The following is a 144,179-nucleotide window of genomic DNA, read 5'->3' on the forward strand; positions in this document are numbered from 1 at the left end:
CTTCTTTTCAAATCCCTCCTTAGCTTCGCCCCTCCCTATCTCTGTAATCTCCTCCAGACCTACAATCCTCTGTGGTCTCTGCACTCTTCCAATTCTGGCCTCTTGCGCATCTCCGATTTTCATCGCTCCACCATTGGTGGCCGTGCCTTCAGCTGCCTAGGCCCTAAACTTTGAAATTCCCTCCCTAAACCTCTCCGCCTTTCTACCTCTTCTTCTCCCTTAAGACACTCCTTAAAACCTACCTCTTTGACCAAGCTTTTGGTCATTTATCCTATCATCTCCTTATGTGGCTGTGTAAAATTTTGGTTGATAACACTCCAGTGAAGTGCCTTGGGATGTTTCACTACCTTAAAGGTGCTGTATAAATGCAAGTTTTTGTTGTATATATTAGATACAGAATATTGGCTATGACCTGATCATGAATGTGCTCCATCTTCTGAATATGGGATGACTTTCTCATCAGAGGGTTAACAGTTGTGATCTCACTAGTGCAGGATTACTCATCTGCAATAGATTACTGGGATGTTTATCCAATGTATCTATATCACAACAGTAACAGATAGCAAAAAATCATTATGACTAGTGTTTTAGATGGCAGCAGCAAAGAGCTCGAGCAGTAATAATACAGTCTTCTATTTATAATATTACATATACAGACATTTGTGGGTATTTTCTCTTACCTTTATGGTTGTGATAGAGTACCTCGACAAAACATTTTAAACCTGTGCTTAGCAAACTGCATGTTGGGAGCCAGTCTAATTTTGGATCAGTGCATTAAAATACCTCAATAGTTGATGATAAATATAATTTGTAGAAATTGAGATTTGTGTGCAGTTGAGGTATTTTGGTTTAATCCACCTGTATGTTTCTCAGGTAATCTATGAGCAATGCAGAATCATTTAAACTGAAATGGGTTTTATTTAACTTGATCTAACAAAGAAAACATATTGGGCTGGATTTTGCTACGGGGGCGGGTTGGAGGTGGGAAACCCACATTCGGGCTTGTTGTCCCACCTCCATGGAGATGTGGCCAACCCATTGGATTTTCCTCTGATTGACCTTGTTGAGCCCGCCCTGTGGGCTCAGCAGGCCAATTAAGGGCCACCCGGCAACAGGTGACGTCAGAGATTGACATTTCATCTGTCAAAAGCTTTTGGCAGATGAAATATCAGTGTTTAACAGCTGTTTGAAGCTGTCAAGCACTGAAAAACTGCTAATTCAGCCTCAGTCCTTTCTCAGCATAACTTTAAAATCATTTTGCTGCAGAAACCAAGATGCTGGGTTTTTTTTAAAAATCGGAGCTTCTGTGGTTCTTGCAGCCGACTCCCGACACCGGAATGCAGGACTCCTGTAAAGGTAAGTAAAAGTAAGTTAAACTTATTTAAACACTTTAAACACTTGCAAAACACTTACCTTTGCACTCCTGCACCCCTCACTCACCTGAACACTGGGCATCTCGACCCCTCCAAGACCTCAGACCCACGTCCCGCCTCGAAAACTTTTCATGGTTTGGAGCTGTCGGGAAGCCCACAAACCAGCAATAAAAATCGCGAATAGGCAAAAAACTACCTGTTAACTACCTGTTAACAGGCAGTTTAATTGCCTTTAATCCCTTCCCGCCTCTGGGAGTCGGGTTCCAGCGCTTGTCGGCAACCCGACTCCTATGAAATTGACATGGAGGCGGGTTGGAGGCGGGATGGGGTCAGGACCCCCGGATCTCCGATTTTTATCGCCCGCACGCCTCCAACCCGACTCCAGGGGCTTAGGAAAATCCAGCCCATTATGTATAAATTGTACTACAGAACATCGAATTAAATATTAGGCTATTCTATCTAAAGCTACAATGAATAATGTCACCTTCAGCACTGAACTAGACTCGTTGCTAAAAATGCTTTTATTGCCTAATCTACTGCTACCATTACTACTGTACTACTATTACTAAAACTACTACTACTACAAAATCACCATTCAAGTGCTCCCAGAGTAGGAGGAGCAAAGTGTGGTGGAAGGCTCCAAGGAATGGTGGTGGAGTTTTATCTTTATCGCACATCATTCAACCCTTTCTGAAGGCAGGCCTATGCAGATGTGGAGCATCTTGGGCTGTGGCTCCAGGGAGCTGCTTTCTGTTCCTCAGTTGCCACCTCCACTTGCTTCTCCTCACTCTTGAAGGAGATTTCTTTCTCCTCACACTCACTGTCTCAATACCGCAAGGTGCTTGAATCCTATAAACATTTGTAACAAGATGACTGAACACGAGGCTCTTCTGACAACTGGGAACCAGGATGATAAAAGGATCTCAGACACATCTTAACTCTCATTATTGGTGAAAAGTTCTGTGCATATTAAAAGAAGTTAGGGAAAAGGCACTATTACATATATATAAAACAACTCATCAGAGGACTGGCAGACAGCTAATGTTATTCCTATATTTAAAAAGGGAGATAAAACAAGTCCAGGGATCTATAGACCAGTTAGCATAATGTCAGTGGTAGGAAAGATAATAGAATCTTAACTCAAAGACGTAATAGAAAAACATCTAGAAACCAAAAATATAATAGAGTAGTCAGCATAGATTTCAAAATGGAGGGTCATGCTTAGATAGCAAGCTGGCTGCAAAACAGAAAACAGAGATTAGAAGTTAAGGGTAGCTATTCAGACTGGCAAAAGGTGGGAAATGGTGTTCCACAGGGATCAGTATTGAGAGTCTGGGACCACTGTTGTTCACAATTTACATTAATGATTTGGACTTGAGAATCGGAAGTACAATTTATAAATTTGCGGATGACACCAAGGGGGAGAAATTTGTTGGGCTGCGCCACCAGTTAGCGCCTAAAGAGGGCACTCAGTGGCTTTAGTGCCACTGGCCACGCCTCCCGCGATATTTAGCTGGGGTGCTAATGGCAGCGTTAGCCTGTTGCACTGCGCCGCCACGATGACGTCATCGGTGTGCGCAGCGCCCCGCTACCGCCCCAATTGCGATATTTGGCAGCGACCGCCTCTGTAGCGCCGCTCGCTAATCGCGCCCGGTTCACGGGGCCTACCTGTGGCGGCAGTGCCGCAAATTAAGGTGGAGGTGCGGAGCGGCCGTTTTTTTCGGCGGCCGCCTGCCAGCACCTCCGTCCCCGGTCTCCTGTTCTCCCCCCGCGGCATTGCCGGCTGTTTTCCGAGAGCCCGGCACTTCTCCTCGGTGCCGGGCTCTTTTGCCGGCACTCGTGATCGCTCATCGCGCTGGTGCAGGCCCCTCCCCCTTAAGAATGGGAGGAAGGCCTGCAGTACCGCAGCGCGCCGTGCTGCAGTGTGTGGCGCTGCGGCACGTTGCGCTGTGATATTCAGTTTCAGCGCCCTAAGAAGGGCGCGGAGCACCTCGAGCCTCGCCCCGTGTCCCTCTTGGGGCGCTCAAGCTGAATTTCCGGCGATCACTGCTGCTCCGATCGCAGCGCAAAATCTGGTGCCCAGGCGAGCTTGGCGCCCTGTTTGCGGCTCCACCCAATTTCTCCCCCCAAATTCGGGGGGTGTAGTTAATACAAATGAACAATGTGCCAAAACACTTTAATAATCTTGCAGAATGGGCATTTAATTGACAAATGAATTTCAATATAAATAAATCTACGGTATTGCATTTTGGTAGGAAGAATAAGGAGGCCACATACCATTTGGAAAATAGGAGTCTAAATGGGATGGAAGAGCAAAGCGATCTAGGGGTACAAATACACAAATCACTAAAAGTAGCACTGCAGATTAGTAAGGCCATAAGAAGCAAACCAGCACTGGGATTCATATATAGAGGGATAGAATTAAAAAGCAGGGAAGTCATGTTAAACTTGTATAGAACCTTAGTTAGACCACACTTCGAGCACAGTTCTAGTCTCCATATTATAAGAAGGATATAGAGGCATTGGAGAAGATACAAAAACGATTCACAAGAATGATACCAGACCTGAAAAGTTATAACTCACAGGAAAATCTGAACAGGCTGGGACTCTTTTCTCTCAAAAAGAGAAGACTGAGGGTTGACCTGATGGAGGTCTTTAAGATTATGAAAGGTGTAGTGGCGCTTCTTAGTTTCCAAACAGGCAGGCCACTGAGCTGTGGGGCCTTTAACAACGAGTAGACGCGTGTCGAAATAAAACGTTCCCAAACGTAGCTTTGTCTTTTAAACTGTTTACTATAACACTTAACAAACAGAATTACAAAGCAAACACGTATAAACGAACACGGTCAAAAACTGTACTGCTCCAAACCTCACAGCTTCTGCCTCTTTCACCACGTGCAGTTTAAACTGTGAAAAGGCTGCACCCAATGTGTGGCTTAGGGACTGTTCCATTGTGGCAAGAATGAAGGGGGTGTCGGACTATACCACTGGAGCGAGAAAATAGGGGGTTTCTTAATACAATAAGTCGTTCAGGTAAATTAACTGTATTATGCCATTTAGCCACTATTTTAAAGTATTTTCTTAAGCCTTTATGGCTCTTACATTCCAGCCCCTAATTGACTAGGCACATGAAGCATATCAATTACTCAAACATTAAGAGTCATAAACTAATGAGTTCAACATATTTACAATACAAGTGTCCACTTTTTTCTTTCGTTCAGGAGCTTTTCACGCTGCTTCTTGTAGCAGGCAGAGCTTTGTGATCGGTCTTTCCAGGGTCGTGTAACCGTCTGCAAACAATGCATTCAGAGAGTATTTTTCTTATTACGGAATTAGCTCCTGGAATCCAGTATCTTTAGCACGTGATTCCTCCCACTGTGTCCAATACTCTGGTGTATATGCTGAAGAATGAGAGTAGCAACCCGGAGGTCCTTAGAAAGGATAGCAGGATGCTTGGCCTCCTCTGGCATAGCAGATTTGTTTAGTCTCCCTCCCACCCTCAGTACTCCATCTTGCAGTGTAGGGTCCAGCTTGTAGATATGACTACCTTTCTTGATTGGAGTATTTCGCTGTAGAGCTTCGATTTCTTCTGGGTATCTTTGTCTTTGACTGAAGCAAACTATCTCCTTCTCAGCCTTGGCCAAATCCTCCACGGTCAATGAATTCTTGCTCAATGTGGTCTTGTGCTGATGCATATACTGCTGTAGAAGCATTCTCTGCTTATCAGGGTTACTTTCAGACTGACTGATAGTGGCTCGGTACTCTTTTCTCTTACCGCTCAGGTGTAGCAGCAACTCTTTCAACCTTAGAAACCATGCAACTGCTTTCCTCAACTGGTGCCATCCTGAGAAATGGTTAACAAGCTTGTTCACTGTGTCAAAGTTCTCTTTCGTAGTTATGAAATTTACTGTGACTGATCTCTTGACTTCGACGTCGTCTTCAGTAATCTGACTTGGCATATCTGGTCTTTCTGGCCATGATCTCTCTGTTTCCAGCAGATAACTTGGGCCTTGTATCCAAGTTTCACTCCTCATGAAGTTTTCAGCCTTCAATCCCCGTGAGGCTTGATCTGCTGGGTTTAATGAGGTGTTTACATTCCTCCATTGAGATGGTTGTGTAGCTTCTCTAATGGATGAGATTCTGTTTGCTACGAAGGTCTTGAAGCGTATCTTCTCATTCTCTATATACTTCAGCACCGTCGTGCTATCCGTCCAGAAGACAGATTCTTCTAATGGGAGCTGTAACTCTTTACGCATCACCTGGTCAACTTTAACTGCAACAACCGCTGCCGTCAATTCCAGTCTCGGGATGGTGACCTGCTTCAGCGGAGCCACCCTGGATTTTCCCATGAGGAAGGCACAATGTTTCTGGCCCTGTTGATTTGTCAGCAAGAGGTAGGTAGCCGTGCCATAGCCGTCCTCACTGGCGTCCGAGAAATGATGTAGTTGAGCCGTCTTTGTAACTCCAAAACTCGCGGGCTTGATGCATCTACTGACGTTGAAGCTAGAAAGTTGTTGCAAATCTGTCAGCCATCTGTGCCATCTCTGAGCTTGACCTTCTGGGATATCTTCATCCCATCCTCTCTTGTCTCTACACAGCTCTCGTAGCATCAGCTTCACCGGCAGAATGAGTGGTGCCAGGAACCCGAGAGGGTCGTAGATGGAACTGACCACGGAGAGAATCCCTCGTCTTGTGGATGGTCTTTCGTTCACCATTATCCTGAAGTTGAACGTGTCTGACTCGATGCACCATTGTACACCAAGAGCTCTCTCGATAGGAAGGACATCGTGGCTCAGGTCCAGATCTTTGACTTCAGTGGCTCTTTCCTTTTCTGGGATAGAAGCTAGAACTGCTCTGCTGTTGCTTATCCACTTAGTCAGATGGAATCCTCCATTCGAACACAGAGTTCTAAGGTCTCTTGACAGTGCGATGGCATCGTCTTCTGTTGACACGGACTTCAGACAGTCATCGACATAAAAGTTTCTGAAGATTGTCTCCACAGCCTCGGATGGTGCTTTGCCCTTGCCATCTTCTGCAGTTTTTCTGAGAGCGTAGCTTGCACAGCTGGGAGATGATGTGGCTCCAAACAGGTGTACGGCCATTCTGCATTCCACCATCGCTTCACTAACGTCGCCATCTGGCCACCAAAGGAAACGCAAAAGATCAGCATCTTCGTCGGGGATTCTGACTTGGTAGAACATTGATTCTATGTCTGCCATCATGGCGACGAGCTCTTGTCTAAACCTAGTCAAGACGCCAATGAGGGTATTAGTAAGATCAGGACCTTGAAGCAGCTGGTCATTCAATGAAGTTCCTCTGAATGAGGCGGCGCAGTCAAACACTACACGGATCTTTTTCTTCTTTGGGTGATACACCCCGTGATGAGGAATGTACCAGACCCTTCCATCGTCTCTGTTCAGCTGTTCTTCGGGCACTTTTACAGCATAGCCTTTCGCTATGATGTTTCTCATGAAGTCTTTGTAGTCTTCGTGAAAGTCGGGGTTCTTGTTCAGCTTTCTCTTTAGACTGATGGCGCGTTGCTCTGCTATGCAGCGATTGTTCGGCATCTTCGCGGTCTGTCTTCTCAGTGGCAAACCAATGTGATAGTGGCCATCAATGAACTGTGTAGACCTTGTCATCAAACCCATGAACTGATGGTCTTCTTGTGACATCTCTGTCTTTTCCTCACAGCTGCGTTCTGAGAAGTCTGCGTTGAACTGCTGTATCAACAGCTCTTCAATGCTTGCGATAGAGATGCGATTAACTGTGACGTTTTGTCGTTCCTCCTTGTTCGACTTGTGGCCATCATCTCTCCTTACCGGTCCATTGATTACCCATCCAAGGGCTGTCCTGACGGCGTAGGGTCCGTCATCCTTGCTGTTTATCACCTGCCATGGCTCCATAGTTTTGTAGGCATTGGTTCCAATTAATAGGCCAATTTCTGCTTCAATGTATGGGAGACGCACCTTTTCTAGGTAGGGCCATCTATCCACATCCTTCTGCAGGGCTAGGTTCCCTATTCTAACAGGAATCTCCCTCTGTGTGAAAACATTAGGCAGGTCTATGAAGTCCTTCTCTTCAAGTCCACACACTTCTAGGTCTGACAGGATATAGCTTTGCATTGACTTCTCATGACCCATGGTGCGTAATAGGATTTCTGTTCTTCTGCCTCGAACGTTCAGCTGTCGCATGAGTGATTCTGTGCAGAACGTTGCTGAACTACCTGGATCCATGAAGGCGTAAGTCTCCACAACCTTCTCACTCCTCTTAGACTTGATCCTTACTGGTACGATGGCAAGAATACAGTCACTGTCACCGGCCCCAGTGAGTCCACAAGTCTCTGGTTCTAGCGACACCAGAGCACTTGAAACAACCTTCTCGTCGGTATTGTTTTCTTCACTCTTCTTAGAGACTTGTTCTTCTTTATGGATATGCAGCAGACTGGGATGTTTCCGAGTGCACTCTCTGCATGTTGTTCTTTGCTTACAGTTTCTACTCAGGTGCCCCTGAGAGAGACATCCAAAACATAGGCCGTTGTACTTCAGGAATTCGATTCTGTCCTTATGTGGCTGTGCTTTGATGTTGCTGCAGAAATCCAATGTATGATTCTTCTGGCAGAATAAGCATGGCTTCTGAAAGGCATTAGCAGGCGTCACTGTGCTGCTCTTTTTGGGAGATGAGTTCTGGGGCCTTTCTTCCTCGGCCTGAGTGACGATAGTTGCAAAGCTGCTTCCCCTGGAACCACCTTTCCTGAGAGTCTTTGATTCAGCAGGCTTGGCTTTCACTCTTCCATCGGTGGTCGGGCTGACATCCTGGATGTTTCCAAACAATGGGTCCCTAGCAATTTTAGCCTGTTTGTCTATGAAATTCACTAAGTCTGCAAACCTGGCTCTACTTTTCCGTCTCTCCATTATCTCAAAGGCTGTTCTTCTCCATTGTTCTCTCATCCTGTAGGGAAGCTTAGAGATGACGATTCTCATAGTCATAGGATTGTCCATCTCTTCCATGAATTCAACATCCTCCATGGTGTTGCGACATCCTATGAGGAAGAGAACATATGCGTTCAATGCCTCTCCGTCTTCCGATCTGATCTGTGGCCACTTGGTAGCCTTTTCGATATATGCAGTGGCTATCTTCAGCTCGTTACCATAGTGCTCCTGCAGCAACTTCCTGGCTTCTATGTATCCCCGGTCCGGTCTCATGTGTTCACAGCTTCTGACCAGGTCTTGTGGTTTACCACTGGTGTACTGTCCCAGGTAGTACAACTTATCACTGCTGCTCTCTGTCTTGGAGTCAATGGCTTGTTCAAAGGATCTGATGAAGGGCTTATACTTGAGTGGGTCGCCCTGGAGCACTGGTATGTCTCTTTGAGGGAGTCGAAACAGATTCTGTTGTTTTACAAGCATCTCTGTAATTTCGTTCTGACGTTGCATCACTCGGTATAGGCTTCTCCCTGTGTCTTCAGGCCTCTGGTGGTCATCAGCAGGGTCTAGTCTAGACCGTCTGACGTCTGGGGTAGCATCACGTGCTCCTGTTAGTGGAGAGGCCACTCTTCCACGCTGTAATGCCGGGGAATTGCTTTCGGGCTCTGTTGTAACTCTTGAAGGTGCCCTGGATCCAACTCTATGTGGCAACGTTGACTGGCAGTGGCTCCCGCCATCCTGTGAGCCTTCATAATCTTCGTACGCACTCAACCTGGCATCTGAGACCTCGATAGCTGTTTTCATCTCCAGCCGTTCTTTCTTTGCCTGCACCTGGGCCCGCTGGGCCTGCACTTGGGCCTGTTGGGCCTGCAGTTGAGCCTGCAGTTGGGCCTCTTGGACCTGCAGTTGGGCCTCTTCCCGTTCAAGAGCTTGCTTCTCATCTAAAGATGCTGCGCGCGCCATCAACGCCGCCCGTTCAGCCTCCGCTCTCATGCGTCGCGCCGAGCTTGTGGTAGAAGCGACTGACCTGCGTCCAGAAATAGAGCTACCTTCTTTTCGATTTTTGCTCGGTCTGGCGGAAGTCTCTGAAATGCTATCGTCTGGTCCGACTTCATCGTCAACCTTATCTTTCTCTGCTGTATCAGCATCTTGACGAATTTTTAACATCCACTGCTCCGTGGCCTTGCTATAGTCCTTAATGCTGGTTGATTTAAGATCAAACCAGTCGTGCTGATCAGTGTTTCCCTCTTCTTCAGACAGAAGTGCTAATACATCTTCATTGAGTATATTAAATTCTTCATGCAGCTTGGAGAAATCGTAGTACATCATGTCTTCAGCTTTCTTAATATTAGCATTATCTTCCATGAGACGATCAATTATCTTCATTTTTCCAGTTATCTGAACTAATTTAGCTTTCCTTGCACCTATGCTTCTATGTAACTTCGCTTCCCTTGCCTTTGGGGTGAGCTTTATTTCCCTCTTTTGGCCAGCAATCCTTCTGGCTGGGGGAAGCTCCTGGCTCCTTAAGGCCTCGGCCATTTTACCCGCAGCTCTTATTTAGCTTCTCAACAGAATGAACAAAGCAAGTAACAGTCACTGTACCTTCGCTTTCTTAAATTGTCGTCTGGCTCCGTGACCATTCATGTATACGTTCGCCGACGATTCCGTCCCTTCCTTCTTAGGGAGCTAGTTTTTGACTAATGTAGTGGCGCTTCTTAGTTTCCAAACAGGCAGGCCACTGAGCTGTGGGGCCTTTAACAACGAGTAGACGCGTGTCGAAATAAAACGTTCCCAAACGTAGCTTTGTCTTTTAAACTGTTTACTATAACACTTAACAAACAGAATTACAAAGCAAACACGTATAAACGAACACGGTCAAAAACTGTACTGGTCCAAACCTCACAGCTTCTGCCTCTTTCACCACGTGCAGTTTAAACTGTGAAAAGGCTGCACCCAATGTGTGGCTTAGGGACTGTTCCATTGTGGCAAGAATGAAGGGGGTGTCGGACTATACCACTGGAGCGAGAAAATAGGGGGTTTCTTAATACAATAAGTCGTTCAGGTAAATTAACTGTATTATGCCATTTAGCCACTATTTTAAAGTATTTTCTTAAGCCTTTATGGCTCTTACAAAAGGGTTTGATAGGATAGATGTAGAGAAGACGTTTCCACTTGTGGATGAGACCAGAACTAGGGACCACAAATGTAGGATAGTCACTAATAAATCCAATAGTGAATTCAGGAGAAACTTCTTTACCCAGAGGATTTGAGTACAGGAGTAAAGAAGTCTTACTCCAATTATATAGGGCCTTGGTGAGACCACACCTGGAGTACTGTGTACAATTTTGGTCTCCTTACCTAAGGAAGGATATACTTGCCATAGAGGGAGTACAACAAAGGTTCACGAGATTGGTTCCTGGGATGGCGGGACTGTCGTATGAGAAGAGATTGAGTAAACTAGGCCTGTATTCTCTTGAATTCAGAAGAATGAGAGGGGATCTCATTGAAACATACAAAATTATTACAGGGCTTGATAGGGTGGATGCTGGGAGAATGTTTCCCTTGGCTGGGGAGTCTAGAACCAGGGGCCACCACCTCAGGATAAAGGGTAGGCCATTCAGGACTGAGATGAGAAGAAACCTCTTCACACAGAGGGTGGTGAATCTTTGGAATTCTCTACCCCAGAGGGCTGTGGCGGCTCAGTCATTGGGTATATTCAAAACAGAAGTCGATAGATTTCTGATTAGTAAGGGCATCAAGGGATATGGCGATAGGGCCGGTGAATGGAGTTGAGGCAGAAGATCAGCCATGATCTCATTGAATGACGGAGCAGGCTTGAAGGGCCGAATGGCCTACTCCTGGTCCTATTTCTTCTGTTCTTATGTTCAAAGAGTGGTAAGAATGTGGAACTCACTATCACAAGGAGTAGTTGAGGCAAATAGCATAGATATATTTAACGAGAAGTTAGATAAGCACATGAGGGAGCGGGGAATAGAAGGATATGCAGATAGTGTTAGATGAAGAGGGGTGGGAAGAGACTCATGTGGGGCTTAATCGCCGGCATAGCCCAGTTGGGCCGAATGGCCTGCTTCTGTGCTGTAGACTCATTGTAACTTGATATAAGGGTTTAGATTGTTCAGGAAGAACAGTCGATGACAAAAACAACTTGCAGTTAAATTGCATTTTAATATAGAAAGAAGTTCCAACGCATTTCACAGAGGTTTAATCAGAAATAAATGGGTGGTAAACCAAAGAAGGAGATGTTAGATGGGGTGACCAAGAGTTTGATCAGAGATGGATTTTAAAGTGGTTCTTAAAAAGATTTTCTTTTCTCTCGTGCCATGTTTTCTTATGTTCCAGATTTAACAGTCGTAATTGTAAGTGCTGATCATTAGGGATGAGCTGAGTAGCTTTTAATCAGAGGTTTAGTTCGATTCAAATGAATTTACTTATGCTTATCCAAAAACCTATAGCTTCAGCACTGGAAGCAATGGACTAGAAACCAGCCCGAAGATACCATGGACATACTCCTTAAAATGTGATTTATGACTCAGTGACACTTTTTACTCCATTCTCCTTGGCTTCTGGCAGCTGAAGTAAATCTGATTCATTGTCAAATAAATACAATATATTTATACCCATCCAACAGTAACTTAGCACCAGAAGGTAAATTCCCCGGTCCCAGCAGTGGGCCATGCGCAAAGGGAGTGTCATTCGATTGGAGAATTTACCATCAAATCTTCACCCCTCACCATCATTCCAATACTATTTTTCTAATAAAACTTTTATTGAGAGAAAAAATAAGATCTGTGACTGTCGGAAATCTGAAATAAAAGTGGAAAGTGCTGAGGCAGACTGCAGCCCCACCAGCACTGAAAGATAAAAAGCAGGTTTATGTTGCGGGGCTTTTTTAAAAAGTGTACTGAGTTTTCCAGTTTCTAGAACAAACAAAATGTTTGACTAGCAGGATTGCAGATGCTTCATGGTGACATATTGCAAGCAGCTAATATTTACATAATAAACGACTATAGATGGGAATGTGTGGCGGTTAAGGGTACTTGGGCGGTACGTGAAGGGGTGAATATTAATACCCAATTACAGGCTAAGTATTGACACAATTTACTGCTTTTCTGTGCCTTGATTTACCAGCAGCTGTAAGTCAAATCATCCAATTGAATGTGAGCTGTCATCAAGCAAACTAATCAGTTTAACAACAGGAAATGAACCACTTAACCTTTGATAATGAATCAGATTTACTACTGCTGCCAGAAACCAAGGAGAATGGAGTACAAAGTGTCATTGAGGCATAAGTCACATTTTAAGGAGTATGTCCATGGTATCTTCCGGCTGGTTTCTAGTCCATTGCTTCTGGTACTGAGGACGTTGGTTTTCTCTGAATTAGCCCTGCGCAAGGTGGATTTATGACACCGAAACAGCTGCTCATGGACTTTGACAAAGGTCGTGACTGGGCGATTAAGTTTATGGCACAGGCCTTCCTTTCCATCAGGGAAAAGATCGTAGAGGGTATTGATGAAATTGATGAAAAGAAACACATTGTCGATGTGAGGTGGGTCAAGGGACTCAACCTGCCTGCAGCCAGGAACAATGGCAGACACTGTCAACCAGTAACACCTAACAGCATCAGAGGCATGTGTCAGTTTTTGCCACTAAAGTAACAGTAGGGTTAGTTGTATGGCTGATGTGGTTTGTGGTGCTGAAGTGGAACTGCTGATCAGGACCAGGAACTCGGGCAAGGTTCATTCTTGCCACATCTCGACTTATTTTGGTGCCACACATGATTTTCCATTTAACCGTGCCAAAATGCACTCACTTGTGGGAGCTTCATTTTAATATTATAATCACTGCAAGTGCAATTACCCCAATTTTCTTGTGGGGAAAGCTCTAAATCACCACCTAAAACAGGCGATCAGGCAGTGATGAAGAGGGGGAACCTGGAGGCCAATTGGGCTGGGAAATGTAATACTGACTCAATAATGCTATGCGTGGAAATGTAAAATAAAGGATTTCTATGGGGAATAGAATCATACAATAGTACAGCACAGAAGGAGGCCATTCGGCCCATCGAGTCTGCGCCGGCTCTTTCAAAGAGCAATCTAATTAGCCCCACCCCCCGGCACTTCCCCCATAACCCTGCAATTTTTTCTCCTTCAATTATTTATCCAATTCCCTTTTGAAGGCTACTATTGAATCTGTATCCACCTTCCTATAAGGCAGTGCATTCCAAATCCTAATCACTCGTTGCGTGAACATGTTTTTCCTCATGTCGCCTCTGGTTCACCTTAAATCTGTGCCCTCTCATTATGACCCTTCAGCCATTGTAAACAGTTTCTCTTTATTTACTCCATCTAAACCCTTGATGATTTTAAACACCACTATCAAATCTCCTCTGCTCTAAGGAGAACAACCCCAGCTTCTCCAGTCTATCTGCGTAACTGTAATCGCTCATCTTTGGAATGATTCTAGTAAATCTCTCTGTACCCTCCCCAAAGCCTTCATGTCCTTCCTAAAGTGTGGCGCCCAGAATTGGACACAATGGCTGGAATTTTAATCGGAAGCTGGGTTGGGAGCAGGGGGGCTCAGAAGCGGTTGGGTTTCCCGCAGGTGCTGCCGAATTTAACGGCAGGGCCTGATTTGCATTGGAAACCTCTGTTCCCCACTCACAGCCAGCCAGATGGAGAGGCTGACTGGCTGCGGGCGGGTAGGCCTGCAGCACTAGGCCGCAGAGAGTGGGGAGGGAGAGATCGAGTGGGGACCGGGCTCGAACATTGGGGGGTGAGGGATATAACATCGGGGTCCGGCATCAAAGAATCAGGGGGAGGGGGGGTGTGTGGGAGAGAATGGGGCGGCATCAAGGGATCGGTGGGGGGGTAAGCGAGAGTACCCGGCTGGCACCAAGGGATCGGGGTGGGAGGGAAAGAACATCGTGGGGCCTGCCGAATGATCGGGGTGGTGGGGTGGGGTGGGGGGTGCGATGCAGTGTGTACCATCTACAAGATGCACTGCAGCAACTCGCCAAGGCTTTTTCAGCAGCACCTCCCAAACTGGTGATCTCTAACACCTAGAAGGACAAGGGCAGCAGGCGCATGGGAACACCACCACCTCCAAGTTACACTCCAAGTTACACTCCATCCTGGCTTGGAAATATATCGCCGATCCTTCAAAGTCACTGGGTCAAAATCCTGGAACTCCCTCCCTAACAGCACTGCGGGAGTACCTTCACCACACGGACTGCAGCGGTTCAAGAAGGCGGCTCACCACCACCTTCTCAAAGGCAATTAGGGATGGGCAATAAATGCTGGCGTTGCCAACGATGCCCACATCCCATGAAAAAAAGGAAGGCCAGAAAGGCGATTGGAGGCCTGGGGAATGAATCGGAGGTTGGGGGTTAATCAGAGGCCTTGTGGGAGGTCTCCGATCGCAGGACATGGTTTAGGCAGGGACGCTGGATCCAGGAGGAAAGTATCTCCTGGATCCACCAGTCCTCGCCTTCCATTAGCTGTCAGCTTTCCTGAGGCCTGTGAAACCCGACCAGCCACAGTTAAGTTTAAAATGGTTGTTAAATCTGAGGCATGCTAGCCACATTATAATATTTAAATGGGCGACCCGCCTCCTGGGAGCGGGTTGGCTGCCCGCCCCCTGTCCCGCCTCTGTTAAAACCGGATGTGGGCGTGTTGGAGGTGGGTTCTGTTTGGGATTCAGTTTATTAACATTTTAACTTCCCACCCGACCCCAAACCACCTGTTTTTTAAGGTTAAAATTCCCCCAATACTCCAGCTGGGGCTGAACTAGTGTTTTATATAGGGTTAGCATAACTTCCTGGCTTTTGTACTCTCTGCCTCTATTTATAAAGCCATATGCTTTATTAACAGCTTTGTTAACCTGTCCTGTCACCTTCAAAGCTTTGTGCACAAACACCCCCAGGAGTCTCTGTTCTTGCACCCCCTTGTACCATTTAGCTTGTATTGTGGCTCCTCATGCTTCCTGCCAAAATGTATCACCTCACACTTTTCTGCATTGAATTTCATCTGCCATGTGTCCACCCATTCCTCCAGCCTGTCTATGTCCTCTTGAAGTCTATTAATATCTTCCTCAATGTTTACTTCCAAGTTTCGTGTCATCAGCAAATTTCAAAATTGCGTTCTGTACCTCCAAGTCCATGTCATTAATGTATATCAAAAACAGCAGTGGTCCTAGTACTGAACCTTGGAGAACGCCACTGTATACCTCCCTCCAGTCCGAAAAAACAGTTTTCTAACCCTTAGTCAATTTTGTATCCATGCTGCTATTGCTACTTTTATCCCATGGGCTTCAATTTTGCTAAGCCTATCCTGTGGTACTTATCAAATGCCTTTTGAAAGGATGGCAGGCTACCATGAAAAAAAGAATTTCTTGATTTTTTTTTACAGAATACATAATTGGGAGGTGGTGAGTACTTTGCACTCCATGATAATATTCTCCTTTAATTAAAAAAGCTTGAAAAGGACACTTTTTTTACATTTCCTTCCAAATTTCCTCCCCTTCTCTAACAAAGGCATTGACTCCTGCTGGCAAACGATTCTATAGGGGCTGGCTGCCATCCAGTACTTTGTGTAAGTTCCCATCTCTCCATGTTTCAGCCTGGACAGGGAGTAGCAACAGGCTATTTGACTGTGGAAGGAATCATAGCCGAGCCTGATTCGGTTCTCATCCACACACATTGTGGGGGTGGAATTTTAATCCACAGGAATGGGCGGGTTGGGAGCAGGTGGGGGGGGTTTAAAATAATTGATTTTTCGATCGTAACCCGGCTCCAACGTGCCCACTTCTGGGTTTACCAGAAGTGCTCGCCAGCGGGGGTGTCCAGAATAACAGTGGTGTGCTGCGTCCTGCACTACACTGCACAGCAGAGAGGATTTCAGGTGGAGGAGGATGAAAGGGTGCATCACTCATTTTTGGATGAGGAGAACATAGAGGAGGAGGAGGATGGGCACCCATTGCCAGACCAGCCACTTACATTGCTGCCCGTGATGCCAGGGATCAATGTTCCCTTTAAGCTGGGTGGCCGCGCAGCCGGCTTGCCGGCTTTTCAATGTAAAAACTGCGGTTACACGATATTTTGAATGTCCCGTGCAGCCTCTTAAAGGGGCCATGCAGGGCCAAAGAAATTACAGGGAACATTGCCGGTTATGCCCTAATATTGCAAAGATTTACCTAGTGTAAAACATAAGAAATGAAATCCTGCAGTCTGCTCCCACCACCAGGACCACCGTGCCCCCCGCCCCCTTGCACGAAGCAGTCCTTCAACCACGCATCCACCCATTGTACATCTGCCCAATGGGTTCAGTCATGTATTGATATTCATCATGAATCAAGTGAAAGGGTAAGTTGACACTCTGGGCACAATAATGGGCAAGACGTGGAAGTGGTACTAATCAATAAATTTTATGTGGCATTAAAAAAAAAGGAAACTTAACAACATAACCTTTTGTTAAACACCCATGTGCATTCCCTTGGGGAATTACAATTTCTTGAGTTTACGCTTCCTACCGCTTCTCCATTGTGCATCCAGTGTGGCTTCAGCAGAGGTAGAGTCAGGCTGCTCAGATCCCTGCCCTGACTGCTGAGATGCTTTTGGCTTGTGCCCTCTGGGTTTTGGAGCCCCTGAGGGCCCTGCCAAAGACTGCTCCACCTGCACCTGTGCAGGGCCAAACTCAGCCATCGGGAGACGAGGCAACATGTCAGGTATTGGCTGAGGGGGCGGCAACAGATGAGAAGTGGGAGCGTTTTGAGTGGAGTTCCCACTTCCATGTCCCCTTTTGCCATCAACCCTCTCCTGGGCCAGCGCCACATCACTCCTACCTCTCTGCGGGAGAGCAACTTGGTGGAGATCAGTGACATGTTGTAAGGCACAGATACAGTATCTGTTATCCTGTTTAAGGTGGCAAACATCTCCTGCACTGCCGTGGTCATAGCCTACATGGACTCATTTGAGAGCCTTGCCTGAAGTTCCATAGGGGCAGCCACTCGCTCCACAGCAGACATTCTCACAATTCCCTGCACCACTAGCGATCGAGTTGGACTCCTCCATCCTCTCCGCCACTGTGGAGAGTGTGCGTGGCACATCTGTCAGTACCTGGCTAAGTTGCTGATGCACATTTGGCATTCTCCTTCTCAACGATCGCCCCCACGATTCAGCAGCTGTGTCTCTCTGAGCAGTGCTTAGAGACGATTGCGGCCACTGACGCGGACTGTCCAGAGCTGTCCCTGCCACCAGTGTCTGCTTATTCGTGAGGTGTGAATCACAGGGAAAACCCAACTAACTGTCTAACTGGACCCACCGAAGTGCGAGTAGTTGTGCTGGTACATGGCTGTATGGTCTGTGATGGTGCACCTCAGGAGGAATGATCTCCTCTGAAGAATCATCCTCATAGATGTCCTGCAACACTTGCTGTAGGCTTGAAGGCCCTGGAAGACAAAAGAAAGGGATAGGATTTAGTCGTAGCAAAGTCACAATCTTGACAATCACCATACTCAGTCTCCTCATCGTTCAGTCTTTGATGAAATAAAGTCAGCATATGTGTGTCAGAGATATTTGTAATTCTGTCACCATCTGTCTGCGAGTTCCCTGTCTCTCCATCTCTGACTGAGAGGGATGCAGATGTGCCACTTATCTCCAGGGTGTCTTCCCCTGCATCTGTGAGCTGGACCATTCGTGGTGTCCACCTCCAGTCCGCTTCCTCTCCCTTGCATTTTGCGCTCTCTTCTCCTATAAGCGGTGAAAACAGACCTGTGAGTGAGTGAAGGTCAAGTATTCGCCCAATGGATGCAGTGCATTCGTTGAAGGTAACTATGAGACAAATACATCACATTAATACATAAGGATTGGCGTGAGAGGGGTGGATAGATGAATTGGAGGGTGATGAAGTGCCTAGAAACTGAAGGCTAGGTGCTGCTGAAAGTTGAGTGGCTGTGTGGAGTCATGTGATGGAGAATTCTTAGCAAGTCAGAGTGAAAGGGAGCATGGGCTTAAAGCACAGGATGTAGTTGCTTCAGCAAATGTACTCACTTTTCCTGACCTGGTTAGGTCATTAAATCACTTCCTACATTGCATCCAAGTCCTGGGCATAGCGCTCCTGCTGCTCACCTCCTCAGCCACCTCCAACCACACCTTTTTGATGAATACCGCAGGCTTCTTCCTCCCATTGCTGGGGTAAAATGTATGTCCCTCCAAGATTTGCCCGTGCAATTCCACCTCCCCCACTCGGCTGCCGCCTTCAGATTAATATCAGGGCCATACTTTCCAGCACTGAGCGTTGGACAATGACCAGGAGTGGGAACACTGGTTGAGCTTTGTTTTTTTGTTGCCTTCCTGTTCCAGGAACACTGATGTTTATCATAATGTCTGGACCTGGCTTAAGGCAGCTAGCTCAGCACACACCCTGGATGGAACCTGCGGCCTTCCTGTCTACGTGGCTCAGCTCTGCATTCGACAGTGCACTTAAGGGACGTGCTCAGTTAATTTCAAGATATTACAGTACAAATAGAAAACCTTTTACACATAACACATGGAAACATGAACAACTTTGAAGGGAGTTGGATCCATTTCTTGGAATTTTGTTGCACATCATTTTTGGCAGCAGAGACCAACACAGTTGATTGATCACCTCATAAAATCATCCCGCTCAGAAATAAAAAAGTAATTTCTGTCAACATGGCAGCTGATACAGTTTTAATTCTTCTGCAACAATATTGCCGTCCCAATCCCTCTTTTAGTTTTCTTCTTTAAAATAATGAAATATATTATGGTTAATAGTTTTGATGCAATTTAATACCACTCATCTTACTGCCTAATAGCAAGTCTGGTAGTATGTATTGATTCTCTTTTTAAATAGACTTTTATAATGGCATGGAGCTGGCCAGAAATACCGGGATCTAACGCAGAGAAGGGAATACAGATGTGATTGAGTCCACTCAGCACATAGTTTGCAGAAAGTAATCACCAAGTCATAGCTCTGATACTCAGAAGAAAATTATTTATCAAGGAACATTATTTTGTGTCAATAGATTCACCTGTTAACATGCACCCTTTATAAGAATGTAGAATTGCGGTTGGCACAGTAGCATAGCTTGTTGTAACAGAAGGATGTGGATTGACATCCTTTGATTCTGTTCACAGTGAATAATCAGGGGATGATTTTACAGCAGAGCTTTGTGGGATCAAGGCATCTGACTCGCCACCTGTTCAATTTTCAGTCATTTAGAATTAATGGACGTCACATCATGCTACCCGCCTTGACCGAATTCCCAATATTTGTGCCCGTTGCGCAGTGCTCTACACCAAGAGCACTAAACCTTAAACTGTGTCCCTTAATCCAAGCTGTGCCATCACAGAAAGCTAAAACTCTGCTCAGCACAGACAGTGCTTTGACCGGCAATTACGTTTAATTGGCCATTTTGCTCCCGGCACACACAGCAGCTTCATAATTTTACACTGTCCGTTGTCTGGAACCTTGGGTGCGTTTAACAAACAAATGCACAACCATGTGACTGAAACAAAAGGACGTACACGATTGCTACTCGCCTAGTATAAAAAGAACATGGTGGGCTTTATCTAGGTGTTAGTAAGCAATTTCAGAAAAAAATGGAGGAACAGTACAAGTAACAGAAACCAGCAAAGACCTGCAGGTCACAGTAGATAAGGTGAGGACAAGGAGAATTGTTAAGTGGTAATGGAGAGCCACTCCAATAATGATCACATGCTCAAGTAGATATGGGAGTCCATTGCCTTGGTCGTAAACAGCAGGTTATATACCTGCAGAAATGAAGGCCATCCAAAGGTGTCTGACTTGAAGAAAAGCAACTAAGTGAGAATGGCTTATGCAGTATGCCATATAGCTAGACAGCCACTGATGCCAGTCAAAGTACGTTACAGGTGTCAGATGAGTTTGCTTCAGTATTCTAGTATACTTAGCCCGAATTTTTTAAAATTCGTTTATATGATGTGGGCTTCGCTGGCAAGGCCAGCATTTAGTGCCCATCCCTAATTGCTCTTGAGAGGGTGGTGGTGAGCCGCCTTCTTGAACCGTTGTAGTCCCTGTGGTGAAAATACTCCCATAGTGCTGTTAGGTAGGGAGTTACAGGATTTTGACCCAGCGACAATGAAGGATCGGCGATATACTTCTACGCCAGGATAGTGTGTAACTTGGAGGTGGTGGTGTTCCCATGCGCCTGCTGCCCTTGTCATTCTAGGTGGAAGTGGTCGTGGGTTTGGGAGGTGCTGCCGAATAAGCCTTAGTGAGCTGCTGCAGTGCATCTTGTAGATGGTACACACTGCAGCCACGGTACGCCGTTGGTGGAGGGAGTGAATGTTTAAGGTGGTGGATGCGGTGCCAATCAAGCGGGCTGCATTTCCTGGATGGTGTTGAGTTTCTTGAGTTGTTGGAGCTGCACTCATCCAGGCAAGTGGAGAGTATTCCATCACACTTCTTAATTGTGCCTTGTAGATGGTGGAAAGGCTTTGGGGAGTCAGGAGGTGAGACACTTGCTGTAGAATACCTAGCCTCTGACCTGTTCTTGTTGCCACAGTATTTATGTGGCTGGTCCAGTTAAGTTTCTGGTCAATGGTGACCCCAAGAATGTTGATGGTGGGGAATTCAGCGATGGTAATGCCGTTGACTGTCAAGGGGCGGTGGTTAGACTCTCGCTTGTTGGAGATTGTCATTGCCTGACAAAAATGTTACCTGCCACTTATCAGCCCAAGCCTGAACATCGTCCAGGTCTTGTTGCATGCGGACATGTACTGCTTCATTATCTGAGGAGTTGTGAATGGCACTGAACACTGTGCAGTCATCAGCGAACATCCCCATTTCTGACCATATGTTGGCGGGAAGGTCACTCCTGCAGTGAAGTCCTGGGGCTGCGATGATTGACCTTCAACCACAACAACCATCTTCCTTTGTGTTAGGTATGACACCAGCCAGTGGAGAGTTTTCCCCCCAATTCCCATTGACTTCAGTTTTACTAAGGCTCCTTGATGCCACACTCGGTCAAATGCTGTCTTGATGTCAAGGGTAGACACTCTCACCTCACCTCTGGAATTCAGCTCCTGTTGTCCATGTTTGGACCAAGGCTGTAATGAGGGTGGGAGCCGAGTAGTCTTGGCGGAACCCAAACTGGTGAGCAGGTTCTGCTTGATAGCATTGTCGATGAAACCTTCCATCACTTTGCTGATGGGGCGGTAATTGGCTGGATTGGATTTGTCCTGCTTTTTGTAGACAGGACATACCTGGGCAGTTTTCCACATTGTCGGATAGATGCCTGTGTTGTAGCTGTACTGGAACAGCTTGGCTAGAGGCGCGGCTAGTTCTGGAGCACAAGTCTTCAGCACGATAATTGGGATGTTGTCAGGGCCCATAGCCTTTGCTGTATCCAGTGCGCTCAACCGTTTCTTGATGTCACGTGGAGTGAATCGAATTGGCTGAAGACTGGCTTCTGGGGACCTCAGGAGGAGGCTGATATGGATCATGCACTTGGCACTTCTGGCTGAAGTTGGTTGCAAACGCTTCAGCCTTGTCTTTTGCATTCCTGTGCTGGGCTCCACCATCTTTGAGGATGGGGATATTCATGGAGCCTCCTCCACCCGTTAGTTGTTTAATGGTCCACCACCATTCACGACTGGATGCGGCAGGACTGCAGAGCTTTGATCTGATATGTTGATTGCGGGATCGCTTAGCCCTGTCTATAGCAAGCTGCTTCCGCTTTTTAGCATGTATGTAGTCCTGTGTTGCAGCATCCCCAGGTTGGCACCTCATTTTTAGGTGTGCCTGGTGCTGCTCCTGGCATGCTCTTCTACACTCCTTATTGAACCAGGGTTGGTCCCCTGGCTTAATGGTAATGGTAAAGTGAGGGATATGCCAAGCCATAAGGTTACAGATTGTGGTGGAATACAATTCTGCTGCAGCTGCTGGCCCACAGCGCCTCATGGATGCCCAGTTTTGAGCTGTTAGATCCGTTCTGAATCTATCCCATTTAGCATGGCGGTAGTGCCACACAACACGATGGAGGGTGTTGTTAGATCCGTGTATCTTAATGTTGTGTCCTTCAATAATCAGACAACAGACTGCAGGAATGATTCAACAGGTGTTACTGAATGAGGGTTACTCTAGAACTAACTGTACAGATCACTACTCAGGGTTTATATACAGGTGTGGTCGCTGCCGGTACTACAGTATACAGGAGCTGTAAAAAGTAGTTCTCCCCTTAAAGGTACATACATTACAATTCCTCCCCTTTTAGATTAACAGTACCATAACACTCATTTAACAATTAAATATCAACTAATTACAATTAACACTTTTAACATGCAACATTAGCTGAAAATAGTTTATTTATAAATTCAGTCTTTGGGGAGGCTTCCTGATCCTTTCTGGATAGCGCCTTTCCCGAGTGTCTTGCTCTTGGTGCGGAGGCGATTCTGGCACCCTGTCGTCGGTTGGTTCATCAGCTTCCAATGCTACTGTTTCTGGGGTAGATGCGACCTGTACGTCGGGTTCATCACCAGGTACGTTTGGGCGAGGCATGGGGTTGACTTGTTCCTGTGACTCGAGGATCTGGTCAGCATGGCGTCTCATGATGCTCTCCCCAACGTCCACTGTGTACAATAGTGGGCCCTGCCGTGTGCATATCGTTCCTGGCTGCCATTTTTCTGTTCGGTAGTCGCGGGCCAAGACTGGTTGCCCTACATTGAAGGTCCTTGTTGGCTTCTCATGGATGTGCTGGAATTGCTTACTCTCAACATCTCTTCGTACGTTTGGTCTGAGCAAATCCAGGCGAGATCTTAACCTTCGGTTAAAGAACATCATGGCTGGGGCCTGGTTGGTGACTGCATGTGTCACATTCCGGTAGGCGAACAGGAAATTGTCCACCTTGTGCTGCAGCGGAATGTTGTCATTGTACATAGCCTTTATTGCCTTCTTAAAGGTTTGTACGAACCTCTCAGCCAATCCATTTGTGGCTGGATGATACGGGGCGGATGTGTAATGCCTTACCCCATTCTTTTTCATAAATCTTCGAAACGCTTCAGACACAAACTGTGGTCCGTTATCAGAGCAAATCTGCTCTGGCAAGCCGTTCCTGGCAAAAATGGTCCGTAGGACTGCAATAGTTTTCTCTGTGGTGGTGGAGGACATTTTGATCACCTCAGGCCATTTCGAGTGCGCATCCATGGCTATTAAAAACATTGAGTCCATGAATGGGCCAGCAAAATCAATATGCACCCATTGCCATGGAGATGAGGGCCACTCCCATGGGTGTAGAGGGGCATGTGGTGGTGCATTTTGGACCCTCTGGCATCCTGAGCAGCTCTTTGTCAGGTCCTCGATTTGCTGATCGATCCCCAGCCAACACATAAGCCCTAGCAAGGCTTTTCATTTTCACCCCTCCCAGATGACCTTCGTGAAGCTCATTGAGCACTCTCTCCCTTAACTTGGTTGGAATTACCACTCGGGATCCACACATCAAGGTCCCCTGGCATACTGACAGCTGTTCTCTTCTGGATGAGAATGCTGGCAACAGTGAGTCGCCATGTGCTGGCCATCCCTTCACCGTCAAATCATATACCCGAGACAGTGTCGGGTCATTTCGGGTCTCCTTCTCTATACCAGCGTTAGTTACTGGCAAGCATTCAATTATAGTCGAATGAAATATTTTGACAGGATCCACTGCTGGTGCTTCCTCCGCAGTAGGCAGTGGCAGGCGTGATAGCCCATCAGCGTTTCCATGCTGTTTCATGCCCTTATACTCGATTTCATATTGGTGCGCCCCTAGAAAAAGGGACCATCTTTGTAGCCGTTGCGCAGTCATCACCGGAACGCCCTTCTTTGGATTAAAGATGGAGACAAGTGGTTGGTGGTCAGTCAGCAAGGTGAACTTCTGCCCGTGCAAATAGTGATTGAACTTTTTCACTCCCCACACTAGGCTGAGGGCCTCCCTGTCAATCTTGGAGTAGTTACGCTCGGCTGAGGTTAGTGATCGTGACGCAAAGGCTATTGGCTTCTCTGAGCCATCCGAGAATTTGTGCGACAGCACCGCTCCAATGCCGTAGGGTGACGCATCACATGCCAACCGAATTGGTAATGCCGGGTTGTAATGGGCCAATACCTCTTTCGATGTGATTAGTGTTTTGCTCTTCTGGAAAGCTCGTCTACATTCGTCACTCCACTTCCATGGCACCCCAGTTTGCAGTAGGGTGTTCAGTAGGTGTAGTATTGTAGACAAATTTGGCAAGAACTTATGGTAGTAGTTTACCAGCCCGAGGAACGACCTCAGTTGTGACACATTTTCCGGTGCTGGAGCCTTGACTACTGCCTCAATCTTCTCTGGGGTCTTATGTAACCCCTCTTTATCGATAACGTGGCCACAATACGAGATCTGTTTTCTAAAAAACTCGCATTTGGGGCGGTTAGCTCGGAGCCCATATTCCTGCAATCTAGTGAGCACCTGCTCCAGGTTGGCAAGGTGATCACTGTCATTTTCGCCCGTGACCAGGATGTCGTCCAAATAACACTGGGTCCCTGGGATTCCTTGCAGGACTTGTTCCATTGCCCTCTGCCAAATAGTAGAGACCTTTATGGGTGTTGATTGTGAGGTATTTTTTTGATGCTTTTTCTACCTCCATTTGCAGATACGCCTGGGCCAGATCAATCTTAGTGAAGCGTTTCCCTCCAGATAGCGAGGCGAAAATTTCTTCAATCCGCGGAAGTGGAAATTGTACGGTGTGAAGGACCGGGTTCACTGTCACCTTAAAGTCCCCACAGATGCGAACCTTCCTCGGTTCCCCAGGCGTGCTGCTCAACGACTTTTTCATCACAGGGACGATGGGTGTAGCCCACTCGCTCCAGTCTACCTTGGACAGTACACCTGAATGTTCCAGACTCTCCAGCTCTGCTTCGACGGCTGGGCAGATCGCATAAGGTACCGGTCTGGCCTTAAAAATTTTGGGCTTGTGTTTTCTTCAATTTTAATCATCGCTGTCATGCCTTTTAGTGTTCCGAGTCCTTACTGGAACACTTCTTTCGCGTCAGTTAGGATCTTTGACAGTCGCCCAGGTGTGACGTCGTCATCCTTTTTGTCAGCCACAGTCAGTGCCTGTATGGAATGCCAGTCTAGCTGTATCTTCCGGATCCATTCACGTCCTAGTCGTGGTGATGTTAGGGCTGATCCTGTGTCCAATTCCATTTTCACTTGGATTCCTGCTATCTTGAGCGTGACCCAGATAGTTTGGTGATCCTCCATTTTGATCACATTATGTAGTTTCAGACAACCCAGCTCCTTGCTTCCGGAGTCTGTATCACTCTTCTGTTCGTCTGAACTACTCTCCGTCACCTTATGTACCTTCTTGTACTTCTCCTGTGGAGATTTCTTGCTGCTGGTTTTCTTTCCCGACCTGCAGACTCTTGCTATGTGTCCTACTTTTCCACACTGTCTGCACACTTTGTCCTTGAACCAGCAATCATTATGGTCATGTGTTGTTCTGCCGCAGCGATAGCACTTCACTGTTCCATATGACATTTCATTTGTGCCATATTCTTGCGGTCTCCGTTGTATCTCTGCAGTGCCCCGTGCTGCTGCTTCGTGTGATACTGCCATGCTGGAAGCCTTGTCCAGCGTAAGATCCTTTTCTGATAGAAGCCGTTTCTGGATTCCTTCACTTTGAAGCCCACACACAAACTTGTCCCTTAAAGTATCTGCTCGTCCCATTCCAAACTGGCAGTGTTTCGATAGCTTGCGCAGTTCCGTTAAATACTCAGCATCACTTTCATCTTAATGCTGGTTCCTTTTGTGAAACTTAAATCTTTCTGCTATCAGCAGTGGTGTGGGGTTTAAGTGGTCCTGTAGGATTGACACTATGTTTTCAAAATCCTTTTCTACTGGCTTCTCTGGGGTTACTAGGTTTCGTAGTAAGCCATACGTTTTTGCACCCATTGAATTCAACAATACCAGCGCTTTCTTGTCATCTGGCACTTCATTTGCCTTGCAGTATACTTCTATGCGTTCGACATATGTCGTCCAATCTTCGACTTCATTGTCGAACGCTGTGATACTGCCACTCTTCGGCATTTTTGGGTGTGGTTAGACTGGCTTAAAATGGCATCTCCCGCGCTTTCCTTTCTTCCCCGCTGCGGCTTAAAATGGCGTCTCCCGTGCTTTCCTTTCTTCCCCGCTGTGGCGTAAAATGGCATCTCCCACGCTGCTGCCAACGCCGCTCTCGGCGGTCCTCGTGGCAAATGGCGATGCCCTGTGGGTTTCATGCGCTGCTCCCGCACTGCTGCCAACGCCGCTCTCTGCGATTCTCGTGGCAATGGCAGCGCCTCGCGTTTTCCTGCGCGCCTCTCTCCCCCGTTGACGCTGCTCGGCCATTGAACACCGGCTACGCTCTGCTCTCTCTCGTCTCTCTCCCCAATTGACGCCGCTCGGTCCTGAACACTGGCTGTGCCCTGTTCGCTCTGCCCTCTCTCTCTCCCCCGTCGATGCTACTCGGCCTTTTTCTGTGCCGCTCGGTCGGGCTCTAGCCCGTCGCTGTCCGGGAAGGGTCTGCGCAGTACCTGTTGCCAGCCCATTTCGCTGGACCACCGTGACTGGAAAGCCAAGCCTGGCTCTCGACAGCCTCCCCTGCGATGCTCAAATCTCCGCTGGATGACTGGGCGGTTGCCCGTGGTCGACGCCTGTGCTTCTGGACTCGACCTTCTTCCACTGTTCTCCAGGAGCGAATTCCTGGGAGGTGATGCAGAGTTGCAGGTAGGTTCGAATCTACCTCGTCGCCAATGTTAGATCTGTGTATCTTAATGTTGTGTCCTTCAATAACCAGACAACAGACTGCAGGAACGATTCAACAGGTGTTTACTGAATGATGGTTACTCTAGAACGAACTGTACAGATCACTACTCAGGGTTTATATACAGGTGTGGTCACTGCCGGTACTACAGTATACAGGAGCTGTAAAAAGTAGTTCTCCCCTTAAAGGTACATACATTACAGGTGTCCTCAGTGTGAAGACGAGACTTTGTCTCCACAATGACTGTGCGGTGGTCACGGCTACCAATATTGTCATGGACAGATGCATTTGCGACTGGTAGATTGATGAGGATGTGGTCAAGTAGGCTTTTCCCTCGTTCTCCACCACCTGTCACAGACCCAGACTAGCAGCTACATCCTTCAGGACTCCGGCAGCTCATGCAATAGTGGTGCTACCTAGCCACTTCTTGGTGATGGACATTGATGTCCCCCAGCCAGAGTACATTCTGTGCCCTTGCTACTCTCAGTGCTTCTTCCAAGTGGTGTTAATCAGCAGGAGGTTTCCTTGCCCATGGTTGACCTGAAGCCATGAGACTTCAGGAGTCACTGTTGAGGACTCCCAGGGCCACTCCTTTCTGACTGTATAGCACTGTGCCAGCACCCCTGGTGGGACAGGACATACTCCTAGGGATGGTGTTGGAGGAGTTTGGGACATTGGCTGAAAGGTATGATTCTGGGAGTATGACTATGTCTGGCTGTTGCTTGTCTAGTCTGTGGGACAGCTCTCCCAATTTTGGCACAAGTCCCCCAATGTTGGTGAGAAGGACTTTGCATGGTTGACTGCGTCATTGTCATGTCTGTAGCTGGTGCTGAGGTCAATACCAGGTGGTCCGTTCGGTTTTATTCTTATCATCGTGTTTCATAGCAGTTTGTTATGGCCAGATTTTCAGTGTGCCATGAGGCGGGCTTTCAGGCGTGCAAGGGGCAAAAATCCTGAATTCGGGGGTCCCGACGCCATCCCGCCCAAAACCCGCCTCCATGTAAGTTTCAAGGGAGGTGGGTACCCGCCCCGCACTGGGACCCACCTGTTATGTTCATTAATAACTAGACATTCTTATTATGAACACAGCTAGCTTTTGCTAGACCTTTTATTGAGCACATTTGGACTAGGTACTGTATCTGTGGAGACGTCCATCTTGACTGCACCCTTGTGAGTAGCCTAGTGCCTCATGGGTAATGTAGTCTTAATATCATACAGCTGGGTAGTGTAGTCTTATACATACAGCTATATACAGCTCTACGGCTCCACCTAGTGTCCACTATGGAATGACATGTTATTGATCATTACATCCCCCTTTCTTTGAGGTTTAACAAAATCAATATCAATCAACTTTCAAGAAAACAATAAAGATATCAGTAACACTTTTGTTATTGCTCTATAAACATAAACATTTTCAAAGCAGTCAACACATTCTCAAAGCTTTACATTGTACTCAAAGATTAAGTCTGTCAGGCTCTTTTACTTCACGTGTGGATCTTCTCAACATGGGTAAGTCTGATGTGTCTTCATGAGATTGTCCTGGCGGTGAATGACAAGATGCAGTTGCGGCATTGTCATCAATCTGCTCTTGTATAGATCGAGGTCTCCTTGCGATCTTTGCTTGGAGAGGGTTTCAGTGTTTCCTTCACTCTTCATACCATAACTCTCAATGTAGTCAATGCATTCTCGAAAAACTGCTGGCAGCTGGATCCCATCATACAGCATAGTCCTCTCAGCAGCCTCGGCTAATGGAACACCTGAGGTTGGCCTGAGGGAAGAAGGAGTATCCACCAGAACTGCTTCCTGCTCTGGTGCAGGCTTCTTCTTTTTCTTTTTCTCTTTCCACTGCTTAACAACATCTGCTGCAGTTATATCTTTGGACTTTTTCTCCTTGTGTTTTTCCTCTTTGTGTTTTTCTTCCTTTGGCTTCTCTTTGACCTTAAAGTCTTTTCCTTTCTTCTTGGAGAAACTAGGCTTTTTGAAGACATGGATACCCTTTGGCCTTTTCATCCTTGATGGGCTCTCTGCTTCATCACCTGAGTCATCTGGTCCACTTATGGCACAGTTTATACGGTAGACTCTCTTGACCAGTTCTATGTCTTCACAAGCTTTGTCACCTAGTATCGAATCAAGTCTTTCAGCCACAACAGAAAACATGAGATGATGCACTTTGTCTTTGACTGTCACTTTAAGTCTGCATACACCTAAGCTATCTATTTTCTGTCCATTATAGTCCTTCAGTAGTACTGACTTTTTCTGTATTTTGGGCTTTTCTTTCATATTGTTAATATCACTCATAATGATTAAGTTTGCTTTTGCCCCAGTGTTCAGTTTCAATGTAACTAATGCTCCATTTACCTGCAGTGGGATCATCCATTTGTCCTCTTTTACTGCATTAACTTTATGTTCAGCATTGTCTATTTCTGAGGGCTGCACATTTTCTGTATCTTTTTTGATATCATCACATGACACCATTCCTACAAAAAATGTCTCACTTAAATCAGTGTCCTCAATCACATTAACTCGTTGCCCTTTCGTCGTTTTAATTTTGAAAAGCATTGTTTGGCAAAGTGATTCTTTCCATTACACTTTGTGCACATTTTTCCAAATGCTGGGCATTGTCTTAACTGGTGTTTGTAACCACAGCGTTTACAATTAAAAATGTCATCCTCTGATTGCTTTTCATTTCTGTTCTGCCCACGTTTCTTCCCCTTGTAGGACACAGCACCGACAGCAGCATCATTATTGATTTCACTGAAAGTCTTCGCGTGCTTTCGAGCTAGCTCGCTGGCTTAGCATATTTTCACCACATTTTCCAAATTTAGTTTGGTTTCTCTCAACAGACGTTCCCTGAATTTTTAATCATGAATACCAAACACAATCTGGTCACGAATCATGGATGCTTTGAGCTCAGAGAAATTACATGTCTGTGCTTTCAGTTTCAGAGCAGTTATAAAGCTATCAAAAGCCTCATTTTGTTGCTGTGTCCGAGAACGGAAGATGTATCTTTCATAGGTCTCATTCTTTTTGGGAGAGCAATGTGCATCAAATTTTTTTAGCACATCTTCTAATTTTTCTCTGTTCTCCACTGGATTAAATACAAATGTATTAAATACCTCTATCGCCTGTGGGCCTGCAACCGTAAGCAGCAACGCTATCTTCCTTGCGTCTGGCTTCGTACTGAATCCGATGGCTGCAATGTAGAGTTCGAATTGTTGTTTAAAAATCCGCCAATTGTAGTTGACATTTCCCTCGTGATTCAAACGCTCTGGTGGCTTCAAATTCTCCATGTCGCTTTTCACAATTTTCAGCAGATCTTCACCACCCTGGTACCATGTTATGTTCATTAATAACTAGACATTCTTATTATGAACACAGCTAGCTTTTGCTAGACCTTTTATTGAGCACATGTGGACTAGGTACTGTATCTGTGGAGGCTTCCATCTTGACTGCTGCCTTGTGGGTAGCCTAGTGCCTCATGGGTAATGTAGTCTTAATATCATACAGCTGGGTAGTGTAGTCTTGTACATACAGCTATATATAGTTCTACGGCTCCACCTAGTGTCCACTATAGAATGACATGTTATTGATCGTTACACCGCCGACCCGAGACGGGAAGGGATTAGTGCCAATTAACTGTCTGTTAACAGGTAGTTAACAGGCAGTTTTTAGCCTAATCCGAATTTTGAGGGGTGTCATGTGGGATTCCCGACGGCTCCAAACCACACCAGGTTAGAGCAGGCAGGCCGTCGGGTTGAAGGACTTGGAGGGGTCGCAATGTCGGTGTTCAGGTGAGTGATGGGTGCGTGAGTGCAAAGGTAAGTGTGTTTGGTGTGTATAAAGTTGTGGTGTATGTGCCTTTAAGAGCCCGTGTACTGTAATGCCGGTAGTGGCCACACGGGCTATATAAGCCTGTATAGTGTCTTGTATCTTTTAGTTCACCTCCAGACTTTGTTCAGTAAACACCTGTTAAACCAACTCCTGCATTCCGTGTCTCCATTAACACACAGATACAACAGTGGCGACAAATTGGAAATGGACTTACCTGCAATTCGGCAGCACCTCAAGGAGATCGATTCCTCAGACGAAGGTCGAAGAAAAAAAGAAAAAACTGTGGTTTCACCAGCTAGCCGGCTGGTGGCAGGTACTGTAATAATCCTTCCTGGGCAGCGGGCTGGGGCTCGATCGGCTGGCTCTGCAGTGGGGCCGAGCAGCGAAGGCGGAGGCAAACAGAGATGGAGGGTGGAGCACTCGGGAGACGGCCAGCGCTGCAAAGCAGGTCGGCGCTCGGACCAAGCAGAGGGAGGGAAAAGTCCCAGAGAGTCCGGCGGGAACGAGTCTCCAACTATTAAAAATATCTGTATAAATAAAAACCGCAGAGAACAGCGTTGTCAGCAGCGGCAGCGGCGGGAAAGCATGGGAGGCGCCATTTTTTCTCGGCAGGGAAGAAAGGAAAGCGCGGGAAGCGCCATTTTTTTTTAGGATGCCTAAGACTGGCAATATTACTGCTTTCGATAGTGATGTAGAGGATTGGACCACATATGTGGAAAGAGTGGAGGTATATTGCACAGCGAATGAAATAGAGGATGATAAAAAGGCATCGGTACTTCTAAATCTAATGGGCGCAAGGACATACGGGCTGTTACGAAACTTAATCACTCCAGCCAAACCGATGGAGAAGAATTTTAAAGAGATTGTTGATACCCTACAGGAGCACTTAAACCCAACACCGCTGCTGATAGCGGAATGATTCAAATTCTTCAGGAGGAATCAGCACAAGAATGAAAGTAACGCTGATTACCTCACCGAATTAAGAAAGCTGTCAAAGCACTGCCAATTCGGGGCAGCACTGGCAGATTCTCTTCGAGACAAATTCGTCTGCGGTCTCCTAAGTGAAGGAACACAGAAAAGGTTACGTTCTGAGAAAGATTTAACACTGGACAAGGCTTTCAGTGTGGCTGTATCATACGAAGCAGCAGCAAGAGGAGCTGCAGAGATACAGCAAAAGCCACAGGACTTCGGCACCCATGGAATGACACAGGGTTTTGAGAGATGTTATCGCTGCGGCAGACCCACCCATGACCAGAGGGACTGCTGGTTCAAGGACAAAGCATGCAGGCAATGCGGAAAGATGGGACACATTGCACATGTATGCCGAACTGGAAACAAAAAATCCACTGACAGAAAAAAAATCAATAAGGAAAAGTACAGAAAGGTACAAATGATGACGGACAGGAGCTCCGAAGACCAGAAGAGCGATAGCGACTCCTGAAACAAGAGACTAAGCTCTCTCAAATTACATAATGTAATTGCCAAAGAAGATTACCAGACCATTTGGGTTACCCTCACGATAGCGGGGTCCCCAGTTAAAATGGAGCTAGATACAGGATCAGCTCTGACCGTCATAAGTCGACGGGATTACGAGCGGCTATTTCCGCATATACCTTTGAAAGACACATCCATTATCTTGAAAACATATACGGGGCAGAAAGTATACCCCAGAGGGAAAATAAGGGTGCCTGTTGTATACAACGGCAAGGAAATACAGAAGTTGTATTTATACGTTCTGCAAGATGGTGGTCCACCGCTGTTGGGACGTGAAAGGATCAGGAAGATACGTTTAGACTGGCACTCCAGTCAGGCACTGACGGTGACCAGTAAGAAAAAAAATGATGATGACGTCATACCTGAACGATTAAAAAACATCTTGGCCAACGCCAAAGAAGTGTTTCAACAGGAACTAGGAACCTTGAAAGGCGTCACCGCCTCAATAAAAGTGGAAGATGCGGCAATTCCCAAGTTTTTTAAGGCAAGGCCGGTGCCATACGCAATTCGTCCAGCAGTCGAGGCAGAGCTGGAGAATTTGGAAAAGGCAGGCGTGTTATCCAAGATAGATTGGAGCAAGTGGGCAACACCCATCGTCCCGGTCATGAAGAAAATGTTGAATAATGATAAAGCTGAAGAACAGAGTAAAATTCACATCTGTGGGGACTTCAAGGTGACTGTAAACCCGGTCCTTCACACGGTACAGTATCCTCTTCCGAGGATAGAAGATATTTTCGCCTCACTATCTGGAGGGAAATGTTTCACCAAAATTGACTTGGCACAGGCATATCTACAGATGGAGGTTGAGGAGGCCTCTAAAAAGTATCTCACGATAAACACACACAAAGGCCTGTACCAGTACAATCAACTGGTTTTCGGAGTAGCATCAGCTCCAGCTATCTGGCAGAGAGCTATGGAGCAAGTCCTGCAAGGGATTCCGGGGACTCAATGCTACCTAGACGACATCCTTGTAACAGGAGAAAACGACAACGAGCACCTTGCCAATTTGGAGCAGGTGCTCACTAGGCTGAGAGAACGGGGCCTACGAGCAAATCGCCCCAAGTGCAAATTTTTCCAGAAACAAATATCATATTGTGGCCACATAATTAACGAAGAAGGGTTGCATAAGTCACCTGAAAACATTGAAGCGGTCATAAAAGCCCCAGCACCTGAAAATGTCTCACAGGTCGTTCCTGGGATTGATAAATTACTATCATAAATTTTTACCGAGCTTGTCAACTGTTCTGCACCCTCTTAACGAACTGCTACAAACGGGAGTAAATTGGAAATGGAGCGAAGACTGTAAACGTGCCTTCCATAAATGCAAAGGCTTGATCACGTCCAAGGAAGTTTTGGCTCATTACAACCCATCACTGCCAATCAGACTGGCGTGCGATGCATCCCCTTACGGCGTAGGAGCGGCATTATCGCATAGATTCCCTGATGGCTCGGAGCGGCCGATAGTTTTTGCGTCATGCTCATTGAACTCAGCTGAGCGTAACTATGCCCAGATCGACAGGGAAGCACTCAGCCTGGTATGGGGAGTGAAGAAATTCAACCATTACCTACACGGACAAAAATTTACCTTGTTGACTGACCACCAACCCCTCGTCTCCATATTCAACCCTAAAAAGGGCGTTCCCATTATGACAGCGCAAAGGCTACAGAGGTGGTCCCTTTTCCTAGGGGCACACCAATATGACATAGAATAAAAAGGATCAAAACAGCATGGAAATGCTGACGGTTTATCGCGTCTACCGTTGCCAACGGTAGAAGAGGCACCTACAGTGGACCCAGTGGAGATGTTCCACTCAACCATAGTGGAATGTCTACCAGTAACAAATTCTACCATTGAAAAGGAAACGAGAAATGACCCGACTCTCTCACGAGTCTACGATTTAACGGTGAAGGGATGGCCAGCACATGGCGAACCACTGTTGCCAGCATTTTCGCAAAGAAGAGAACAGCTGTCAGTGTGCCGAGGAACCTTGATGTGTGGATCCAGAGTGGTGATTCCACCCAAACTCCAGGATAAAGTGCTAAAGGAGCTTCACGAGGGGCATCTGGGTGGAGTGAAAATGAAGAACCTAGCCAGAGCGTTTGTGTGGTGGCCAGGTGTCGATGGAAACATCGAAGAAATGACCAAGGGCTGTCTAGGATGCCAGAAGGTCCAAAACACCCCACCACAAGCCCCTCTACATCCATGGGAGTGGCCCTCATCTCCATGGCAAAGGGTACACATCGACTTTGCTGGTCCATTTATGGACTCAATGTTCTTAATCGCGGTTGATGCACACTCCAAGTGGCCGGAGGTAATAAAGATGTCCTCCACCACCACGGAAAAAACCATAACAGTATTAATGACCATATTTGCCAGGAATGGGCTGCCTGAACATATCTGTTCTGATAATGGACCACAATTTGTGTCTGAAGATTTCAGGAAGTTCTTAAAAAACAATGGGGTTAAGCACTACACGTCCGTCCCATACCATCCCACCACCAATGGATTGGCTGAAAGGTTTGTCCAGACCTTCAAGAAGGCCATAAAGGCCATGGGTAATGAAGACATAAATCTACAGCATAAGGTAGATAACTTTTTGTTTGCATACAGGAATGCAACACATGTGGTTACAAACCAAACTCCCGCCATGATGTTTTTCAATAGAAGACTAAGATGCCGGCTGGATTTGATCAAGCCAAACATCAGAAGGGACGTAGAGAACCGGCAATTTCAAGGCATGAATGAAAGGCCAACTAGAACCTTCCAGATAGGTCAACAAGTTTTGGCCCGGGACTACCGTACCGAGAAATGGCAGCCTGGAACTATTTGCACACGACTAGGACCACTGATGTATACCGTGGACATTGGAGAAAGCATAATAAGGCGCCATGCTGACCAGATCATAGAGTCATCCGAAAAGGGACAACCTACACCACAACTCTATACGCCTAATGATGAAGCAGAGATACCCATAGTATCTACCTCCGATCCGGTGATACTGGAACCAGATGAACCCGACACTGGCATTCAAGCCGAATCGACCTTGCCAAAAGAACCTACTACACCACCGAAAACTACTACATCACCGAGGCGTTATCCGGACCGAGTCAGGAAGCCTCCAGAGAGACTGACTTATAATTGATTAACTGCAGCAAATGTGTAGATTATTGTTCTTGTAAACATGTTAATTAATGATTACTTAAAATGTTATGTACTGGTTGTCTAAAAGGGGAGGAATTGTGGTGTATGTGCCTTTAAGAGCCCCTGTGTACTGTAATGCCGGTAGTGGCCACACGGGCTATATAAGCCTGTATAGTGTCTTGTATCTTTTAGTTCACCTCCAGACTTTGTTCAGTAAACACCTGTTAAACCAACTCCTGCATTCCGTGTCTCCATTAACACACGGATACAACAAAAGTGTGTAAAGAAGTTTTACTTACCTGTACTTACCTTAACAGCCTTTCTTCCTCTAGGCGTCAGGAGTCCATCACTCAGCCGGCACTGAAAGCAGAATGGCTGCGATCTGTCAAAAGTGACAGCCTTCAGCTTTCAGTGCCGGTGAGAGTTATAACTGAGTCTGCGTAGAAGGACTCAGGTTAGAAGTCAGACTGTCAGTGTTTGACAGCTTCAAACAGCTGTGAAACACTGATATTTCATCTGTCAACACCTCTTGACAGATAAAATTTCAGTCTGTGACATCACCTGTTGCCGAGTGGTCCTTAATTGGCCTGTTGAGCCCGCTGGGCGGGCTCAACAAGGTCAATCAAGGGAAAATTGCATGGATTGGCCAGACGTCGAAGGAGGTGGGACTAAAACCCGAAAGTTGTAGTCCCGCCTCCTTCATGAAAATCCAGCCCTTAGAGTCAACCACATTGCTGTGGGTCTGGAGTCACATATAGGCCAGACCAGGTAAGGACAGCAGATTTCTTTCCCTAAAGAACATTAGTAAACCAGATGGGTTTTTACAATAATCTGATAGTTTCATGGTTATCATTACTGATGCTGGCTTTTATTTAATTAACTGAATTTAAATTCCCCAGCTGCCATGGTGGGATTTGAACTCACGTTTCTGGATCATCAGTTCAGACTTTCTGGATTATTAGCCCAGTGACATTACCATTACGCTAGCATTCCTGCCAATTTTACTGAATTGATCCAGTAACCTGCTAGAATTGCAACACATAAAGAAGTAATGAAGATGATTTAGAAACAGTACAGCAAGTCAAAAAGAATCGCCCAGGAAACTGCAGCTGAAATAAAAAATTAAGATGAACTATAATTGGGCCAGAAATTCCAGGCCAGAAGCGTGAGTGCGCTCGGTGTACTCACGCTTCTGGCCGTTGGAAATGCCGGCGTTCAGCAGGAACAGCGCATGCGGGGAACGCCGGCATTTCCAGACCTCGAGCGCGTGCGACTGCACAGGCAGCGCTTGCGCAGTGAACTTCGTGGATTTCGTTCATGAAATCCGTGAGGGTAAGTCCTCAGAACTTACACTGAAAAAAAGCAAGTGTAAAGTGGTTCATTGGCTGCGGAGGAAGATATATTTTATCGTGGAGCTTTTGAAATGCAATATTTTTGTTTGGGAAAGGGAGGGAAGTTATTTTAAGAAATTTTAAGTAAGTTTTAAAGTTAAATTTTTTTTTTAAAGGGTTTTCAGAACGGTAGGTAGAAGGAGCAATTGTGGCTGTGTGAATGGAATGTGAGAATGAGTTATGTATGTATGTCCACATATATTCCTTTACGTATATGTATGTATGTTTTATATTCCTTTACTATGAATGTATGTTTTTAATTATGATTTTCCAATAAGTTACTTTCTCTGAAAGTCATAATTAAATAATACATTCATACACATAAGTAAAGGAATATATACATTACACGCAAAGGAATATATACAGACATACATACTTTCAGAAGCTCCACGATAAGAAATATCTTCCTCCGCAGCCTCTGTAGCAACTGTACCCATGCTTTTTTCATGTGTAAGTTGTAATGACTGGACCTCACTGAAAGCATTAATGAAAGCGGCGAATTATACTGCGCACGCGCTGCATGTGCAGTCGCACGCGTTCTGCCCCTGAACCCCTTCGTTCAGAGGACAGGAAATGCCGGTTTTCCCCACATGCACTGTGCATGCTGAAAACCGGCATTTCATCCGGCCAGATGCGTAAGTACCCCGACCGTACTAGCGCATTTGGAAGGGAATTATTGGGCCAACATTTTACATGTCAATAAAATAAAAAATTTAACACTTGCACGACTTGCCCCCTCGCATCTGCGACTGAGGGTCCAAGGAGGTGCATTGCGCAAGAGGTCATCATCGGACGTATCCTCACACCGTTCCCTTTGGGGAACTGTATGAAGTGGTGGAAGGATTTATGGCCGTGATTAACGCTCATTCCGTGACCGTAACCATCTTTGAACCAGCCATTAGGGTGGTTAGTCCTATGGCGGGAGGGTTTTACGGGCTCCCACAACCCATCTGAGGGGGGGGGGGGGGCCACCAACACCCACGGACGCAAGTATCCCGCTGGATGTCCACCCAGAATTTAAAGTTGGAGCTCCGACTCCACTTGCCGGGACTGTCTGGAGTGGGGTTCAAAACCCTACTCCTTCTGGCCCAGCGGAGGGGATGCTTACTGCTACGCAAAAGGCCCACTCCGCACAAAAGGTGACACCCATACGTTTCCTGCGCCTTTTCCCTCCCCGTGACTGGAGCCCTATGCTGCCATTTCACGTTGCTAATCGGATTGGGCGTTTGTCATAGCGGTAGGATCCCCGCCGCTGGGCCAGATCTGGGTAGGGTTTCGAACCCCGCTCCAGACAGTCCCGGCAAGTGGAGTCGGAGCTCCGGCTCTAAATTCTGGGTTGACATCCAGTGGGATATTTGCGTCCGTGGGTGTGGGTGGCCCCCCCTCCTTGTATAGCTTGTGGGAGCCCGTAAAACCCTCCCGCCATAGGACTAACCGCCCTAATGGCTGGTTCAAAGATGGTTACGGTCACGGAATGAGCGTTAATCACGACCATAAATCCTTCCACCACTTCATACAGTTCCCCAAAGGGAACAGTGTGAAGACACGTATGACGACGACATTGCTAAATAAATAAATGGAATTAAAAAAATTCTTTTAGGGCTTTTAAAAGTCTTTAAATTGCTTTAATTCTCTTTAAAACTACTTCAGATTACTCAAAATAATGTAAACATTTTAAAAATTTTATAAAAGTTACCAAAATCTTGAAAAAACTTCCAAAAACCTATTTAAACTGCTGCTTTGCATGTAAAAAAGCAAAGCAGCTTGACAGAAACATTGGGGGCGTGTCCAGTGAAACTGAGACCTCAAGGGGCGTGTCTCACTTACACTGCACGCTCCTGGGTCCGCGCTGGCTGCACTCCTGGGCGGCGTGACGTCATACGCTGCCCGGGATTCTTGTTTCAGTTTCTGGAAGTGCAGGCGTCCCTGGAGCTGATTGGCAGGAGCGCGGGGTAAGTGCAAATACGGGGCTTGCACGCGCTGCAAGCCCCGTTCTGGAATTTCTGGCCCAATAATTCACACTTACATTTGACAATTGCAACCATCAACTTGGCTCAATTGGTAGAAGTGTTGCCCCTTTCAAACATTATTTGAGTTGTGCATGGAGACATAAACTGTGCTGTTTTATCCCTAAAATGTACAGTACAAAATGTGTACTCAATTAATATTTTCCTTTTCCTTGTGGAAAAAAGTTAGCCAACAAAAAGCACCAAGTTTAGACAGGCCTGAGTATCACCAGATGCAACCACTCAACATCTTCTAAGAGGCAATAAAGAAGTAATTGGATGGAAGTCAGTGCATGATATGGCTGATATGCAAGTTGAAGAAGAGAAACACGCACCTGGTTTGTACTATTCAAATCACAAACCTTCTCTGTGCTCCAGGGTTTTTTTTGTTAATCTTGTGAAGCTCAGGTTAAACCAGCTACTGAGTGAAGTAATAAGACACAAGGGGCGGAGGCGGGGTGGGGGGGGGGCATTTTAACATGGATGAGCAGGTGGGAGTGGATGCAGGTGGGGGGGTTAAATGGGCAAAAATTCCAAACGTGTCGGGAAGTCGGCTCCAACCCGCCGACTTCTGGGTTTTAATGAGGTGGGACAAGGGGCGGGCATCCAACCCACTCCCAGGAAGCGGGTTGGCATTTTAGTTATGTTAATGAGGCTGGAAGCCTCGGCTTTAACTTGCTCGGAGGGTTTTACTGCCGGCCAGGTTTCCCGGACCTTGGGAGACATGGCAGCTGCAGCGAGGCGAGAACAGACTCGGGGAGCACTCCTTGTAGGCCGGGAGAAGTACAAGCTCCCCAACCATCAGAACCAGCCCCCCACCCACACAAACCAACCCCTCCCACCCCTGGATTGGACCCTCCCTGGGGTTGGGGCTCGGACCCTACACCTTGGGTTCGGACCCCCCTCACCAGGGTTGGGATTGGACCCCCCTTGTGATTGGTCAGGCATCGGACCCCCTTTGTGATCGGATCCCCCCAGGGGATGCTCCTCTGGACATCCTCCACCGGGACCTCCAGTGTTACGTCCGAGAAACTGTGTGCCCCCTCTCACAGTCCCTGAGCCATCCCAAAACCTGCTGCTGTGTGTCATGCAGCGCACTCCACACTTTCAGTGGAAGTGGGTGTGTGGAACCCACATATAATGCTCCACGAAAATTGTGTCTAAGCAGCGTTTGAGTGCTAAACCTGCAGGTGTCTGTTTTAGGACCTCCAGGCAAGTTCAAATAATGGTAATCAAAAATTAGGACCAAAATTGTGTGCTTAAACAAGACTTTCAAACAGGCGTGCCTTATTAGCACAGCACCCTTTTAGCGCCTGTTTTCAGCCTTTCATCAAAATAACCCCCACAAGTTTGTTTGGACTGTACTGCACCTGGAGTTTGATCTGTGGAGGTTCCCCCACGCACGTCTATGCTCTTCTTCCTCGTAGACAGTTTTTTCGTCTCCGCCGTCGGTTAGCAACTTAGGTGGGCCCAAGGATCTCCTTATATCCACTTTGTCACTGCTTGTTTTCTCACCCTTGTTTTCAAATCCCTCCAAGGCCTCGCCCTTCTCTATCTCTGTAACCTCCTCCAGCCCTACAACCCTCCGAGATCTCTGCGCTCCTCCAACTTTTGCGCATCCCTGAATTTAATCGCTCCTCAATTAGTGGACGTGCCTTAAACTGCCTAGGCTCCAAGCTCTGGAATGCCCCCCCTAAACCTCTCTACTTCTCTCTCCTCCTTTAAGACACTCTGTAAAACCTACCTCTTTGACCAAGCTTTTGGTGATCTGTCCTAATGTCTCCTTATGTGGCTCAGTGTTAAATTTTGTTTGATAATGCTCCCGTGAAGTGCCTTAGGATGTTTTACTATGTGCTATATAAATGCAAGTTGGTTTTTTTTTTGTCTACCATATCAAACCCTTTCATTATCTTAAAAACCTCTATCAAGTCACCTCTTTTTTAGAGAAAAGAGCCCCAGCTTGTTCAGTCTTTCCTGATAGTTAGAACCTCTCAACTCTGGTATCATCCGATTAAATCTTCTCCAGTGCCTCTATATACTTTATATAATATGGAGACCAGAACTGTGCACATAGTTGAGTACAACATAGTCAAATATCCTGTGATGCACCAGTACATTGTTGTTCAACATTTCCCTTCTGTCATTTTATTCGATCAATCTCTACATAAATGTGCTTCGGCAGACGTAAGCAATGAATGCCGTGCATCTTGAAATGTAACAGGTGTTGTCTGGACAACCACCACATGGCAGAGTTGGCACATGTACTTACCCTGTGCCTTTTTCTTCTTATAGATACGTTAGAGCTAGAGAACCAGTAAGTCAGAAATAAACCTCAAAACAGCAATTGTGACAAATTTTCCAAATATGCATTGTTAGCAGCTGAGGATTCTTTTAAAATGGCCCTCTCTTTGTGATCACCATTTGAAGCAGGCATCAGCCCAGAGACAGACAGCCTGGAGGGTTTTGCAGATGTAGAGGAGTAATCATAGCCTGAGCCACTTCACACAAGTGTGGAAGAGGCGAAAGAAGGCCTGGCTTCTCCTCGGCAGACACGCATCTTCACCATGAACCCTGTTAAGTCACTTCATAATTCAAATCTCACAGGGCCGAATATAAAATGGAAGTTAATTTACCTACCTCATTGCAGAGCACAATGCCAATACAGTTGGTACACGGCTAGGTAATGTCATCCAGCAAGGGCTCTCCGCGGCAGAGACTTCAGCCATGTAGGAGGGGAGTACACATGCAGCATCTCTTACAAGTGTTCCCACTGATGATATTAAGACATTGAAGTCCACAGTCCGAGACACCATAAAGGCCAGTTTTGACACATTTACTAACACAGTAGTGATGGTCATTGCAGCACTGCAGTGGTTTCTTCTCACAGAGATCTGTACCTCATGGAGGGATCTGGCCTCATTCAGGGAATCTGGGGAGGAGCAAGGAATACATAGCTCTCACGTTGCTTGGCGCTGGACAAGTGACATGAGGAGCCCCTGTAAGCAAGCAAGGTCTCCGTAGCTAAGGTAGGATGGGCTATTCCTGGCATACAGGTGTGGCTCATAGATGAGATGTGGTGCATGATCATGGAAATCCTTAGGAGTGCAAGGGAAAAAATTAAAATATAATGATTCTAACTATTAAAGCTACACAAATGTAAAGAATACAACAACACTGATAGTTTAGTCCAATGCAAAACACATACTTACATTTACAGTCAAAAAAAGGATGCAATCATGATCCCATTGGATATCATGGGCCGTATTTACCGATCGGAGGCTTCCTGCGTGCGGAGGCCTCCGATCTGGAAAAAATCCACGGACTTACCTGAGGGCTCCCGAGGTGTGCATAGTTCCGTTCCTGGGCCTCTCCAACTCGAAATTGGCAGGGCCATGTATCCCAGAGGCGCATGCGGTTTGCAAGCGTCCCTGGGATCACGTGGGCCATGGGGAGCCAATAGGAGAAGGGAATCTCCCTTAATACACTTGACAGATAGACCTGTCAAATATATGAATGGAGATCACCCCAAAAACACTGTAAAACATTAAATAAATATTTTTTTTAAATCACATTTTTAAAATGAGTTGAAATTATAATAATTAAATATTTTAAACAAAAATTTTATTTTTTGAAAAAAATAATTAAAGTTTTTCATGGGATTAAAAATAAACTTACCTTTTTTGAAGTATTTTTAAATGATAAATGAGTGAAAAATTTTTTTTTTTTACTTTTTTCAAATCTTATGCTGGTAAAAGCAGGCCTTACACCAGCTTTTACCAGGCGTAAGATTTCTAAGGGTTTTCTACCGGCGGAGGTTCTCCAGAAAGCGGAACTCTCCCCCCACAGAGGCCCTTCTGCAGGGCAGGCGTCCAATCTGTCAAGAGCGTTCTTGACAGATCGGAAATGCCGGTTTTCAGCGCATGCGCTTGGCATGCCTGAAACCGGCATTTCCGATGTCCCTATGGGTAGGATCGGAGTATATGGCCCAATATTCATCCAGCGGTTGGACCGGACTGAAAAACGTATGAGCAATGAAGATATGGGTGTAGAACTGTTGATCGAGCAAAGTACACGTGCAAACATTTAACGAGCTTATATAATGGGATGAATTTCCGCTCCGTTTTTCCAAGGTTTCTGTGGCTCTTCCGCTGAAGTTACAGCAGACGAGCAGGAAAACCCACCGCGGGAATTCATCCCTCCCCCTTGTGTCTGTGTGCACTATATTTACACAGACATTAGCCTTTTAAAAACCATGAGTTAATGCGTGTGCAATGCTAGCACATAACAACAACAACAACAACTTGTATTTATATAGTGCCTTTAACGTAGTAAAATGTCCCATGGCGCTGCACAGGAGTATTTTAGGACAACAAATTTGACACCGAGGCACATAGGATAAATTAGGGCAGGTGACCAAAAGCTTGGTGAAAGAGGTAGGTTTTGAGGAGCATCTTAAAGGAGGAAAGAGAGGTAGTGAGGCAAAGAGGTGTAGGGCGTGATTTCCAGAGCTTAGGGCCTAGGCAACAGAAGGCACGGACACCAAAGGTTGAGCGATTATAATCAGGGATGCTCAAGAGGGCAGAATTAGAGGAGCTCAGATATCTTGGGGTTGGGAGGGGAGGGGTCAGTTAAAGGAAATTACAGAGATAGGAAGGGGTGAGGCCATGGAGGGATTTGAAAACAAGGATGAGAATTTTGAAATCGAGGTGCTGCTTAACCGGGAGCCAATGTAGGTCAGCGAGCACAGGGGAGATGGGTGAACGGGACTTGGTGTGAGTTAGGAGAGGTAAGTGTGACTTTATGTGATAGTGTAAAATGGTCGATATTGAGTCAGCCACCTGTTACACACCTCTCCTAATTTTCATTTCCATTGAAGTCAAACTGGGAGAGATGTATAACGGGCGGCTGAATCGATACCCGTTTTACACTGTCGCACAAAGTCAAAATTACCCACAATCCCAATAAATGCATTGAGCATTTGTACATGAGCCTTGTACATTGTAAGTCTCAGCCGCCATCTCAAACCCTGTTCGTTGCTGTGGCTTGACGCAGAAGTAAATACAACTTTGAAACGTCAGTGCGCAAATGATAAAGAAATCAGAGTAAGATTGAATCAGACTTGCCACAGAGTAAGTTGATGCAGCATAAAGTGACTTTGTGACCTCACAGGAGATACGCCATCACTTCAAAACAGTGAAATAATCATTGTTTCTGTAGTTATTGTCAAGCTGTGACTGTAGATGCTGTTGTAATTGGCTATTTTAGGTCGCCTGTCCATTAGTAGCAAACTGGTTGCTAAGGGAACATTTGCTATTTAGCACTCCATTTTCTACATTGCATGCAGATGAAGAGAAAACAGCTGCTGGTGCTTAAATATTCAGTGCATTTTAGTATGTCCATATAAGGAATGTAAATAGTTTTGGAAAAAAAATATTATGATAAATATTATCGTATCGGCTAAACGAAGCGGATGCGGTATAAAAGGCACATGATACCAGCCAGCTCCTCTTTGTTTTTTTAATTGCTTTCCTTTCAAAAAACACTCAACAAACTAAACTTCAGAGCTGAATTGTTTTTACGCGGCTTTCGGCGAACAAAAGCATTTTCCTGTTCTCCGGTTTTGACGTGTGCCAGGAAAGATTCATAAACAACGGCGCTCCTGTTAACTGTGGTGCGCTCAGTACGTTCGCCCACCTGCTGCCTTTGTAAGAGGAAAAATAGGATTCCTAAGTGAAGGCAGTGCTGGCAAATGGATAAAGAAGGTCAGGAGAGGATTTTGCCTCCAGTTGCTTGCGTTTCATAAACATTAGGGGCTAGGCTCCCCTTATCGACTATCAATGAGAGAGAAATAGAAAGTAGGCTGAAGATTCTTTTTTAAAAACTTGCTACCAGGAAGCGTCTGATCATTTCTGTTTCGTTTGATCGTTAAAATTAAATCCAATGAAGTTTTATTCATTGGAGTGCAAATTACTGTAAAATATGGGCACTGCAGCTTTAATTAGATTAATAGCCCATTGGTTCTGAGACAAATTGAGCACTTTAGACAGATGGCTTTTTAATCAAGGTGAGCAGAAGGACAGCTTTCACTGTATAGAGAAGTGTAAAAATTGTGTATTAACAGCAGGATGTTCAGGAAAACTAGTACTTGCTCTGAGGGAGGTCAGCCTTTTTCACTTACACAGTGCTAAAATGAGAGGACATAATAAATTATGACACCGAGACTGGCATTTTGAGTCAGTAATATTTAATTAATATTTCTGTTGTAAATGAACACATTAGGGACGTTAGACATTTCCAACAACTCCGTCTTTCCTTTGCTGAAGGAGAAACAGGCGTCGATTCCTGTGTGGTTGAGATCAGCTACACTCTAGCTCCCTCTGCCTTATGGAAGAAAAACAATTGCTCGCTTGATGTGTGATACTGCATAATGTCCCATGAAATTCAAAGATTTCATTTTCTCAATAGCAACTTGCATGTTATGATGCACCACTTCACTTGGTATAATGTATTATTCCAACTTGAAGGTGGCTCGGAAGGAACCTCCCTGCTGCTTCGAATTCCATTGTGTGCTGCAACATTCAGGAGCTGTTGCAGAGGCAGTTTTATTCGTCTCAGTTCCAAGCTGATTGAAAGAGTGAATAGTTATTTTGTAGAACCGCTCATTTTCTTTCCTGCAATGCTTTAGAGTGTATATACATATATATACTATCATAAAAAAAGAACTCTCTTCAAATTCTTCCCCTCAGAAAGACAGGGTCCTGTGGCAGATTAGGCTTCGGGTAGCCGTCACAAATTATACTTAAGCATGAAAAGGATACTTCAAGATAAATACTAGTCACCTATGTTGTAAGTGAAGACTATCAACTGGAATAGAATTCAAAGATTTCTGAGTGCTTCTCTTACAGTTGCATCGCTTTTGTTTTTGTAAATATCTATCAGGTGTGACACTATGCTAAACCATCATTTTTTTTTGTTCCTAACAAGCATTTACCTTCAAATTGTGATGCATAATTTTTCACAATCCAGTGGATTATTGTTCTTTATTTTCACATCGTTGCTGCATTTAAAAGGATAATAGGACATGTTGCAGTAGTCTTGTGTTCAGGCACTTGAAGCAAACCTTGGTGGAAAGACGAGGAACCATGGCAACGGTATCCACACAAGTATGTTTCTGGGAGCTGCTGGATTGCAACAGATGTGTATTAATTGAGCACGCATATGACAGTGAAAAATCCAGAAAAGACTCGTTCTTGAAGAAGACGATATTGCAAGACAGTTGGCTGAAGGATCAGGAGAATTGATGAGCAGAGTGCTGTTAAGTGTCACGAATCTAGACAAACGTCAACATCAAAATGAAAAGTCACATGCTATAACAGCAGCGGATAGTCCTCTTTTAAATGTGGCCCTCCAGAGCTTAGTAATCGTTTATTATCACATTAGAAAATAGTTTTTTCAACATTGCACATTGTTAAATGGATTCCTGTCCCATGCAATGAAGCAAAGAACCTAAAAAATTTGACATATTACAAGGATTCCATTTAAACAAAACTAACTCCTGGAGCATTTTTCAATTGGTGCTTTTTACTGATTCAAAAAATTAAAATGTCTTCCTTTGCATTTCCTAGTATGAATTTAACTTAGTGCTAAATGCTAGCAACTCTTCCAGTGGGCTAAGGAAGATGGTTGTGGTGATTGAAGATCAATCATCACAGCCCCAGGACATCGCTGCAGGAGTTCCTCAGGGCAGTGTTCTAGGCCCAACCATCTTCAGCTGCTTCATCAATGACCTTCCCTCCAACATAAGGTCAGAAATGGGGATGTTCGCTGATGACTGCACGGTGTTCAGCACCATTCACAACTCCTCAGATAATGAAGCAGTCCATGCCTGCATGCGACAAGACCTGGACGACATTCAAGCTTGGGCTGATAAGTGGCAGATAACATTCACGCCACAGAAGTGCCAGGCAATGACTATCTCCAACAAGCGAGAGTCTAACCACCTCCCCTTGACATTCAACGGCATTACCATCGCCGAATCCCCCACTATCAACATCCTGGGGGTCACCATTGACCAGAAGCTTAACTGGACCAGCCACATAAATACTGTGGCTACAAGAGCAGGTCAAAGGCTAGGTATTCTTCAGCGAGTGTCTCACCTTCTGACTCCCCAAAGCCTTTCCACCATCTAAAAGGCACAAGTCAGGAGTGTAATGGAATACTCTCCACTTGCCTGGATGAGTGCAGCTCCAACAATACTGAAGAAGCTCGACACCATCCAGGACAAAGCTGCCCACTTGATTGGCACCCCATCCACCACCTTAAACATTCACTCCCTCCACCACTGGTGTACCGTGGCTGCAGTGTGTACCATCTTCAAGATGCACTGCAGCAACTCACCAAGACTTCTTCGGCAGCACCTCCAAAACCCACAACCTCTTCCACCTAGAAGGACAAGGGCAGCAGGCTCATGGGAACACCACCGCCTCCAAGTACCCCTCTAAGTCACACACCATCCTGACTTAGAATTATATCGCTGATCCTTCATCGTCGCTGGGTCAAAATCCTGGAACTCCCTCCCTAACTGCATTGTGGGAGTACCTTCACCACACGGACTGCAGCAGTTCAAGAAGGTGGCTTACCAGCACCTTCTCGAGAGCAATTAGGGATGGGCAATAAATGCTGGCCTTGCCAGCGATGCCCAGATCCAATGAACAATTTAAAAAAAAATCACAAGCAGTAATTTCTAGTTTCAACGTAAGACTTATGAGAAAAACAAACACTTGAACCTTAATGTAGCACCTTATCACAGGGGTCATTTTCAACCCCGTCACCTAGGTGATAACTTGGCAGTGTGGATCAACAGGTGGTAAATCAGGCATGTTCTACAACGGGCGGGCGATCCGCTCCACCAGGTTACTGCCTGAAAAGCAAAGTTAAAAAAGACCCCATCTACCTCAAATTGGCTGTTGCATTTCCCTAGATCACAATAAAGACTACACTTCCACAGTATTTCATTCGCAGTGAAGCACTTTGAAATGTCCTGAGGTCATGAAAGGTGATATATGAATGCAAGTGCTTTCTTTTGACTCTCCTGAGCTTTCTCAGATGCCTTTAGCTAGGTATCAGTTTGATTTTACCCTTTTCAACACTAATATCTGGATAACCTTGCTATAGTACAGTGACCAGTATTGTAAACCACACTCCAGGCCTGGTCATACCAGTCTCTTATACTGACTCATTATCATGTGGGATTCGTGCTGTATCCCTCTGACTATACATCCCAAGGTCTTGTTAACTTTCCTACTGCTGCCACGCACTGCCCTGTTTGCTTTAATGAGCTCTCCGCTAATACCCTCAGCTCCTTTGTGTCCTTGTGATGCGTCCTGTAGCGTAGATCTATTCAGTTTAGCACCAATGCAGAGAGACAGGGCCACAGTTGAACCTCTCAAGCAGAGGATGACACTTCTGGCAATGCAGCACTCTCTCAGTTATACACTGGAGTGTCAGATTAAATTATGTGCTCAAGTGTGCAATGGGGCTTGAAACCACTATGTTCTGACTCAGAGGCTGCCAACAGAGTCAATCTCATATTGGATTGTTCAAAAAAATATTGTTTGGTAAATGCTCAGTGTAATATATAATTTGCTTCAAAAGATGTAACTTGCACCTAATATTGTCATGAAGTGATGCCCAGGATTATTCCAAATTTTCCCCCTCACTGGTGATGAAGATAATGGGCTAGAAATCCGATCACGCCTGGAATCAGGTGTACCGGGGTCGGGGAGCGCACTGCACATGCCTGTTACTATTGACTCAGGCAGCACGCAAGATTCGTGCTGCCTGATCGTTTTAATCACCCAGGCATGCAGCCAGCTCTACCCATGCTACCCATTGGCTGCACACCTGTAGGGGCACCGGATAGCGGGCATCTATGATGCCACTTAAAGGTAGCCAGCACCTCTTAAAGGGGAGGTGCACTGTGGCTGCAGACACCAGGGGAACATTTTTGGAAGCAGAGGTAACACTGAAACAAGCGCTGAGGGAACGCCAAGGTTCTCAGATGCTGTCTTAAAGGCCCTGGTGCAAGCTGTGGACAGAAGGAGGGACATCCACTTTCCCCCAGGAGGCATAAAGCCCTCCAGGCCTCAGCTATGCCGGCAATGAGAAGCCATCTCAGATTATGTGAATGCCTGAGCCTTGCACACAGGATATAACTGAAATTCCAGAAGAAGTTCAATGACCTCACTAGAGCTGATAGGGCGAGAATACTGCTCTCTTACTCTCTGCTCACAACTCCACCACATACAGGTTCACTAATCACAAGACTCACAAGTCTCCAAACACCTCACAAGAATTACATAGAATGTACAGCACAGAAACAGGCCATTCGGCCCAATTGGCCCATGCTAGTGTTTTTGCTCCATATGAGCCTCCCCCAACCCGCTTCATTTAAAGCTATCCGTATAACCTTCTATTCCTTTCTCCCTCTCACTAACACATTTCCTTCTTTCTTGCAGGAGAAGGTCGCACACAATTTCAAGACTGCAGGCTGGCACCGGAGGAGGAAGAGCCCGCCTACGCATCCTTTCGCCCCTCAAAGAAAGCATGCTTGTTAACACGGGCTGGGGCAGAATCAAAGCTATGGTGACTGGCGGCACTGGAGGAGACATTGCACAGGGTTTCTTCATATCTAATCCTCTTAGTCCCTTCTGAAGTCTCCCTCAGCCCACACACTCTGCATGAGAAGCTGCAGATGCTTTCCCCACTTACTCTCTTCCTGCTCTTCCTTCACACCACAAGCTAACCCTTGTCCTTCTCTTTCATTTCCGATGCTGAATATGTCGAGGCTCCTGTGCCAGTGTGGAAAGAGGAGGGCAGCCTTCAGGAAAAGGCACCGTCACTTGGTCTGATCCTTGCAATCACCAGCTCAGATACTGGCACCACGTGTACTTTAGAGGCAAGGTTAAAGGAGCAATTAGGGATGGGCAATAAATGCTGGCCTTGCCAGTGACGCTCACTTCCCGTGAATGAATAAAAAAAAAGTGACTACATGTGGTGACTCACAAGTGTGCACGAACTAGGGCACAGGAATAGGATGTCACAGGTACCAGCTTGCCAGAGGGCAAGGTCACATACTAGTTCTGCTGTAGAGGACACAGATGCTGACTTCCATGGGTTAGACTATCAAAGAAGCATATACCAGAAAATGTTAGGTGCACTGGGCAGCCTGCCAGAGAGCTTGCACACACTGTTGTGAAGCGTGGAGGAGTCCAGCTCCAACTTGTTTCAAGGCAAACCATTGCACCTTGATATGCTTAATTCCCTCAGTGTGCTATTTTTACCACATTGCCAAATGTGTTTGCATTAAGTTCCAGTCTGCGCTATTTTAATGTTAACACACTGGCCTAGAAATTTGGTAGTGTCCATTTTGGGGAGCCTTACCCACAGTGTGCTGACAACCTATGCTCAAATGGGGAGGTCCAGGGAGCCTGGGATTATGGGCCTCGGACCTCATTATCATGTAGAGGGTGCAGCGGCAGGAGCCCGCACAGGTTTGTGCGCTAATTTTCAGGTAAGTGATCGGGTAAGATCGTAAGGGTCTGGAGGAGGTAAGACTGGGCCTCGGAGTCCGATTGGAGGTTTATCGGGGGTCAGGAAGAAGATCGCGGGGGCCAGGAGGAGGAACGGCTGGGCATTGGAGTGCTGTCGGGGAAAAAGATTGTGAGGGTCTGGAGTATTGTTGGGGGTTTGGGCGTGCTGTCGGGGTGGTGCTCTAGGAGTTCGGGGCCGGGGCTGGGAGGAAATCAATGGGGGCCTGGAGGTCGGAGCCGGGAGTGAGGTCAGAGATCTCAGGACCGGGAGCGGCGGTGATTATTTTAATTCCGTGTTGTTTTGCGTTGGTCTTCTCGGCTGCCACAGACGCAAACCAAAGTTGCAAGAGGACGCAGAAGCAGGCGTTAGCCCCCTTATTTGCATATGTTAATAGTCTAACGCCTACTTCAGATGTGGGTAAAGGATGCCTCTTGTTTGGCCAGAATTGTGCACGGGCGGCTCGGATGCCATTTTGGACACAAACCGGACTCGTGCTGAAAAACCGGGTGCTACGGAGCAGAATTTCCAGCCCACTTACTTTTAAACGAGTTCACAACTGGGCTAAAATAACACAGGCAGGAATTTACTGCAGGTGGTTTAATTGTGCACTAAAAGTGAGGCACAAAAGGGATTTAAACCCTTCAGTGTAATGGATTTGTTTTTGCTGAAACAGATAAGCTGATCCAGCGTTGTGTGTGTTCTGGAGACACTGTACTTAAACAGCATGACATCCATGTTATCTTGTAACTTGCCTTTCAGTCCCATGGCACCTTGCATACGATTAGTTACACTGCAGCAATCTGAACTGTGTGCCACATCTATTGTGCTGCGGGTACAGTTATTAGCTATATATAGAAAAGTATTACTCAGTTCATGATAACAAATAATTTTCTTCATTATTCATATAATACTATAGAATGCTTTCACTCCAGGGAGTGCTTATTACTTAAAAGGTAATACTGAAACAGCGAACATAAGTTCATGACTTTTGCTGGCACATCCGCTTTATGATGGGACGACTGACAGAATCAGATATAAGGACCACACACATATAAAATAAGAGAAACTCCAAAAGGAAAAATAAAGAGTGCTGAAGTGCTACATCCACTGATGGATGCCAAGCCCACAATTAGGGCTTGATTTTTCCAACCTTGGTGAGTCCGGGGTGGGCGACGTCGGTGACGTGTGGGGACCTCGCATCTGTCTCAATCCCGAGATCCAATCCAACAAGATATTCCATTGATTGGGCTTGTTAAGCCCGCCCTGCGAGGTTCCTGGCCAATTAATAGGAAGTGGGTCTGATGATGTAATTTAATGATGCGTCATCAGCCGGTTTCCTTAAAAGGACCATGTACAAATTGATTTTGGCACTTCTGCTGTCAGTGTTCTACAGCATTGAGGTGCTGCAAACACTGACAAGCACTGCACAGAGATGCATGGCTGCACCCAGGCTCTCCCATTACACCCTCCATATGCTTATAGAGGGAGTCACAGCACACAGGGAGGTTCTCGTCCCTTCCAATGGGCAGAAGATACCACCCCAGGAGACCAACGCAGCCTGGTTGCACATTGCACAGAAGGACACAAGCAGGGATGTCATCAGGAGGACCAGGCTGCAGTGGTGCAAACCTTTCAATGATCTCAGTAGATCACAATACGTTACTGCCATACCACATTCAACCTCACCCTGCTGTGCCACTCATCACATCCCCATCACTCTGCCTTCCCTACCCTACTCCTGCACAGTGCGGCATCGGCAGCGGGTGGAGGCGGAGCTGAGCGGCAGAGCGACTACAAGAGGCTCCAGAGGCCCAGGTAGGCCCCAGTGCGGCATCGGCAGCGGGTGGAGGCGGAGCTGAGCGGCAGAGCGACTACAAGAGGCTCCAGAGGCCCAGGTAGGCCCCAGTGCGGCATCGGCAGCGGGTGGAGGCGGAGCTGAGCGGCAGAGCGACTACAAGAGGCTCCAGAGGCCCAGGTAGGCCCCAGTGCGGCATCGGCAGCGGGTGGAGGCGGAGCTGAGCGGCAGAGCGACTACAAGAGGCTCCAGAGGCCCAGGTAGGCCCCAGTGCGGCATCGGCAGCGGGTGGAGGCGGAGCTGAGCGGCAGAGCGACTACAAGAGGCTCCAGAGGCCCAGGTAGGCCCCAGTGCGGCATCGGCAGCGGGTGGAGGCGGAGCTGAGCGGCAGAGCGACTACAAGAGGCTCCAGAGGCCCAGGTAGGCCCCAGTGCGGCATCGGCAGCGGGTGGAGGCGGAGCTGAGCGGCAGAGCGACTACAAGAGGCTCCAGAGGCCCAGGTAGGCCCCAGTGCGGCATCGGCAGCGGGTGGAGGCGGAGCTGAGCGGCAGAGCGACTACAAGAGGCTCCAGAGGCCCAGGTAGGCCCCAGTGCGGCATCGGCAGCGGGTGGAGGCGGAGCTGAGCGGCAGAGCGACTACAAGAGGCTCCAGAGGCCCAGGTAGGCCCCAGTGCGGCATCGGCAGCGGGTGGAGGCGGAGCTGAGCGGCAGAGCGACTACAAGAGGCTCCAGAGGCCCAGGTAGGCCCCAGTGCGGCATCGGCAGCGGGTGGAGGCGGAGCTGAGCGGCAGAGCGACTACAAGAGGCTCCAGAGGCCCAGGTAGGCCCCAGTGCGGCATCGGCAGCGGGTGGAGGCGGAGCTGAGCGGCAGAGCGACTACAAGAGGCTCCAGAGGCCCAGGTAGGCCCCAGTGCGGCATCGGCAGCGGGTGGAGGCGGAGCTGAGCGGCAGAGCGACTACAAGAGGCTCCAGAGGCCCAGGTAGGCCCCAGTGCGGCATCGGCAGCGGGTGGAGGCGGAGCTGAGCGGCAGAGCGACTACAAGAGGCTCCAGAGGCCCAGGTAGGCCTCACCAATCTCCAATCTCAGGGAAGGAGAGAGTTAAAAAGCCATTTAAAAAAACAGCTGAGGCGGAAGTCCAGCTCGTGAGCTTTTTTTCAGAAGCGGACCTGGTGGGAAGCACCCAGGTGAAAGGTATTTAAGGAGGGTGGTGGCTTAAACCTGAGTTCCTACAGAGTAGGAAACCCCACCCACCCTCCTCCTCTAACCTAGTAGTCTTTTAGCAGCTGTCTAAAAACAGAGGTCACAAATTTTTTGGTCTCAGTTTCTTTTCAGCAGGGCAGGAACCGGGAGGAGCGGGAAGTCGGCGTAGGACCAAGGGGACACAAGACCGGGAAGTCAGCGAAAGACCAGGGAGGTAAGACTAACTGGTAAGTACTTTCCTCAAACCTTCCTAGAAAGTAAAACCAAAACTAGTGGGATTTGGTTAGTTTAAAAAGGAATAAGAGGAGTACAGTATACATTGGTCTAAGTAAGCTTCGGGAAAACAAAAGTCGATAAATAAACTAAAACTAGAAAATTAAAAAGTAATATAAGGGTTAAGTCATGGCAGTAGAGCTCGGACCTGTGTCATGCTCCTCCTGTAACATGTGGGAAATCAGGGACGCTTCCTGTGTCCCTGACGACTATGTGTGCGGGAAGTGTGTCCAGCTGCAGCTCATGTGGGACCGCATGACGGCCCTTGAGCTGCAGATGGACTCACTTTGGAGCATCCACGATTCTGAGAGGGGTGTGGATAGCACATTTAGTGAGTTGGTCACACCGCAGGTTAAGGCCAGCGTAGACAGTACATGGGTGACCAAAAGGCAGAGCAAGGGCAGGAAGGTAGTGCAGAAATCCCCTGGGGTTGTCTCCCTTAGCAACAGGTTCACCGTCTTAGGTACTGTTGTCGGGGGGGGTGACGCATCGGGGGAAGGCACCAGCAGCCAGGCTCATGGCACCATGACTGGCTCTGTTGCAAAGAAGGGAGGGAAAAAGAGTGGCAGGGCTATAGTAATAGGGGATTCGATTGTAAGGGGAATAGATAGGGGTTTCTGTGGTCGCGACCGAGACTCCAGGATGGTATGTTGCCTCCCTGGTGCAAGGGTCAAGGATGTCTCGGCGCGGGTGCAGAACATTCTGGAGGGGGAGGGGGAACAGCCAGTTGTCGTGATACATGTTGGTACCAACGACGTAGCTAAAAAAAGGGAAGAGGTCCTACAAGTAGAATTTAGGGAGTTAGGAGCCAAGCTAAAAAGTAGGACCTCGAAGGTAGTAATCTCTGGATTACTACCAGTGCCACGTGCTAGTAAGAGTACAGAGAACAGGATAGTTAGGCTAAATACGTGGCTTGAGCAGTGGTGTAAGAGGGAGGGTTTTAAATTTTTGAGGCATTGGAACCAGTTTTGTGGTAGGTGTGACCTATACAAAAGGGACGGTCTACACCTGTGCAGAGATGGAACTGATGTTCTCGGGGTAATTTTTGATAAAGCAGTTCGGGAGCATTTAAACTAGTATGGCAGGGGGCTAGAAACCTATGTAGTGAAATAGAAGAAAGTGAAAGGCAGACAGAAATAAATGGTAAAAGGGTGAGGAACAAAAAACAAAGGGCCAAACTAATTCATAAAAAATGTGAGCATAAAAAAAGCCTGAGGGTTTTATACCTTAATGCGAGAAGCATCAGGAACAAGGTAGATGAATTAGCTGTGGAAATAGAGGTTAATAATTATGATCTAATTGGGATTACGGAAACATGGTTGCAGGGTGAGCAGGGCTGGGAGCTTAACATACAGGGGTATTCAGTATTTAGGAAGGATCGACAAAAAAGAAAGGGAGGAGGGGTAGCATTGCTAGTAAAAGAGGGGATAAATGCAATTGAAAGGAAGGATATTAACTCAGTTAATACAGAATCTATATGGGTGGAGCTAAGAAATAGCGAGGGGCGAAAAACATTAATAGGAGTGGTATATAGGCCTCCAAATAGTAAAATAGAGGTTAGGGAGGGCATCACGAGGGAAATTAGAGAAGCGTGCAATAAGAGCACAGCTGTCATCATAGGTGACTTTAACTTACATATAGATTGGACTAGCCTAATCAGTAAAAATAATGAGGAGGAGGAATTCCTTGAGTGTTTAAGGGATGGTTATCTGGATCAATATGTCGAGGAACCAACTCGGGAACAGGCTATATTGGACTGGGTACTGTGCAATGAGAAGGGACTAATCAGTAATCTTGTTGTACGGGGACCCTTGGGTCAGAGCGATCATAACATGATCGATTTCTCACTCGAAATGGAGAGCGAAGAAATTGACTCAGAGACTAAGGTCCTGAATTTAAACAAGGGGAATTATGATGCCATGAGACGGGAACTGAGTAGGTCTGATTGGACAACGTTCCTGAGAGGACTGGAGGTAGATAAACAATGGCAAACATTTAAAGATAGAATGACAAAATTGCAAAAATTGTTTATACCAATCTGGCATAAAAGGAAATCTAAAAAGGTGACTCAACCGTGGATAACAGGGGAAATTAGAGACAGCATAAAATCCAAAGATAGGGCGTATAAAATAGCCAAAAAAAGCGCCAGAGCGGAAGATTGGGAACAGTTTAAGATAGAGCAAAGGAGGGCAAAGGGCATGATCAAGAGGGGCAAAATAGCTTACGAAAACAAGCTGGCGGAAAATATAAAAACTAACTCCAAAAGCTTTTATAAATATATCAAAAGGAAAAGACTGGTGAAAACCAAAGTTGGTCCATTGCAGTCAGATACGGGGGAATATATAATGGGAAATAAGGAAATGGCAGATCAACTAAATGCATACTTTGGGTCAGTCTTTACGAAGGAAGACACAAAAAACCTCCCTGGGATATCGGGAAAAATAGGGACATTGGCAAAGGAGGAACTGACGCAAATCAATATCTCTAAGGATATGGTGTTAAGGAAGCTAAAGGGATTGAAGGTGGACAAATCCCCAGGGCCTGATAACATGCATCCTAGGGTACTGAAGGAGGTGGCCCTAGAGATAGCGGATGCACTAAGGATGATTTTTCAGAATTCATTAGACTCGGGAACAGTGCCGATGGATTGGAGGGTAGCTAACGTTACCCCACTATTCAAAAAGGGGGGTAGGGAAAAAGCAGGTAATTACAGACCTGTAAGCCTTACATCAGTTGTGGGCAAAATGCTGGAGTCCATCATTAAGGATGAAATAGCGGAGCACTTAGCAAATGGGGACAGGATAGGACAGAGTCAACATGGATTTACAAAGGGTAAATCGTGCTTGACTAATCTATTGGAATTTTTTGAGGGAGTAACTGGTAGAATAGATGGGGGAGAGCCAGTAGATGTGGTGTACCTGGACTTCCAAAAGGCCTTCGATAAGGTCCCACATAAAAGATTAGCATGGAAAATTGAGGCTCATGGGATAAAGGGGAAAGTTTTGGCGTGGATAGGGAACTGGCTGTCAGATAGAAAACAGAGAGTTGGAATAAACGGCTCATTTTCTGAATGGCAGGCAGTAACAAGTGGGGTACCACAGGGATCTGTCCTGGGCCCCCAGCTGTTCACAATTTACATTAATGACCTGGATCAGGGAGTCGGATGCAGCATTTCCAAATTTGCAGACGACACTAAACTAGGAGGTGGGGTGGGCTCAGAGGAAGAGACCAGGAAGCTCCAGAGCGATTTGGACAGACTGGGCGATTGGGCGGATAAATGGCAGATGCACTATAATGTGGACAAGTGCGAAGTTATCCACCTTGGGTGCAGGAACGGGAGGGCAAATTATTATTTAAATGGCAATAGATTGGGAGAGGGGGAAGTACAGAGAGACCTGGGTGTTCTTGTACACCAGTCACTGAAGGCGAGCATGCAGGTGCAACAGGCGGTCAAGAAGGCAAACGGTATGCTGGCCTTCATAGCAAAAGGGTTAGAATACAGGAACAGGGATACCTTGCTGCAGCTGTACAGGGCACTGGTGAGACCACACCTCGAGTACTGTGTACAGTTTTGGTCGCCTCATCTGAGGAAGGATGTTCTTGCCATGGAGGGGGTGCAGCGGCGATTCACCAGGCTGATACCAGGAATGGCGGGAATGACCTATGAGGAGAGACTATGTAGTTTAGGGATGTACACACTGGAGTTTAGAAGATTGAGAGGGGACCTCATAGAAGTGTATAAAATTCTGACAGGTCTAGACAGACTGGATGCAGAAGGAATGTTTCCCTTGGCGGGTGAAAACAGAACTAGAGGACATAATTTAAGGATAAGGGCTAAACCATTTAGGACAGAGATGAGGGGGAATTTCTTCACTCAGAGAGTGGTGAACCTGTGGAACTCATTGCCACAGAGGGCAGTGTACGCCAGCTCATTAAATATATTTAAGAGGGAATTAGATATATTTCTACGGGCAAAAGGGGTTAAGGGTTACGGAGAGAAGGCGGGGACGGGATACTGAATTAAAGGATCAGCCATGATCTCATTAAATGGCGGAGCAGGCACGAAGGGCCGAATGGCCTACTCCTGCTCCTATCTTCTATGTATCTATGTATCCTTACTCACACCAACTTACCTTGCACCTCCACCCATCTCTCTCTATCTACATTATCACTTCCTCATCTCACTAGTCACCCCTCACACTCACCCTCATCCTACTGCAATCATACCAACTAACAACACACAAGGGTAGGCACTTGGATGGTTTAGTCAATGTTCATGTGAAGTTTCTGGTAATGAGCTGTCAAACATTGAAATCTTTATTTTCAAGAGTTTGTGTTCTTGGACAGAATTGTGTGCACCTTTGAAAGTGTCTTAGTGAGTTGCAGTGAATGGTGAGGTGTAATGTCCCCCCCCCCCTCCCCAATGGTGATGAGTGTGAAAGGAATGGCTAATGCCTTGGATATTGTAGGGATGCTTTATGGTGCTGGTGTGGGGTGGTGCCAAACTTGGTGCATCATGTGTACTGTGTTAAGTGAAGCAAATCTGGACATGGTGAGTCCATCGCTGGTGTCCCGGACAGCAATGTGCATGGGTGCTGATGCCCTGTGTCCTGTGCAGCATCAGTTGATTGCGGAGAAGGTTGGTGTGGATGTTGGTGCTGGTCTGCCCGGTGCTGCTGGTGTTGGGGCTGATCGTGTTGAGGTTCTGAGGACCAAGGTGAGATTTTTTCAAGGGCACCGATGCTGATGGAATAGATGGCAGGTGAGATTGAGATGACAGAAGTAATCTGTCAATGTTGAGATAGGCTGTTCCAAGAAGGTGACAGTGGATAGAGAGATTACTCCAAACACTTCAAAAGTGCATAAAGCTCAAAAGTGGGTTCCAGATACTGAAGACTGAAGCTTCTGAGATTGGAAAGTGACCGGCTGTGAAATGGTAGCTTTTATACCTTTGCAGCTGTGACCTAATGAAAGAAATGGAGAGTTGTTCAGAACCCGACATACTTACCTGGTGTGATCCCCAAGCGACGGGAACCTCGCGAAAAACTTGGAAAAGTGCTTTGGACGTGGTAAAATGTTGATTCAATTGCTTTAACTATCCAGCTAACTATCAGAATTGCCTGACCCCCTGCTTAGTGCCAGGTCTGTAAAGCACAGGCAGAGCCGGCGCTAGGGAAACTCACAAGGAGGTGGGTTCAAAGCGGGATACCAGCCCGCTGTCAATCTTTTGGATTTTGACAGCGGACCCGCCTCCAATGCTGCCCTCTGAATGCTGGCAAAATTCAGCCCTTTGTGTCTTGACACTGGGTACTGAGTATAAGATGTAACATAAGCTTATGTGAATATGATACTTATACTGCAGACACTCTATGGCTATTTACCTGCTAAGAGTATAAAACTATATATACGATCATGACAAGAAAACAGAAGTCTCCCTTGCAGAGAATTACATAGCTTGAAATAAGCAGTTTCTCAGAGTTCGATTTAGTCACCTTTAACTACATTGAAAGCATCCAGATCAATGCTCCCATTTCACTGAGGCATCCTTTCTTGTTGAGTTACTAAGTTGGGCCATCCAGGTCCTCCCATTTTACTATAATGGAAAAATCAGCCCTATCAATAGTTGTCTAGCTGCAGAGAAAAAAATAGAGCGTAGGACAGGATATATCATATTGCTTGTAACATTGACTAGCAGATATCCCTACAGTTTTAGGATACGCAGGCATCGGGCACAGTGCAGCACATCAAGATCAAACCCGATGCATGTGCGCCTTCAATGTTGAATGTAAGGTCTGTTCCTGTATTATCTCCATTGCTTGATAGAATTTTAACATTTGGGGCCACCTCATAGATCCCTCTGAGCCAATTTTCAACATTAGGGTCATTGAACATCAAGTAGTTAAAGCTTAGAAATAAGCCTCCTTTCACTTGAAACATATCTCCAGGAATATTAGAACCCCTTTCCTCTCCATTACAAAGATCGACTATTTCCACTTCTGCAACGCTGCCTCAGCCTCTCCACTACTGAAATCAAATGCCTTTGCCATCTCCAAACCAGATTACTTGCACAGTCTTCTTGCCAGGCTCCCGACCGCCAACCTCCATAAACTTCAACTTGTCCAAAGCTTTGCTCCATGTATCCTGTCCCTTACTAAGTTCCAGTCGCCCATCATCCCAACCTCGCTGACCGATGTTGACTCCTCACTCTGCGATGCCTTAAGTTTAAAATCGTCACCTTTCTCTGCAATCTGCTCCAGCCTTATATCCTCCTGATCTCTCCATTCTCTTAATACCGGCCTCTTATGTACCCTTCCTCTCATCAACCCAACCATGCATGACAGAGCCTTCAGTTATCCTGGTTTCTACTCTCTGGAATTCCCTCCCGAAACCAACACCTCTCTCTTCCTTTAAAAAAAACATCTGAAATCCATCACTTTGAACAAGCTTTTGGTCACCCCTCCTAAATTTCTCCTTGGCATCCATTTTTCATCTGTTGATCTGTGAAGCACTATGGGACATTTTTTACTTAAAGCTGGCAAAACAAGTACATACCCTGTCATGAATCTTACCATTCATGTAGAAATGACTCATGAGATAACACTGGGTGGTCAGCTGGTGGCACCGTCCAAGGAAAGTATAAATACTCGGGTGTGGGCCCAGCTTGCTCAGGACGTTTTTGTAACCAGGAACTAGCGATGTAACTAGAACTCTTGGTTGTGAAACAGTTGATTAAAGCTTTGTTTTATACTCAGACCAAGTGCTTAATAGTTTTCTTACGTCATACCCCTGAAAGGCAAAGGCTCCATTTGTGTAGTTAAACAACCATGGTCGACAAATGAGGTAAGATGCAGTATCAAGCTAAGTGTCAGCCATGGCTCAGTTGGTAGCACGCTCACATCTGAGTCAGAAGGTTGTGGGTTCAAGTTCCACTCCAGAGACTTGAGCACAAAATCTAGGCTGACACTCCAGTGCAATGCTGAGGGAGTGCTGCACTGTCAGAGGTGCCGTCTTTCAGATGAGATGTTAAACCGAGGTCCCATCTGCCCTCTCAGGTGGGTGTTAAACATCCCATGGCACTATTCCAGGAAGAGCAGGGAAGTTCTCCTGGCCAATACTTACCCCTCAACCAATATCTAAAACAGTTATCACATTACACTTTGTGGGTGCCTACTGTGTGTAAATTGGTTGCCGCGTTTCCTGATATTACAACAGTGACTACACGTCAAAAAGTACTTAATTGGCTTTGGGACATCCTGAGGTTGTGAAAGGTGCTCTATAAATGTAAGTTCTTTCTTTTTCTAAAAGTAAAGGCTTACACAAATGCAAGGAAAAGTCAAAAACCAGCAGACTGGAGAGCTATAAAAAACAACAGTGGTATGCAAAAAAATACTAAGGGGTGATTTGATGTAATTTTTTAGGATATTAATGGGAACAGATAGGGTAGATAGAGAGAAACTATTTCCGCTAGTTGGGGATTCTAGGACTGGGGGCATAGTCTAAAAATTAGAGCCAGACCTTTCAGGAGTGAAACCAGGAAACACTTCTACACACAAAGGGTGGTAGAAGTTTGGAATTCTCTTCCGCAAACGGCAATTGATGCTAGATCAATTGTTAATTTTAAATCTGAGATTGATAGCTTTTTGTTAACCAAAGGTATTAAGGGATATGGACCAAAGGCGGGTACATGGAGTTAGGCCGCAGATCAGCCATTATCTCATTGAATGGCAGAACAGGCTCGAGCAGCTGAATGGCCTACTCCTGTTCCTATGTTCCTAAAAAGGGAATATGAATAAAACTTACGAGGTATATAAAAGCTAACAGCAATATTTTTTATATATGTATTAAGGGAAAGAGAGTGACAAAGAGGAATATGGCCATTAAAGACAGATGCAGATGGAACTATAATGGACAATAAGGTAATGGCAGACTTATTAATTAAGCACTTAGTATCAGTTTTCACAATGGAGGAAGAGGACAAAATACCAGCGGCACAAAGGAACCTTAAAGCAAGTCAAGGGGTGAAACTTAGTGGATTTAACATAAGTAAAAAAGCATGGTAATGGAGAAAGTAATAGGACTCAAGATAGAAAAATCTCCAGGAGCTGATGGTTTCCACTTCAGGGTATTAAATAGAAAAAGTTGAGCAAATTGCAGATGTGTCAGTCATAATTTTTCTGAAGCTTTCTATATTTAGGAATTGTGTCTGGATTGGAAAATTGCAAATGTCACTCCATTATTTAAGAGAAGTAGAGAGACTCCACATGAGCCCCGCTAGCCACCCACCCCCCTCGTTGCCCACCCGCCCCCCGGTAGACAGCACCAATCTTCTCCCCTGCTCGGACTAACCTGAGGCCGCTGACAGCGAACGAGGCTGCCTAATATTGATGACTTCACTCGGGCGAGCTATTGTGGACATGTGACCAGCACCAGCAGCTCATGGCAAGTATGTTAACGTGGCTCTAGGGCCAATTCCTGTCGCCCCTCGGGCCTCTCGGTTCGGGTGCACGCCAATTGCGCAGCACCAGAGTCTGGGCCCAAAAACGGGAAACAAATCTCTAGGCCTACATATTATTTCCCTGGGCTGCCCTTAGAGTTTTCCAATTCCTCAGTAGCCTCAGAGTTTATCCATGTTTGTTATACCTTAATAAGATTTTGTGTCCAACGCATTCATGCCTAGAGTAGTAGATCTTATAGGAAGCAATTTCCCTGGATGGTAAGGGAGTATCCATTTGCTCATAATATTCCTCAGCAGCCTAAAGACAATTTGCTACAATAATCTTATGCATCTCGAACATTTTTCTCCTTAACTTCAAATTCTAATGACATGAATTGTGATGATCTCCTTCTGAATGAATCAGAGTACTTGACCAGAACCACTGTGCTTATTTCTTTCCTCTCCTTTTGACCCTGTTTCTTTCTCATTCTCTGTGTGTTTGGGAGTATGTCAATGAGGAAGTGGTGAACAGGCTTCAGAAATTGCAGCTCTTCACCACAGAGCAAGAAGTACGCATCCTTGAAGTACAGTTTCTCCCACTTCCCAGTGAAACACTGGAGTGATGAGCACTAACCTAGGTGACACCTACATGATGCTAGGCAACTTCAATTATTGATTTCATGAGACAGTTACAAGGCAACTCTCTCCACTTGTAATGGGATATTGTAGTGTGTACTGTACCAGGCAGTGAATAACCTGCTGACTCACATAAAGCATAAGTAATAACACCCTTTTCCAGCTATGCCCCCGGTATGGCCTACCCTTGCACCTATTTCTTATTTAATCAATAAGATGTCTTGAATATGTGATAATGCTTGTAATCTGCATTCAGATATATTACTTTTCCCATTGCACAAAGGTGCAAATACTCAGAGAGCTTTACACATTGGTAAGTCCGTGAAAAGTTCAAATTTTAAAGATTAAAAATGAAATATTTTGAAACATTCTTAATGGGAACATCTCTGTAGCAAATAAACATTCCTTTATCAGAATGTTCCTATTATGTAATTAAGATAATAACAAAGTGCATAGATATGCATAGCAATACATAGAAGTTACAACACGGAAAGAGGCCATTCAGCCCAACCTGTCCCTGTCAGCGTTTACCCTGTATGTGTCCAAATAGTCCGAATCCCATTTTCTCATTCTGTTCTCATATTCCTTTGCCTTCATCTGCCTATCCAATCTAATCTTTGAATGTTGAAATAGTTTCTGCCTCAACCACTAACTTTGGAAGCGAATTCCACGGCCTCACAAACTCTCTGCAGAAAAATATTTCTATTTCTCTCTGTTCCAAATCTCTTACATTTAGTCTTGCACCTATGGCCCCTCGTTCTAGACTGCAACCCCACCCCCACCCCCGCCCAATGACTGGAAACAGTCTGCTGCCATCTACCCCATCCCATCCTTTCATCATGTTAAACACTTTTATCATGTTGCCCTGTAATCTGTCCCAATTTTCAAGTCTTTCTTCATGTTTGTATTTCCTCATACTGGGAAATGTCCTAGTGAATCTGTTATATCCCATTAAAGCCTCATAGAGTGGCGCCCAATACTGCACAAAGTACTCTAACTGAGGTTTTATTCAAGTTTTATATAGGCTCATCATTACCTCTCGCTTTTATATTCTACAGCTCTTGTGATGAAACGTGGATTCATTGCTGCACCGTCTACAGATTGTCTATGTATAAACTAACATGGGAATGGAAAGGGAATAAAGATAGAAGTGCAACCACCTACAAAGCATTGAAAGGCATCAGGGGTAATTCCAGGATTGTAGCATAGGGCTGAGTAGGAAATAACCCATTTCAGAAAAATTCAGGGGTGTTGGTTGGGGGGGGGGTGGGAATAGGTCCACCTCTTCCCCCGTAAAAGTTGTGCCTTTGAATGAATCTGTTGCCGAACAAATGCTCCCATTGAAAAATTGTTTTTGTTATCAGTTTAGTGACCAGTACTGGCCACTGGTTACTTATAACTTGTTTATTTAGGTTACCATTTAGTGGCCAGTACTGTGCTATAAAATACATAGGAAAGGTCTAAAGGCAGGACCTCAATTTTGTAGTTAAGATAGTCTTATGTAAGCCACACAAATTTCACTGTTCAAAACAGGGGTAATTTTGATTATAGACGATGGTGTGAAACATGCAATATCGGCGCGGCCACCCGTTAAACACCAATCCCGATTTTCATCTCCAAATGGAAACAAATTCTGAGGGGGTTGAGGTGGATGTATTGCCCCCGCCCTTCCCAAATAGAAACGAAAATCGGGAGAGGTGATTAACGGGTGGCAGAGCTGAGACCACCCATTTTACATTATTGCCTAAAGTCAAAATAACTCCCAATTAGTCTATTGATTGAGATTCTGTCTTATAACTCTGATTGCTCTGCATATAAACAGTTGCTGTTCCCAGCACAAGATTTCAGGATAAAAGAAGACAGAAAGGCTTTTATTTATATAGCAGCTTATTACATCAAAATATCTCAAAGCGCTTCATGCAATGGATTACATTTGAAGTGGATGGACTGTTATGCAGTAAAACACAGCTGCCATTTTGCATCAGCAACGACTCACAAACAGGAATTAGATGAATAATCATTTAATTTAGTTTTAGTTGCTATTAGTTGAAGGAAGAATTTTGTCTAAGGCACTTGGAGAACTCCCTGTTCTTTCAAAACCATGGAATCTTTAATGTCCACCTGAATCACTGGAATAGGTAAACAGGCTCTCAGATTAATGTCTCACCTAAAAGATGTCTGATAATGTAGCGCTACCTAAGTGCTGCACTGATGTGCCAACTATTAGATGCTCAAGTCCACATGTAGGGCTTTTTCGATATCTTGTCCCAGAAGTGAGAGTTCTACCTACATTACAATAATGGCTACACTTCAAAATTACTTCATTGGCTGTGAAGCGCTTTGGGACATCCTGAGATAGTGAAAGGCACTATATAAATGCAAGCAATGCTCCCTTTAAGCTGCATGGCTGCAGGTCCCGCACAGCCGGCTCAACAGCGTTCTAATGGCAAAAACCGCACATGTGCGGTAATTTGAATGGGCCGCGCAGCCCCTTAAAGGGGCCGCGCACCTAAAAAAGTAATTAGCGGGAACATTGAATGCAAGTCTTTTTTTTTTACCAACTGAGCCAAGCCCACATACCTGCGGTCATTAGTAAAGAATCCCCGGGTGCCTTTTCTGTTTAGGAAAGCGCCTCATATCATGGAACAGCTTGCATCACAGATTTCTACATGTAAAACCTGCAGGTGAAGCTATACCCTGTCATGCATTAATACGCCAATGCACTATGTCACTGGTTATTCATAACTTGTTTATTTAGGTTACATACCCAGTGTGAGCAATATTACAATGACAAAACAGTGGAAACAGTATGTAAATTAGTACCATCTTTTCCTTAGATTGGATAACAGAAAAGTTCAACATTGTGTGCTAAGAATGAATCATTGTCATGTCCCTGTAATCAGCAATTGACTTATTAACATTTTTTTCAGCGCTGCTAGGTAATATTTGTTGAATGGAAAGGTTGTCCAAGTCAGCAGTTGTTATCCAAAAATAATATTACATTATTAAAGTATTATTGACTTTACCGTGGCTGGTCACTGCATTAAAATATAATATACACATCCATTTGTCATGCACAATACATTTTTCAATAAAAAAGTTCTTCTCATATAATTTCATAAGTAAATGCATTCACATATCTTCTATCAATATACAGGAGAAATTCATCAAAGACCAGTCCTTGAATAGTTTTCAGTTTGACATTCATCCACCAATGGAGGTTCGCACAACTGTCTTTTCTTTTAGTGGAGCACAGGCTGTTTTCTAAAAAAAAAATTGCATAGGAATTGGAATTGTGACACTGTTTGATATGGTTTGTGTAAGAGACTGGGGGGGGAAATTTGGTTGCTTGGCGCTAATGAGGCAAAAAGCAACTAGCGCCCGGGCGCGGTGCCACCCACGCCTCCCACGAAATTCAGCGGGAGGTTAGCAGCGGTGGTAACCGGTAGCGCCCCGCGGCGTGGCACTGCACCGCCGGCGATGATATTATCGCCATGCGCAGCGCCCCGCTCGCGCCCTGACCGCGATCTTCAGTAGCGTCCCCTGACTTACCGCCGGACACTATGTCCGATGGGATCAGGGGGGCCTACCTGTGGCCTGGGAGGCGCTATTTAAAGGTGAGGTGCCAGGCGGCCATTTTTTTGCTGGCTGCCTGCCAGCACCTGCCTCCGCTCCCATCCCCGGCCTCCTTACCCGCCCCCCCCCCCCCCCCCCCCCGACGGAGTGCCGGCTGCGCTCCAAGAGCCCGGCACTTCTCTTGAGTGCCGGGTTCTTTTGCCAGCACTCCCGATCCCCAGGGGCCCAGCTGGGCCCCGGGTCATGCGGCGCAAGGCCCCTCCCCTTTAAGAAGGGAAGGAAGGCTTGCAATACCGCGGCACGACGTGCAGCGATATTCCCTTGCAGTGCCCCAAGAGGGAGGCGGGGCGCTACTTCCCTCTTGGGGCGCGACCACTCAATTTCTGTCGTGGGAGCACTAATTTTTCAGGGGCGCTAAAAGTAGCACCCCAACGAAGTTAGCGCCCCAAAGTGGGCGTGACTCAATTTTTAGCCCTAGGCCTATAAGTTCAAACATGCAACGTTCGTTTTACGGGGGTTAATCGACCTACTAAGCCCCCAATAAGGCAGGCAGGAAGAGTGCACATTTCTTGCTGGCAGTGCGCCGCCCACCATATTGGTGAAGGAGAAACAATTGTCGAACAGTGCCCATTTGCAGATAACGGGCCTACCACTTGTTTGAGGTCCCCACTGCACGGGGGGTGGTTTCCACTGAAGTCAATGGAAATAAAAATCAGGAGAGATGTAAAACGTTCTGCCGACTTGCTATCACTTGTTTTTCACTATCGCACAATAGGTTGGCAGGCAGATCAGATGAGGGAACGGAATGGCAAACATCAGCTCCACGAGCGTTACTGCCCTGTTCCTGCTTGAACACTGAGACCAAAATCGCCCCCAGTGTCTCGTTCTCTCCTCCTCAAACCCCTTTTCCAACTGCAAAGACGATGACAAATAACAGAACTATTGTGAATGGAAGGGCGCTATATTGTAAGAGTATACAGTTTGAAATGGTAATTGCTTCTGTTGTGATAACAGTAACATTTTGCTTAATGTACTGAGCAAGTCCAGTTAGAAAGATACAGCACAGAAGGAGGCCATTCAGCACGTTGTGCCTGTGCCAGCTCTTTGAAAGAGCAATCCAATTAGTCCAACTCCCACTGCCTTTTCCCCATAGTCCTGCGCATTTTTCCAATTTGTATTCCAAATGGGCACTGTTCGACAATTCCAAGTATTTATCCAATTCCCCTTTTTAAAGTTATTATTGAATCTGCTTCCACCAACCTTTCGGGTAGTGCATTGCAGATGATAACAACTCGCTGTGTAAAAAAAATTCTCATCTCCCCCTCTGGTTCTTTTGCCAATTATCTTAAATCTGTGTCCTCTGCCACTGGAAACAGTTTCTCCTAATTGAATCTATCAAAACCCGACATGATTTTGAACACCTCTATCAAATCACCCCTTGACCTTCTCTGCTCATTAAGTAATGGAAGCACTGATTCTCTCCGGAATAATGTGAAGCAGTGTTGTAAGGGACAGTGTGAGCACTCACCCCACCTCCCCCCTAGAACTATCTGTGCCCCCCCACCCCTATTACTAAGCCACACTCACTGCTGCCTTAAACAGAGTAAAATCATTGGGGATGAAACTTGTCAATGCCAGTAGCACAGAATGGACTGCTAGCAAAGCAACAGCCCATTTTACACTGCGCAGAATTTTCTTTTCAATTGAAGTCAAAATCGGGTGTGGAGTTAACTGGGCTGGCAATTCGCTATCAGCCCATTTTGTGCTACTGATGTTGATCAATCTCACCTGCATTACATTTGCATTGTGTTATCTGTTGGCTTTGCTTTAATAAATCTCTTTTTTCCTGCTCACGACCAGGGCTCCATATGAATCTGATAAATGAAAGGGGGATTGGCAAGTCCTGAGACAGAAGGGCAGATATTTATATTGGCAATAAAACCATATGAGCAGGCTGGCACCAAGTTTCTAACTCCATTATTTTCAATGGGTTAACATCTCTGTTGTAGTAGTGGCGCGATGAACCTGGTATGATTGTGTTAAGCATTCATACAGTAATATTGCCAACAGTGATTTCTACCCTGGAGTGAGCTTGGGGTGGAAGCCTAGGACCGCTGTTTATATTTCTATCGTTCATAGTTATTCAAGCATAGATGCACACTAACCCTCTGAGTATGCACCAATTTTCAGTACCGGCAAATTATTTACAATATATAATTAGAATACTGAATTTTATCAAGCTGATAATAACAAAGCATCAGGATCTCAAGATTAATCTCCATGCAAGATACTAGCAAAGTTTGAATCTGTGAAAAGTAATTTTGATGTAAAAGAAGAGTCTTACAAACACTTAATTACATTTCTGCTTGTAAGCCTCATGCTAATCCCACTGCACCTTCCAAGAAGCAAACTGGCCCTAATCAGTCTGGCTCCATTCTAAAAGCTCAATATTATAATTTTAATTTCTAACTTTCTGTTTCTTGGTGACATACTTTTATTGCTTAATGCTGGTAAATGAATGACTATTTGTGCTAATTTTCTCCCATCTTGCTTTCTTGAAAGCATTGACTCCTGGTGGGATACGATTCCATGACGACTGGTTGTTCTGTGATACTACATCCCAGTGGTCATTCTTCAAGCGTGAGTCTGGACGGTGAGTGTTGACTGGTTATTGGAACACGGCAGCGGGGCTGGGAGAGGAAGTCATCACAGCTGAATCTGATCCTTTCCTCACCTGCTATCCACACATGCAGATAATTTTGACTTTGTGCGATTTTCTTTTCAATTGAAGTCAAAATCGGGTGTGGAGTTAACTGGGCTGCCAATTCGCTATCAGCCCATTTTGTGCTACTGGTGTTGATCAATCTCACCTGCATTACATTTGCGTTGTGTTACCTGTTGGCTTTGCTTTAATAAATCTCTTTTTTTTTCCAGCTCACGACCAGGGCTCCATATGAATCTGATAAATGAAAGGGGAATTGGCAAGTCCTGAGACAGAAGGGTTGATAGAGTGCAGCAGCCTGTTTCACATCTCTCTCGATATTGGGAGATTTAGAATGGGCTGCTGACTCACTATTACCCATTTTACACTAGCGCACAAAGTCAAGATCTACCCCATGCACTCGTTCCCGCAGGGATCACTGGATAGTGATTAAGACTGAGATATTGTGTTGACTTTTCTCTCCCTAAACCAGGAAAAACGAGGCTAACTGATGCACCCCCACCTGCTGCCCTGGCTAAGATTTGTTAACTCAGCATAGACTGACTGGGGATTGAAATTTGAACCTTATGGTCTCCATGGCCTTGTTCCTGTTAATGTTCCTGTACTGTTAATGCACTAGCCGTAGGTTCCGCAATCTTTTTGACAGCTTTGCCAATCCACCTGCCCAAGCCCTTTACAGCCCATTTGCATAGCAGCACCATTCTGGTGGTGCCACGCCTGGGAATGTCTAGCTTTTATGCCAAAAATACATTCTGGGAAATTTAGACCCACATAAAACAAGCGCAGCTGCTCCCCCAGTCAACTGATTCAGGCAGGAGTGAGGCGTTTGAGAGCATTGAAGAGTTCCCAAACTTTGCTTTCCTTCCCTAGAAGACTGTACCTTGACATGGTGGGAAGATTTGTGTGCTCTATGACCCTGAGAGCAATGCTGGCGGGAGTATGACTCCTGGTAGAGCCAGTCAAGCCAGGCCAAACCAAGCAGGTCAAAGGGTAGGAACCAGTCTAAAGGCAGTCCACTGATCTCCTGGTGGGGGGTTGTTAGTCAGGCTAACGGCCTATGCTGGTAAAAATGCTTTTTGTTATGGAAACAGCACAGTCACTTGACATAAAGTATGGTTGGTAATAAAGATGATTAGTTTGATCATGTTTGGTGAGCAAATTTGGTGCACGAAAAGTTAATCATTTGTTTAGTGAAACAGTAAGATGTGGGCAAGGTTATTTATTCTCTCCGTACATATGAGGCTAACGGCAGTGCGGACCTGGGAGGAGCGGCGAGGCGGCAGCTGCGGTACCAACTCAGCACCAGCAGAATTTTCAAAGAGTGACATCAGAAGTCAAAAGTGAAGTCGGCACAAGGGGAGGGAGCTGATTGGTGAGTATCTGGTAAGTGTTTATACTTGGCTTTCTTAAAGTTTTAACTGTATTCCAGCTAGGTTAGTAAATAGTCTGTTAATTAGAGGTGTGGCAGGGCAGCTCACTCCCGTGGAATGCACATTCTGTGCCATGTGGGAAGTTCTGGACACCTCCCGTGGTCTGGACGACCACATGGGCGGAAAGTGTCACCAGCTACAGCAGCTCGAGTACCGGGTTACGGAGCTTGAGCGGCGGCTGCAGTCACTGCTGTGCATCCACAAGGCTGAGAGCTACGTGGATAGCACGTTTCGGGAGGTGGTCACCCCGCAGTTTAAGAATGTGCGGGCAGAGAGGGAATGGGTGACCGCCAGACAGAAGAGGAGGACCAGGCAGGTAGTGCAGGAGTCCCCTGAGCCCATCTTGCTCACCAACCAGTATTCGGTGCTGAGTACTGGCGAGGGCGATGGTTCCTCTGGGGAGTGCAGCCAGAGCCAAGTCCACAGCACCATGGAAGGCTCAGCTGCACAGGGTGGGGGGAAGAGGAGAGGGAGAGCAATAGTGATAGGGGATTCAATAGTTAGGGGTGCAGACAGGTGTTTCTGCAGCCATAGACGTGACTCCAGGATGGTATGTTGCCTCCCTGGTTCCAGGGTCAAGGATGTCACTGAATGGCTGCAGGGCATTCTGAGGCGGGAGAGTGAACAGCCAGAGGTTGTGGTCCATATCGGTACCAACGACATAGGTAGGAAGAGGGATGAGGTCCTGCAGGCAAAGTTTAGGGAGCTAGGAAAGAGGTTAAAAAGCAGGACCTTAAAGGTAGTAATCTTACTACCAGTGCCACGTGTCATAGAGTCATAGAGTTATACAGCACGGATAGAGGCCCTTCGGCCCATCGTGTCCACGCCGGCCATCACGCCCTGTCTAATCTAATCCCATATTCCAGCATTTGGTCCATAGCCTTGTATGCTATGGCATTTCAAGTGCTCATCCAAATGCTTCTTGAATGTTGTGAGGGTTCCAGCCTCCACAACCCTTTCGGGCAGTGAGTTCCAGATTCCAACCACCCTCTGGGTGTAAAAGTTCTTTCTCAAATCCCCTCTAAACCTCCCGCCCTTTACCTTGAATCTATGCCCCCTAGTTATTGACCCTTCTACTAAGGGAAAAAGCTCCTTAGTATCCATCCTATCTATGCCCCTCATAATTTTGTACACCTCAATCATGTCCCCCCTCAGCCTCCTCTGCTCCAAGGAAAACAAACCCAATCTGCCCAGTCTCTCTTCATAGCTGAAGCGTTCCAGCCCTGGTAGCATCCTGGTGAATCTCCTCTGCACCCTCTCCAAAGCTATCACATCCTTCCTGTAGTGTGGCGACCAGAACTGCACACAGTATTCCAGCTGTGGCCTAACCAGTGTTTTATACAGCTCCATCATAACCTCCTTGCTCTTGCCTTCATTAGCCGAGGCATAGAATATAAGTATCCCATATGCCTTTTTTACCACCTTATCCACCTGTTCCGCCGCCTTCAGGGATCTGTGTACTTGCACACCCAGATCCCTCTGACCCTCCGTCTTGCCTAGGGTCTTACCATTCATTGTGTATTCCCTTGCCTTGTTAGTCCCTCCCAAAGTGCATCACCTCGCACTTTTCCGGGTTAAATTCCATTTGCCACTGTTCCGCCCATCTGACCAACCCATCGATATCGTCCTGCAGACTGAGACTACCCTCCTCGCTATTTACCACCCTACCAATTTTTGTATCATCCGCGAACTTACTGATCATACCTTTTACATTCATATCCAAGTCATTAATATAGACCACAAACAGCAAGGGACCCAGCACCGATCCCTGTGGTGCCCCACTGGCCACAGGCTTCCAATCACAAAAACAACCTTCGACCACCACCCTCTGCCTTCTGCCACTAAGCCAGTTTTTTATCCAACGTGCCAAGGCACCCTGGATTCCATGGGCTTTTACCTTCTTGACCAGTCTCCTGTGCGGGACTTTATCGAAGGCCTTACTGAAATCCATGTATACCACATCCACTGTGTTGCCCTCATCCACACACCTAGTCACCCCCTCAAAAAATTCAATCAAATTAGTCAGACATGATCTTCCCTTGACAAAGCCATGTTGACTATCACTGATTAATCCTTGCCTCTCCAAGTGGAGACTGATTTTGTCCCTCAGAATTTTTTCCAATAATTTTCCCACCACTGATGTTAGGCTCACTGGCCTGTAGTTCCCCGGTTTTTCCCTACTCCCCTTCTTGAATAATGGAACTACATTAGCGGTTCTCCAGTCCTCTGGCACATCCCCTGTGGCCAGAGAGGTTCTGAATATGTGTGTTAGAGCCCCCGCAATCTCTTCCTTTGCCTCACACAGGAGCCTGGGATACATTTTGTCCGGGCCTGGGGATTTATCCATTTTTAGGCCTGCTAAAACCGCCAATACCTCCTCCCTCTCGATGTTAATGTGTTCGAGCATATCACAGTCCCCCCGCCCTATTTCTATGTCTACATCGTCCCTCTCCATAGTGAAAACAGATGCAAAAAATTCATTTAGAACCCCTCCTACATCTTCCGGCTCCACACACAGATTGCCACTTTTGTCCTTAATGGGCCCTATTTTTTCCCTAGTTATCCTCTTACCCTTAATATACTTATAAAACATCTTAGGATTTTCCTTTATTTTGCTCGCCAGTGTTATTTCATGGCCCCTCCTTGATCTCCTAATTTCTTTTTTAAGTATCCCCCTGCACTTTTTGTACTCCTCTAGGGCTTCCTCCGTCTTTAGCCTTTTGTATCTGCCAAAAGCCCTCCTTTTTTTTCTAATCCATTCTCGTATATCCCCTGACATCCAAGGGAACCACCCTTGACCTTTACGGGAACATGTTGCCATTGTATGATCTCAATCTCCCTTCTGAAAGCCTCCCATTGCTCCGATGCGGATTTTCCTACAAGTAGCTGATCCCAGTCCATTTTGGCCAGATCCTGCCTTATCCTATTAAAATCGGCCTTCCCCCAATTTAGAACCTTTATTTCCGGCCCATCCCTGTCCTTTTCCATGACCACCTTAAATCTCACCATATTATGGTCACTGTCACCAAAGTGCTCACCTACTAGCACTTCTTCCACTTGGCCGGCCACATTCCCTAGAATTAGGTCCAGTACCGCCCCCTCTCTTGTAGGACCTTCTACATGCTGGCTCAAAAAGCTCTCCTGGATGCACTTTAAGAATTCTACACCCTCTGTGCCTTTCACACTCTGACTATCCCAGTTAATATTGGGGAAGTTGAAATCCCCCATTATTATTACCCTATTATTTGCACATTTCTCTGAGATTTGCCTACATATCTGTTCCCCTATCTCCCCCTGACTGTCTGGAGGCCTATAGTACACTCCCAGCAAAGTGCTTGCCCCCTTCTTTTTAAGCTCCACCCATATGGCCTCATTAGAGGAACCTGCTAATATGTCATCCATCCTTACTGCAGTAATTGACTCCTTAATTAATATTGCTACACCCCCTCCTCTTATACCCCCCCCTGTCTCGCCTGAAGATTCTGTACCCCGGAATATTGAGCTGCCAGTCTTGCCCCTCCCTCAACCATGTCTCTGTGGTAGCAACAATATCATACTCCCATGTGTTTATCAACACCTTCAGTTCATCCACCTTATTTGCAAGACTCCTTGCATTAAAATAGATGCCATCCAGCCTTGCCCTTGTATATTTGCCCTGTCTACCAAGCTGACTTGTTTTTTTCTCTATAATTGGCAGCACATCACCCCTATTTCAGCTCCCCTCTGTATCCCATCCCCCTGCCAAGTTAGTTTAAACCCCCCCCAACAGTGCTAGCAAACCTCCCCGCAAGGATATTTGTCCCGCTCTGGTTCAGGTGCAACCCGTCCGACTTGTACAAGTCCCACCTTCCCCAGAAGCAGGCCCAGTGATCCAGGAAAGTAAAACCCTCCCCCCCTACACCAACTCTTTAGCCACGCATTCATCTGCTCTATCCTCCTATTCCTATACTCACTAGCACGTGGCACTGGGAGTAATCCAGAGATTACAACCTTTGAGGTCCTGCTCTTTAATCTGTTACCTAGCTCCCTAAATTCTTGATGCAGGACCTCATCCCCCTTCCTACCTATGTCGTTGGTCTAGTGCTAGTGAGTTCAGAAATAGGAAGATAGAGCAGATGAATGCGTGGCTGGAGAGATGATGTAGAATGGAGGGCTTTAGATTCCTGAGGAATTGGAACCGTTTCTGGGGGAGGTGGGACCTCTACAAGCCAGATGGGTTGCACCTCAACGGGAACGGGACCAATATCCTCGCAGGACGGTTTGCTAGCACTGTTGGGGAGGGTTTAAACTAGCTTGGCAGGGGGATGGGAACCTAAGAATAGAGTCAGTAGGGAGGGAAGAAAAACTAGAATTGTAAAACAAAAATGTAGAAAGTAAACTGGAAGGACAGAGGAATCAAGGGCTAGATAGTAGTCAACAAGGAGGTTTGCCTGTACTAAATGGTATATACTTCAATGCAAGGAGTATAGCGAACAAGGCAGATGAGCTGAGGGCACAGATAGATAAATGGGACTAAGATATTATAGCTATTACAGAGACGTGACTGAAAGAGTGGCAGGTATGGCAACTCAACATTCCTGGTTACAGGATTTTCAGACGGGATAGAGAGGGAGGTAAAAAGGGAGGGGGGTCGCGGTGTTGATTAAAGAAATTATTACAGCTGTGAGGAGGGATGATATGTTGGAGGGATCATTAAACGAGGCCATATGGGTCGAATTAAAAAACAAAACAGGGTACTATAGACCCCCAAACAGTGAGACGGAAATAGAAGAGCAAATATGTAGAAACATTTCTGAGAAGTGCAAAAACTATAGGGCAGTAATAGTAGGGGATGTCAACTACCCCAATATTAATTGGGATAAAATTAGTGTGAAGGGTATAGAGGGTGTGGAATTCCTAAAATGCATCCAGGAGAACTTTTTTAGCCAGTATGTAGCAAGCCCAACAAGGGAGGGAGCAGTTCTGGACTTAGTTTTAGGGAACGAAGCTGGACAGGTAGAAGGCGTATCAGTGGGGGAGCATTTTGGTGCTAGTGACCATAATTCAGTTAGATTTAAGGTAGTTATGGAAAAGGACAAGGATAGACCAGGAATAAAAATTCTAAATTGAGGAAAAGCAAATTTTGCTAAGCTCAGAGGGGATTAGCCTTAGTTGACTGGAAACAAGTACTTCAAGGTAAATCAGTGTCAGAGCAGTGGGAAGCGTTCAAGGAGGAGATCCGGAGGGTTCAGACCAAATATATGCCCTTAAAGAAAAAAGGTGGGACTAACAAATCTAGAGCCCCCTGGATGTCTAGGGACATACAGGGTAGGATGAAGAAAAAAAGGGAGGCGTATGACAGATACCGAGGGCTAAATACTCCAGAATCTTTAGAGTACAGAAAGTGCAGGGGTGCAATTAAAAAGGATATTAGGAAAGCAAAGAGAGAGCATGAAAAATTCTTGGCAAGTAAAATCAAGGAAAACCCAAAGATGTTTTATAAGTATAGTAAGAGTAAGAGGATAACTAGAGAAAGGGTAGGGCCTATTAGAGATCACGAGGGTAATCTGTATGTGGAGGCGGGAGATGTCAGTTGGGTTCTTAATAGATACTTTGGGGTCTTTCTGGCCGCCGTCGGGCGGTTTTTCATGCGGCCGGGGGCCGAAAATCGGCGAAAAAGCGGGTCGGGACCCCCCCCCCCGCCTGATTCCCCGCCCCATCCGACTTTCGGACTGCCGTTTCTCCGTGACCCGCTTCAGTCCCGGCCGCCGCTGGCGGGACTGGTCGTCGGAGCACTAATAAGCAATTATCAGCTTGTTGAGGTAGTTTTTCCGGGGCCGTTGCAACTTTGGGGCTTTCCCCACATCAAAACTGCCTGCGGGGAACCCCGCTGCTGAGAGCTGGCGTGAAGCTTGCCGGCTTGCTTGCTGTCAGCTGCAGATCAATCAGAGAAGCTGCGATTTAAAGGGACAGCACTTGTATGTTGAAGGACCTTGTTGTTGCAGGTTTGGGGCTACTTCTTCAAGGCTTAGGCACAGCTGTGGAAGGTTGCAGCCTCACACACTTCTCCAATGCAATCTTCTGGGAAGCCCCTCTCGCCACCCTCACTCAGCGCTTCCTCAGCGGAGGCATCTATGAGAAGCATGGGATGCCTTTTTTTCCTTCCCTTCTTACCATTAGAGGATCTCCAGCAGCAGAGACGGCAGCAGCAGGACCAGGAACAGCAGGATCAGCAACAGGAGCACCAGGCTGCTGCTCACTCACCTGAAGCTGCATAGGCTAGAAGGGGCCAGCGCTTGCAAGTGGCTTGAGAGCACCCTGCTGCGCTTTAGGGGGCCATGGGGACCCGTTTCTGCACTGGCAGTCCTACTCAGAAGGACTTCCATGAAGATCTGGTTTCTCTGTTCAACAGATGGCCAACGCTCCTCAAGAGATGTCATTCTCTTATGAGCACTCACCATGTTTTCCGTACCCTGGTGAGTTATCTCCTCCATGGAGGTTGCCAACCTTTCCATGGTGATGCGTTCATGCGCCAATGACTCCACAAAGGCTCTGCTCATGGTCGCTATGGACTCCTCCATTCACTCCACACTCGCAGCGACCCTGGAGACAAAACCTGCCAGAGACTCCTGCATCTGTGCATGGAGATCCATCACCTCTTCTCTTGCGGATGGACCCAGAGGCAGAGGGCCGACATGCAGCGCAGCTGAGCTGAGCTGGCAGAGTCCTGCGCCCTCTGACGAGGACTCTCCACTGCTGTCCCTGTCTCCAGAATCTGCTGAGGCTCACTTGTGAGCTGTGAAACACCAGGTGACATCACTACTCTATGTCCCGAAGGTCCCCCCGAGGTGAGAATGTCTGCGCTGGTGCTGGGTGCGCTTACTTCTGCTGACGCTGCGCCCTCAGAGGTTGGAGCTTCCTCTGAGGAGTCTGGCTGCACAGCCTCTTCCTCCACAGTGAGGACGGGGGCTTTGGATGGTACTGTGGGGGAGTAAAGGAAGGAGTTAGAGGTGTAATGCCAAGGTTCTTCTGGTGACTCCCAGCGAGTTGGCATCTGCTGACACCTGCATCCATGCAGCATTGGTCTCAGTGGGAGGCCTCTTCCTCCCTGACCTAGGGAAGAGGACCTCCCTGTGGGTCCTAACCCCATCCAATAATGCCTGCAGTGAAGCCTCATCGAATTTGAAGGCAGCTCGGGGTCTGGCACTGGCCACAGCTGCTGCAGGCTCCTCTGCCAACCTCTATGGTTCGTTTGGAAGCCTTCAGAGGATGCAGTGCTTGCTATGGACCTTGAAAGCACCACAAATGATGACATCATACTGTGGGGATTTCTGACTCGAATTGAACAATTAGCAAGGCTTCCCACATGCTGGGAATTAATTGGCCACTTGAGGGAAAATTGCGTGGAGCTGGCTGACACTTTTTTATGTGTGTCAGAAACCCCACATTCGGGGAAACCCGACCATTTCCCACACAAGCCGAAAATTGGGGCCTTTGCGTCTGTTTTCACAAAGGAGAGGGGCGAAGCAGACATTGCTATCAGGGGGAGGAGTGTGAAATATTAGATGAAATAAACATAGTGAGAGAGGAAGTATTAAGGGGTTTAGCAGCTTTAAAAGTGGATAAATCCCCATGCCTGGATGAAATGTATCCCAGGCTGTTAAGTGAAGCAAAAGAGGAAATAGCAGAGGCCCTGACCATCATCTTCCAATCCTCTATGGCTTCAGGTGTGGTGCCGGAGGACTGGAGGACTGCTAATGTGGTACCCTTGTTTAAAATGGGAGAAAAGGATAGACTGAGTAATTACAGGCCAGTCAGCCTAACCTCGGTGGTGGGAAAATTATTGGAAAGAATTCTGAAGGACAGGATAAACCTTCATTTAGAAAGGTACGGATTAATCAAGGATAGTCAGCATGGATTTCTTAAGGGAAGGTCGTGTCTGACAAACTTGATTGAATTTTTTGAGGAGATAACAAGGAGGGTAGATAAGGGTAGTGCGTCTGATGTAGTGTATGTTAGATCCGTGGTTCAGTGGATAAATAATTACATGGATGCTGTACATAAACAAATAACAGGTCTTTACTGGAGGAGGGTAATCTCTAGACTGGAGTACAGAGGCATGCGCACAGCTTATATACCGGTGTGGTTACTGCCGGTACTACAGTATACAGGAGCTGTAAAAAGTAGTTCTGACTTAAAGCACATACACTACAATTCCTCCCTTTTTAGATTAATAATACCCCCTTAATATTCAAATAACAATTACATTTTTACATGTACATTCAATAACAAAAGTCCATTTATAGATTCAGTTTTTGGGGCGGCTTCCTGACCCTTTCGGGATAGCGCCTTTCTGGAGGTTCTTGTTCCTGGTGCAGAGGCGATTCTGACCCCCTTTCATCGGGTAGTTCATCGGGTTCCACTGCTACTGGGTCTGAAGTAGATACTACCGGTATGTCGGGTTCATCCCCAGGTACTCGAGACATGGGGTTGACGCATTCCTGTGATGCTAAGATCTGATCGACGTGGCGTCTCACAATGTTCTCCCCGACATCCACTGTGTACATTAATGGCCCCTGCCTTGTACGTATTGTTCCGGGTTGCCACTTCTCTGTTCGATAGTCCCGGGCCAAGACTGGTTGCCCTACATTGAAGCTCCTTGTCGGCTTCTCGTTGATGTGCTGGAATTGTTTGTCCTCAACATTTCTTCGCACATTTGGTCTGTGCAAGTCCAGACAAGATCTCAACCTTCGGTTAAAGAACATCATGGCCGGGGTCTGGTTGGTAACTGCATGTGTCGCGTTTCGGTAGGCTAATAAGAAATTGTCCATCTTATGCTGTAGTGGAATTTCCTCGTCGCACATGGCCTTTATCGCCTTCTTAAAGGTTTGTACGAACCTCTCAGCCAATCCATTGGTGGCTGGATGATACGGGGCGGATGTGTAATGCCTTACCCCATTCCTTTTCATGAATTTTTGGTACTCATCGGACACAAACAGTGGTCCATTATCAGAGCAGATCTGCTCTGGCAACCCGTTTCTGGCAAATATGGTCCGTAGGACTGCAGTCGTTTTCTCTGTAGTGGTTGAAGACATCTTTATCACCTCAGGCCACTTTGAATGAGCATCCACTGCTATTAAGAACATTGAGTCCATGAATGGACCAGCAAAATCAATGTGCACCTGTTGCCATGGAGAGGAGGGCCACTCCCATGGGTTTAGAGGGGCATGTGGTGGTGCATTTTGGAACTTCTGGCATCCTAAGCAGCTCTTAGTTAGGTCTTCGATTTGTTGATCGATTCCCGGCCACCACACATAAGCCCTAGCTAGGCTTTTCATTTTCACTCCCCCCAGATGACCTTCATGTAGCCCATTTAGCACTCTCTCCCTTAACTTGGGTGGAATCACCACTCTGGATCCACACATCACTGTCCCCTGGCATACTGACAGCTGTTCTCTTCTGGATGAGAATGCTGGCAACGGTGAGTCGCCATGTGTTGGCCATCCCCTCACTGTCAATTCATATACCCGTGACAGCGTCGGATCATTGCGGGTCTCCTCTATATCCGCGTTTGTTACTGGCAATCGTTCAATTATCGACGAATAAAATATCTCGATAGGGTCCACTGCTGGTGCTTCCTCCACAGTAGGCAGTGGCAGGTGCGATAGCCCATCAGCCTTCCCATGCTGTCTCGTGCCTTTATATTCTATTTCATATTGATTCGCCCCTAGAAACAGGGACCATCTTTGTAACCGCTGTGCAGTCATTACTGGCACGCCCTTCTTAGGATTAAAGATGGAGACAAGTAGTTGGTGGTCAGTCAGCAAGGTGAACTTCTGTCCATGCAGATAGTGGTTGAATTTTTTACTCCCCATACTAGGCCGAGGGCCTCCCTGTCAATCTGGGCGTAGTTGCACTCGGCTGAGGTTAGTGACCGAGACGCAAAGGCTACTGGCCTCTCCAAACCGTCCGGGAATTTGTGTGACAGCACCGCTCCAATGCCGTAGGGTGATGCATCACATGCTAAACGAATTGGTAGTGCTGGGTTGAAATGGGCCAACACCTCTTTTGATGTGATCAATTCTTTACACTTCTGGAAAGCTCGTCTACGTTCGTCATCCCACTTCCATGGTACCCCTGTTTGCAGTAGGGTGTTCAGCGGGTGTAATACCGTAGACAAATTTGGTAAGGACTTGTGGTAATAGTTTACCAGCCCGAGGAACGACCTCAGTTGTGACACATTTTCCAGTGCTGGAGCCTTGACTACTGCCTTTATCTTGTCAGGGGACTTACGTAACCCCTCTTCATCGATGACATGGCCGCAATACGAGATCTGTTTCTGGAATAACTCGCACTTGTGCCGATTAGCTCGTAGCCCATATTCCTTTTATCTGGCGAGTACCTTCTCCAAGTTAGCGAGGTGATCACCGTCATTTTCGCCCGTGACCAAGATGTCGTCCAAATAACACTGGGTCCCTGAAATCCCTTGCAGGACCTGATCCATCGCCCTTTGCCAGATAGCCGGAACCGAGGCTACTCCAAACACCAGCCGGTTGTATTGATAGAGACCTTTATGGGTGTTGATCGTAAGGTAATGTTTCGAAGCTTCTTCTACCTCCATTTGCAAGTACGCCTGGGCTAGATCAATTTTTGTGAAGCGTTTACCACCAGATAGCGAGGCGAAAATATCCTCAATTCGTGGAAGCGGATATTGCACCGTGTGAAGGACTGGGTTCACTGTCACCTTAAAATCCCCACAGATGCGGACCTTCTTTGGTTCCCCAAGCGTATTACTCAACGACCTCTTCATTACAGGAATGATGGGTGTAGCACACTCGCTCCAGTCCACTTTGGACAGTATTCCTGAAAGTTCCAACCCTTCCAGCTCTGCTTCAACCGCTGGTCTGATCGCATAAGGCACTGGTCTGGCCTTAAGAAACTTTGGGCTTGCATTATCCTCTATTTTAATTGTTGCTGTTATTCCTTTTAGTGTTCCTAGTCCCTCCTGGAACACTTCTTTTGCGTCAGTTAGCATTTTTGACAGTCGTCCAGGTGTGACGTCATCATCCTTTTTGGCCTCCACCTTCAGTGCCTGTATGGAATGCCAATCTAAATGTATCTTCCGGATCCATTCACGTCCTAGCAGTGGTGGTCCTCCATTTGGCAATACATATACAGGTAGACTATCCTTTATCCGAAACCTCGGGACCAGCCGAGTTTCGGTTTTCGGAGAATTTCGGATTTCGGAAGGTGGGTCGGCGGGGGTCCGCGGGGGGGTCGGCGGGGGTTGGGGCCGGCGGGGGTCTGCGGGGGGGGTCGGCGGTTGTCGGGGCCGGCGGGGTCCACGGGGGGGGTCGGCGGGGGTCCGCGGGGGAGTCGGCGGTTGTCGGGGCCGGGGGGGTCGGCGGGGGTCGGGGTCGGGGCCGGCGGGGTCTGCGGGGGGTCATGCGCACGACTTATGCTGACGCTCAGCGTAAGTCGGTGGGGGTCGGGGTCGGCGGGGGTCGGGGCCGGCGGGGGGTCCGCGGGGGGTCGTGCGCACGACTTACCCTTTATCCGAACTTCCGAAACCGGAACCCTCTAAAAACCGAAGGTTTTTTCGTTCAGTGTAAGTCGTACGCACGACTTACGCTGAACGAAAAAACCTTCGGTTTTTAGAGGGTTTCGGTTTTCGGAAGTCCGGATAAAGGGTAGTCTACCTGTATATCCATTTTAGGTATTTCCTGACCTTTATATGTCACTTTCACTCTTATTTTTCCTTTGGGGTAGCCTTTTTGCCCCGTATACGTCTTCAAGACAATCTCTGTAGCTTTCAAGGGTATGTGTTCAAATAGCCGCTTGTAGTCTCTTTGATTTATGACTGTTAGAGCTGACCCTGTGTCCAATTCCATTTCCACTTGGACTCCGTCTATCTTGAGTGTAACCCAGATAGTCTGGTGATCCTCCATTTCGGTTACATTATGTAGTTTCAGACAACCCAGCTCCTTGCTTCCGGAGTCTGTGTCACTTTTCTGTTCGTCTGAACCACTGTCCATCACCTGGTGTACCTTTTTGTATTTCTCCTGTGGAGATTTCTTACTGTTGGTTTTCTTCCTAGACCTGCAGACTCTTGCTATGTGTCCTGCTTTCCCATACTGTCTGCACACTTGGTCCTTGAACCAACAATCTTTCTGGTCATGTGTTGTTCTGCCGCAGCGATAGCACTTCCCTGTTCCATAGGTCATTTTGTTGGTGCCATATTCTTGCAGTCTCCGTTGTACCTCTGCAGCGCCCCTTGCGGCTGCTTTGTGTGATACTGCCATACTGAAAGCTTTGTCCAGCGTAAGGTCCTTTTCTGATAGAAGCCGTTTCTGGGTTCCTTCACTTTGTAGCCCACACACAAACTTGTCCCTTAACGTGTCTGCTAGTCCCACTCCAAACTGGCAGTATTTCGATAGCTTGTGCAGTTCCGTTAGGTACTCAGCATTGCTTTCATCTTTGTGTTGGTTCCTTTTATGGAACTTAAATCATTCTGCTATCAGCAGCGGTGTGGGGTTTAAGTGGTCCTGTATGATTTCTACTATGCTTTCAAAATTCTTGTTTACCGGCTTCTCTGGGGTTATTGATTTCGCAGTAACCCATAAGTTTTTGCACCCATGGAATTTAACAGAACCAGTGCTTTATTAGCATCTGGCATTTCATTCACCCTGCAGTACACCTCAATACGTTCTACATATGTCGCCCAATCTTCGACTTCATTGTCGAACATAGAGATACTGCCACTCTTCGGCATCCTTGGTTGTGCGTTAACTATCACCAATGGCGCCTCCCGCGCTTCCCCTTCTCCGCTGGCACAAAATGGCATCTCCCGCGCTTTCCTTCCTTCCCGCGCTCGCCCGTCTTCTCCGCTGCGGCTTCGCAAAATGGCATCTCCCGCGCTCTTCCTTCTTCTCCGCGGCTCAATGGCGCCTCCTGCGCTCTCCCTGCTTCTCCGCGGCTCAATGGCGTCTCCCGCGCTCTCCCTGCTTCTCCGCGGCTCAATGGCATCTCCCCTTGCTTCGCCCCACGGACCCTGATCAGCCCGTGATCCCTGGCTGTGCTCTGCGCGTTCTTCTCTTGATATTTGTCGATGCCGCTCAGTCTAGAACCCGGCTGTTTCTTACCCTCTCTCCGGTTTTGCAGTATTTTTCCTCGACGCTGCTCGGTGATCAACCCCCGGCTGCGCCCTGCTCTCTTCACCCTTTTTCTTACCCCGTCGACGCTGCCCGGCTCTCTCGCTCTGCCGTCGGTCAGCTCCAGCCGCCGCTGCTCGGGAAGGGTCTGCTCTGGACCTGTCGTCGGTCTCTTACTGCTCGTTGTGGCTGGGGAACCAAGCCCGGCTCTCCACAGCTTCCCCAGTGAAGTTGGATCTCTGCCTGACTGCTGGGCGGTTGCTCGCGGTCGACGCCTGTGTTCCTGGACTCGACTATTTAAAAAAAAAAAAAATTGTTTAATGTTGCAGGTAGATTCGCATCAACACTCGTCGCCACTGTTAGATCCATGGTTCAGTGGATAAATAATTACATGGATGCTGTACATAAACAAATAACAGGTCTTTACTGGAGGAGGGCAAGCTCTAGACTGGAGTACAGAGGCATGCGCACAGCTTATATACCGGTGTGGTTACTGCCGGTACTACAGTATACAGGAGCTGTAAAAAGTAGTTCTGACTTAAAGCACATACACTACAGTGTATATGGACTTTAGCAAGGCTTTTGATAAGGTTCCACATGGCAGACTGGTCACAAAGTTAAAAGCCCATGGGATCCAGGGCAAAGTGTCAAGCTGGATTCAAAACTGGCTCGGGGGCAGGAAGCAAAGGGTAATGGTTGATGTGTGTTTTTGTGACTGGAAGGCTGTTTCCAGTGGGGTTCCGCAGGGCTCAGTACTAGGTCCCTTGCTTTTTGTGGTATATATCAATGATGTAGATTTGAATATAGGGGGTATGATTAAGAAGTTTGCAGATGATACTAAAATCGGCTGTGTGGTGGTTCTAAAGAAGGAAGCTGTAGACTGCAGGAAGATATCAATAAATTGGTCAGGTGGGCAGAACAGTGGCAAATGGAATTCAATCCGGAGAAGCGTGAGGTAATGCATTTGGGGAGGGCTAACAAGGAAAGGGAATACACATTAAATGGTAGGACACTGAGTAGTGTAGAGGAACAAAGGGACCTTGGAGTGCATGCCCACAGATCCCTGAAGGTAGCAGGCCAGGTAGATAAGGTGGTTAAGAAGGCATACGGAATGCTTGCCTTTATTAGCCGTGGCATAGAATACAAGAGCAGGGGGGTTATGCTTTAACTGTATAAAACACTAGTTAGGCCTCAGCTAGAGCACTACATGCAGTTCTGCTCACCACATTACAGGAAAGATGTGATTGCACTAGAGGGGGTGCAGAGGAGATTTACAAGGATGTTGCCGGGAGTAGAGAATCTTAGCTATGAGGAAAGACTGGATAGGCTAGGTCTGTTTTCCTTGGAACAGAGGAGGCTGAGGGGAGACCTTACTGAGGTGTATAAAATTATGAGGGGCATAGATAAAGTGGATAGAAAGAACCTATTTCTCTGAGCAGAGGTGTCAAAAACCAGAGGACACAGATTTAAAGTAATTGGTGGAAGGTTTAGAGGTGATTTGAGGGGAATTTCTTCACCCAGAAGGTTGTGGGGGTCTGGAACTCACTGCCTGAAAGGGTGGTAGAGGCAGAAACCTTAACCACATTTAAAAAGTACTTGGATGTGCACTTGGGATGCTGTAACCTGCAGGGCTACGGACCAAGAGCTGGGAAGTGGGATTAGGCTGGATAGCTCTTTGTTGGCCAGCGCGGACACGATGGGCCAAAATGGCCTCCTGCCATGCTGTAACTTTCTATGATTCTATATGTAACTCATACTTAAAGAGCATCTTGAAAAATGTTATTGAATAGAGCCAAAGTGGCATGGATTATATACAGAAAAAATGATTAAGTTGACACAAAGAATTATATTATGTGTATAAGTAGAGAAGAATGAGTGGGAGTTAAGAGTAGAGTGGAAAAGGGCAGGGAGGCTGTGGAATAACTATCAGTATGGAACAAGGAGACCCAGACAATAGCGTTCTTCAAAGTTGTCAATGAAGTCCTGAGAAAATCAATACATAATATGGTTTGGAAACAAATAGTTACAAAATGTGATGGAATTCAATTACTTGAGCAATACCTTCAATCAAATTAACAACTGCTCAGGAGAAATTAAAAAACAATAGCACAAGCAAAGGCCGATTTGCCAAGATGGTGAAGGGATAATTACAGTCCTAGCCCTTTTGGGCTATCCCAGATCAGGCGCACTCCCCAGACATTCACCTTCAACTTAAGTTAGAGATAGCCGAATTCCACAAGATGCTTAAATGGGTCTAAAGGTTTAGGCTATCTCTCCCTAAAGGAACGGAACGACTGAAGATGTTACTGTCCTCCAGATAGTACTTTTAATAAGTTGAACTAGACTGTAACCTTCCGGATATTACGAGGGTCCAGAATACTCCCCCAGAATTCTGCAACTCCTTACAAAACTGTGTACTGAATTTGGGTTCGTGAGTTTATGCAGAATTACTCTTTGAGACAATTCTAAAAATATATAGTTTTATTTAAGAGCCGACATTCAGTTAACAGTTGTTGAATCAGTCACAACATTAACAATTCAAAATACAGTTAGCTTACATTTCTTATTTCTCAGAGATCCTTATTCTCAAATCTTTACTTTGTTACATTTCTTATTTCTTACTTATTTCTAAATCCAGAACATCCAGCAAAATCAATCACTTTGACTTCCCGAGACTCATAGTTATAGACTTACAGAGATGCCTCTGAAGAGTTGAGAAACTCTTTGCCCATTCAGCGAGTTCTGCCTTTCTGTTGAAAAGATCTTATTTTTATACTCTTTTGGCAGAGGTTTCTTCTTTGATGTTCTCTGCTGATGTCAGCTAATTGTCTTTATTGATACCTCTTTTTGAGTGCTTTCTATCTTACTGTCAATTCAACTATTGCGTGCATAATTATTTCTCTACCTTTCGGTGTTCCAAAAACCATCATAAAAACAATGACAGCTATGGTTTCTGTTTGATGTCATTCTTACCGAAGATTCTTCATTCAATTATTAATATTGGCTTTACTGGTTTTTAGCAGACATTGTGGGCTGGATTTTCATTGAGGAGTCGGGTAGGAGGCGGGACTACAACTTTCGGGGTTGTAGTCCCGCCTCCATCGAGTTCTAGCCATCCCACACGATTTTGACTTGATTGACCTTGTTGAGCCCGCCCAGCGGGCTCAGCAGGCCAATTAAGGGCCACCCGGCAACAGGTCACGTCACAGATTGAAATTTCATCTGTCAAGACCTTTTGACAGATGAAATATCAGTGTTTCACAGCTGTTTGAAGCTGTCAAACACTGACAATCTGTACTCCAAGTTAATTCCTTCCTGTCAGGATGATTTAGAGATCTCCCCGGAACAGAAAGCTGAATGCTGCAATTTTTGACAACTCACAGCCATTCTGCTTTCTGTGCCAGTGAGATGAGGGACTCCCGAGACCTGAAGGAAGGAAGGCTGTAAAGGTAAGCAAAGGTATGTAAAACTTATTTAAACACTTTACGCACACCAAACGCACTTACCTTTGCACTCATGCACCCATCACTCACCTGAACACCGGACATCTCGACCCCTCCAAGCCCTTCATCCCGACGGTCCGTCTTCTCTAACTTGGCGTGGTTTGGAGCTGTCGGGAATCCCACACTTCAACATTAAAAATAGGGATTAGGCTAAAAACTGCCTGTTAACTACCTGTTAACAGGCAGTTAATTGGCACTAATCCCCTTCCGGCCTCGGGGAGGCGGGTCCCAGTGCGGGTCAGGTACCCGCCTCAGTTGAAACTGGCATGGAGGCGGGTTGGGTGCGGGATGGGTTCGGGACCCCCGATCTCGGGATGTTAACCCCCCACACGCCTCCAATCCTGCCTCCACGGCCCAATGAAAATCCTGCCCTGTGACTCCGTGCTGCTCCAAGTTTAATACAAACAATGTTATTACGGAGGAGGGGAAAGAACAGCACTGGCTGGAGGGAAGGAGAATCAGACAGCATGGCAAAAGACCCACTGTGACTTGGTGCCATGCACATCCAGCTGTCTGTTTGCCCTGCCTCGGTGCCCCCCAGGAGGTCTTGGAGTAAAGTTGTGCTTCTTCTTCTCTGGCTTGGTGCCATGCCCTGCTGCACTCTGGGCACAGATGGCACTTAAGAATTCATAATTCTGCCCAAGTGTAATCAGATACTGGTAAGACATGCAATGAAGTAATCTGAGAGACAAGTCAAAGAGACAGGCACTATTCCAGGCCTATCTACTTGTCCCCCGGTGTTCTGAAGAGCACAGGCTGAACAGTCATTTAAAACGTTGCACAGAAGTTTCCTGCTGGTTCAACTGATTGCACCAATTTTACACCTATTTTACACCGAGGTCTGCCACGTTCCTCCCTCTAGAGGTAACCGACAGATATTATACATGTTTTAAAGGCATATCACATTGGGGAAGTTCCAGGCACACATGTCAAACCAAAAAATGAGTACAACTTAGAGAGTTGGTACCTTATGAAATGAAGAATCACAAGGTAATGAGGTTTGGTGCTATAACAGGACAAATCCTCATTAAGCTAGTACTAATTGGCATCAACAAATTAACCAGAATGATACCCGGACTTCAAGGGTTAAGTTACTGGGAGAGATTACACAAATTAGGGTTGTATTCCCTAGAATTTAGAAGGTTAAGGGGTGACCTGATTGAAGTTTTCAAAATATTAAGGGGAACAGATAGGGTAGATAGAGAGAAAGTATTTCTGCTGATTGGGGAGCCTAGGACTAGGGGCATAGTCTAAAAATGAGAGCCAGACCTTTCAGGAGTGAAATCACAGATCACAGAAATCACAGAATCCCCACAGTGCAGATAGAGGCCATTTTGGCCCATCGAGCCTGCACCGACACATATCCCACCCGATCCCCGTAACCCCTACACCAACACATATCCCATCCTATCCCCGTAACCCCACGTATTTAATCCCCCTAACACTAAGGGTCAATTTATCATAGCCAATCAACCTAACCCGCACATCTTTGGGCTGTGGGAGGAAACCGGAGCACCCGGAGGAAACCCACGCAAACACGGGGAGAATGTGCAAACTCCACACAGTCACCCGAGGCCAGATTCGAACCCGGGCCCCTGGCGCTGTGAGGCAACAGTGCTAACCACTATGCCATTGTGCACAAAAGGTGGTAGAAGTTTGGAACTCTCTTCCGCAAATGGCAATTGATGCTAGGTCAATTGTTAATTTTAAATCTGAGATTGATAGATTTTTGTTGACCAAAGGTATTAAGGGATATGGGCCAAAGGCGGGTATATGGAGTTAGGTTGCAGATCAGCCATGATCTCATTGAATGGCTGAACAGGCTCGAGGGGCTGACTGGCCTACTTATGTTCCTATGTTCCTAACTGATCATTTATCTGACTGATGTTTGTGGGACCTTACGGTGCACAAATTGACTGACACATTTCCTTAATTAACAATAATGACTACACTTCAAAAGTAATTAATTGACTGCGAGGGTGTCCTGAGGACGTGAACAGTGTTCTAAAAATGCAAATTCTTTCTTCTTAAAATCCACGGAAGAAGACCAAAAGAAAGCCAGAAAGAAGGTGAGCAAAGGACAACTGAAACTGGTGCTGGAAAAGTATTTGAGATCATTCAGGTTAAGAGGTGGAAGAGCTAGGAAAGTGTTATACGCTTTGACTAATACAGGCAAGCATGATGATTACATCAGTGCCAAAGCAGCACCCACCGAACATTTTATGGACAAGAAAAACACTACCTATGAAGTAATCCTCTTTAGTTGGGTTCAGCGGAATGCGGAAGAGACTGTGGATTTGTTTTGCACCTGACTAATAACAACAACCTGCATTTATATAGTACCTTTAACATAGTAAAATATCCCAAGGCACTTCACAGGGGCGTCATCAAACAAAATTTGACACCGAGCCACATAAGGAGATATTGGGGCAGGTGACCAAAAGCTTGGTCAAAGAGGTAGGTATTTAAGGAGCGTCTTAAAGGAGGAAAAGGTAGAGAGGAAGAGAGGTTTAGTGAGGGAATTCCAGAGTTTAGGGCCTTGGCAGCTGAAGGCACGGCCGCCAGTGGTGGAGCGATGAAAGTCGGGGTTGTGCAAGAGGCCAGAATTGGAGGAGTGGCGATCTCAGAGGGTTGTAGGGCTGAAGGAGGTTAACAGAGATATGGAGAGGCGAGGCCATGGAGGGATTTGAAAACAAAGATGTGAATTTTAAAATTAACACAGTTAGTAGTGGAGTATGGGTTCCAGATTGTGGATTGTAAACCCCAAACTTATGGAAGGTTACATCCCACATGCATTAGAGAAAGACAGTGGTCTGAAGAAATTGCTGGAGCTGTCAATGAGCTGTCAGATAGAAGAACAGAAAATGTGGATTAAGAAAAAGCCAAAGGCACTGCCAAGAAGTTAAATATTAAGCTATGGAAGCCAAAGCAAAAGGACACATTGCTTAAAGCAAGTTTGGTTATTTCTGTGGTGCCACATATTTGCATTAGCAAATGGGAAATAGTGTTAATCTCAAGGTAAAATGGACTGTTTCAATTTGGATTTTGTTTGTGAGCAAAGGTTTATTAAAGAACTAGTCCTGCAGCAAGAATTTAGGGAGCTAGGTGAAGGATTAAAGAGCAGGACCTCAAAGGTTGTAATCTCTGGATTACTCCCGGTGCCACGTGCTAGTGGGTATAGGAATAGGAAGATAGAACAGATGAATGCGTGGCTAAAGGGATGGTGCAGGGGGGAGGGCTTTAGTTTCCTGGATCACTGGGTCTGCTTCTGGGAAAGGTGGGACTTGTACAAGTCGGACGGTTTACACCTGAACCAGAGGGGAACCAATATCCTTGCGGGGAGGTTTGCTAGCACTGCTGGGGGGGGTTTAAACTAACTTGGCAGGGGGATGGGGTACAGAGTGGAGCTATAGTAGGGGGTGATTTACAGCCAAATACAGAGGAAAAAACAAGTCAGCTGGGAAGGCAGAGCAAATATGTGAAGGTAAAAGGGAATATGGCAGGGCTGGAAGGCATTTATTTTAATGCAAGGAGTCTTGCAAATAAGGTGGATGAACTGAAGTTGTTGTTGAGCACATGGGAGTACGATATTGTTGCTATCACGGAGACATGGTTGAGGGAGGGTCAGGACTGGCAGCTCAATATTCCGGGGTATAGAATCTTCAGGCGAGACAGAGGGGGGTGTAAAAGGGGAGGGGGTGTTGCAATATTAATTAAGGAGTCAATTACTGCTGTAAGGAGGGATGATATATTTGCGGGTTCCTCTAATGAGGCCTTATGGGTAGAACTTAAAAACAAAAAGGGGGCAAGCACTTTGCTGGGAGTGTACTATAGGCCCCCAAACAGTCAGGGGGAGATAGAGGAACAGGTATGTAGGCAAATCTCAGAGAAGTGTGAAAATAATAGGGTAATAATAGTGGGGGATTTCAACTTCCCCAATATAAATTGGGATAGTCAGAGTGTGAAAGGCTTAGAGGGTGCAGAATTCTTAAAGTGCATCCAGGAGAGCTTTTTGAGCCAACATGTAGAAAGTCCTACAAGAGAGGGGGCGGTACTGGACCTAATTCTGGGGAATGTAGCCGGGCAAGTGGCGGAAGTATCAGTAGGAGAGCATTTTGGCGACAGTGACCATAATTCGGTGAGATTTAAGGTGGTCATGGAAAAAGACAAAGACGGCCCGGAAATAAGGGTTCTAAATTGGGGGAAGGCCGATTTTAATATGATAAGGCAGGATCTGGCCAAAGTGGACTGGGAGCAGCTACTTATAGGAAAATCCACATCAAAACAGTGGGAGACTTTCAGAAGGGAAATAGAGAGAGTACAACGCCAACATGTTCCTGTAAAGGTCAAGGGTGGGACCAACAAGCAAAGGGAACCTTGGATGACAAGGGATATACAAAAATGCATTAGAAATAAAAGGGGGGCTTTTGGCAGTTACAAAAGACTAAAGACGGAAGAAGCCCTAGAGGAGTATAAAAAGTGCAGGGGCATACTTAAAAAAGAAATTAGGAGGGCGAGGAGGGGCCATGAAATAACACTGGCGAGCAAAATAAAGGAAAATCCTAAGATGTTTTATAAGTATATTAAGGGCAAGAGGATAACCAGGGAAAGGGTAGGGCCCATTAGGGACCAAAGTGGCAATCTGTGTGTAGAGCCAGATGATGTAGGCGGGGTTTTAAATGAATTTTTTGCATCTGTGTTCACTATGGAGAAAGACGATGCGGACATAGAAATCGGGCAAGGGGACTGTGACATACTTGAACATATTAGCATCGAGAGGGAGGAGGTGCTAGCGATTTTAGCAGGCCAAAAAGTGGATAAATCCCCAGGCCCGGACGAGATGTATCCCAGGCTGCTGTGGGAGGCAAAGGAGGAGATTGCAGGGGCTCTGACACACATTTTCAGAACCTCTCTGGCCACAGGGGATGTACCAGAGGACTGGAGAACAGCTAATGTAGTACCATTATACAAGAAGGGTAGCAGGGATAAACCAGGGAATTACAGGCCAGTGAGCCCAACATCTGTGGTAGGGAAATTATTGGAAAAAATTCTGAGGGACAAAATTAATCTCCACTTGGAGAGGCAAGGATTAATCGGGGATAGTCAGCATGGCTTTGTCAAGGGTAAATCATGTCTGACAAATCTGATTGAATTTTTCGAGGGGGTGACTAGGGGGGTGGATGAGGGAAATGCTGTGGATGTGGCTTACATGGACTTCAGTAAAGCTTTTGACAAAGTCCCGCATAGGAGACTGGTCAAGAAGGTAAGAGCCCATGGGATCCAGGGTGCCTTGGCGCGTTGGATCCTAAACTGGCTGAGTGGCAGGAGGCAGAGGGTGATGGTCGAAGGTTGCTTTTGTGACTGGAAGCCTGTGTCCAGTGGGGTACCTCAGGGGTCGGTGCTGGGTCCCTTGTTGTTTGTGATCTACATAAATGATTTGGATGAGAATGTAAAAGGTATGATCAGTAAGTTCGCGGATGACACGAAAATTGGTGGGGTGGTAAATTGCGAGGAGGAAAACCTCAGGCTACAGGACGATATAAACGGGTTGGTCAGATGGGCGGAAAAGTGGCAAATGGAATTTAACCCAGAAAAGTGCGAGGTGATGCATTTTGGACGGACAAATAAGGCAAGGGAATACACAATGAGTGGTAGGACCCTAGGAAGTACAGAGGGTCAGAGGGACCTTGGTGTACATGTACATAGATCCCTGAAGGCAGCGGAACAGGTAGATAAGGTGGTTAAAAAGGCATATGGGATACTTGCCTTCATTAGCCGAGGCATAGAATATAAGAGCAGGGAGGTTATGATGGAGCTGTACAAAACGCTGGTGAGGCCACAGCTGGAGTACTGTGTGCAGTTCTGGTCACCTCACTATAGGAAGGATGTGATTGCTTTGGAGAGGGTGCAGAGAAGGTTCACCAGGATGTTACCTGGGATGGAGCACCTCAGCTATGAAGAAAGACTGAACAGGCTGGGGTTGTTTTCCTTGGAGCAAAGAAGGCTGAGGGGGGACCTGATTGAGGTGTACAAAATGATGAGGGGCATAGATAGGGTAGACAAAGAGGAACTTTTCCCCTTAGTAGGGGGGTCAATAACAAGGGGGCATAGATTCAGGCTAAGGGGCAGGAGATTTAGAGGGGATTTGAGGAGGAACTTTTTCACCCAGAGGGTGGTTGGAATGTGGAACTCAATGCCTAAAAGGGTGGTAGAGGCAGGAACCCTCACAACATTCAAGAAGCATTTGGATGAGCACTTGAAATGCCATTGCATACAAGGCTATGGACCAAATGCTGGAAAATGGGATTAGACTGGACAGGGATGGATGGGCGGCGCAGACACGATGGGCCAAAGGGCCTCTTTCTGTGCTGTAAAACTCTATGGCCTAGAAATTGGGTTTTGGCTTAGCCAGGGCTTTAGCGCCGGAAATTAGTGCTGGCGCTAAGTCCCCTGCGCGCGCCAAAAATTCAGTGGCGCCGCGCCCAAACGGCTGCCGGCGCTGCTGAAGGGTCTTAGCGCCTGGAAAAGGGCGCTAACTGCCGTTTCGCGCCGCAATTCCAGCGCTGTGGCACCCGATGCGGCAGGCTGGGGAAGTGCAGGCCTCCTCCTTCCGTTAAGGAGGAGCTGCCTGCACCCAGCCGCGGCCCGCGCAAATCTGCTTAAAAATTAGCCCGGCACCTCGGACAAGTGCCGGGCTTGCATCTGTTCCGGGGGGGGGGTGGAGAGAAGTCCGGGGAGGGAGCTGCGGGCAGGCGGCCGGCGGGAAAGCGGCCGGCCGCCGCGGGGCCTTTAATGCGCCGGCGCTAACTGCAGTAAGGCACCTCTGACAAAACGCTGGTTGCGGCTGCCACGGGCGAGGCGGCCGCAACTCAATTTCGGAGTTCGGGCAGGTTACCACGGCAACCGGGACGCTGCGCACACCGATGACGTCATCGGTGCCGGCGCAGCGCTACCGGAGCAACGCCGATTTAGGGCCCCAGGGAATTTCACTACTGGCCATAACTCCGGCGCAAGGCCCTCTAGCGCCTCAAATGAGGCGCTAAGGCGACTGAATTTTCAGCCGTATGACTCTATGGCCTAGAAATTGGGTTTTGGCGCAGCGACGGCTTTAGTGCCGGAAGTTAGTGCCAGAGCTAAGTCGCGCTAGGCGGGCCAAAAATTCACTAGTTCTGCGCCCAAACGGCTGCCGGCGCTGCTGAAAGCTGTTTGCGCCTGAAAACTGGCGCTACGCGCTGAATTGCAGCGCTATTCCGGCGCTGCAGCGCCCGCTGCGGTGTGGCAGGTTCGGGAAGTGCAGGCCTCCTCCTTCCCTTAAGGAGGAGCTGCCTGCACCCGGCCGCGGCCCGCGAAAATCATTGTAAAAATGAGCCCAGCACCTCGGACAAGTGCTGGGCTTGCATCTGTCCCGGGGGGCGGGGGGGGAGAAGTCCGGGGAGGGAGCTGCGGCCAGGCGGCCGGCGGGAAAGCGGCCGGCCGCCGCGGGGCCTTTAATGCGCCGGCGCAAAGTCCAGTAAGGCACCTCTGCCAGAACGTTGCTTGCGGCTGCCACGGGCGAGGCGGCCGCAAGTCAATTTCGGAGTTCGGGCGGGTTACCATGGCAACCGGGACGCTGCGCACACCGATGACGTCATCGGTGCCGGCGCAGCGCTAACGGCCTAACGCCGATTTAGGGACCCACTCAATTTCCAAACTGGCCATAACTCTGGCGCTAGGCCCTCTAGCGCCTCAAAAGCGGCGCTAAGCCTACCGAATTTCTAGGCCACTGGCCTAGAAATTGGGTTTTGGCGCAGCGACGGCTTTAGCGCCGGAAGTTAGTGCCGGAGCTAAGTCGCGCTGGGCGGGCCAAAAATTCACTAGTTCTGCGCCCAAACGGCTGCCGGCGCTGCTGAAAGCTGTTTGCGCCTGAAAACTGGCGCTACGCGCTGAATTGCGGCGCTATTCCGGCGCTGCGGCGCCCGCTGCGGTGCGGCAGGTTCGGGAAGTGCAGGCCTCCTCCTTCCCTTAAGGAGGAGCTGCCTGCACCCGGCCGCGGCCCGTGAAAATCATTGTAAAAATGAGCCCGGCACCTCTGACAAGTGCCGGGCTTGCATCTGTCCCGGGGGGCGGGGGGGAGAAGTCCGGGGAGGGAGCTGCGGCCAGGCGGCCGGCGGGAAAGCGGCCGGCCGCCGCGGGGCCTTTAATGCGCCGGCGCAAAGTCCAGTAAGGCACCTCTGCCAGAACGTTGCTTGCGGCTGCCACGGGCGAGGCGGCCGCAAGTCAATTTCGGAGTTCGGGCGGGTTACCATGGCAACCGGGACGCTGCGCACACCAATGACGTCATCGGTGCCGGCACAGCGCTAACGGCCTAACGCCGATTTAGGGACCCACTCAATTTCCAAACTGGCCATAACTCCGGCGCTAGGCCCTCTAGCACCTCAAAAGCGGCGCTAAGCCTACCGAATTTCTAGGCCTATGACTCTATAACAGGGATGAAGCTACTCAAGGAGGATAGTAACAAAAACCAAAGCTTACCAAATCAGAAACATATCACAGAACATATTTAATAAAGGTTTCTAAGAGAAGAAGCATTGCTCTTGCTTAAAAGCATTATGCTTCATTTGGGTGCAGTCACCCCTTATACCTGTAGAAAGCCAGCAGTGCAATGAAATTGTGAAGTCCTCTCGTGCTGTTGCAAGTTCTCAGTGGTGAATGTTATGAATAAAACATGTTACCTCCCTGATACATCTGTGGGCAGCAAACTGTGTGACATTACAGATGTTCCCAGCACTAGTCTGCATGCAACTAAAGAATAAAAATTGAATGCTATGTTGCCTGGAATGCAGATAAGTATTTCCGTATAGCCTCCTAAGGCATTCCTCTTCAGTCACTCCCAGATAGCTTTGCTAAGATGGTACAAAGGATCTGGTACCAAAATTATTCATAGCAACAGACAGAGCTGTTCTGGCAGGGGAGCGAGGCTGAATATCTTTACAAAGAAGGACATACAGATGTGCAATGGCAGCCTTGGAGAATTTTACCATTCGAACACAGAGTTCCTGAAAGATACATGCTGTGAAGGGAAGTACAAAGGGTGTCCTATTGAGAGACGTAATGAATCGTAACAGTAACAGGTATCCCTTGTTACCCAGCAGCCATCCTGCCCTTTCTCTCTGTCATTGAAGTAGAGCTGAGACACTGGATTGATGAATTTTAAAATTGTAAATTGTAAAACAGCTGCCAACATGTTGCGAATTCACGTGTAGCAAGCTGTGCCTGTCAGCACAAATGAGCTGCACACTTAGGTAACGGAAGCCTTTGCAGTTCGTGTAAATATGGGGTTTACATTTTGGGCACTCAATGCCACATGGGTGCAAGAAACAGTCCCAACAACCCTGGGGAATCTGGCTAGTCTGAAAAATTTGACAGTCCTCTCGTTCATCTGTGTTGGAGCACTGTCAACATGAACTGTCCTGGCAAAGCGGGCATTGGATGACTTGCCTTATAGAGGAGTGCGCAGCAAATTGGCTGATCTGATAAAAGTCTCTGTGGCTCTCTGGAATAATCCTTTACTATACAAGTTGAGACCTGTGGTCACTTATTCTACTACTGTCAGAACAGTGCGTAATGTGGATTTTGATCGCAGCAATAGTGCTCCTCCAAAGCTTCATGATTAAAGCACAGCTTCCTGAGATAGAGCTTTGGAAAAGTTTGGAAAGTGCAACTTAGTCTATAGATCCTGCCGGATGGGGTAGTGCCGGGATGACCTGGCTCTATTCTGGTGCTACCTGATTAACCCGCCTTCCCTTGCAGCCTCCTGTTGCTCCTTTTCATCCAGCATAGAGATAACGTAAAGTGGGATTCCCCCCAGATCCCAGCTCAGTAATTGTGTTGAAATGAAATGCTTTCCAAGCTAATGCAGAATGTTGGGGGGAAAGCTTCCTGAGTATAACCGTCCCTATAGCCAAGTACTGGCAAACTGCACCATTTAAATGTTTTCAAGGGCAGATTGGAAGTTTGAAGTCACAGAATTTAGAATGGGTGACGTCATTCTGGAATCCCAACTCCATCATTTGCACACATGCCACTGGGAGGATAGGTAATTCCTCAGCCAACACTGAAATTGAACGGAATTTCTGCTGGGGTGTGGGGAGAGAGGCTTTATCAGCAGAACTCCGGTATAAATCAGTCCCTTCAGATATTCCTGGCACTACAAAAGCATACCTGCCAACTTATTCCCATCCACAAACCAGCAATTTCCGGCCCAGTATCTTTGCAATAATTAATATTAAAATCCTGTCAACTACACAGAAAGAAAGAAGTCCAATCGTCAGCTGAACAAGATTCAAAGCCATATGACTGCCTGCCAGTTGTCTTGTTTCAAGTCAAAGCTTCATTTGGGAGTGGACCAAACAAAGATGCATAAAACAATTATACTCTTGCACCAACTACATAAACATGATTGTCTTTATATGCGGTGGCCATTTGCCAAGATATTTGCATGTGATTCATTTATTTTAATCCGCTAGTGTGATTGCATTAGGAATTGAGAGATAGTTTGTTATTTGTCTCCAGAACTGAAAGAACTTCAAACTTTTTTTGTTATAAATGAGATTGATTCTGGTGCCGTGCAAATACATTTTTTTTTAGTGCTTAAAATTCTGATGTGTTGTGTCATGCATGCATTTATAATTTTGCCGGAAATCGTGAACACTGAAATCTTCACCCCAAAGTTGTAAAGCATATTTGCCAATTTTGGGAGCAGTAACATTTTCATGTGACATGAAAAACAGCACAAATGTATGTGTCATTCAGATCTGGATAGCAACAGTGTTGAAATGCATGTTCCTGAAATCCAGCTATGCAGAGTCTTCATTAATCACAGATGGTAGATTTTGCTCAACTTTCTGTCCTTGTCAGCATGCCAGTATACAACTCAGCCAATCTCTGGAATTAGCTATGAAGTTTTCTTACCTAACTTTGGTTTTGTGCTAGGATCTTTATGAGAAATGAAATATTGATTTTATACAATTTATTAGACTGATGCCACATCCTCAGGGAGGTTGCAGGGAAAGACCATTTTTCACTTAAGTGGCAATATTACTTATGGCATGAATGCTATAGCTTGTTTCTCACAAGTTGAAATGAAAAGAATTTATTTATTGGCAGTGAGAGGTCATAAGAGCTGAAATAGGAGGCAATTGGGAAGTAGCAGCCAGGAAGTTTTGCCAGTGAGTAGCGGAACATTGATTGTAAGATATTGGACTAAATAGAGCTACTGACAGCAGAATGCTACCAATCAAAGTCTGAATTCCCTACTGGCCCAGCTACTGAATCAAGTAGCCTTGAAGATGGAGGGTCACTTGTAACAAGAGCTGCAAAGTCTATGTGACAACAAATAGAGGAACTAGAGTAGTGAACACCAAATCCCATGGTCTGGTCTCAGATGGAGCCAATAGAGGTAAAGACCTTGGGGTTGATTTTGGCGCAGCGAGAGCAAAGGTCACCTGGAGTGGTCACTTGGGACCTGTTCCAAATTCCGGTTCAGCCTGAGACAAGTTTCTAGCGAGAAACGTACACTCCAAGTGGAGCTCACCAATCAGGAGGTGGGACGCTGGGTGCTGCTGCAGGTTATTAAGGGCCTGCAGCAGCTTAAAGGGAGGTGTATTTTTTTGCTGTTGGTCAAAAGCTGAGAAGCAACACTGGAGAGCTGCAGGAAGATGACTGAGGGCAAGAAGAGTTCCAGTAGGGTGCCACAGTTTTCAGATACAGCTGTAGAGATGCTGGTGGAACAAGCTCGGAAAAGAAAGGGGGTCCTCTTCCCCTCAAATGGTCGCTGCTGCCAAGGCAAATTGGTGAACAGCATGCCGAGAGGTGGCATAACATGTGAATGCACTGAGCACTGTCTGCAGCACCTGGCTTTAGTGCAGAAAGAAATTTAATGATCTCACCATGAGTGCCAAGGTAAGACTCTCCTTCACCTCGCTCATATTTTCTGTACAGCCCTGCAGGACCCTACCTTTGCCTCAGCAATATTAATCCTTCCCTTCCCTACTTGCCATGGCTATCAACAGAGAGGTCTTCACTGCAGTGAGTATTTAAACTCACTTTTGCGGGCTTTCTTTCACAGGCTGGTGTCAGGAGCAGTGAGACCGGAGACCCAGTGAGTATTTAAACTCACTTTCGCGGGCTTTCTTTCACAGGCTGGTGTCAGGAGCAGTGAGACCGGAAACCCAGTGAGTATTTAAACTCACTTTCGCAGGCTTTCTTTCACAGGCTGGTATCAGGAGCAGTGAGACCGGAGACCCTGTGTGTATTTAAACTCATTTTTGCGGACTTTCTTACCAATCTCAGACCGGCGGCGGCGTTCCAGAGCCACGTCATGATTCAAAAAGTGATGCGGGCAGGAGGGAGCGGCTGATTGGGTGAATACGGCCAGGGAGTATTTATACTACTCTATAGTTTGACAGCTAAGGTTCATAGCTTATATAGTTTAGAAGGTCTTAATTTTTTTGTGGTTATAGTTTCTAGTGCTGGTAACCAAGGGCCCTTGAGTATATCATTTAATTGTAGTGTAATTGGTGGTATTGATTTGATTTAAGTTAATTTAAATTAATTGAAGGGTAAGTCATGGCAGGACAGCTCGGTGCCGTGGGATGCTCCTCCTGCACTATGTGGGAAATCAGGGACATTTCCTGTGTCTCTGATGACCATGTGTGTGGGAAGTGTGTCCAGCTGCAGCTACTGGCAGACCGCATTGTGGCACTGGAGCTGCGAATGGATACATACTGGAGCATTCGCAGTGCTGAGGGCGTCATGGATAGCATGTTTAGGGAGTTGGTCACACCGCAGATAAAGGCTGCACAGGCAGGAAGAGAATGGGCCAGGCAGTGTAGTAGGCGCAGGCAGGTAGTGCAGGGGTCCCCTGTGGCCATCCCCCTCTCAAACAGATATACCGCTTTGGATATTGTTGGGGGCGATGGCTTATCGGGGGAAGACAGCAGCAGCCAACTTTCTGGCACCATGGGTGGTTCTGCTGCACAGGACAGGAGGAAAAAGAATGGGCAAGCTATAGTAATAGGGGATTCTATTGTAAGGGGAATAAATAGGCGTTTATGCGGCCGCAAATGGGACTCCAGGATGGTATGTTGCCTCCCTGGTGCAAGGGTCAAGGATGTCTTGGAGCGGCTGCAGAGCATTCTGGAGGGGGAGGGTGAGCAGCCAGTTGTCGTGGTGCATATAGGTACCAACGATAGAGGTAAAAACCGGGACGAGGTCCTAAAAGCTGAATATAGGGAGTTAGGAGGTAAATTAAAAAATACGACCTCAAAGGTGGTAATCTCAGGATTCCTACCAGTGCCACGTGCTAGTCAGAGTAGAAATAGAGAGATATTTCAGATGAATATGTGGCTAGAGGAATGGTGCAAGGGGAAGGGATTCAAATTCCTGGGACATTGGAACCGGTTCTGGAGTAGTTGGGACCAGTACAAACTGGATGGTTTGCACCTGGGCAGGACCGGGACCAATGTCCTAGGGGGAGTGTTTGCTAGTGCTGTTGGGGAGGGTTTAAACTAAAATGGCAGGGGGTTGGGAACCTGTGCAGGGAGACAGAGGAATGGGAAACAAGGAAGGAAGCAAAAGACAGGAAGGAGAAAAGCAAAAGTGGCAGGCAGAGAAGTCAAGGGTTTAAATCAAACATGGCCACAGTAAATAATAGTTTTTAAAGGTCTAAGAGTGTTACAAAAACAAGCCTGAAGGCTTTGTGTATTAATGCGAGGAGCATTCGTAATAAGGTGGATGAATTAGCTGTGCAAATAGATGTCAATGGGTATGATATGATTGGGATTACGGAAACATGGCTCCAGGGTGATGAAGGCTGGGAACTCAACATGAAGGGGTACTCAATATTCAGGAAAGACAGGCAAAAAGGAAAAGGAGGTGGGGTAGCATTGCTGTTTAAAGAGGAGATTAACACAACTGTAAGGAAGGATATTAGCTCTGATGATGTGAAATCTGTATGTGTAGAGCTGAGCAATACCAAGGGGCAGAAAATGTTAGTGGGAGTTGTATACAGACCCCCAAACAGTAATGCCGAGTTTGGGGATGGCATTAAATGGGAAATTAGAGATGCATGCAATAAGGGCATAGTAGTTATCATGGGTGACTTCAATCTACATATAGATTGGGCTAACCAAATTAGTAACAATACTGTGGAGGAGGAATTCCTGGAGCGTATACGGGATGGTTTCCTGGACCAATATGTCGAGGAACCAACTAGAGATCAGGCCATCTTAGACTGGGTATTATGTAATGAGAAAGGATTAATTAGCAATCTTGTTGTGTGAAGCCCCTTGGGGTGGAGCGATCATAATATGATAAAATTCTTCATTAAGATGGAGGGAGAAGTACTTGACTCAGAGACTAGGGTCCTGAATTTAAATAAAGGAAACTACAATGGTATGAGGCGCGAGTTGGGTAGGATGGATTGGGGAATGTTACTTAAAGGGTTGACGGTGGATAGGCACTGGCAAACATTTAAAAATCGCATGGATGAACTACAGAATTTGTTCATCCCGGTTTGGCATAAAAATAAAACAAAAAAGGTGACTCAACCGTGGCTAACAATGGAAATTAGGGATAGCATAAGATCCAAGGAGAGGACATATAAATTGGCCAGAAAAAGCAGCAAACCTGAGGATTGGGAGCAGTTTAGGATTCAGCAAAGGAGGAAAAAGGGATTAATTAAGAGGGGGAAAATAAAGTATGAGAGTAAGCTTTCAGGGAACATAAAAACTGACTGTAAAAGCTTCTATAGATATGTGAAGAGAAAAAGATTGGTGAAGTCAAATGTAGGTCCCTTGCAGTCAGAATCAGGGGAATTTATAATGGGGAACAAAGAAATGGCAGACCAATTAAATACATACTTTGGTTCTGTCTTCACAAAGGAGGACACAAATAACCTCCCAGAGATGTCGGGGGAAAATAGGATCTAATGGGAGGGAGGAACTGAATGAAATCAGTATTTGTAGGGAAATGGTGTTAAGGAAATTGATGGGATTGAAGGCTGATAAATCCCCAGGGCCTGATAATCTACATCCTAGGGTACTTAAGGAAGTGGCCCTAGAAATAGTAGATGCATTGCTGGTCATCTTTCAAAATTCTATACACTCTGGAACAGCTCCCATGGATTGGAGGGTAGTTAATGTTACCCCACTATTCAAAAAAGGTGGTAGAGAGAAAATGGGGAATTTTAGAGAAAGGTGGTAGAGAGAAAACCGGTAAGCCTGACATCGGTAGTGGGAAATATGCCAGAGTCCATTATAAAAGATGTAATAGCAGAGCACTTGGAAAACAGTGACAGGATCGGACAAAGTCAACATGGATTTACAAAAGGTAAATCGTGCTTGACTAATTACTGGAATTTTTTGAGGATGTAACTGGTAGAATAGATAAGGGAGAACCAGTGGATGTGGTGTATTTGGACTTTCAGAAGGCTTTTGATTAGGTCCCGCATGAGAGTTTAGCATGTAAAGTTAAAGCACATGGGTTTGGGGGCAAGGTACTGACTTGGATAGAGAACTGGCTGACAGACATGAAGCAAAGAGCTGGCATAAACTGCTTTTTCCGAGTGGCAGGCAGTGACAAGTGGGGTACCGCAGGGATCGGTCCTCGGACCCCAGCTATTCACAATATATATTAATGATCTAGAAGAGGGAACTAGATGTAATATCTCCAAGTTTGCAGACAACACAAAACTGGGTGGGCGCGTGTGCTGTGAGGAGGGTGCCGATAAACTCCAGTATGATTTGGACAGGTTGGGCGATTGGGCAAATGTATGGCAGATGCAGTATAATGTGGATAAATGCGAGGTTATCCACTTTGGTGGCAAAAACAGGAAGGCAGATTATTATCTGAATGGCAATAGATTGGGAGAAGGGGAAGTGCAACGTGACCTGGGTGTCCTTGTACACCAGTCGCTGAAGGTAAGCATGCAGGTGCAGCAGGCGGTTAAGAAGGCAAATGGTATGTTGGCCTTCGTAGCGAGAGGATTTGAGTACAGGAACAAGGATGTCTTGCTGCAGTTGTATAGGGCCTTGGTGAGACCACACCTTGAGTATTGTGTGCAGTTTTGGTCGCCTTATCTGAGAAAGGATGTTCTTGCCATGGAGGGAGTGCAGCGAAGATTCACCAGACTGATACCTGGGATGGCAGGAATGATGTATGAGGAGAGATTGGGTCGATTGGGCTTATACTCGCTGGAGTTTAGAAGAATGAGAGGGGATCTCATTGAAACTTATAACATTCTAACGGGACTAGACAGACTAGATGCAGGAAGGATGTTCCCGATGGCTGGGGAGTGCAGAACCAGGGGTCACAGTCTAAAGATAAGGGGTAAGCCATTTAGGACAGAGATGAGGAGGAATTTCTTCACCCAGAGGGTGGTGAACCTGTGGAATTCTCTACCACAGAAGGCAGTTGAGGCCAATTCATTAAATATATTCAAGAAGGAGTTAGATATATTTCTTAAGGCTAAAGGGATCAAGGGATATGGGGAGGAGGCAGGGACAGGGTACTGAGTTTGGATGATCAGCCATGATCTCATTGAATGGCGGAGCAAGCTCGAGGGGCTGAATGGCCTACTCCTGCTCCTATCTTCTATGTTTCAATGTTTCTATGTTTCATCTTCTTTCTGCTTACACTGACAGCCTCAACATCTGCCACTGCCCTCAGAACTACTTCTCATTTTTGACCACACATGCTTCTTCCTGTTATCATGCTTACTACGGTAAGCTAACAAGGGTTGAAAGCCCTTGCCCGAGGCATGTATTTGCAGTAGAAACTGGTAGACAACAGGAGGAGCCAACCAGCATCAGAAGAGATCCTACCATAGTTCAAGCACTCATCCCTGTGGAAGAGGCTGCCATTGAGACTGCCATTGGTACCATAGGATGGATAGCGCTGACTGCACGCTGGAATCATTTTAATAGATCACAGCATGAATTTCACGAGGCCCCTGGGACCATATGTACAGGCATGTGTCGCAAGTGTTTGCCCGCTGCGTGCCCATTTTCAGAACATGTGCAGACTCTTCTGTCACTTCTAGGCAGGCCGTGGTTCTCTAGTGCCAGATAGACTGATAATGAACACTGTTAATGTCAGTGCACTCACTCCCTTTTACTGCCACACACCAGCAGCAGAAATCAACATCCCACAATACTTAGATAGTAAGTTCAATGTGATTTCACTGGAGGATTCAGCAAGCATAAGTGAGTAGGAGTGAGTGGAGATGATAAGGAAGTCCCAGGGACGAGCTAACTGGAAGGCCAGCTCATATCCTCACTCTGCTGAGGAGGATAGAGATGCAGACTTCAGAGGCCCAGCATTTAAAAAAAATATGGGCCCGCAATTTCCTGAAATCTTGCGCTATAGTAATGACGCATCTACAACGTATGCCATTATTCTAACACAAAAGTTCCAGGAAATTATGGCATAAATGACTTACAACATTACTTATGCCACGCCATAATTTCCTGGGCCTTTTTGTGCCATTTTACTGACATCCTTGCTGAAACAGTGAGAATTTAATTAGTATAGTTCCACCCCCATTAAAATCAATGGCAATCGCAAATTATCTTAATTAACACCTGTTTTTGTTCTGTTGCCACTTACCTGGCATGGGAATTATTTACTGGCTTAAGTGTATTCTCTGATTGCATTTAAATGACGTGCTAATGTGTTTGCTGATCAGGACCTGTTGAAAGACAGCTTGTTAAACCATTGCATTGTCATGTCAATAAAAACATATTATTAATGACACTTTTCTTTTTATTTTAAAAAGTTTTTTTAACTGTGTTATTTTTTAAGCATTGATTGTTGCTAATCTTCTACTACACAAAGTTGCTTAGCTGAAAGCTCCCTCAAGAATAAATAAATGCCCAAAAAAGACAATTCAACAATTGCGTGTCGATATAAGTGTTTAATCATTGCAGGCAAAACCATGCATAAACTAGGCTGGAGGATGCAGCAAAAGTTCTTATGAAGAATATCGGCCTCTAAAGTCACAAAGTTGACGGACTCTTAGATGACACTGGCCCAGCTCTTCCCTCATTATTAGATTAAAATATTCTGTATCCGTATGAAAAGCCAGTTTTATGGTCCTATCCATCTAATAAAATCTGCTTCACTTTTGCTCAACATTAATTGGAGCCCCAGCCTGTTTCAGTCCAAGGTGTTTTTTTCTCAATCGTTACTTGTGAAGATATGAAGATTCTCTGGGAGGTCCCTGTCGCTATTTCACAGAGATGGCTGCACAGGGACTGATTTCAATGAAATGCAGGTGATAGGTTGTTAGTTTGATGACATTATTGAGATGTCTTATCCAAAATACGAATTGTACAGATTCATGTTATAACTAGCTCAGTAATTGATCTGAGAATCAACATGGTGGCAGGCCATTTTAGATTTAGTAATGAGCCAGATTTAGTTATTAGCCTAATGGTGCATGAACATTTATCTAATAGCAATCATAATATGATTGAGTTTAATCTAGTATTTGAAAGGGAGAAACGCAAAACAGCTACTAAGATTCTAGATTTGGGTAAGGCTGACTTCAATGTGATGAGACAGAGACTGTGTACAGTAAACTGGGCAAATCTGTTAATGGGTAAAACAACAGTAGATCAGTGGGAGGTGTTCAAAAAATACTTTAATGTGACACAAAACCAATTTATACTCCGAGGGGCAAGAGCTCTAGTTGCCACAAAAAAACAGTCATGGACGACTAAAGATGGAAGGGACAACATTAAACTAAAAGAAAAAGCATACAGAAAAGCAAAACGTAGCACAGATCCTGGCGATTGGGAGAGATACAAAAAAGGAAGTATTTATAGTTGAGGAAGAAGATAACATGGCGGACATCCAAAGGAAACTAATATTGAATTAGGGACATTGACTCACCAAAGTTAACGTAAACAAAATAACAGTAATTAAGAAAATAATGGCACTAAAGAGTGACAAATCCCCAGGACCAGATGGTTTCCATCCCAGGGATTTAAAGGAAGTAGGTGAGCACATTGCCCGAACTATAATCTTCCAAAGTTCTCTTGATTCAGAAACCGTTCCTTTAGATTGGAAAATTGTGCATTTTACTCTGCTTTTTAAGAATGGTGAGAGAGGGAAACCAGGGAATTATAGACCAGTTAGCCTAACACCTGTTGTCAGGAAATTGCTACAGCCCATAATTAAGGATAGAGTGACTGAACACCTTAAAAATGTTCAGCTGATCAGAGAGAGCCAGCATGGATTTGTGAAGGGTAGGTCATGCCTGATGGACCTGATTGAATTTTTTGAAGAGATGGTTAAAGTATTGGACAGGGGAATGTCTATGCATGTTATTTATTTGGACTTCCAGAAGGCATTTGAAAAAAGTCTCTCATAAGAGACTGTTAGCGAAAGTTGAAACTCATGGAATTGAAGGCAACTAAATTATTGACCTGGTTAGGAAATAGTCTGAGTGGCAGGAGATAGAGAGTAGGGATAATGGGCAGGTACTCTAATTGGCAGGATGTGACTAGCGGTGTTCCGCAAGGATCTGTGTTGGGGTCTCAACTATTCACTGTAATTATTAGCGACTTATATTATGGGATAGGAAGCCACATATTCAACTTTGCCGATGACACAAAGATAGGTGGCATTGTAAGCAGTGTAGACGGAATCATAAAATTACAGCGTTATTAATAGATTAAATGAATGGGCAAAACAGTGGCAAATGGATTTCAATGTAGGCAAATGTGAGGTCATCCACTTTGGACCTAAAAGGATAGGAGAGAGTACTTTCTAAATGGTGAAAAGCCAGAAACTGTGGAGTTCCAAAGAGACAAGATATTGAGGGGAATTGATAGGGTAGATAGAGAGAAATTATTTCCGCTGGTTGGGGTGTCTAGTCTAAAAATTAGAGCCAGGCCTTTCAGGAATGAAGTTAGGAAACACTTCTACACACAAAGGGTGGTAGAACTTTGGAACTCTCATCTGCAAATGGCAATTGATGCTAGATCAATTGTTAATTTTAAACCTGAGATTGATAGATTTTTGTTAACCAAATTATTAAAGGATATGGGCAAAGGCGGGTATATGGAGTTAGGTGACAGATCAGCCATGATCTCATTGACTGACGGAACAGGTACGAGGGGCTGAATGGCCTCCTCCTGTTCCTATGTTCCTAAGTTAACCAAAGCGCAAGAGCAAAAGGGTAAGAACAGATCTAACCGGTAAACACACCTTTTTAATTTCTGCTTTAAACTGCAAGTGTTAATATATTGACTTGTGACATTTTATCGAATTAATTAAAAATAGACTCAACAAATGAGTGTAATGATCTGGAAACTCTGGTGTTTTTCGGACTGGGAGAAAAATAAAGAGTATGTAAATGAGGTCAGTTTAGTTACAATCAAATTTGATAATTATTAGTTGCAGTACTAAAAGCTGATAAACAATGGATACTATCGGGGATTAGGAAAGGATCGGGATCCTTTAATTCTGTTTCATTTATATTGAGTGGCGATAAGCACTTCACAGTTTCTTCCACTTAATAAATGATATCCGCCTAATATTTGGTCGATAGAGATCTATTTGAAACAGTAGTTGAATTTTCTCATTTGTGCAAAATGGAAGTAGTTTAATGGAAAACACTATCTCACATTTATTAAAGATTCACAGCGGGCGACTCCAAAATAATAGAATTCAAATACAGACTTTCAGATTGTGCAGAACAGGAAAAGTGAGCGGATTTTCAATTTGATTTAATTTTCATGACCAGGAAGAGGTGAATAAAAGTGAAATAACCTTCTAAAGTTACTTTTATATCAATGTTTAGTTATTTCCATAAACTTCTATTAATGTAGAAAATACATTAATGTATCCCAAAATGATAAAAAACCAACTGAGCTAAATGACTTTCTGTTATGAATTGATATAAACTTATTAACGTTAAAGTGTCCATTTTAAATGAAGGTATCATGGATCATCTATGGAAGGATGGAAAGTGCAACGGGCATTGGCTGGACTGCTTCTGATTCACCGCTATGCTTGCTGCAACATATTCTAATCAATTTTCCAACAAGTTTTGGCATAAATTGACCACTGGAGGATCAGGCCGCACAACAGTCTAACTTATGGCGTTTGTCACAAATATTGCCTTTGCAGGAGAATTCCAGGCCATGATTTCTCTCCCCCCAGCAATTGCTGAATACATTCCTGCCAGGGAATTTTAAAAACAAGGTGGTGGAGTCTATTCTGTAGGGTTCTTATGCACGGCACCGACACTCGGCAGTCAACCATGGCGAATGTGGTCACCTTGATGCCCTCTGCACCAGTAATAGCATCTCTCAGGGATACTCACAGTGGCTCCATATTGCGTCTCTTCCCCTTTATAGAATCACAGAATGATACACCACAGAAGGAGGTCATTCGGTCCATCATGCCTGTGCCGGTTCTTTGGTACAGCTGTCCTATTAGTCTCGCTCTCCCGCTCTTTCCCCATGGCCCTGTAAAGGTTTTCCCTTCAAGTATTTATTCAATTCTCTTTAGAAAGTTACTATTGAATCTGCTTCCACCACCCTTTCAGGCAGTTCATTCCAGATCACAACAACTCACCTCTGGTTCTTTTGCCAATCACCTTAAATCTGTGTCCTTTGGTTACTGACCCTTCTGCCACTGGAAACCGTTTCAGAAAAGATCTCTAGACAAGCTGAGAGATTAAATACGTAGGGGCTTCACTTAGATCAGTAAGCTCCTAGAGTCTGTTTTCCCACTGATTAGCAGGTGTGCTGAGATGCAGCATGGTGGCAAGGATAATAATGGAACAGGAATGCAACATGATGCCATCTCTTATGATACCAACACTTCTGTATCCTTGCAACCCACTGAGCCAATGCCCACCTTGGAGCCAGAAAGCAAGCTGGGCCAAACATCTCTGACAGACGGCGAGTTGTTGCAGTCTGTAGCTTGGCCCTCTTATGTCTGAGCTCTTATGAACCCTTGAATGAGCTGCAGCAGCCTCCTTCCTTCCATGTTGCAGCCACTGGGGAGAATAGGTAACACTAGAATAGGTAAAAGAGGACTTCAGACACTCACTTAGGGCCCACACAGGGGTGAGAAATAGTGTGTTGCCACCAAATTGCTGTTTGAAATATTTGTATTCCTGTAGTAGCTGGTGATCTTGCAATGTTAGGTGATGTGAATAGCAATTTTTGTATTTGGGCAGATGCTGTTGATTGTAGAGTGGAAGGACTGGAACAGATGTTGGGCATGACTGTTAATACAGGGAGCACAGATTGTTCAGCTGAAGTTCTCTTTAATGAGCTGCTGCCGAATACCTTTGCTTACAGGCCACTGTTGAAGCTTTTCCACTTTTTCACCATTTTCTATGCCATCAGTGTCCTCTCCCTTATCATGTTGAAGATCTTCCTCCACTGGTGGCTCCATGTGTTGCTCCTGTTACTGAGCACAGTAATGCAGCATACAGCATACCACAATCATACGGGACACTCTTTCTAGGCTGCATCGCAGGAAGCCACCAGACCTCTCCAGGCATCTGAATCAGCAGCCCCAATATTGACAGAGAGCTGGGGACGGTGCGGGGGAGGCCGAAATTGAAATCGTCCGAAGAACCGGGCAAGGCTGTGGACTTGGAGGCCCTGCCACTCTTCATGGCGGGGCCTCATTAACATATCGTAGGGCTGCCTCCCAACCAGCAGCCGGCCAAATGGACAACCTGGTTGGCGGGCGAGAGTGGACACTAGCAGCAGGTGGCTGCAGCTGGGGTCCCTTTGGAATGGATGGTCCTCAGCACTAGGAAGGGAGCATCAGGTCCAGGTAGCGATTGGGTGGGGTGGGGGGGGGGTCGGTGATCGGGAAGACTGGGGGGAGGTCGGTGTTCGGGGCTGGCAGAGGCTGAAGGTTTCCTTGAGCGGCCTGGAGGAAGCAGTGCTCACAATTGGTGCTAAAAGAGCAACTTAACTTGGGGTGCCGGCAGCTCCCACCTCGGATCAGCTGCCACAGGTTGGTCCTCCCCCTCCCATACTATTACATTTAAGTCGTGATGCCGATGATGTCATCAGACTGCAACTTTGGTACGCTAATTAGGCCCCCGCCTGCCTTTTGCAGGAGCCTCGTTAATGGCCTGATTTCTGCACTTAAAAATTCGAAAAGGCGGAAATGGGGTCGGGTTATGGTCAGGTTGCTAGAATCTGATGTTTTAACTGCTGCCCCTCCCCGCACCCACCCCGCCTCCCAGCCCCCCACCAACCGCACCCCGACCCATGACCCTCGCCCACCTATTGAGGCCATTGTTTTAGGACTCATGAATCGCCCCTTTCACATAATTTTCTGGGGTCGGCTTTATTAGATATTTGTGAGATTTTGCTGCCTGGCTTATACTTGGCACTGGGAGCTCACTCAATGCAGGTGCAGATTTTCCTGTGCTGTGGCAGCTCTAAAAACATCGCAGCTGCTAATTAAAGGGGATGTATTTTTGTTGGACAGGTACAAAGTCTTTGGCAGAAAATTGTAAAATGGCACAGGCCAAAAACATCATTCGCTGATGTTGTAGTGGAGATGCTGCTAATAAACTGGAGGATAGGAGAGTTGCCTTGTTCAAGTCAGAAGAGCACCTCTACACAAGAAAGTCATCAGCTTGTGTGGCAATAAGAGGAACCTGACCTCCAATCATCAAATCATAGAATGATACAGAACAGATGAAGGCCATTCAGCCCATCGTGCCTGTGCCGGCTCTTTGGTAGAGCCATCCAATTAATGTACAAAAGAAATGTCAGCAGATAAGGATAAAGTCTGCCTGTCTCAGGGAAATTGCCAAGACGTAACCTGTTTCCCTCGACAAAGTAAGTGGGAAAATATGCTTGCCATAAGCAGTCTCCATTCCTACATTACAACAGTGACTACACTTCAGAAGTACTTCATTGGCTGTGAAGCGCTTTGAGACGTCCGGTGGTTGTGAAAGGCACTGTATAAATGCAAGTCTTTCTTTCTTTCTTCTTTCTACTCAAACTGCTACAGCTTGACCGAGTCTGCTTATAGAGAATTCAGGCAACATTACAGTTCTTTCAGACAGTCAAACAGATGTCCATGTTGCTCAGGGCAAAATTTGCAGCAGCCACTAAATTCTGGAACTTTTGTTGAACTTGTTGTGTATGTACCTTTAAGAGAGAACTGTTTTACAGCTCCTGTATACTGTAGTACCGGCAGTGACCACACCTGTATATAAAGCCGGAGCAGGCTTCTGTACTTCAGTCTTGAGACTACTCTACTCCAATAAATACCTGTTGATTGTTAAGTTACATCATCTGTGTAGTTCTTGGGGAAACATCCTATTTAAAGAATCACGGATCTAACAGTGGCGACGAGTGGCGATTCGAATCTACCTGCAACTCTGCATTTCCCTTCGAGGATTCGCTCCGGGAGAGCGGTGGAAGAAAGTCGAGGCCAGAAACACGGGCGGCGACCACGAGCAACCGCCCAGTCGTCCGGCAGAGAGTGAACATCGCAGGGGAGGCTGTGGAGAGCCGGGCTTGGTTCCCCAGCCATGACGATCAGCAACAGACTGACGACAGGTACAGCGCAGACCCTTCCCGGACAGCGGCAGCTGGAGCCGACCGATGGCGGAGAGAAAGCCGAGCAGCGTCGACGGGGTAAGATAGAGGGTGAAGCGCACAGGGCGTAGCTGGGGGTTGAAAACCGAGCGGCGTCGAGGAAAAACAAAACAGAGAGAGAGAGGGTAAAGCAGCAGCCGGGTTCAGGACCGAGCGGCGGAAACGGGAAAGGCGCACAGAAAAAAAAAAGCGCAGAGCACAGCCAGGGCTCAAGGGCTGAACAGTGTCCGCGGGGAGAAGAAGGGAGAGCGCGGGAGATGCCATTGAGCCGCGGAGAAGAAGGAAGAGCGTGGGAGATGCCATTTTTAGAAGCCGCAGCGGAGAAGAAGGGCGAGAGCTGGAAGAAAGGAAAGCATGGGAGACGCCATTTTGTGCCAGCGGAGAAGAAGGGAAAGCGCAGGAGACGCCATTTTTGACAGTTAAATCACACCCAGGGATGCCGAAGAGTGGCAGTATCTCTACATTCGACAATGAAGTCGAAGATTGGGCGACATATGTGGAACGTATTGAGGTGTACTGCAGGGCGAATGAAGTGCCAGATGCTAGGAAAGCACTGGTTTTGTTAAATTCCATGGGTGCAAACATTTATGGGTTACTGCGAAACCTAATGACCCCAGAGAAGCCTGAGAATAAGAATTTCGAAAGCATAGTAGAAATCCTACAGGACCACTTAAACCCTACACCGCTGCTGATAGCAGAACGACTTAAGTTCCATAAAAGGAACCAACACAAAGACAAAAGCAATGCTGAGTACTTAACGGAACTGCGCAAGCTATCGAAACATGGCCAGTTTGGAGTGGGACTAGCAGATACGTTAAGGGACAAGTTTGTGTGTGGGCTTCAAAGTGAAGGAACCCAGCAACGGCTTCTATTAGAAATGGTTCTTACACTGGACAAGGCTTTCAGTATGGCAGTATCACACGAAGCAGCCGCAAGGGGCGCTGCAGAGATACAATGGAGTCCGCAAGAATATGGCACCAATGAAATGTCCTATGGAACAGGGAAGTGTTAGCGCTGCGGCAGAACAACACACGACCAGAAGGATTGTTGGTTCAAGGACCAAGTGTGCAGACAGTGTGGAAAAGCAGGACATATAGCAAGAGTCTGCAGGTCTGGGAAGAAAACCAACAGCAAGAAATCTCCACAGGAGAAGTACAAAAAGGTACACAAGGTGATGGACAGTAGTTCAGATGAACAGAAAAGTGACACAGACTCCGGAAGCAAGGAGCTGGGTTGTCTGAAATTACATAAGGTAACCAAAGCGGAGGATCACCAGACTATCTGGGTTACACTCAAGATAGACGGAGTCCAAGTGAAAATGGAATTGGACACAGGATCAGCCCTAACAGTCATAAACCAAAGGGACTACAAGCGGCTATTTTCACATATACCCTTGAAAGCTACAGAGATTGTCTTGAAGGCGTACACGGGGCAAAAAGTCTACCCCAAAGGAAAAATAAGGGTGAAAATGATATACAAAGGCCAGGAAATACCTAAAATGGACATATATGTATTGCCAGATGGAGGACCAACACTGCTAGGACGTGAATGGATCCGGAAGATACAATTAGATTGGCATTCCATACAGGCACTGAAGGTTCAGGCTAAAAAGGATGACGACGTCACACCTGGACGACTGTCAAAAATGCTAACTGACACAAAAGAAGTGTTCCAGGAGGGACTCGGAACACTAAAAGGCATAACAGCAACGATTAAAATAGAGGAAAATGCAAGCCCAAAGTTTCTTAAGGCCAGACCAGTGCCTTATGCGGTCAGACCAGCCGTCGAAGCAGAGCTGGAAGGGTTGGAGCATTCAGGAGTACTGTCCAAAGTAGACTGGAGCGAGTGGGCTACACCCATCATTCCTGCAATGAAGAGGTCGTTGAGTAATACGCCTGGGGAACCAAAGAAGGTCCGCATCTGTGGGGATTTTAAGGTGACAGTGAATCCAGTCCTTCACACGGTACAATATCCGCTTCCACGAATTGAGGATATTTTCGCCTCGCTATCTGGAGGTAAACGCTTCACCAAAATTGATCTAGCCCAGGTGTACTTGCAAATGGAGGTAGAAGAAGCCGCGAAACAATACCTCATGATCAACACTCATAAAGGTCTCTATCAATACAACCGGCTGGTGTTCGGGGTAGCATCGGCTCCGGCTATTTGGCAAAGGGTGATGGATCAAGTCCTGCAAGGGATTCCAAGGACCCAGTGTTATTTGGACGACATCCTGGTCACGGGCGAAAATGACAGTGATCACCTCGCCAACTTGGAGAAGGTGCTCACCAGATTAAAGGAATATGGGCTACGAGCTAATCGCCACAAGTGCGAGTTTTTCCAGAAGCAGATCTCGTATTGTGGCCACGTCATCGATGAAGAGGGGTTACATAAGTCCCCTGAAAAGATTGAGGCAGCAGTCAAGGCTCCAGCACCGGAAAATGTGTCACAACTGAGGTCGTTCCTTGGGCTGGTAAACTACTACCATAAGTTCTTACCAAATTTGTCCACGGTATTACACCCAATGAACACCCTACTGCAAACAGGGGTGCCATGGAAGTGGAATGACGAACGTAGACGAGCTTTCCAGAAGTGTAAAGAATTGATCACATCAAAAGAGGTGTTGGCCCATTTCAACCCAGCACTACCAATTCGTTTGGCATGTGATGCATCACCCTATGGTATTGGAGCGGTGCTGTCGCACAAATTCCCAGACGGGTTGGAGAGGCCAGTAGCCTTTGCGTCTCGGTCACTAACCTCAGCTGAGCGCAACTACACCCAGATTGACAGGGAGGCCCTCAGCCTAGTATGGGGAGTAAAAAAATTCAACCACTATCTGCATGGGCAGAAGTTCACCTTGCTGACTGACCACCAACCACTTGTCTCCATCTTTAATCCTAAAAAGGGCGTTCCAGTGATGACTGCACAACGCTTACAAAGATGGTCCCTGTTTCTAGGGGCGAATCAATATGAAATAGAATATAAAGGCACGAAACAGCATGGAAACGCTGATGGGCTATCACGCCTGCCACTGCCTACTGTGGAGGAAGCACCAGCAGTGGACCCTATCGAGGTATTTTATTCGTCAATAATTGAATGATTGCCAGTAATGAACGTGGATATAGAGAAGGAGACCCGCAATGATCTGACACTGTCTCGGGTATATGATTTGACGGTGAGGGGATGGCCAACATATGGCGACTCACTGTTGCCAGCATTCTCATCCAGAAAAGAACAGCTGTCAGTATGCCAGGGGACAGTGATGTGTGGATCCCGAGTGGTGATTCCAACCAAGTTAAGGGAGAGAGTGCTAAATGAGCTTCATGAAGGTCATCTGGGAGGGGTGAAAATGAAAAGCCTTGCTAGGGCTTATGTGTGGTGGCTGGGGATCGATCAACAAATCGAGGACCTAACCAAGAGCTACTCAGGATGCCAGAAGGTCCAAAATGCACCACCACATGCCCCTCTACACCCATGGGAGTGGCCCTCCTCTCCATGGTAATGGGTGCATATTGATTTTGCTGGTCCATTCATGGACTCAATGTTCTTAATAGCAGTGGATGCTCACTCGAAATGGCCTGAGGTGATAAAAATGTCCTCAACCACTACAGAGAAAACGATTGCAGTCCTACGGACCATATTTGCCAGAAACGGTTTGCCAGAGCAGATTTGCTCTGATAATGGACCACAGTTTGTGTCCGAAGAGTTTCGAAAATTTATGAGAAGGAATGGGGTAAGGCATTACACATCCGCCCCATATCATCCAGCCACAAATGGATTGGCTGTAAGGTTCGTACAAACCTTTAAAAAGGCGATAAAGGCCATGTGCGACGATGAAATTCCACTGCAGCATAAGGTGGACAATTTCCTATTAGCCTACAGAAATGTGACACATGCATTTACCAACCAGACCCCGGCCATGATGTTCTTTAACCGAAGGTTGAGATGTCGTCTGGATTTGCTCAGATCCAATGTGCGAAGAAATGTTGAGGATCAACAATTCCAGCACATCAATGAGAAGCCGACAAGGAGCTTCAATGTGGGACAACCAGTCTTGGCCCGTGACTACTGAACAGAGAAATGGCAACCCGGAACGATATGCACAAGGCAGGGGCCATTAATGTACACAGTGGATGTCGGGGAGAACATTGTGAGATGCCACGTTGATCAGATCTTAGCGTCACAGTAACGAGTCAACCCCATGTCTCGAGTACCTGGGGATGAATCCGACATACATCTACCTCCGAACCAGTAGCAGTGGAAACCGATGAACTAACCGACGAAAAGGGGCCAGAATCGCCTCTGCACCAAGAACAAGAACCTCAGGAAAGGCGCTATCCCGAAAGGATCAGGAAGCCGCCCCAAAGACTGAATCTATAAATGGACTATTTTCAGTTAATGTTGCATGTTAAAAATGTTAATTGTTAAATGAATGTTATGGTACTGTTAATCTAAAAGGGGAGGAATTGTTGTGTATGTACCTTTAAGAGAGAACAGTTTTACAGCTCCTGTATACTGTAGTACCGGCAGTGACCACACCTGTATATAAAGCCGGAGCAGGCTTCTGTACTTCAGTCTTGAGACTACTCTACTCCAGTAAACACCTGTTGATTGTTAAGTTACAGCCTCCGTGTAGTTCTTGGGGAAACATCCTATTTAAAGAATCACGGATCTAACAGAACTTACATCTATAAAGTTGTGTCCAGCATTTATCTCATAGCTGTTCAAGAGACCTTGCTGTGCGCTAATTGGCTGCTGCTTTCCTAGTGACCACAGTGACTACACTTCAAGAGTACTTCATTGGCTGTAAAAGTGCTTTGGGACGTTTCAGATGTCGCGAAAGGCATGATTTAAATGCAAGTTCTGTCTTTCTTTCCGATAAAATCTAGGTGCATGAAGCATGTTTATTTGTTCATGCACAAATTGGGATGCAGGATGGGCACTTGGGTGTCTCAGCACTATTTATCTGATAGCAACACAATGAACAGGAGGCCACAAAGAACATAAGAACATAAGAAATAGGAGCAGGAATAGGTCACTTGGCCCCGCGAGCCTGCTTCGCCATTCAATGAGATCATGGATGATCTTGGGCTCAAAGCCACTTCCCCGCCCGCTCCCCATAACCCTTCACTCCCTTATCTTGCAAAAATCTGTCTATCTCAACCTTAAATGTATCTAATGACAGATTTACGACCCTTTAAGAGAAGAAATTCCTCCTCATCTCAGCTCTAAAAGGCCGATCCTTTATTCTGAAACTATGCCCCCGAGTTCTAGATTTCCCCACGAGGGGAAACATACTCTCGACATCTACCTTGTCGAGCCCCCTCAGTATCTTTTATGTTTCAATAAGATCCCCTCTCATTCTTCATTCTTCTAAATTCCAGTGAGTGTCGGCCCAGTCTGCTCAACCTTTCCTCATAAGTCAACCCCCTCATCTATGGAATTAACCTAGTGAATCGTCTCTGAACTGCCTCCAATGCAAGTATATCCTTCCTTAAATAAGGAGACCAAAACTGCACGCAGCACTCAAGGTGTGGTCTCACCAATACCCTGTACAGTTGTAGCAGGACTTCCCTGCTTTTATACACCAACCCCCTTGAAATAAAGGCCAACATTCCATTTGCCTTTTTGATTACTTGCTGTACCTGCAAAGGGATGGGGGTGAGTGAAGGAAGATGCTTCTCCAAGCTCAGGTCTATGACAGATCCTTTTCCCATTATTCCCTCCATTTACCTACTTACTTATTTGCTCACTGAAACCCAGGTATACACATGTAGGATGGAGTGTACCTGTAGGATTTAGTAAACATTATTAAGATTTTGTAACCATTACTAAATAACTATAATATCTGAAATTGTATGTTAAAAACCTAAAACGCCTGTATAAAATGGTGAATGGCTAAGAAGTAAAGCATGATGGTAAAACCTAATGGCCTAGAATTTCAGTTGCTTGCGCCAGCAGTTAGCGCCTTAAGAGAAGTGAATTCCGGGTGCTATGCGTGTAGCGCCCGGGCGCAGCGCAGTTTGCGCCTCACCCCAAATTAAGTTGGCCGTTAGCGCCGGCGCAAAGTTTAGCGCCCGGCCGGATGCGCGCGCAGAAAATGACGTCACATCCTCATGCAGCGCCCTTTGGCCGCCCCGATTCCAAACTTCAGTCGGACCGCCCCATTGTGCGGCTGGCGGCCGGAGCGTTTGAAAAAAGTAACGTAACACAACCAGCGCGGGCCCCGGGGGTGTAAGATTCGAAATTTTCAGCAATAATCACGCAAGAAAACCGGATAAAATAAGACTGTTTATTGACCAAAGTAAGCTTGCGCAGAAAAACCTTTGATAAAAGGGCATACAAAATGGCCGCCGGGCCTCGTGATCAGTTTTCTGGACCATTTTATTTCTGTTACTGCAAGCCAGACAGGCTTGTGGATTGAAGACAGTAAGCCCACGAAAGCCAGTATCTGGGAACCGAAACTCAGAGAAACAGCATACATATTCAATGGATTCTAAGTACAGGATGGGGCCCATCAAGATATGGGCGGACAATGCAAAAACACTTATACCCATTTATTGTACAAAGGAGAAACCGTTTAACAGCCATCAAGGAAAATCTCCGGACCAATCAATATGCGAACCGAGTCGCGATGACAATGTAAAAGACATTAAAAGACATTATCGGCCAGGAAGGCCAGTTAAGTTATCACCGGCTCCCGTTACAAGACAAAGCGCCCCTGCAGAGATTTCTGCCCGCCAAAATTAATACAAAGACAGGACTATGATTTGGCGGGAGATAAGACTGTCCCAAAAGAGTATAACTATGGATTGAAAGTCCATCAAAGACGCTCGGACGACAGCTTCTTCTACAAGGAACGAACGGACGAACGAAGGACGGACGGTGCCAGGATCGGCGCCTCTTCTACCTCGGTAGCTTCGGAATCGATGAAGGCGCTTCGTCTTTTTAAAGACGCTTCGGACGGACAATTTCGGTGAAAAGACAACGTGGTCGGTGTTCAGCCAGACAAGGCTCGGCCACGACGAGGGTGGCCTGGGTACTGGGGTCGGGAGATCATCGACGACCCAGGCCGAAGGAGAAGACACCCTCAGGAAAACCGACGATCCAGGCCGGAGAAAAAGGACATTCCGGGCCTGACACTTCCGTGTCTCAACATCCCATCTGGTTGTTGGTCTGCTCCATGAACCAAAATCGACAACAGACTTAGGGATCTTCAACCTTGACGAGCGCTCATCGAGGCTGTGTCTACCCCGCCGCCTCGAGAGAGAGAGAGAGAGAGAGAGAATATCAACTGCGCCAGAAGTTTCCAAATCCACGTGACGACGGAAAGCGGTGCCAAAAGGCTGCGAACCCCCTTTTTCACAATTTCGAGAGTGGTGAGCATGATCCCAAGTTCCCCAGGTCGAAACTTAGTTTAGGTATAGGGGAGGGAGCTAAGGGTAATCGTAATGTGTTTTCCCTTTTACGATGTGCCGTGTGTTCCCCATTTCCATAGAGTCAAGTTCATAAATTTGTGCATGATTGTAGTTACTTTAATCTGTGCCTATGACATGTATTTTGTAATGCTTCAAACTGTTTAAAAATAAAAGCATCCATTTCGTGCTATTCAACCTGGCCTATTGAGTCCTTTCTCTGCACTACAGTGCTCTGCATCTAAGTCCAAGGTCTAGAACCGTAGGGGGAGTGGGTCGAACCACTCAAGGGTAATTATTGCACGAAGCCTGGCAGGAGACCAGAACGAGCAAGAGAAACCCCCTACAGAAATGGCGACCGCGGCAGGACCTTGGCAGCAGGAAAGTAGTATGTTAGATCAAGGTCTGAATAAACGAAATGTGATGGATGAAACAATAGCAGATTATGTTTTTGGAAAAGTCAACCTCACAAAACAATGGATATCTGACCTATTAAGGGACAGGCGCCCGCTAGACGCAGCCATCAAATGGACAGAGGGTAAAGAGCATAAGAAATCTGTAGAAAAGGCGGTCTGGCTGATGTGCTACAAGAAGCAAGTCCAGCTTTTGGACCAGGTCGTTGCAGCACAGACAGCCCAGATCAAAGGGTTGCTTACAGACGTAGAGGAAAAGGTTGCGGGAGGTCAAAAACTGATTGAAGCGCTTAACGCGCTGAATCAGGAACGCCACTCCATAATTCGCTGCCACGAAACCCGGGTAGAGTATATAAAATGTCAGGTCATTGAGGCCAAGGCCAGTGAAGGTAGAATGAGGGACAGGTGTTTCCGTCTAGCTAAGCAAATAGAGGCCCAAGAGGAAAAATTTCTGGGAGCCAGGGCAGCATATAAGATGGCCATGGAGGATAGATCTGAGAGCACCGACCACAGCGCTTGCCGCCGGGAGCAAGAGGACCTGAGAATGGCCCTAGCCAAGGCAAACGGGTTGGTGTGTCTCATAAATCCACCAGCGAGCCAGCTATTGCTGGCCAAGGAATCCAAAAGACCGATTCCACAAGAGATAGTTCGGGAACCAACCCCCGAACCCTCTGCGCCTCCTGCTTATGATGAGTCTTGGACTCCGGGGAAGGAGACGGAGACGGTAGAGGAAGAGATTCCTGAGGTAGAGCAACACCAGATAGTAGAGTCAGGGCCGGCGCCGATGTGTCCAACTAGACACCGGAGGCTCGGTCCGAATGAAGACAATGGCGATGACGGACCCCTTGAGAGTCAGATCATATTGCCCCATAGCGCACGACAGCTAAGGGAAATGATAAGTCACATCCCAAAACTCTCCGAGTCAGGAGATCCCTCCATGCATTTCAGGGACGTGGAGCAGACCGCAGCAGTCAATGACTGCGACGGGGTTGAACAGTCTAAAATGCTGCTGTTCTCCCTGGACAGTTCGCTTCTCCAGTGTCTCCCTGACGAGAGCAAGAGAGGGCACAGGGACTATGAGTTGCTACGGGATGAGATCCTGGAGATTATGGGAGAGGGGGACGGAACTCCGTTCCTCCGTTTAGAAAAGACAGTGCAGCTAGAGGGAGAACCCCCACGGGTTTTCGCCGGAAGGTTGTGGCCCGTGTATCGGCGCAGCTGCCCGGGAGGACTGGAACGGAACGCGCTAAATGAGGAACAAAGGGCTCATTGGCTTCGGTGCCTGGTAGCAGGTTGCTTGCCAATAGTGAGGGAGCAGGCCAAAGCATGGTTTGACCCCACTAACGCCCGCTCCATGGAGGAACTAGTACTTGATCAGCTCACGATCAGTTATAGGAACAACAAGGGTAAGAAAACGCCTGTTGTAAAAGGAAAGGTGCATGAGGTGAGGCCCGCAGCTTCTGCTAAACAGGAATGGCATCAGGAGGGAAATCGCCCTCCCCAAGCCAACAGCAGTTGTTACGGGTGTGGGAAGGAGGGTCATTGGCGCAAGGACTGTAGAAATCCATGGAAGGATAAGAGAGAGAGAGCATTTGCCGCAGCCCAAGACCGAGCCCAAGCCCAAGTCCAAGCCCACGGCCAGGTCGTTACCCCAGCACCAGCACAAGCACAAGTCCAGACCGCTGCCCCAGCACCAGTCCAGAACCCAACCGTAGCCCCTGCCCCAACAACAGGGGGTGGTGCGGTTGTGGATCCCGCTGCGATTGAGTCAATCATACAGACAATGCGGTCTCTGATGACCTCGCAGGGGAAAATAGCTGTCACCACCAGCCTTGGTGCTCCCGAAACTCCGATCGCTGTACCCAAATGACTAGAGTCGGCGCAGCCCGTCTACCTGTGTCCGCTCCGCTATGATGCATGGAGACGACCCCTCGTAGAGATGGAGGTAGAGGAGGTGAAGGAAACCTATCTGTTGGACACGGGAGCATCGTGCACCGTAATCCACGCAGATAACCCCACCGCCTTGCCTCTGTCCACTGGGGTCCCATATCGTCTGTTGGGCTTCACGGGCGAAGAACAGGCTGGCGCACATTCCCTTCCCCTCTCCATTCGTTTAGGACCACTCCGCACCACGTGGAAGTGTATCCTGATGAAGTGGGAGGTGGGAGGTGGAACGGGAGTCCTGGGGTCTGATTTCTTGGTAGCCCACGGGATCCACGTGGACCTGAGAAATCATTGTCTCTGGGGAGAGGGTATGAGTGTGAAGGGGATAGAAAGTGTTAAGGAAACCCCAACGAAGGCGCGGGTTGGCCGGCGAGAAGTAAAATTCTTGGGTCTGACCCTATGCGCTGGCGAGAGAACCATAGACCAGGAGGAAGAGCCGGAATCGGTGCAAAATCCGCCGGTCTGCGCCGCTCATACAGTAGAGGTGTCCCAACGCAAAAGGTGGTTTCACATGAAGCGGTGTAAACTGTTCAAACCGGGTGCACAAGGGCCATCAAAGGGGACCAGGTCTGAGAACAAAGATCCTCAGCCTGTAACAGAGTCACAGACCACACAGGCTGGAACAGTAGCCTGCGTGAAGGGAGAGGCCATCCCATTGGAGTGGGAGGTCTCCCCTCTAGAATGGGATTCGGACGAGGAAGAGCCCGAACAGCTCGACCTCGCCTTAGACCCAATCACGGAGGAGGAAGAGTCAGAGGACGACGATCCCGCCCTCGACTCAAGCTTGGGGGAGGTAGGGAATGGGGGCGGAGACTCACTACCTGTAGGGACAGGTGAGGTGGAGTCGGAAGCCACAAATCCCGACCCCGGGGGGGCGGAGCCTGAGGGAGGGGAGCTGGAGCCGGCAGCTGTGGAGGAACCACAGGCTGTGATGGTGAAAGTCCCGACCCCCGGTCCATCAGCCCCGGGAGCCCCGCCCAAAGCAGCCCCTCGTAGGTCGGCTCGAGCGCCCCAGCCCAGAAAGTTTTGGCCAGATTCTCCCCATTTTTCCCAACCTCGGTTTAGAGCAGCCCCAGGAAGGCATGGTTCTCGTTCAACAGCGACAGGCTGCGGGGGATCAAAGCCGAGGGCCAGTGCAGCCCCACCGCAGGGTGTGGCGCGTGACAGCCCTCACAGGGATTAGGCAAGCCGCCCCGCGGAGGGCGGCGCTGTACATAAGTTAAGTTAGGTAATTATGGTGATAGTTTAAGGAATATAAAGTATACGGTGTTAAGGAATGTTAAGAGTACAATTTTGAAGTCTGCCCGGTATGTGTGTTTGTTTGGGAGCGGGGTCCAGGAACCCGCGCGTCCATTTAATTAGGCCAGCTCCTATTGGGAGCCCGGCTACATCATTTTATTGGTTACAGAAACCTGGGATATGATGAAAAAGATTCTCATCGTGTTCGTGGCGATCGGGTGCGGGTGGGCCTACCGAGGCCGCACCAAGGGCGTCATCATCTTCGGGTGTTCCGGGGACACGGCCCCCATCGCAACGGATGGGACAGGGGAGCGAGAGGTTGAGGAAACCGCCACCTACTTCCACCAAGGGAGATGGCCAGGTTGGCTGCGAACGAATTCTACGGAATACTCCAGCAATTTCGGTTTTGCCTACCAAGAGACTTCGTTAACGTGCCCTCGGGTGAGGATCCTTGCACCCAGAGTCAGCGTTACCGTGGGAAAGAGGATCTGTCTGGTGTGTAATGGGAACGTACCACTAAGGCGCTGGTGGTGGCTGCGAAAGCTGGGAAAGGACATGAGAAACTCTACGGTCGAGTGGGAGTGACTGGGTAATAATACCCATCGGACTATTACGGGGACTCACGGACAATTACGTGTGTGTTGGGACAAATGGTGGGAACCAGATGAAGGAATATATGTCTGTATGTGGGGTTCGAGACACGTTTGCCCCAAGGGCGTATCCATCTTCTTCCAGAGGCAGTGGCAGGATGAAGGAAAGGGGATGAGATGGGATGTCAGCACTCGAGCGTGCGGAGCCCCATACTCCCCTATTCCGCCACTGAACTCATCACCCGCCCACGCAAGCCCCTGCCCACGCTTCCGGTAGCGCTAGCCCAGAAAGAAGGGTGCCCAACCACCACCAAGGGACCCGGGAACGGTTTAGTATTGGTACCCACCGGTCAGGTGCTGTACCAAGGGGTACACTACGCGGTGGCCTCAGTGATTTTAAATCTCACTGAGGTACGATTGCCGGAGTGGTGTCCCAAAGAAACGGAACAATTATACCAGGTCCTGTTAACCTGAATGTTTAGACAGTTTTACGAATTTGACTTTGCCGACATCGACAAAGACAAATTATACACCACACCACCAGAGGTTTTGGATCGAGTCGGGAGGCAAAGAAGGGGTACTGTAAATGACATATTCACTGCTTTTAATACCGGGACATCTGTCGTCAACGCTCTAGATAACGTGGAGCTGCAGACACAGATCAACGGTTTAAAAGCCCAGTTAAGGAACATACTGACAGACGAAAATAAGGTAGTGGGTTCTGAGTTGCATGAGGACCAGGCCATGACACTACACTTTAAGGAAATAATAGCTGAGCTGGAGAAACACGCGAGAACAGTAAATGCGCTCATTAAGGAGGATCGGAATGCGTCCGATCAAGCTGCGCAAAACGAGGCCTGTGTGCTATACGGGGCGTGGTTACTGGGTGAGGGCCGCAGTAATCTTGAGGATTTAAAACAGGGTTTGGTCCCGTCCTGGATCAGCAACAAGCACTTCCAAGCGCTCCACCCTTTTGAGAATGCATTAAGCCCGTGCCAGCTCAGACTAGCTGCAGAAGCGTACCCAGCCCCAGTGGACTGCGGACATTTGAATCATACTATCATGGGGATAGTGGTAAGAATGCCGGTGTTGGGTCCCGCAGCAAAGCCCGCCCCGGTATACAGGGTAGAGAACATTGGAGTCATTCAGGGGGGCGCACACATTCGTTACGCAGTGGTCCCGCCTTACGTCATCAGATGGGAGCGTACGATGACAGGCACCAACCTCTCGGGATGTCGGAGCCGGGGAGCACACATCATCCTGTGTCCCCAGCACTTGAATGCCTTTTTGAAACCACAGTGCGGGTTCAGAACCGCTAGCGCGAAGCCGATAAATTGCACCATGGAGGCAATGGCAGAGGACCATGTGCCCCCGCAGGTAGCATATATCGGGGGTGGGACATACTGCGTCACCACTGCAGCGCCTCACTACCGCTACGGACAACACGAGTGGTGTTCGATCAGTGATAGCAGTTTCTGTTTCAAACCCAGGGCCGAGGTTCAAGTGGCACAACAACGAATTGTTCCCATTCCTGCACCCTCAACCGTTCACCTCACTGTCAAAGAGAATTTCACAGACTTGCAACGATTCGTCGCGCATTTTGGTTATGTCATTCCCCCTCTCCCCGAACACCTCACCAAGATTTTAAAAGCCGTTATAGTTTCACAGAAACATTTTTACACACTGGAGCAGAAGACTTTAGAGATAGGAAAAGACATATTGGACATAACCATCCCACCATGGTGGGACTTGATCACTAACATAGAGGTCCCGGCCTGGATTAGAATAGCATCCCACATCCTAGTAGTGTGTCAGGTTTTAATTGTGATATTTTTGCTCTTCGTGCATTGCAAAAGAGGCAAACGCCTCCGGAGGCACGAGAACACAGGAGAATGGAGAGAACGCTATGTGCGAATGGGGGAAGAAGACACCCCACTTTAAGCTGCTAGTATTGAAGGTTAAGCGTCCCTCCATTTTTAGATTTTGGCCATTTGCGTGTTTTGTTTTGGTTTTAGGAATATGAATATTGTTATGTTATTAGTCGTTCTTAAGTTTTTTGAATTAATAAAAGGTGTATGCAGGTGGTGCAAGGGGGTATCAACCCCTGCACATCTGACAGATGAATGTGTTATAGTTTAAGATATGCTGCCTATGATTGTCCAAATGTGCAAAAGGTAATTTTCGTTTTTTTCGGAAATGGGAACTGCATGTGTCATGAGGGTCATAGATAGTTAAGTGCCAGGAATGTTTGGATGTGGGGAATCAGGGGAAATTTGCTCACCAAGGATAATTGATACTTTAAGCAAGCTATCAGTATCACAGGGGGGCCTGTAAGATTCGAAATTTTCAGCAATAATCACGCAAGAAAACCGGATAAAATAAGACTGTTTATTGACCAAAGTAAGCTTGCGCAGAAAAACCTTTGATAAAAGGGCATACAAAATGGCCGCCGGGCCTCGTGATCAGTTTTCTGGACCATTTTATTTCTGTTACTGCAAGCCAGACAGGCTTGTGGATTGAAGACAGTAAGCCCACGAAAGCCAGTATCTGGGAACCGAAACTCAGAGAAACAGCATACATATTCAATGGATTCTAAGTACAGGATGGGGCCCATCAAGATATGGGCGGACAATGCAAAAACACTTATACCCATTTATTGTACAAAGGAGAAACCGTTTAACAGCCATCAAGGAAAATCTCCGGACCAATCAATATGCGAACCGAGTCGCGATGACAATGTAAAAGACATTAAAAGACATTATCGGCCAGGAAGGCCAGTTAAGTTATCACCGGCTCCCGTTACAAGACAAAGCGCCCCTGCAGAGATTTCTGCCCGCCAAAATTAATACAAAGACAGGACTATGATTTGGCGGGAGATAAGACTGTCCCAAAAGAGTATAACTATGGATTGAAAGTCCATCAAAGACGCTCGGACGACAGCTTCTTCTACAAGGAACGAACGGACGAACGAAGGACGGACGGTGCCAGGATCGGCGCCTCTTCTACCTCGGTAGCTTCGGAATCGATGAAGGCGCTTCGTCTTTTTAAAGACGCTTCGGACGGACAATTTCGGTGAAAAGACAACGTGGTCGGTGTTCAGCCAGACAAGGCTCGGCCACGACGAGAAGACGACGAGGGTGGCCCGGGTACTGGGGTCAGGAGATCATCGACGACCCAGGCCGAAGGAGAAGACACCCTCAGGAAAACCGACGATCCAGGCCGGAGAAAAAGGACATTCCGGGCCTGACACTTCCGTGTCTCAACATCCCATCTGGTTGTTGGTCTGCTCCATGAACCAAAATCGACAACAGACTTAGGGATCTTCAACCTTGACGAGCGCTCATCGAGGCTGTGTCTACCCCGCCGCCTCGAGAGAGAGAGAGAATATCGACTGCGCCAGAAGTTTCCAAATCCACGTGACGATGGAAAGCGTTGCCAAAAGGCTGCGAACCCCCTTTTTCGCGATTTCGAGAGTGGTGAGCATGATCCCAAGTTCCCCAGGTCGAAACTTAGTTTAGATATAGGGGAGGGAGTTAAGGGTAATCGTAATGTGTTTTCCCTTTTACGATGTGCCGTGTGTTCCCCATTTCCATAGAGTCAAGTTCATAAATTTGTGCATGATTGTAGTTACTTTAATCTGTGCCTATGACATGTATTTTGTAATGCTTCAAACTGTTTAAAAATAAAAGCATCCATTTCGTGCTATTCAACCTGGTCTATTGAGTCCTTTCTCTGCACTACAGTTCTCTGCATCTAAGTCCAAGGTCTAGAACCGTAGGGGGAGTGGGTCGAACCACTCAAGGGTAATTATTGCACGAAGCCTGGCAGGAGACCAGAATGAGCAAGAGAAACCCCCTACAGGGGGCGCAAATTAAAGGGGACGTACCCTCCAGTATAAAGCCCAGCCATTTTGCAGCAAACACTCTTGTGCAACGCATTTCTGGACACACAACAAGGAGGATAGCTAACTGGTTTCAAGCAGCAACAGCTCAGGTATTTTTGGACTCAGGCCAGAGCGCTGCAAGTGGCCTTTTGGAAATTTGACTGTTTGCCAGGATTTGATGGGGGTTGCATGGGGTGCCAACGCGGAGCTGCAGCGCCATGTCCGTAGGGCTCGCAGACGCATTGTGAGAGGGGCAGCCCTGGCTAGAGGCAGAGGGGGCTACAGGCGTCGGCCACGTAGGCCTTACCCAGTCAGGCTATACCGCCAGCAGCGCTCCTACCTCAACATGACTGACTCGCAATGTGTTAGAAGGCTCCGATTCCGAAAGGAGGTGGTTGCAGAGATCTGCCACCTGCTTCGCCGAGATCTGCGTCCAAAGCTCAGGTGCAGGACGTCTCTGTCGGTGGAAGTGAAGGTGACGGTGGCATTGAACTTCTATGCCACCGGCTCCTTCCAATCCGCTGCTGGGGACATAGCAAACATCTCCCAGTACGGCGCGCATCGCTGCATCCGCCAGGTGACCGAAGCACTGTTCAGAAGGAGAAGCCAATTCATCTCCTTCCCCGTGGCCCTGCAGAGCCAGCATCAGCGCGCCTTGGGATTTGCAAGACTCGGGGACTTCCCCTTGGTGCAGGGCGCCATTGACTGTACGCATGTGGCTTTGCGGGCCCCTCTGGAGCATGGCGAGCAGTATCGCAACAGGAAGGGCTACCATTCTCTGAATGTGCAGCTGGTGTGTGACCACAAGCAGCGCATCATGGCTGTCAATGCCAGCTTCCCAGGCAGCAGCCACGATGCGTTTATCCTGCGGCAGAGTACTGTGCATGACATGTTCGAGGCACAGCCTCCCCCAAGAGGATGGCTACTCGGGGACAAAGGCTATCCTTTGTGTACCTGGCTCATGACCCCGCTCCGCGCGCCCAGGACCGCTGCTGAAGAGGCCTACAACGAGAGCCATCAAACCACCCGCAACATCATCGAGCAAACTATTGGGGTCCTCAAGCAGCGGTTCCGCTGCCTTGATCGCTCCGGAGGAGCTCTGCAGTATTCGCCGGACCGGGTCTCCCAATTTGTGGTAGTTTGCTGCATGCTACACAACCTGGCTATCCGCAGGACTCAGGCACTGCCACCTGACGTTGGAGCAGCACCTCAGGAGGAGGAGCAGGAGGAGCAGGAGGAGGAGGAGGAGGAGCAGGAGTACGTTCCCAGGAGGGAGCGACCAGGGCCGAGGGCCGCGCGACGCCACCTTATTACACGTTACTTCTAAGCCCCCTGTCAGGGAATGCCTTGTGGCCATGAGGGAAGATGAATGCAGCCACTCCGCAAGCCCTCAGCCGGCGAAGCCACCAAACACTAACAAGAAGAACCATGGAGACTGTATGAATAAAGATAATTATTTATTACACAAAAATGAAAACCCCTTCCCACATGAATCCCCAAAACCAATCAACGGGCCCCACAAAAAGCCCAACAAACGACTCACTCTCACAAACTGGGGAGGAGTAACTCCACATTTGTACAAACCTGGCCTCAACCTCGGCCTTAACACAAAAAATAAGCACACGAACCAAACAACCATGGGCAAAAGAAAGATGGCCACCGCCATATAAAACAAAAGCTGGCCACACCCTCTACTGAGTGGCCCGCGAGGGCGAGACCTTGTCCAGCCTTTTGCCTCCCCTGCCCGGCCTGCTGCTCCTTCGCAAGCTCTGCCCAGTGGCTGCTGCGAGGCTGGGGGAAAGCGCCTGAGGCTCAGATGTCCTTCCGCCAGATGCCGCTGGGGGGCGGTCTACACGGCCTTTGGGCCTCGAGGGGCCGCCTGCTGAGTGGCGCACCTGAGCCTGGCCAACATCAGCTCCAGCCGCTTGCCCTTGACGCCCCAGTGGGGGAGTGGCGGCGACGGATGGCGCAATGTGGGCAAGCTGGCGTCTGGGATGCGCTGGCTGGTGCTGTGGTGCGCTGGCACTCGGCCGGGCCCGCACTGCAGGATCCGCAACAATCAGCCGAGGGGCGGCTCGCTGGGATGCTCCAGTGCGGCGGCTGCCCTGGCGATGCCTGCCTGAGACAGCGCGTGTGGCAGCAGTGAATGCCCCTGTTGTCCTGGTGTGCGCCCGCATCACACCCGCCAGGGACTTGACGGCATCAGTGAGCATGCGGCCACTCACGGCAGTTGATGCCCCGAACTCGCGCACACTGGTCGCCAGCGACTCGATGGCCTCAGGCATGCGCCCCACCACACTCATCAGCTCCGTGTGGCGCCGGTCCGAATCCTCGGCCATCTTGTCCAGCTTCCGCGCCTCCTCCGAGGTGAAGGTGTCCGGACTGGAGTCGGGACTCTCCCGCTGGGGAGCAGGGGACCGAACTAGGGGAACCTTGCCACGTTGGTGGCGGCGAGTGTCCCGATCAACTGCACTCCCCTCTGATCCTTCTCCCCTTTGGAGGGAAGGCCGCGGCCCACGGGCTGGGCTCCTGGGTGGCTGGACGCCACTGGTCCCAGAAGCTGCAATCCCCTGCGATAGTTGGTCCAGGCACTCGTCCAGTGAGGACGTGTCAATCATTTCGTCCTCTCCTGCGGGACCTGAGTGTTCCCCTGATGGTCCGGCTTGCTCTTGCTCCTCCTCCTCCTCCTCCTGCTCGGAGGGGCTGTCACTGGCAGCTTCAGGGTCCTGGTCGTCACCAGCTGAAAGCAGGAATGCACAAGAGTAGCTTCAGAGTGAGGAGACGGCGTCAGCGAGGGAGTTAGGACTGGTGGCATTCAGCGCATTGGTGGGACAGTGGCAAAGGAGGTAGCTCGGATGCGCAAGTGCGACGCGAGAGGGTCAAAAGGCGAGGTCCTTACCATTGCCGGGCAGTGGAGGGTCGGCTACTCCGCACGCTGTGGGCACGATCAGCCGGGCTCCCATGAGCCCACACACGCGCTCCTCCAGGCGAGTGAGCTTCTGCAGCTTGGCGTGGCCTCCCCTGGTCCTGGCACGGGCCTTGCGATTATAGGCAACTTTAGCCTGCAAGAGAAAGGATGGGCTGTAAGTACGGAGTGTAGCCCTGATGTAGTGTGCACTGCCTCCCATGGTGGAATAGCTTGGCCAGAGTGTAGCCCTGATGTAGTGTGCACTGCCTCCCATGGTGGAATAGCTTGGCCAGAGTGTAGAGTGCAGAATGGGCAATTGATGCTCATGACTGTCCCAAAGCTGCTGGCTGAGGGCTGGCCATTAGGACTTTCAGCTCCCTTTGCCCATCATGTCAGGTGTACATGCAAGAATGAGGAGGAGACTGGAAAGGGTACTCACCCTGACAATCCTGGTCAGGTCGTTGTATTTTTTCCGACATTGTTTGTGGGTCCTGGGGGCATCGCCGGTGAACGTCACCCTGTTGGCGATCTGCTTCCAGGCTCTGGTGTACTCTTGGTGGTTCGGATTCCTCCCAGTCTCTGGGAACAAGATCCTGCACCTCTTCTCCAGAGCTGTCACCATTATTTCCAGATCACCCTCTGAGAAGCGCAGGGCACGCTCACGGGCCTTCTCTGGCATTGCCATGACTCCCTGGGGCTGAGCAGCAGTGTTGAGGCCTATTTGCAAAGCTGCAGTGTGCAGGGCGTGGCAGCAGACCAAATCGTCCCTTTCCCCTTTAAGAGCTGGTCGGCGCCACGGGGTCTGCTGTCAATCAAAAAATGACCGCACCCGCGCTGCGCCCCGCCTCGGCGCTATCCCTCTGCACCGCCGGCTTAGCGCCTAAAGATAGTAGTGGAACACCTCTTTTAGCGCTCCACCAACCTCTTAGGGCGAAGACACTGAATTTCCGGCAAGGGGGCGCAACTTTGGGGCGGGCACTAACTTCGGGCGGGCGCTAACGTTAGCGCCCCAAAACTGGCTATACTGAAATTCTAGGCCAATATTCCTTATCGGTGAAGTTTCAGACCAGGCTAGATAATTGGCTATGTGAAAGACAAAAGACCTCTGCCGTAATTCATGGGAATGTAAAAGTTCTCAGAGAAAAGTTCACAGCAGAAAAAGGAAGGAAATCACAGACCGTACTTGTGAAGGTCAGAATGGTGAGATATCCTAAGCAGCTGCAAATTACTATGTATTTTGAAAGGGAGAAAAAGGTATAAAACAACAGCTATTGAACACTGAAAGCAGCGCGAAACCAGAGGATGAGAAGCTTCAGTCAACAGAACACAGCAAGAGAATAAGAGACTGCGCCACAGTCACTCGGAAGGAACACCGGGGTTCAATGAACAGATTGTGACTATCGTCTTGTTAAGTATTACTTTCTCTGTACTAGATGTTTAATGCTTTATAACCTGTTATACTGATACACAATATACCTGGACCCAGGGTGGTTTGTGTAGTCACGGACACATTATTATAAAGAGCTTTTAAAAGCTACACACGGCAGCAAACTATGATGCACAGTTTATGGCCACGAAGCTCTGCTTGAAGGAACATCCTACAATTTGTCATTCTGACATATGTTTTTCTTGTGTTTTTATTGACAGCGTGCAAGAACCAATCACAACTACTAGTGTCACGGAAGAAGTATTAGCCACTCACTCCACCTGTTGCAAGCACAAGTTACATATGGTACATAGATTTTACAGCACAGAAACAGGCCATTCAGCCAAACTGGTTTATGCCGGTGTTTATGCTCCACACGAGCCTCCTCCCACCTTACTTCATCACTCCCTATCAACATATCCTTCTATCCCTTTCTCCCTCATGGGTTTATCTAGCTTCCCCTTAAATGTGTCTATGCTATTCGCCTCAACTACTTCATCTGATAGCAAATTCCACATTCTAACCACCCTCTGGGTAAAGAAGCTTCTCCTGATTCCCTTATTGGAGTTATTAGTGACTATCTTATATTTATGATCCCTAGTTTTGGATTCCCCCAGAAGTAGAAACATCTTCTCTATGTTTACCTTATCAAACCCCTTCATAATTTTAAAGACCTCTATTAGTTCACCCCTCAGCCTTCTCTTTTCTGGAGAAAAGATCCCCAGTCTGTTCAGTCTTTCCTGATAGAATAACCTCTCAGTTCTGGTATCAGCCTTGTAAATCTTTTTTGCACCTTCTCCAATGCATCTATATCCTTTTTGTAATATGGAGACCAGAATTGTAAACAGTACTGGTGTACCCCGAATGACTTAGATGCAACCTATTACTGATCATTTGAAGTTGTTTGTTTGTGATATATAAAATGATTTGAATTAAACAATTTAAATAAAACACCAAAATAAGGATTTTGTACATTTGTACAATGAGACAGGATTAATTAATAACCTTGTAGTAAAGGAGCCTCTGGGGAGCAGTGATCATAATATGATAGAATTTCATGTTGCATTTGAGAGTGATTTACTTAAGTCCAATACTAGGGTCCTATTAATCAAAGCAAGCTACATAGGTATGAGAGGCAAGTTGGCTAAGGTAGGTTGGGAAACTACATTACAACATATGACAGTAGAAAAGCAATGGCAAACATTTAAAGAAATAATTCATAATTCACAATGAATATACATTCCCTTAAGGAATAAAAACACCACGGGAAAAATGGTCCACTAGCTAACAAGATAAATTAAAGATAGTATTAGATTAAAGAAAGAGGCCTATATTGTTGCCAAAAAGAGTAGTAAACCTAAGGATTGGGAAGATTTTAGAATTCAGCAAAGGAGGACCAAGAAATTGATAAAGAAATGGAAAATAGAATATGAGAGTAAACTAGCAAAAGACATAAACACAGACTGTAAAACGTCTGTAGGTATGTAAAAAGGAAAAGATTAGCGGAAAGTAAATGTGGGTCCCTTACAGGCTGACACAGGAGAAATTATAATGGGGAATAAGGAAATGGCAGAGAAAATAAACAAATACTTTGGCTGCGATTTTCCCATTGGTGGTGGGTTGGGCATGGGTTAGGTGGTCGGTGGGTCAGGTGGTCGGTGCGTTCCAATCCCGCCGCCGCTTTCAGCTGGTACAAATTTGCGATTTTGCCCTAATTGGGCAATTGAGTCCCTGCGCGCATGCTCCCCTGACCAATTAGTGTTTGGGGTCTGTAACTCACCTGACATCTGTGAGCCAGCTGCTTTTAAGGGGCCTGAGCAGCCTTGGTTCATTCGCTCAGTATTTGCTGCTGGATTTCCTTCTGATAGCTGCTGCCATGACTACCTCAAGGGCCAAGGCCTCTCCCCAATTTGATGATGGCTCCCTCCATGCTCTTGTGGAGGGAGTCAGAGGGCACAAGGAGGTACTCTTCCCATCCTCTGGGTGGAAGAAGCCACCAGAGCAAACCAAAGCAGTCTGGCTGCAAATTGCTCAGGAGGTGAGCTCCAGATCCATGTGCCCTCGAACCTGAGTGCAGTGCAGAAAAAGGTCCAATGACCTGGTCCACTTAGGAAAAGTGAGTATAACATCACACTTGGCCTCAATCTGCTCCCCATCTCCTCTCATCACCAGCACTCTGCATTGTCAACCTACTCCTGCAAATCAAACTTCAGCCTTACATCCCTTGCACCCTTAAGCATCCCTCTCTCTCTCTATGTACAGAATCACTTCACTATTCGACTATGCTGCCCTCACACTTGCTATCACTGTGATGCTATGACAACAACTAACAACGCACAAGGAGGGCCCTTGGTATTGGCACCTCACTCCAACTTTGTCTCCTTCTAAGCATCTCTGCTATGGATTCTCTACACTCACTCCATCATTGTCACTCAAACTCCACTTGTGTCCCTCATTGCAGGAAAAGAGAGCCCACAATAAGAGGAAGAGGGCTAAGACAGGAGGAGGGCCACCTTCCATAGCGCATCTCACCAACGCTGAGGAGGCGGCCCTGGAAATCATTGGAGGCGATGAGGATCTGGAAGTGGGGGACGGTCAGATGGGCGCAGCAGAGAAAGCTGGTGACAGAATAGATTTGCATCTCTCTTATTTACATTGCATGAGTGACTGATATGGCGTCTGGTGCTCATACAGACTGACATGATCATTTGCACAATTCCATGTGCATGCAACGTTAATATCACATGTCTAACTTGCATTTACTCCCCCACAGGACCATCAAAATCCCCCGTCCCCACTGTCCAAGAGGAAGAGCCTGTGCTGGAAGACTCCTCAGAGGAACCTGCAACCTCTGAGGGTGCAGCGTCAGCAGAATTAAGCGCACCCAGCAACAGCACAGACACTCACACCTCGGTGGGACCTTCGCAACTTAGAGTAGTGTTGTCGCCTGGTGTATCACAGCTCACAAGTGAGCATCAGCAGATGGTGGAGACAGGGACAGCAGTGGAGAGTCCTTGTTGGAGGCCACAGGGTGCTTCCAGCTCTGCTCAGCTGCATGTGGACCCTGTGCCTCCAGGTCCATCCAGAAAGAGAGTGGTGCTGGAACTCCAGGAACAAGTGCAGGAGTCTCTGGCAGGTTTTGTCTCCAGGGTTACTGTGAGTGTGGAGAGGATGGAGGAGTCTATCTCTAACATGAGCAGTGCCTTTGTAGAGGCAATGGCGCATGAACGCATCACCTCGGAAAGGATGGCAACCTCCGTGGAAAGGATGGCTAGCTCCATGGTAAGGATGGCTACCTCTCTGGAAAGGATGGCTACGGTAGAGGCGAGGATGGCTACGGCCATGGAGGAAATAAGCCGCCAGAATCTGGAAAACATGGTGAATGTTCAGAATAGACTGACATCTCTGGAGTAGCAATGGGCAGCTCTTGAGCAGAGAAACCAGAGCTTCATGGAAGTCCTTTTGAGTAGGACTGCCAGTGCAGATATGGGTCCTCATGGCCCCCCTGATGTGCAGCAAGGTGCTGTCAAGCCACTTACTAGCACTGAAGTGGGGCTGACCCATGAGAGGGATGTTGGTGGTAGGCAACAAGGAAATGGGGGCTCCTCTCCAAGCACTCACACTCCCATGCCACTGAGTAGCCCTCGGTCAGAGCCCCACCAGCATCCTCACCCAACTGAGATGGGCGTCTCAGCCCCTGCACAGCCGCAGGAGGAGCAGACTGTTGCCGTGCCCTCACAGGCTCGCAAACCCAGAGGACACCCGCCAAAGGTGTCGAAGCAGGAGCAGCATGAAAGTGAGCAAGGTACCTCCACATCTGCTGAAGCCACAGGGGAAGCAGCACGTAGAAGCACGCGTAAGAGGCAGATTAAGCACAAATAGTCACAAGGGTAGTCACTTGGGTGTTCTGTTCTGTTGTCTTTAATTTTTGCCATTGTCATCCTTTTGTGCTTTGATTAAAAAGAAGTGATGGCAAACAGTTGAAGTTCTGGCCTATGTGATCTGGGAAATGGAAGTTGCATATTGAGGGCTCAGGGCAACTTGCATTTGTAATGATGGTCATCCTCGGCCTGTAAACCCTTTGTTGGAGGTATCTCCTGCAGCGCCGTGCAACCCAGCGCTGATGCCTTCTGCTCTGTGCAGCATCAGGTGGCTGAGGAGGAGGTTGGCGCTCCTGCTGTTGGTGCTGCTGTTGTGCCTGGTTCTGCTGCTGCCGCGGCTGCTCTTCCTCCGAATCTGAGGACCAGGATGAAAGGAAATAACTGGTTCTCATGCTGCTGGTAGATATCTCAGTTGAGGAAGCGCTCAGTCAATGTAGGGAGAGGGTTTTCCCAGAAGGTCACAGTGGAGATGGATCTCAGCTTCACCACTTCCAAGATCAGTAGACCTGCAAAAGTTTTCCAAGACCTGAAAAAACAAAGTTCCGCCACCTGCAACTGAGCCTTGTTGAGAGCTCCGTTTATATGCTGCAGCTCTGAAGAAGGCAGCCACTTGTGAACCCGCCATAATCAGCTGTCGTGGTTTGGGAATGGCGTAGAACATGCAGAGCACATGGTAAAATCTAAAACCGCTGTCAAAATAGCATTATCCAGGCAGTTAACTGCCTTAAGGGCCTATCACGCTGCTTGGTGGCGGGACCGATTGGGAGTCTGGGAGGCCGCCTTTGGGAAAGTTGCACGGAGGCAGGTTGATGGCGGGATCAGAACCCGCTGTCAATATTTGCGTCTTTACCACCTGACCCACCTCCAAACCCACCCTCTGAGCACCAGCAAAATCGAGCCCTTTGGGCTGGATTTTCTCAACCCTGAGGTAGTTAACAAGTGGTTAACAGACAGGAAAAAGGATTAGTACCATTTTGCCTTCTCAGGTGAAGGCTTCCCAACTTGGAGAACCCCGCAGGGTTGGAAGAGACGTGAAGGAGGTCTGCGGGGGTCGGAGGCACCTGGAAGTAAGATGTAGAGGTGAGTGATGGGTGCAAGTGTGGAGTGGTAAGTATGGAAGGTGAGTGATAAGTGTTAAAAAATGTACACTTACCTTATTTTCTTCCTACAGCCTTCATCCACCCTGGATCGGGAGATCCGCCAACCCAACAGCCATCTGAAATTGACAATGTTGAAAGGTTTGTTGAGTCCTGAACACAAGGCCTCATCAAACTACAGAGAATGTCAATGTTTGACAGCTTCGCAGAGCTGTCAAATGCTTACATTTCTTCTTTCAAGGAGTCTTGACAGATAGCATGTCAGACATTGACGTGCTCTGAAAGTGAATTCCTCCCTAATTGGCCTGCTGAGCCCGCAAAGCGGGCTTAACAAGATCAATCAGGGAAAATCCCTCTGGTTGGTCAGACAATGATGGAGGCGGGACATTGACATGACAAGCAGCAGTCCCGCTTCCAACTCGTCTCCATTGAGAAAATCCAGCCCTTTGTGTCTCTCTTCACGGAAGAAGACGCAGAAAATATTCCAGAAATAGTGGAGAACCAATGCTCTAGCGACAATGAGGAACTGAAAGAAATTAGTATTAGTAAGGAAATAGTACTGGAGAAATTAATGGGACTGAAAGCCAATAAATCCACTGGACCTGATGGCATACATCCTAGGGTTTTAAAAGAAGTGGCTAGAGAGATAGTGGATCTTCCAACGATTGTCATCTTCCAAAATTCCATAGATTCTGGAATGGTTCCCATGGATTGGAAGGTAGCAAATGTAATCCCATTAGTTAAGAAAAAAGGGAGAGAGAAAATAGGGAGCTATAGACCAGTTAGCCTGACAGCAGTAGTAGGGAAAATGCTAGAATCTATTATTAAGGACATGGTAACAGGGCACTTAGAAAGTAATAATAGGATTGGGCAGCATCAACACGGATTTATGAAAGGGAAATCATGTTTGGCAAATTTTTTAGAGTTTTTTGAGGTTGTAATTAGCAGGATAGATAAGGAGGAGCCAGTGGATGTCGTGTATTTGGATTTTCAGAAGGCATTCGATAAGGTGCCACACAACAGATTATTAACCAAAATTAGGGCTCATGGGATTAGGGGTAATATACTAGCATGGATTGAGGATTGGTTAACGGACAGAAAACAGAGAGTAGGAATAAACGGGTCATTTTGGGGTTAGCAGGCTGTAACTAGTGGGGTACCAGAAGGATCATTGCTTGGGCCTCAGCTATTTACAATCTATATTTGGATGAGGGGACCAGATGTAATATATCCAAGTTTGCTGATGATATGAAGCTAGGTGGGAATGTAAGTTGTGAGGAGGATGCATAGAGACTGCAAGGCGATACAGACAGGTTAAGTGAGTGGGCAAGAACATGGCAAATGGAATATAATGTGCAGAAATGTGAAGTTATCCACTTTGGTAGGAAAAATAGAAAAGCAGAGTATTTTTTAAATGGTGAGAGATTGGAAAATGTTGGTGTTCAGAGGGACCTGGATGTCCTTGTACATGAATCACTGAAAGCTAACATGCAGGTAGAGCAAGCAATTAGGAAAGCAAATGGTATGTTGGCCTTTATTACAAGAGGATTTGAGTATAAGAGTAAAGACACCTTACTACAATTATATAGGGCCCTGGTGAGACCACACCTGGAGTATTGTGTACAGTTTTGGTCTCCTTACCTAAGCAAGGATATACTTACCTTAGAGGGAGTGCAACAAAGGTTCACCAGACAGGTTCCTGGAATGGGGGGATTGTCCTATGAGGAGAGATTGAGTAGACTAGGCCTATATTCTCGAGAGTTTAGAAGAATGAGAGGTGATCTCATTGAAACATACAGAATTCCTACAGGGCTTGACAGGGTAGAAGCAGGGAGGATGTTTCCTCTGGCTGGGGAGTCTAGAACCAGGGGTCACAGTCTCAGAATAAGGGGTCAGCCATTTAGGACTGAGATGAGGAGAAATTTTCGCTCAGAGGCTGGTGAATCTTGGGAATTCTCTATCCCAGGGGGCTGTGGATGCTCAGTCATTGCGTATATTCAAGGTATAGATCAATAGATTTTTGGATATTAAAGGAATCAAGGGATATGGGGAAAGTGCAGGAAAGTGGAGATCACAGAATCACAGAATCACAGAAACCCCACAGTGCAGATAGAGGCCATTTCGGCCCATCGAGCCTGCACCGACACATATCCCACCCGATCCCCGTAACCCCTACACCAACACATATCCCACCCTATCCCTGTAACCCCACGTATTTAATCCCCCTAACACTAAGGGTCAATTTATCATAGCCAATCAACCTAACCCGCACATCTTTGGACTGTGGGAGGAAACCGGAGCACCCGGAGAAAACCCACGCAAACACAGGGAGAATGTGCAAACTCCATACAGACAGTCGCCCGAGGCCGGATTCGAACCCAGGTCTCGGGCGCTGTGAGGCAACAGTGCTAACCACTATGCCACCGTGCTGAGATGAGGTAGAAGATCAGCAATGATCTTATTGAATGGTGGAGCAGGCTTGACGGGCCAAATGGCCTACTCCTGCTCCTATTTCTTATGTTCTTATCCTTTTTTACACTATCAAATAATTTGAATTAAGCAACTTTGAATTAAGAGGAGTAAACTTCAGTCAGTATGCCAAGGGAGAACAAGTGAGGAGAAACAAGCGATGCTGGCGGTGAAAGAAATGGATCATGTTGACCAGACAGCATGCTTGCATCTTTGCTCATTTACTGAGCCCAGGGATCACAACCTCGTGGGATCAGCATATAAAAGAATACTGCTATCTGAGCACCAACATTTCATACGGTCAATTTAGGTTGAGAATAACAGCTTGAAGGGCCACAGCACAGGCCTTCATGTTTTCTTAGCATAATTGCAGTCTACCCTGGAGCTTATGGCAACTTCATGGCCCAAGTGTCAGAGGTCATAGGCCTAGTCAGAGCATCTTCTCTCATGAATGCCCAAACAGTTGCGACCACGGCCTTGGGCTCCAATCTACAACAGATCATCCCGTCTGATTTGAAGATGGAAAGAACTTTGAAGCAGAGCTTCACAAACCTTTGTCCAGAGAGTTTACTTCTGAGGGGGCAGAATAATGACATCAGCTCCCAGTGGGATTCCCGCTCGCACCTGAGAGCTCGCCATGGGGGCGGAGGGCGGTGCCAGGAGATGAGAGGGAGCCATGTCCTTTGGAAGCATTTTCAGTAATCAGAGATCCTATTGTAGGACTGACTAGTCTCACTATAACAACAGCCATATTAGAAATGTTTGAAAACATGGCTGCCACCTTAGAATCTAGAATGATAATGGCTATCGAATTAGATCTAGGAAGACTGGTTTCCAGAATACAGCAAATAAACTACTTGTAGACATATGAATGCGGATTGGCCTTACTGATTACATCTTAACCAATAAGCTACCAAACATCTTCCTCTGAGTTATGTCGCCATTAGCAAAAAAGTAGCAGAAGTGAACTTTGAGGGTAAAATCCTCTCAATGAAAATCAACAGAATGTGTATTTTCTCCATAATTACTGATTCATTTTTCAGAAATCGCACTTTTTGAAGCCAGGCATTTGCACAATTTCATTAGTGTTCACTAATTATGGAGAAGAACAGGTGCTCTCTGTTAAGTCTGTGAATTATTTAGTTAATTAAGACACAGACTAATGAGTAACAATAAAAACAGGTCTTTACTGGTTGGAGGTAGGGACTATACTGAATACAAGATTACTGCACAGTGCTTATATACTGGTGTGTTCACCCCCGGTATTGCGTCTACAGCAGCCTGAGAAAGTAGTACATCTCTTAAGGTGGAACAGGCTTAAGCTCTCTTAAGGTGGAACAGGTTACATACACAACACTCCTCCCTTCTTAGCTTTATAGTCATCCCCCCATTTAACCTAACGTAATAACAGATATACATATATAACTTCATGTTTAACGTAACATAATAACATATATACATATATAACTTCATGTCAAAACAGATCACAGATTCAGTCTCTGCGGAAAACAGTTCACAGATTCAATCTCTGTGGTGTAGGCGGTTCACGTTACTCATTCAATAGTCCTTTCATGGATTTAACAGCTTGAACTTCCGAACTGATTTGGCTCCGTTCGGAGGGACCACGTGTGTGATCTGGTAGAGGTGATAATGGTTCAGGTGGGTCATCTTCTGTTTCGACTTTTCCTTTTCTGCTTTCTGGGATCCTCTCTGGGCTCCACTGTCAGCTGCATGCAAAGTTTCTCCTTCTCTTCCTCCTTTTTCAGTAGTAGCGCCACCATCTCCCGGTGTTTCTTAGACTTTTTGTGATTCATCATGGTTTCTGCACTTTGGGAGTTTTCATCACAAGCTGGGCAGACCAGGTCACTATAATATTCAGTGTCACTCAATAGGTCATGGTAATATTCGGTGTCGTCCTGATCTAGGCCAGCGAGAGGGTCTTCTATTTCCTCCATACCCAGCTGGGCGTTAGCCAGCTTTTGTTCCAAGTCCAGACATCTTTCCTGAAGAGACTTCTTCATGCGTACCTCTTCATCCAGCTTTTTCTGGGCTTTCAGCAAGTCGTTTACTAATGACCTCATTTGAGATTTTACTACTTCAACTTCTTTTGGAGATTGATTGATCGGACTATTCAATCCCTCTACCGGAGCAGCTGTTTCAGCGGTCTGTTGTTCTACGTTGACATGAGTCAGCGTACTTTTGGCATCCAAGGGCTGCTCTGTTGCAGTCATCTCAGTCTGTGTTGCCACCTCAGCTCTTCCAATAACCTTTGAGAGCTCCGAACCCCTTTCATTTGAATATTGAAGTTCGTGTTCAAGTTTTTCCCATTTCAGAGTCCTGTCCTTCAGCATATGCAGGAGTTGGCTGACCGTTAACTCCTCTGACATCAGACGTTTTGTGTGCTCCTGCTCCATTTTCTCCATCAGCTGCTTCTGTTGTCTTTCCAGATTCTCCAACTCTATATCAAAGAACTCTTTCGTTGCTTTCAACTCTTGCTCAAAACGGCGAAGCATTTGTTCTAATTGCTGTTGTAGTTTGGAATGGAGTTGAGTTCGAGCCCGGTGTCCCTCAGAAATGGGCACATCAGTAGACTTGCCAGACTCAGAATCCACAGTTAAACTATGTTGTTGTTGCTCAGTGGAATTCTGTGCTGAAACTTTGTCTTTTGCACCTGAGTTGGGCTTACCATCATCCGTTCCAGAGTCTGGGCCGACTATCTTCACCGAGTTCTCACTCGTTATTGTTTGTAGGAAATGCCAGTCCATATTCATTTTCCTAATCCACTCCCGTCCTAGTAGTGGAGGACCTCCTTCAGATATCACATATAAGTCCATTATTTGACTGTCTTCGCCCTTGTGGACCACTGCAACCTCTATTTTCCCGATGGGGTACACTCTTTGCCCCGTGTATGTTTTCAATATAATCCCCGTATCCTGTAGGGGAATATGTTGGAATAACTTTCCGTAATCTTTCTTATTTATGACCGTCAATGCCGATCCAGTGTCCAATTCCAGTTTTACTTGGACTCCTTCTATCTGAAGAGTGACCCAAATTGTCTGGAGGTCTGCACCCTTACCAGCGTTGAGTACTCTTAAGCTAGCCAGTTCATTACAGCTTGCGTCTGAATCGGACTCCTGTTCGGTCACCTTGTGTACCTTTGCGTATTTTCCTTGCGGTGACTTCTTGTTGCTGGTCTTCTTCCCTGACCTGCATACTCTAGCTATGTGTCCAAGCCTACCACAAGTTCTACATTCTTGGTTTTTAAACCAACACTGGTTCTGATCATGCGTTGTCTTTCCACAACGATAACATTTGCCAGAACTCACACCCAATTTGTGTGCACTGAGCTCCGGTGACCGTAGCTGCATTACTGCCGTGCCTCTCGCTGCGGCTTCGTGTGCTGCTGCCATAGTGACCGCCTTCTCAAGCGTCAGCTCATTCTCCTCGAGCAGTCGCTTTTGTGTATCCTGTTTAAATAAACCACACACAAATTTGTCTCGTAGTGCATCTGTCAGTCCCGTTCCAAACTGGCAATATTTCGCTAATTTACGCAATTCCAGCAAATATTCAGCATTGCTTTCATGCTGTAGCTGCCTTCTGTCGTAAAATTTAAATCGTTCCGCTAGCATCAGCGGCGTGGGGTTTAGATGATCTTTCAGGACAGTAACAATCTCATCGAACGTCTTATCCGCCGGTTCATCTGGTGATAACAGGTGTTTCAATTGCCCGTATGTCTTCGCACCCATTAAATTTAATAATGTTAGAGCTTTATCTTGGTCACGAATTTTATTGGCCTTACAATAATTTTTTACTCTTTCAACATATATGGCCCAATCTTCGAGGTCACTATCAAAGGTGCTAATATTCCCGTGTTTAGGCATTGTAGATTTGCAATTTCTCAGATTTTATTTTCTTTACTTGTTATCAAAGATGGCGGCTTCCCGCTCTTGCCGTCGTCCTCCGCCCACAAAATGGCGGTTTTCCCGCGCTTGGCGGTCTTCACCCGTCCCCCGACGCCGTCTCCCTTCAGCCCCCGAGTGCGGCCCTTATCTTCGCCGCGATCGCCCGAGTGCGGCCCTTATCAGCGGATGCGATCGATGGCCCGGCTGCGCCTCGCACTTGAAAACGGCCCGGCCCTTATCAGTGCTTGCGATCGATGGCCCGGCTGCGCCCCTCACTTCAAAGCGGCCCGGCCCTTATCTGCCGATCGCTATCGCCCTGTACCTGTCTTCCCCAGCCCTGTCTTCTACTCCGGTTCACAAGCTGATGGAGGCTTCAGGGCCCTAATGCCTGTCGCTTCCAGTGGGGTGGTGTGGTTTGAAACCTCTCTTCAACCGCCGTGGAATAACTGCCGCAGGGTAAGAACCTGACTCGTCGCCAGTGTTAAGTCTGTGAATTATTTAGTTAATTAAGACACAGACTAATGAGTAACAATAAAAACAGGTCTTTACTGGTTGGAGTTAGGGACTATACTGAATACAAGATTACTGCACAGTGCTTATATACCGGTGTATTCACCCCCGGTATTACGTCTACAGCAGCCTGAGAAAGTAGTACATCTCTTAAGGTGGAACAGGCTTAAGCTCTCTTAAGGTGGAACAGGTTACATACACAACACTCTCCTTTTTGTAGAAAGAGGAACATTTGTCACTATCTTTAATTTTTTCTGTACTATCAAACAGCGAATCATGTTGACTAAAATACTATTGAAAGCCACTTATTAGAGGGTGAATCATTTGAATGAGCAAGACAGGCATTGTCCTGACTTTCTTTGGGATACTAAAGATGGGCTGTCTAAGCCAAATTGGAGGTAAGATTTAGCACCGCCCATGAACTCACACAGTTAGTTACTCATAGGTAACCCTTTCATTTTCTGCGTAAGTATGAGTCTGCTGCAAAATATTTAACTACAAGGCTTCATTATCTCTCACTGTGATGCAATACCTGATGCATTAAACTTCCTTTAATTAATGGGTGATCTTTTTGAAATTAC

General features: G+C 47.0%; 1 pseudogene; it reads right to left on the bottom strand.

The window, feature by feature from the left end:
* Positions 1-16,813: 16,813 nt before the first annotated feature.
* LOC147112927 (uncharacterized) lies at positions 16,814-109,741 on the bottom strand (annotated as a pseudogene).
* Between the last annotated feature and the right edge of the window lie 34,438 nt (positions 109,742-144,179).

Source organism: Somniosus microcephalus, chromosome 9 (genome assembly GCF_052327205.1).
Source record: "Somniosus microcephalus isolate GS21.2 chromosome 9, FLI_Smic_1.0, whole genome shotgun sequence".
Taxonomy (NCBI): Eukaryota; Metazoa; Chordata; class Chondrichthyes; order Squaliformes; family Somniosidae; genus Somniosus; species Somniosus microcephalus.